Here is a 115,004-nt window from a genome sequence, read left to right on the forward strand (position 1 = left end):
CCTCCTGTTGAGAAGTTTTCCACTATTGAGCATGATAGCAAAGCAGTGGTGTATTGGCCAAAAAGGATCCAATCATAGGAAACAACTCTTGGTTACTCAACTCTCTGTTTCTGTCATTGGAACCATTCAACAAATGTGTTTCAGCAGTTGCATCCCTATGATCGACTTTCTCATAAACTCTAGCCCAAGAATCACACTTGAAATCCAAAAACTCATCAAGCAAATCAATTTGAGTCCAAGTAGCTCTCATCCACCATAAAGATATTTGAACAGAAGAACTTTGCGAGCAGAAATTTTTCCAAATTGATTTCTGAGGTTTAATCCATGTTTTGATGGATCCACCAAAACATGAATCTGCCTATATCCATGTTTTGAACCCAATTGGAAGATCTGGTAAATTCAAATTTTCAGTAAATGAAATACATTTGCTAAGAAGGGGAAATGAATTTTTGATACTTGGACTAGGGCGACTGAATATTATTCATATCCTTACTATTCATAAAGCTTTTGCCCTGAGTTAATTTTAAATAGTTTTTTCGCAATTATTTGATTAATTACCTGCCTTAAAAGTCAATTGAATATTGCAGATTGAACTGTGAAAAGTAATCAACTAAAAACATTATTATTTCGGCCTGGATTTTTAGTAAAAACATTATTATTTCGGCCTGGATTTTTAATAAAGTAAGTTTGTTTCCTTTGCATGGTTCAGGGGAAGGGGCACCAATTCACAAATTGACTAGGCCAAAAAAGAAATATCAAAAACAAAATAAAGAAAAATTACACAAACATTTTTTCTTGTGTGAATCAGGGTATTGAGGATTCCATTTCCACGGGGTGGGGGGATATTAGAAATGGTGAGGGGGAGAGGGACATTTTGGACACTGCTTTTATTTCTAAGATTTGCCAGCCTTTGTGCTTGCCAAGTATGCCTAATGGAGAGGAAAAATTGACCCCTAGAGTTTGAAAACACCTTCCCCTTTGTTTGTTTAAAACAAATAAACAGAGAACAATTGGTGAAAAAAGGTTTTTACTTGTGTGAATCAGAGTATGGGAGATATGCATTTCGAGATTTCCTTCAGGGGAGGAGGAATAGGTCGAACATAGGTTTTATATGTGTAATTTGCTTCACCAATCAAAGCTTAGTTCCCTGGTACTGCTTTCCCTAGATAATTTATATTTGAACTTTGATGATTATAACCTTGTGACTGCATTTTAATCAATTGAAGGCATTTTAATCAATACCAAAAGCAGAGTAAGAAGGGTTTAATGCCAAATTTAATATCAGGAGAAATAACACTTCAACACTCATCACATTCAACAGTGGATAAGTGGTTTTTAGAGTTTAAAATAGGACTATGAGCACAGGTGACGAACCTTGTTCCAGTTGTCTTGTGGAAATGATAATTCCTAAAACGTTTGGGAAAATCGGTCAAATCATGATGAAAGATTGATGATTTTTGAGATAGCAGAGGTTACCCAAATGCGCCCACAAGGTATTTCCTTCTCACTGGGAAACACAATTTCAGGCAATTTTAAAGTAATGGGGGCTGCATTTTTTTTACACATGATTACTGAGGATGTTGAAACAAAAAATCTATTGAAATAAAGATTTGGTGCTCTTCAAAAAAAAAGAAAAATAGTTTTAACTATGAATGAGACTTGGATTATACTAAACCATTCATGCAAAATGGAAATCTACTTTTATAAGTACTAAATGGCTATTTGGATGCTTGATTTTTTTTCTTTCTCAGGCCTGGGACTTTTCAGCCAATTCTTGTATTGAACCAAAACAATGTATATTGTTTATATTGATTCTGAAAAGTCTAATTGCAGTCCAACTGTCTGATATTCCGCTTCCAGGATTTCGAAAATTTTGCTTATCTGCTGAAGAGTTTAGCTATGATTTAGGATGTTGCTCACATAACCAACCAAAGACAGGTTAACAGAAGATAGAATCAGCAAAGACAGGCATAGATCTGGAGCATCAAGTACACACTTATTGAAAATTACAGAGGTGACTGCTTCTTGACAGAATGCTTTCTTAAATGGACTACATCGAGTGCACTGATGGGAAACAAATCTTTGTCAAGAGATAGCTTCAATTGGATCCACAGTCTGGAATATAGATTCCAGAGAGTGAATGGTTGGACATACAACTCAACCACCTTAATTCAACCACCACAGAACTCAGATGTGAGACAACTCGGATCTGAATTGATGGCCTTTGAAGTCCAAGATTTGTATCAAGCCTGTATCTTGTCCTTTATGATTCCAGGCCAAATACTCTTAAAAGAATTTTGGCTTTGGGCCATAGAGATTTGGTTGCAGTTTCTTGAGAGATCAGAACTATAGGTGACAGAACATTCAAGTTTGTGCCCCAGCCTTTTTCCAGCTATATACAGTATATGCCAAGGTTAGTGCTTGATAAATATCCACCATAGATTTATGTTCTTTGGCCTGAAAAGGCAGAAAACACACACCAAGGCATGCTACAAGCACTTAAAAGACTTAGGATTTGAAAATTGTTAGAAAATCAAACAATATTCACTGTTTCTGCCACCAAAGCCTCATTTTTCAACCAATAGACTTGGTTTTCATTCACAGGGTAGAACAAACATTTGGCATCCTAGCTTCAATTTATGAATATTTTGGGAATCAAGATAAAATGTGTGTATTGCTAAGATCAATGGGCTGTTATGTGTCTGAAATAGCCCCAACCATGGGGCCAAGACAGATAATGCAGGGGCGATTTCCAAATAAGCAAAATACTTCAGCTGTTTATTCAAACAGCAACATTTAAGGGACAGAACTGTCATATTTTTGACAACATAAAATACATATAAACACCTCATTCACTTAACATTGTAAACAGTAATGTCACATCCAAATAACAGGCCTCTTGCTGATCTTTCCATTCTATGTGTGAAGTGAGGGACTGAGAGCCTGAGCTGAATATCTGTCATATGTACCTCAGCTTAATCAACTTTCTCTGGAAAAATAAATTGTTTGCCATTTCTGCATAGAAAACTCACTGGACCACATTCATTTTTAGCTTGTTCAATTTCTCCTTCACAAAAAATAGCAGAATTTCCCTTTTTTCCAACAGAGAACTCTGCCAAAACAAATCTTAGTAACTGTTCTGATTGGTTCATTTTGTGGCTAACTACCATATAAAACAACTCATTGCAGTCAAAACAACCCAATTCCCTAAGAAACTCCTCTTTGCCCTTGCTACTAATCCTATCTTCTTGTTTATGAGGTGTCTTTGCTTTCTCATTATGTGCTGGGAGCTTTGGCTTCTTTGAAATTTCCTTTGAGTTTCTCCTTCAAACTTATTTTCTTTGTGGAGTATTGTTAAGGATTCCAGCCCTGCTATGTTTTCTAGCCCTTCCCCCCAGCTGACATACAAAAGTAGATTTTGGGTATGGTCTCACCATTTCAGACAATTGAATTATAACTGCTTTCTCTTGGGCTGTTGGCCTTATAGTCTGTAGTTCCTCTTGTGGCTCAGCTCTCTGATCTACAGATGTTAGGAGGAAATTAGACTCAGAAAACACATCTGGAATAAATGGCCATATGTATGTCTTAACAGACCCCATGGAAATGTTCTGGGGACTCATCTTTTGAAAGTTGTGAGACTTCATACACAGATATCCTTTGGACAGGACTACATTGAAGCCAAGAATTGTAAGACTCTTTGATAGCTTGTTTCAAAGGACTATAAATTTACATGTTCTAGTGAGAAGTTGGATCCATTTCTGCTTACAAAAATTGACGGTTTGCATTGAAACATGGCTTTCAGGATTGTCAAGTAACAAAAGGACAGGTTTTTCTAAAGTTGTACTGACTTGCTTCTGAAAATGTTTAATAGGCAAGTAAAATTACCTGCTGTCATCCAACCACCTCAATGGGCAATACCAATACATTCAGGGGGGAGGGTTGAAGCATTTTTCAGGGGCAATTGTCACAATTCCAAATTCTAGTTGTTCCAAGCTCTAAAAAAAACAGTTTGACAACTGCAGAATTAATAATAATATAATGCAAAACAAACAGGCCACAGGGCCTCTACAAAAATCTTTTAAATCCAAAGAGTCCAGCCAGCCTTGCTTGGCTGATGTTTCTGGCTTCTGTGTTGAAAGCTCAGAGTTTTCCTGCATAAAGTTTTTGAACTAGTCTAAGCCAGCCATCTCATCTTTATCCCAGTTTTCAGAGACTACAATGGATAGCAACAATACCCAGTCATAAGCCAACTTCTTAACAGTGTTTGGCATCAGACCATGGTTCATTAGACTACATTTCTGAAGGTAGATGCTGAGCTCTCTCTTATTTGTTAGTAAATACTGTTGAGAAGAGAATTCCCAGTCATCTTTGAGAATACTAATTCTTGTGCTTGGGCTGTTTCAACCCCTTCACTTTTGATTCCACAAAGACATTTCTTCACAGGCTGTACAGCATCAAACATTATTGTCTTTCTACAGTCAAGCTCTTTAGCAGTCTTGTCAAAGGTTAGTCTCTAAGTCTTAAAGTACCAAGAATATCAAAATAAATGCATTTTTGCCTCCCATAATCTTATGTCTATTCATACCAAGAAACTGCAATTTTCTTAGATTTTTCTTTTGCTTGTTTTAAAATTATGAAATTTTTGTGGATACAAAACATATAAAAGTTCAATAGGCATAAATCCTTTTATTAGGCACTAAAACAGTTACAAAATTTTTGGATATTTTGGTCTCATATACAGTGACTGTCTTCAACAGGCAAACTAAAATAATAAAAATAAAACACTGACATTTATACAAAACGAAATAATTACTTCCAGGTCACAAATAGTTTCTGGTTCAATGGCTAGATTTGTCAGAGTTGAAACTATGCCATCTGGAGATTTTGTGATCACCAAGTCTAGTATGTGGGGAGTAGAATCACTTCTGGGTCTTTGGATCAACAACATGCTGCTACAGAAAACTATCCTGTAATGTTTGAACAAGTTTAAATGCATAACTCTGGTCCATCCCTGATGTAGCTTGGGATGACCAGTTGATACTGGGCACATTTAAGTCACCAAGAACTAGAATTTTTGAGGAAACAAACAAAAGGTATAACAGATAACTCAGCAGGCAGTTGTCATTTAACATACTAAATTCATTTCTAGATGGGCTTCAATATATGCCCACAACACTCACATTTTTGGCAACTCTGGCAACTTAACTTCCACACTAATTACTTTACATCATTCACTAGTAAACAAAATATCAACTTCTGCATTATTCAATTCTGACAACAACAAAACAAAAATACAAACTCCAATTAATAAAAGTTCAAATAGGGATAAAATCATTTTAATAGACAGTGATAAAATTTCACAAAAAAATACTAAATATTTTGGTCACATATGCAGCAACCATCATCAGAAGTTAAACTTTACTTTACTACTGAGACAGTCACTGCATATGTGACCAAAATATTTAGTATTTTTTGCAAAATTTCATCACTGTCTATTAAAAGGATTTTATCCCTATTTGAAATTTTATTTGTCATCATTGAAAGGCAATGTGGTCTCTGAAATTGTCTAATACAAACTCCTTTTTTTGAATGCTTGTTATGTACAATTTTATAACCACTCAGTCAACAGAAATGTGCTTTGGTATTGAGGTGGTACTTTGGAAGAACCTCAGTCATTATATCTATATCAGGTTTCTGTAAGTTTACCAAAAATCTGTAAGTTCATAAAGTTATTTTGAAAGTACAGCAGCAATCATATACAAAATGGAATTATTATTTTTCCATTTCATGCCTGGAGGGGGCTGCTTGTCCCTGATTTCCTGGGAGGTAACAAAAAGTGCCAATGCAAACTAACTCAGGACCAAATTTATATCTGATTTTGAAGCCAACCTCTCTAGCACTAACTTTTGCATTTAGTTCTTCTTTCAGCATGTCATATTTTTCTTTTCAGCCATCTCAATTTTTGAAGTCATGGAAATCTTGCCTTTGTTGCAGGGAGATTTGTGGTTAAAAACAGACAAGCCATGTCTCTTTCAATAGTTGTCTTAAACATAAGTTTCACATGCCAGCATTTTCCCGCTTGATGTTTACCTAAACAGACTGTAAAGCTAAACTTTGACATGTAAACTTTGAGAAAATCTTCATTAATCTGCTTCAAGTCTGATTCATTCTGCTGCTTCCTGCTTTTTGAGATTGGCTCCTCTGACAAACTAAAAGCAATAAGAGCAACCAGGTCCAACAGAAATTCACCACACTTTGGAACCAATCCACACTGGTTTCCCAAACCAGCAGCTCTGTCACAATTTTTCACAATATTGTTCTAGCCTTGCCTTATTTTAAAAGACATACAAGTTCTTGAAGATGTCCAGAGGTGCCACTGAAGTGATATCTGGGATGTGGGAGCTTTCCTACCCTGCTAGACTGTCAAAGCTAAATCTCCCTACACTTATTTATAGGAGAAATAGAGAGAATACCATTCTAGCCAATAAGTTAATGAGGACTAGTACTCTCCTAGCATTATTCCCTACTGTTGGCTCCAATTCAGAACTAGAGGTCATCCCCTGAAACTTGTCAAGCAGTCTACAAAATCCAGAGTCTGCAATTGATTTTTCCCTCATGAATTGTCAACAGTTGGAACATTGGAGGTAGAGATAATAGCTTGATTACATCTTCTCAGAATGTATTAAGGTCCTGAATTCATTTATAAAATTTTCATTCACCTACCTCAGTTAGCCTACTTTCAAAGATAGCAAGAAATCCTAAACTACAACTCAACCTAACATTTTGCTTTTGTTTTTGATAAAATTCTAGACAAGCTACTCTTTGCTATCTTGGAAAGTGGTAAGGATAGAAAAATGAAACTTTCAGGGATAAATCTACAGACTAAAGTTTGATGACCTTTAAAAACCTCGCTTTATAAAAGTGAAACCTACCAGTATAGATCTCCTGCTTAAATGAAGTACAAGAAATGTATTTTTAGCTTTGCAACTCTTCTATTAAAAATTCTAGTTTAGCTACTAATTGTTATCTTGGAAAGCGGTTAGGTTAGGAAAATGAAACTTTCAGTAATGAGTCCAGGGCCAAGAACATACCCTGAGAAGGTATTGCCTAGCTTCTATGTTAATCCTCTTCTGATTTCTAAGTCTTAGAAACCTGCCTAATTGACAGGTCTATACCTAAGCTATTGACATTTTGACAAAATAACATTTTACCTTAATTTTAAACAATTCTTACTTCATAATATGCAAGATAACCATATTTAACACACTTTGCATAGACAGAACCTTTATCTTCACTTCTTTCATTGTTTTTTGCACTTTTCCTACCACATTTCTAAATTTTTCATCTATTTTTTAAGCCTTGAAAAACATGCTCATACCAATGCCTGGCCACCATCTAACCTAACTTTCTCACTGTTGTTTTTTTTATTTACATATGATATGAGAAATAATTAGATGGCACTGATGATGTTTAATTTGCATTTGAAAACAAAGAAAATACTTATCAAATCCATGCTTATTTTTCTTGCTGAAATCAGAAGCAGGACAAATACTGCTCCATGAATGCTGTCTGTATCACTGCTCTTTTGGAGTGCTTTTTGAAGTGTCCCTACAGACTTTCTATATTTTGTGTATGAATGGAAAAGTCCTGTGGATCAACAAAATTGATTGAGTGATTGATTTGGTAATGAGTATATCCATGGCTGGACAATGTATTATAAGCTCCCCTTTGATCACTGTAAATAACACTTCTAGGCTGAATATATTTTTTAATAATGGGGATTAAAGTTTCCTTGCAGTCCTTCTTGGCCATCAGTCAGGGGTACGATAATTTTTCTTTTGCTCTCTCTCTCTCTATTCCACCAAAAACCCAAACTTGCTGTAAAATACTTCCCCTCTGGTACTTACTTCTTGCCATCAAAGTTTCATTGATTTCAACTTCAACACATTGCCCTCCTATTGGTTCTTGTTTTGCTTGTCAAGCCCTCAGAACTTCTGAGCAGAAAGATCTCCAGCCAATGCTTGGTTTTCTTACTTATTTGGAGTTCCCCAATAACTGTTTGATGGTCCTAACTATACAACAGAAAATGATATAGAAATATCAGGATTTGATGAGGCTTAATCCTGGCCTGATATAAGAAACTCCCTTTTTTATCAGATACCAAATAGTTATAGACTCTTCTCTTTTTGATCTTTGGGATGACAAAGCTCTTGCTACATTTCAACATATTTTCAGATCTGTAGTAGTTGCATAGTTGCAGCCTTGGCACATTACTGTTGAAGGTACCTATATTAGATTAGGTAATGTATTTAACATATGTTGTGCTTTTACCCCCCCCCCTAATGAGCCAATATATAGCCCAAATTTTGGTAAATTTTTTTTGGTCAATATATACCAAATCATAATATTGAGTTAGCACTAAAATTATTACACTATTCTTTGTCTATTTATTTGGCTATTACGAGTAAAATAGGCTAAGCATCTCTATCGTAAAGGTGGGTCAGCCCCCCCTTCTATATATGTCCAGTCCAGGTTAGGTTAGGTATAGCATATATAGGGGGGGGGGGGGCTTACGAAAAAAACTAATTTACTAGCTTTTTATATTCTTAAAACGCATAAAAAAAGACATCGAAAGGTTTATTATATTTAGTACAAAATAAAAAATATGATTTTGTAGATATTGACCCATATTTGGATTCAGGATGAAATTCTGATACTAGTGGTAAGTTTTTTTTTTATCTATCTGGGTAAAATTCTACTTTAGTTACTTTTGGCTATCTTGGAAAGGGGTTGGGTTAGGAAAATGAAACTTTCAGGGATGGATGTACATGCTAAGGTTTGTCCCGGGAAGGTACTTTGAAGTACCTACCTCCACTCACCCCCCTCTATATAATGGTAAATTACTGCACATTACTAGTTGTTTTAACTCATATTTCATCCTATATTACTATCATAAATATAAATCACTGCTTACCTTACACAACTTCTGCTTTTAACCTTGTTCATTAAAATATATTCCAAAATCCTATTTAAATCCTAAGCCATTTAATTTTCAACCCATGCCGACTTTCTCTATGGTATATGAAACCAGGTTTGTTTTGATGTCACACTTGCCTTATCAGAAACCCTTACCCTTAAGGGTAGCAGGCACATGCCAAACAACTCTGTTAATAAGACCATTTAAACTGTATTAATTAGGGAAAGGATTTGACAAGAGAGACCAGTTAAAATAACATAATCCTTTTTAGAGGACAAATTATGTCATGGGAAGATGTTTTTGAAATTCCCCTTCCACCCAAACTCAAAATTTTCCAAAATTCTAATTTAGAAGCTTTTAAAATATTTCTAAAGTACTAAAAGATAGAGTGCTAAAAACATCAGAGTCGACTTCAGAGGACACGTTATATCACGGGACGAGGTTTTTGAAATCCCCCTTCTCCCCAAACTCAAAATTTGCCAAAATTTTAATTTAGAAGCTTTTAAAATATTTTAAATATTTCTAAAGCACTACGACATAGAGCGCTACAGACATCAGAATCAACTTTAGAGGACAATCTATGTCATGTGAAGATGTTTTTGAAATCCCCCTTCCCCCCAAACTCAAAATTTTCCAAAATTCTACTTTAGAAGCTTTTTAAATATTTCTAAAGCACTAATAGATAGAGTGTTAAAAACATCAGAATTGACTTCAGAGGACAATTTATATCAGAGGAAGGGTTTTTTTAAATCACCCTTCCCCCCAAACTCAAAATTTTCTAAAATTCTACTTTAGAAGCTTTTAAAATATTTCTAAAGTACTAAAAGATACAGTGCTAAAAACATCAGAATCGACTTCAGAGGACAAATTATGTTACGCGAAGATGTTTTTGAAATCCCCCTTCCCCCCAAACTCAAAATTTTCTAAAATTCTACTTTAGGAGCTTTATAAATATTTCTAAAGCACTAAGACATAGAGCACTAAAAACATCAGAATCGACTTCAGAGGACATGTTATATCATGGGAAGAGGTTTTTAAAATCCCCCTTCCCCCCAAACTCAAAATTTTCCAAATTTTTACTTTAGAAGCTTTTTTAAATATTTCTAAAGCACTAAGACATAGAGCGCTAAAAACATCAGAATCAGCTTTAGAGGACAAATTATGTTATGGGAAGATGTTTTTGAAATCCCCCTTCCCCCAAACTCAAAATTTTACTTTCGAAGCTTTTAAAATATTTCTAAAGCACTAATACATAGAGTGCTAAAAACATCAGAATCGACTTCAGAGGACAAATATTGTTACGGGAAGATGTTTTTGAAATCCCCCTTCCCCCCAAACTCCAAATTTTAAAAAATTCTACTTTCGAAGCTTTTTAAATATTTCAAAATAACTAATAGATAGAGTGCTAAAAACATCAGAATCGACTTCAGAGGACACGTTATATCACAGGAAGAGGTTTTTGAAATCACCCTTCCCCCCAAACTCAAAATTTTCTAAAATTCTAATTTAGAAGCTTTTAAAATATTTTAAATATTTCTAAAGTGATACGACATAGAGCGCTACAGACATCAGAATCAACTTTAGAGGACAATTTATGTGATGGGAAGATGTTTTTGAAATCCCCCTTCCCCCCAAACTCAAAATTTTCCAAATTTCTACTTTAGAAGCTTTTAAAATATTTCTAAAGCACTAATAGATAGAGCGCTAAAAACATCAGAATCGACTTAAGAGGATAAGTTGTATCATGGGAAGAGGTTTTTAAAATCCCCCTCCCCCTCAAACTCAAAATTTTCCAAATTTCTATTTTAGAAGCTTTATAAATATTTGTAAAGCGCTAAGACATAGAGCGCTACAAACATCAGAATCATCTTTAGAGGACAAACTATGTTATGGGAAGATGTTTTTGAAATTCCCCTTCCCCCCAAACTCAAAATTTTCCAAAATTCTACTTTAGAAGCTTTTAAAGCACTAATAGATAGAGTGCTAAAAACATCAGAATCTACTTCAGAGGAGTAGGTATATCATGGGAAGAGGTTTTTAAAATCCTCCTTCCCCTCAAACTCAAAATTTTCCAAATTTCTACTTTAGAAGCTTTTTAAATATTGCTAAAGCACTAATAGATAGAGTGCTAAAAACATCAGAATCGACTTCAGAGGACACGTTATATCACAGGAAGAGGTTTTGAAAATCACCCTTCCCCCCAAACTCAAAATTTTCCTTCAGAAGCTTTTTTAAATATTTCTAAAGCGCTAAGACATAGAGCGCTACAAACATCAGAATCGACTTTAGAGGACAATTTATGTCATGGGAAGATGTTTTTGAAATCCCCCTTCCCCCAAACTCAAAATTTTACAAAATTCTAATCTAGAAGCTTTTTAAATATCTCCAAAGCACTAATAGATAGAGCGCTACAAATACCGGAATCGACTTCAGAGGACAAATTATGTTATGGGAAGATGTTTTTGAAATCCCCCTTCCCCCCAAACTCAAAATTTTCCAAAATTTTACTTTCAAAGCTGTTTTAAATATTTCTAAAGCGCTAAGACATAGAGCGCTACAAACATCAGAATCAACTTTAGTGGATAAATTATGTTATGGGAAGATGTTTTTGAAATCCCCCTTCCCCCCAAACTCAAAATTTTCCAAAATTCTACTTTAGAAGCTTTTAAAATATTTCTAAAGCACTAATAGATAGAGCGATACAAACATCAGAATCAACTTAAGAGGACAAGTTATGTCATGGGAAGATGTGTTTTAAATCCTCTTTTGCCCCAAACTCAAAATTTTACTTTAGAAGCTTTTTTAAATATTTCTAAAGTGCTAAGACATAGAGTGCTACAAACATCAGAATCAGCTTTAGAGGACAAATTATGTTATGGGAAGATGTTTTTGAAATCCCCAAACTCAAAATTTTCTAAAATACTAAGACATAGAGCGCTAAAAACATCAGAATCGACTTCAGAGGACATGTTATATCACAGGAAAATGTTTTGAAAATCCCCCTTCCCCCCAAACTCAAAATTTTAGCGCTCTATGTCTTAGTGCTTTAGAAATATTTAAAAATATACTCACTTATAATTTCATTAAATTTTGAGAGTTGGGGGCAGGGGGATTTTAGACAAATCTTCCCGTGACATAATTTGTCCTCTGCAGGTGATTCTGATGTTTGTGGCGCTCTATGTATTAGCGCTTTAGAAATATTTAAAAAAACTTTGAAAGTAAAATTTTGAGTTTGGGGGGAAGGGGGATTTTCAAAACCTCTTCCCGTGATATAACATGTCCTCTGAAGTTGATTCTGATGTTTTTAGCACTCTATCTATTAGTGCTTTAGAAATATTTTAAAAGCTTCTAAAGTAGAATTTTAGAAAATTTTGAGTTTGGGGGGAAGGGGGATTTCAAACACATCTTCCCATGACATAACTTGTCCTCTTAAGTTGATTCTGATGTTTGTAGCAGTCTGTGTCTTACCTAGATCCCAGCACCATGCCGGTGCATCAACCAAACGCCGCCAACAAGAGGCTTGGTTGACCGCCACTGAAGTGTCACAACATTGCTGGCGCGCCGCCGGAAGAGGCAGTGGTGTTTGGTTGACTTTGAATTAATTTTTCTTTTCTCGTGTGGTTTAAGCATTTCGATTTTCCTGATTAGAAATCAAGCAGGGCTTGCACTAGTCCCAAATTTTCGGGGATTTTCTCAGATATTTATTTGCCACCTCCAAACAAAATTGGGTACCTAAATCCCTGAAAGTCATCCAATCATGTTGCCACTCCTTGTGAATTAACACTATCAACTATCCCTCATAAATATTACTTTGTATACCATAATTCTTCACTACTCTCTTGCATGTTAATTTTCGCCTCTTGTGTTACTTTGCATATAAACCAGACAGATATAGTTGCAATATACACGGTTCTTCATATGCTGACAAAAGTATCATCTTTATGAGATTAAGTAATAAAAACAAGTTTCTTTTTTAACTGAAAGTAAGGAGCGACATTAAAACTTAAAACAAACAGCAATTATACCGTATATGAAAGGGACTGTCCCCTCCTTCCCGCCTCGCTCTTTACTTTACTTTAGCGTAAAGAGCTAGGGGTTGAGGAGAGGACAGCCCCTTTCATATACAGAATAATTATTGTTCATTTTAAGTTTTAACGTCGCTCCTTACTTTCAGTTAATAAAACTTGTTTTTTTATTTAATTTCTGAACATTTGTCAACTAATGCTGGTTCCATTTTGACTCACAGTGCATTAAAAATTAAAACACAATTGGCATATTAGTTTTGGAAGATTTATTCCAGATATGAAGCGTCGCCCCTCTTCAATACCTTGCTCTTTACGCTAAAGCTGTTAGCACTTTTAAAAAAGCTTCCTATTCTAATTAAAAAGCCCCTTTTTTCAATTTTAGTAAACAGTCAAGCTTTAGCCTAAAGAATACGGTATTGAGGAGGGGCAATCCTTCATATATGGCATAATTTCTGTTTGTTTTTCTAATAATGCTGCTAAATCTGGCTCACCCTCTATGAAATATACCGCTCCCCTTCACGGAAACCTCCGTGGAAATTTCATCCAACATAAAGTGCACCTCCCACGTCAAATTCCCTCCAGACAATTCTTTCCTTGCTGAGAATCTCCCCTCTCTGTAAAATTGCTTGTGGACAACTCACCCTGTAAATTCTCCTTAGCATTTTTTCGTTGGAACAAGACTTTAATCTATATATTGGTTTCTTGACAACTCCAGAAATGCCCCCTTCCATGGAAATTATTTCCCAGAAAACAAAACGCACAGGAAAAAGCCCCTGGAACATCTCCAAATAAAAAATTTGGCAAAGAGAATGTAAAACAATTAAAAAGAATTTCATATAGTATTCCGTCAATACCCCCCAGTGTAACATTTCCCCCAGAATATTCACTCATTTGAAATTTCCCTCCTAAAGGAAAATTCTCCCTTAGAAATCCACCCCAAGCACAACTTCCCCCCTGACTAAGGTGCATCTTTGCACTTTTAAACATTTTATGGAGAGTCCGTAACTACACAAAGTCCATGCTAGTGTTTCAATAAACTCAACAGAAACTTTATGAGCGCATGGACCAATAAAAATATAAACATCTTCTCATAACATAATTTGCCCTCTAAAAACAATTTGTCTTTTTTTCTGGTCTTATCTCTTGTCAAATCCTTTCTCTAACTAATATTTTAAATGGCTTGCTTATCAACGTACTCTTCTATCCCATTGCATTTGCATTATACCCTTAAAGCAGTTATGATAACAAAGTTCTGACATCACAAACAGGTTTCATAAGCAGGTCAGCTATATAGTAAATAAGTTTAAAGAGATGAATGTTAAAGGAAAATAGGATTTAGGAATATATTTTAATGAACAATGTTAAAAGCAGAAGTTGTGTAATATAAGCAGGGATTTATAATTATGAAAGTAATGTAGGATGAAATGTGAGCTAAAACAACAAGTAATGTGCAGTAATTTACCATTACATAAAGGGGGGAGGAGTGGAGGTAGGTACTTCAAAGTACCTTCCCAAGACATACCTTAGCATGTAGATCCATCCCTGAAAGTTTCATTTTCCTAGCCCAACCCCTTTCCAAGATAGCCAAAAGTAACTAAAGTAGAATTTTACCTCTATCTGATTAGGCTACTCTGTTAATATAAATGTTATCCTACACTTTAGCCTGAAAACCCATTCCTGAAAGTTTCATTTTCCTAACCTAACCCATTTCCAAGATAGCCAAAAGTAGCTAAAGTAGAATTTTAACTTTTCTACTTTTAAATAGTTTAATTACAAAGAAGCCTAGGTCACTAACTGAATGATAGGTTTGGATTAGCCTAGGCTACCCTAACCTACCTTCCTGTTACCACTACGGTTCATTTTTACTTAGCCTACCTAAGGAAATTTACAAAAAAAACAGAGTTGGACTGACCCAATCCTTAGAAAGTCACAGTCTAAACAATCAAAAATCTCAAAGGTATCCAAAACTTTATGCCTGTAAATTTGAATTTTCCTTTTCACGCCCTTTGAATTCAGAAGGAAAGATGAAAATGATGTATTTGTTTCAGAAACGAATGTATACAGAAATGTGGCCAAAGCTGTCCACAAAATCCAGCGAAATATCCTACGTCGTTGTCCAAAAGCTAATACGCGGAATATGCTGCAACTTTTGCAAACAATTGTAAACATGGCAACTAGCATATTTGTCATCATTGTTAATAGGCATACCAAGTGGACTAGAGAAGTGATAATTTTCTACTGGAATTTATAAGACCAACGAAGTAAACAACTATAAACTCAGCTTTCCTTTGCAATTAGAAGACACGGAAGGCTTTGCCACCTTCATTGGAAATTTGTTTTACATTTGGGCAAGGTAAAAGGAGGAAATTTATATCAACACTTTGAATGAACTTCGTCATTGAACTTTCTGAAAAAATCTAGTGAATAATCCAGAATTTCATTATTTTAATATTTCATTAAGTTCAAGGAAGTTCATTAATTTATTTTAATATTTCTACTGATGACGGTCGAAAATACGTCGTATATATGGGGAAAAGAGATCAACCAATAAACAACCATAAACTCAAAATTTCACTTGCAATTAGAAAACACCGAAGGTTTTGCCACCTTCATTGGAAATTCGTTTTACATTTGGACAAGATTAAAGAAGAAAATTTACATCAAGACTTTGAATGAATTTTTGTCATTGAACTCTCTCTGAAAAAATCTAATGAATAATGCGGAATTTCATTATTTTGTGAATTTCTACTCATGGTGGTCGCTGTATATGTGACCAAAATATCTGTACTTTTGTACCTGTTTTTTCCCTGTCTAGATAAATGGATTTATCCCCATTTGAACGTATATATTTGTTCGTCATAGAAAGGAAGTGTGGTCTAAGAAAAGGATATTTAATTGTAGGTATTATGTTGAAAATACCTGGACATATAAATAAGTTTGCTGATTTTTTTTTCAATTCATACTATCTGGTATTATTAGCCAAGCCCTATTGAAAAACAATTACAAACTGCTTGAAACCAACAAAATCATACAAATTTTGGTTAGGGCTACAAAAGAGTATTAGATGTGGAAAGGGGGGATTGGGACACAGATAGACTAAAGCTACTCTGATAATAAAATGAACACAAGTTTTCTCTATTTTATGAAATAATATTTAAGGTTTAGTTCAGAAGAGGGCATTGACAAGACTGGTAATGAGTGCGGTATACAAAATGGTAATTTCCTTTGCCAAATTGTTCTAGTCTTGTTTATATACTTACAAGTATGGTTTTTTTCACTCTTTTAAGTTTTTTAGATTTTTCAATTACGCGTCAATTACGAGTTGGGGAACGATGCCATTGAGGGTTCTCAGATATGTTCCTGTAATATGTTAATAGATAAATAAACTATAAGACACAAGTTTCTCAAATAATTTTTTTTTTCTTCAGAAATCCAGCACAAAATTCTTGATCGCGTCTGAAAGATGCTGTTAGCAAAAATCCAACACAAAATACAGCAAAATATCTTACGCTGTTATTCGAAAGCTAATGTGTAGAATATGCTACTTCTTTAGTAAATAATCGTAAATACAGCGATTAACATGTTTGGAATCAGCATTAAAAAACATAATAAGTAGTGTGTTCTTTTGACCGTGTCCCTGCTTTTCTTTAATAACTGGAAATATACATAAGTTTGCTGATTTTTTCTCCAATTATTTGGCATTATTAGTCACCTGTTATTGGGAAATTATTAAGAATTCCTTGAAACCAGCAAAATCGCACAACTTTTTCTTATAACCTAGGAGTTTATACAAGCATTAAAGGTGGGGGAAGGGGCTGGAACATAAATAGACTGAAAGCTACTCTCAAAATAAAATTAACACAACATTAAAACTTAAGTCAAGCAGGAATAAAGTACTATAACAACTGAAAATTCAAAAGACCAGAAGTTATTGTTAGAAAATATTTGAAACGCAAAGCGAACAGAAAATATAGTAAATAATTACATCAAACATGAGGATGACAGCTACTGATATAGAAAAATATTTAAATCCTTAAAAGAGGGTCAAATTTAAAACGAACTAAAATAACTACAAACAGAAATTTAGTTACAGCATTCATCCCCTCCCATAAGCTTTTTAAAGTCTATTGAATCTTTTCTATTTTTCTGAAAACAAAATATATTATTAGCATAATTTTCATAATTACAGTATTGAAAAAAAGTTGATGGCTTGAATTAAATATTCAGTTATTTTTCATTAGACTTTTCCAGCCATCGTGATTATTGTAGTGTTTTGAAAAATTAAACTATACTGTTGATTGAAAACACATATACTTTTTAAGAAAACTCAAAAGAAACAGTAGATTTTAGGAGATTTACGGTTAGGGGTGTGAAGGGGAGCATAGCCAAAGTCCTGTTTGTTGTATTCTGTGTTTGTTTTCAGTTTTGTTTTAATTTTGCAGCAACTGCCTAAGCTAATGCAGGGTAGACCTTTGAACATTTTTCTCGGCTTCTAGAGCTTGATTTAGATACATTCTCACCCATTTGCTGCTTAAAATCTCACAATATTTTTTTTTTAGCTTCAACGGCTGCAGTGAAACGTTTCTATGTTAACATTTTTGCGATTTTCCTGCATCCGCTTTCCGAGAGCCTTTTTGTAAAAAAAAAAAAATAAAAATAAAATCGCATCAATGGGAACCAAGGGATATCATGCATATCCTCTATTCATACTGCTGTGCGTTTTTAAATAAAAACGGTTGCTATTATGTTACCCGTCAACAATCAGAGATTTTCCTGCATTTATTACCCATAAACTGCTTTACGTTGAAAAATTGCAGCTGAGTAAACCTAGGGTATTATCCGATACCCTTTTTTCCAACATTGTAAGGTAGGCCTACTCGAGATCTTCGTTTTACGCCTTTTAATTATGGCTTTAGCACCAGAGTTTAATGCAAATTTTTAAAAGTAATTGTATTCCACCTGCGAGTCAATAAAAAAGTACTGATTGAGCTTACGCAAAATGACCATATACAAATTGACCCTTTGCTGAATGGTAAGCGCACTAGACTTGTAATCCTGAGAACAAAGGTTTGCGTCATAGTGTCTGGTTTCGAACAGTGGTCAATGGTGTGACTCTGTTGACCCAGCTCTAAATAGGTACCCGGAGAAATCTGGGGGAAAACACGGGAAGCGTAAAATGATTTGTTCCCAACCATGCATTGTACTCCCGGCCAAAGGCAGTGAATCAGAAGATTGGTGCCTGCGTAACGCCAACTATTGGTTAGTATACGAAAAAGTCCTAAGTTTTTTTTTTAAAGAATGATATTTTCGTATAATATATGTTATCAAAATCCTAAAACACAAATATAAAGCTATTCATTGTTGACATGAGCTTGCCAAACTTTTTTTCGTCAGTATGTACTCTTGGAATTCAGAATTGATCAAACAGTTCGTGGTGACGCGGCTCAATAGTAGATGAAACTCTAAGAAACAGACTTTTGATGCCAATAGATATATCAAACGAATTGGCTTATTGTGCTAATTAAAAAAAAAAAATTTTGTGAGGGAAGTGAAGAGCGAAGCTGAAACTTGAAACGAACGAAATTATCGCTTCATAGTCTATCTTGCATATATCGATAAAACTAGTGCAAAACAGTATAGGAGTTTCTGCACAGTAAAAGCAAACTGATTAAGGGCACTCTTTACAGTTTAAAAGTAAAGCATTTTAGGATTAATGCTCAATTTTTTCTTTCGTTTAATTTGGTTATCACTTCTGCACAATAAGCTCGGTTTAATGATTGGATCTCGTTTTGGTTCTGAAAAGGACATTTCTTGATTAGTTTGCAGAAAGTCCGAAGTGAAGCAATCTTGATATCACTAAGACTAAAGACTAGTCTTAGAATGTAGGACTAGGACTATAGACTAGCCTTAGAATGTGTATCATAACTTAAATTTCTCCGTTGTATAGAGAAAAACAACCGGAGTTCCAGAGACAATATTACGGTTTATTTGATTTTTAGTTCGAGTAATACTAGAGCGTATTTTTTACTATTTAAAATTATACATTGCTCACAATTGGTATTATAGCTGGTGAGACCAAAATGTTACCTGATAGATCAATCCATTATATTTGTGTGCTATTCAATGACTTTGCGGTAATTAAAATAATATTTATTTTTATACTTATGTTTTTAAGATAATTTCAATTGTATACTGAAAATAAATGATATAATATCTGGTGTAAGACTATGGAAAGTGTCATAGATTAATTTGTTGTTGTCAGGCTATGTACTCACTTTTGAGTACTAAATCAACGTGCTTGATTTTTATACTTGGCTTTTGTGTTTTCAGTAAAGCGTTAGTTTTCTATAATCATACAAATATAGGGAAATATCATCAGTTGGTTTATTCGCACTAGTTTTATCGATATATATAAGATAGACAATGAAGAAATAATTTTTGTTCGTTCTAAGTTTCAATTTCGCTCTTTAATTCCCACAGAAAAACTTTTTTTTAAATTAGTCAGCATAATAAACCGATTCACTGATATATCTATTGGTATCATAAATGCGTTTTTTAGAGTTGCGGCTACTATTGAGTAGGGTCCGACCAATAAGTTTTTGGTGTCCGATACCGATATATAGGTATTGTACCGATACGATACCGATATAATTTGCCGATAAATTTCCCTCCGAAAAAAAAACCTTTCCTAAAGTTTAAACCCCCCATTCTCTGCCCGTATTCATACTCACATGTTTCTCACTGGTCTATTAAACACCGAAGACCAGCATTCCAAAAGTTAGGACATTTACAAGAATTGTTTGATTTTCTTTACCTCTTCTGATCAGCAGCTTCTGAGCACACAAATGAAATGTCAGATATTTGCGGTAGCGAAAAATAATAAAAAAAATAATCAAAAAAAGCCAGTTTAGTTACATAATCACAAATACACGAAAAGCGTTTATAGTTTTCATACTATGTAAGCCTTTGTACTGGAAAAAATAGATCAAAGTACGTTTAACTGTCATTTTTGTGAAAACTATCGTGTAAGAGGGATCCCTGTAAAACAAGAATAGGGGAGGTTCTTAGCAGTATTAAAATGTTTGGGCTTTAAATGTTTTAAGTCCTTATATGTAGTGATCAAAGTAAGCGAATGTGGTTTGTTTCCACTTAAACTCTTAATTTCACAAACTCCACATTGCTTTAAATTCTGTGTTTTTATTTGGAGTTTCAAAACATTTTTCGTCGTCAATTTGTAACCAAACTTAAATCAGTCTTATTTTTTTCTGAAAACACTTGTACTGGCATTTAGTAATAAAAATAAAAAGTTGGCTTCGAAGATTCAAATTTCTAGTCAAATTTCTTGGTAAAGTCAAATCATAGTTTGAAAAGTTCCCACTATATTCTGGCTAGTTGCTGGAAATTTGACAAGGATAGAAAAAGAAAAAAAATGAACCTTTAGAAGGATGATCTAATGATCCTCTAGTACTATGATCTAAGTCTATCCATCGGATCTCTTCGACCATAATCACAACTGTAGAAAAAACCGTAGCTTTTACAATGCTAATTCTCTTTCTATTAAGTTTAAAGACAGAGGCCTTTATATTAGTGTTAAAATAAGTCCATATTTCGCCATCAATGTTAATAGCCGAGCTGAACTAATTTGCGATAGGAGTACTTCAATTCCGTTTTGATACCGTTGTTTATCTGGGATTACCTTATTGTGCTTCAGTAATATGAAAAAACAATTTTTCTATCGTGGTATCTAACTACCACAGCATGAATATTATAGCACAAAGTCCTATACTCCCCATTAAAGATTTTTGGCACACACTAGGCTCTTCATGACTCCGCCTTCGCGCAGGCGCAAGGTCAAATGTTCAGCGCATTAGCAACTGAAATTATTGTTGTGACGCAAAGGGATTTCCCCTTTCCGCAAGCTTTGATCTGTCCCATTTCTGAAGAAATTTTTCGCTACTGTTTGCATATTTATGCTGTGCTAACTACTAACAACGCGGTATCTATTGTTGTGGTGAATTACGTTCTCTTTTTGCACGTAATTACCCACCAACCCGTTGTCCGTCCTTGTTTCCTTTTTCAAAATTTTAAAATGTGCGTTTTTTGTTCAATTTACGTTTGCTATTTTCAATATCGTAAATTTTTACTTGCTTTTTTTTTATTAATTTTAGATTTAAAATCAAACAACCGTTGGAATTAGCTAAGATCAAAACAGACAACTTCAAGGCGGTAAATAACGCTATAAGCTCGGTCTTACAGGATTTAAATTGTATTTAAATTATAATTTTCCTCATTTGATTTATCATTATTCTCTTCCCCCCGGTGGCACCGAAAGGATAGCGTCTTTATAATTTACAAAATTGCTTTGTAGAACAACTATATCTATATATAATAAATAAATATAGCTATAATAAATATAACTATAGCTATATAAATATGAAAATGACGGAAGACACGGATCTTATAAAAAATAATCTTTAGTAGAAATAAATTATCCTCACTGAAACTTAGGGTATCTCGAAACACGCCTTTCACATATCCAAGTGACAAAAATTAATTAAACCTCCAGTAACATAACTATCACTTGAAAACATGAAAATATTTTATTTCATCAACAGATCTGATTACAGGTTGCCTTTTTTTTTTTAAACTAAGCGATACTAAATACTGCGCAAAAAGCAATTTGGCACTTTAAGCTCATAAAATAAATCACATAAACACATTAAACTTCAATTTTGACAAAATTTGGTCCCTAGTGTTGCAGAAATGCCGTTTACAGGAAGGGGAGAAGGATTTTGTCTCAAAAGGCTCACAATTCATATACTATGACGATAAATCAGATTTTAGTCTGAATGAGAAATGAACACTGAAAAATGAGCACTGAGTTGTTAGTTTTTTCGGATATAATATTGTCTTCACATCGCCTGTCCCTCTTAAAAAAGTTTATTTAAAAAATAACAACAGAAAACACGAATGTAATCTTTTCAAGATTAATACATGAAACTACCATGACAGATAAAACACCTTCAATTTCAATTAGGAAGCTATCCTTGGAGTGCAGACAATTTTTCATGAAACTCCCATTAAGCCGTTCTACCCCTACCCCGCTTCTTTTTAAACACAAGTCCATAGATTAAAGTACTGAGGGCATGAAAATAGAAAAATTGGTTTCCCCCTGAGCCCATCTTGGGTCTATTCATGTCTGAAAATTGCAGTTTTTGAATATTTCTTTTTGGTGTTCAAAAATTATGGATTCTTTAGGGCAGTACCTACCTAACCAGTTAAACTTGAAAGCACTTTTGTTTGCAAAAAAATTATGAAGATTCTGTTCATTCCTAAAAGGAACTACACCTTCAAAGGAAAGGTAGGCCTATTCAAGGTATTGGATACCACATATATTTAGCTTATTTTTGGCTGTTTCACCCACTTTTCTCTTAATTTGGTACTCGCTACTACCGAAACTGCAAAATTGCATATGAAATTCTTTTTCATTAGGAATCGTACTCATTAGAAATTCCATAGAAATTGTACCACATGACCGATAAAAAAAAAAAAATCAGACTTCATTTTTATTTTCCTTGAGATTTCAAAATAAAATACGATCAATCGACATAGCCACTTCAGCTTGCAATTAAACTAAATTAAAGTTTAATTTGATTAAATTCAGTTAGAGTTAAAAGTAGATGAAAGCAAATAATAAAAAAAAACTAAAAACGTATGGAACAAAAGCTAAGAAACGCTAAGCAATAAACCGGGCAGCACTTCACGTTGCACCAGCAAGTTTAGCTTAAATTCTGACTAATTCGCCCTTTCAAAGTTCTGCTGTAATTTAGATTTTACAGCAAAAAAACTCATTCACAGTCTAGAGAGGATTCACAAAGTCTGGGAAAAAGATCAAATGAATGAAAAAAACAAATGCTTATTGAAAGACAACAAATATCTGTATCCGAAACAGACGAATCACAAGATTTTCTTATATATATGAATCGTTCAAACACATAACTTCACTTGTATTAGATTTTCATTACAATATCTCGATTTTTTTAACTTACAGAAATGAAACAGATCTGCTTAATTTACCCTCCCAATGTTCTGCTCTTATTGTGTTTTACAGAAAATATATTGTAGAACCTTTATGAAATTTATGTAATGAACCTTTATAAATATACTAGAACCAATGAAATTTATAGTCGGTCAATCAGGTTCAATGAACAAAAAAGCAGGACCTCTTAAACACAAAAAATACATGCATAAAAAAAATAACTCAATAAAAAAAAGACAAAAAAAAACAACAAACAAACAAACATATGATATAAATAGCGGTAGCAAGATGTAGACACACTGATATTTATGCAGTTTGCTGAAGTTGAATTTGTGTTAAAGATGCACAGGGAGGATTTTACTTCAGGATATTGCTAGCCAGGGGGTGGTAAGCCAAAAAAGGTTTCAGGTTGGGTCAGTTCATTGGCCCTTTCACACAAAAATTTATTTTGTATTCATTTCCATCAATTCATTACTAGATGACACTTAGCTGTTTTTATCCCGATTCGGTCTTCGTGGGACTTCACCCGGCTCGTAGAAACGGACACACTTCTTGTTTTTTTTATGAGTAATAGGTGAGCTTGTCTCAACAGGATTTCCCCTTGAAAAATCAACATAGCTACCAGCCGAAAAATTCTCCGACTTTTTACATGGGACTTGGGCAAGGCTGTGAATAGCTCCGACCCTCGGCAGAGTTGGTGCCATGATAGGATGCGACTCCTCATAAGATCTTCTTGAACAATTATCAAAATCAGTTTGCAGATAACGCTTCACTTGATCACTTGATTTTTTACGGAAACTTTCACGCAGCGTTCCTATTTCGCCCAAGTCCTCGGTTTGAGTAGAGGCATTGTTGAAATTGGTTCTGGAAATAGTACGACCCCACTTAGTTATTTCAAATTCCTTTCTAAATTGGACTACAGCAGACTTGATATCAGAGGGAATGTTTGTGTATCGATTATTGTTATTAGTACGAGTTTTACGCTCACCTTGGATTGCTGGTGGAACGAAAACCGCGGGGGAGCTGAAGTGGCTTGCTGGTTTTCGGGGCTCTAGCTTAATCTTGGGCATCGGAGGGGGAGGTGAGACAGATATAGATGGGGTTCTTTTTAAAAATTTCATCATACCAGTTTTGTTTGAAGTCAACATATTTCCCCGGGATGAGCCGGGCGAATCCTTAACAAATTTGCATTTTGGCTGGGATGGCAAAACAGACAGTTTATCTGCGGAATCAAATGAGTTTGTTTTGTCATGTTTTGGTCTTGCCCAGACCGAAAATCGCCTCAAACAGCTACTGCTAGGTGCTGGATCGTTTGGCATACTCTGATAAGAACACATTAGAACACTTTCATCAGCTGAACTTGTTCGCTTAAATGACTCTATTTTTGCACTGGATTTCCTTTCTAGAGTTTCGGCCTTTTGCTGTATAAACGGTCGAGAAGGCGAAGAACTAACTAGCCCAAAACAATCAGAAGATAATCCCGGAGTGGAAAAAAAACCAGAGTCTCCAGCAGTCACCGATCTGTCTTGACTCGAATACGAAACTTCTGACTCAGTATTGTCATCAATTTGATTAGCTTTGAGATAAGATAGTTTCCTCGAAGAAGATACTTGGCCCAGACTTGGTCTGATACCTTTTTTGGCTTTAGAAATCACTTCAGTTTGCTGCTCAAGCATTGATTCAATTTTCGACAAGTCACAACGCATACTGGGCTTCACATCTAGTCCAGCCCTCAGCAGCCTTTGAATCAGTTTGGGAAACAGCGCGACGTCAATTACAATATGTCTTTCATTTGATGCTTCCGATCTTTCCAGTGTTCGATCAATAATTTTAAATACACTTTTGAAATCCCCATCATCCCAAGGTAGTTTTTCTTCAAAAACTTCAGCTACTACCATACAAAAAGAAAAAATGTCAGACTTTTCTGTAGGCGCCATCTTTCTCATCACTTCTGGGGACATCCATCGCCAATACACATTTTTTAATACGTCCCAAGGGCGTTGGACATACGCATGTTTTTCTAGCTCCCCTTGAGCGTTGATGGCAAACTCAAAATTCCCCAATTTTGCCTGAGTTGGACTTACAATGTGAATTGAATGCGATGATACTGCTAAATGTACAAAGCCCATATTATGCACAAATTTAAGGGCATTAGCAATCTGGCTAAGAAAGATCAACTTAATTTCACGGCCAAAGACTTGTACAGGTGGTTCGTGCATACACCTATACAACGAGCCAAATTGGACTTTTTCAAACACTAATGATATTTGATTGTAGTCCTGAGTTGGCATAGCACCAAGTAAGTGCAAAATTCCTGGTGCACTCAACATTCGTAGGTTGTCTAGTTCAGCTATCAATAGATTTTGAGATGCACTGCTTGGGGAACCAGGTTTGAAATCAGCGTCGATGACTTTCTTTACAGTAACAATAACCCCTTTCCAAATTCGGGGATAATACTCAATAATTGTTCCAGATCTAGAAAATAAGAAAAAGGCATAATTAGATTCTGCCAAGTTTTCTTAACTTAGCTAAAACTGAGTCTCCTGACAATATTGGCTGGCATTACACGAAATTCATCATTTCAAAATTTTTTTTGTTTCAACATTTTTTGTTTCGTCTTCACCAAAAAATTCGATGATTTCAGTAGCCTAGCTAAACTGCTCATCTTTACAGTGTTATTAAAAGTTTGTCCAGATTTTTTTTCTTCTCTCGTTAACTACATTATCTCTCTTTGTTCTAGCATCTTTCTTTCTGGAGAGCCACTATTCTACACCTTTACCCATTGCACTGGAGACTATCATGCACTTTGCCTTACCTATTAAACTGTCATGCACCTTAAGCACCTTAGTTTTTTGGATCAAGGACCAGAATGCAATGAGAGAAAGAATGGATTGGAATTAATCCAAGACGGAACAATGTACGCAAGCGCTTACATTCTATTATTGACATTTGCAAATCAGCTCCAAGTAATAAACGAAATGGCGATTGATGGGGCAGCTGCTATGGTTATATTCGCAGCTCATGTTTATAAGAAAATCCGAAAAGGTTAAGCAGGATCAGATCAGCATCAATATAAAAGAAAACAGATGGTGCTGCATACAACCGTGCCCGATATGGATATGCATGTAGTTTACATTTTCAAGGGACATTGTGCTGAAGAGTGAGGCTTATTGAATTGGTGCTTAATGTGTTCTGATTTAGGACTGTCATTATGATTTTTGATGATTAGCATTTCGTTGTTCATGACCCTTTGCCGAACGCCCATTTACACTGATCAAGGTACAAAATGCCTGTATGTAGGAAGAGGGGTTTGGACACAAGGCCCAAGTTTGGCTCAGTAGTATCAGTCTGGTTTTAACAGCGTGAAAAACTAGAATCATACTAAATTAATACTGAAATTAATTTTCAAAAAATTAAAGATAAAGAAAATTAAAGAGCTACATCAAACCGAAGGCAAGCTGAAATAAAGTCAAATAACAGTTCGAGTGTACAAGGAACATAAATTACTATCAATAAACAATTAAAATCCAATACGAAGAGACATTAAAATAAATAATCAAGTTAAACATGAAAAGAAAAAAAAATTCACAAACACAAGTAGGGCTAATATATCTATGTTTTTTTTAAAACCAGAACGCTAATTGCGTTTGACTGAAAAAAAAAACTTATTTTGAAATGTGCATTTTATTTGTTATAACATAAAAAAATCGTATTAAGCACGATTAATGAAAAAATATAATGAAATGCAGGTTGACACTAAATATACACAAATAGTTTTTCCTGAAAGTCTCAGCAATATTGTATTTCTTAACGTTATGAAAGAGGAAACGTTTAAAATGTATTTTTTTTTGTTTTGTTCGGACATTGTATTATGGCCAAACATTATGTTTGAGGATCAAATGTTTATTTATCAGTCAAAACGAATAACAAATTACAAAAACAGAAATAGTACTTTTAGAAGAATCCTCTGGCCCCATCCCTAACGGAGGAGGAGGGTCAGGGAGTATAATTTGAAAATTCCCCAGTGTCAGTTTTGAATTTAGATTCAGTTTTATTTTGAAAGAGATCAGGTATTTGTGCCATTGTAAATAAAGTTACAAAAATTCTAACCTATAAGAAACAGCTTTTTCTGCCGCAATTTTATAAATATCTCTATTAGATTCCAGGTCATTTTTGCTAATAATATCAACACATTCGTTTTCATGAATTCTTCGAACTTGAATGAATCCCATGGTTACAGATGAGCCAAGATAGATGTCACCGAATCCTGTGGCTTGTAACTGACCCAAAGGACCAGGGATGTCGCGATGTGGATATGGCAATTGAAATATCTGGGGAGAAGAAGCACAAATTATTGATGACAAAGAGAAAGACAAGATTACGACAGTACCACAAAACAATCTGCACATGCATGGGCGCCCATATGGGGGGCAGGGGGGGCTCCCGCCCCCCCCCCTGGCTGAATGATGCTGCCTTATTTTTATATTTTTGTTCTGAGATGTCTATTATATAGCATTAAAAGTGCCAATTAGACGCCGTTTGCCCCCCCTGGAATTCAGCTTATGGGCGCCCATGTGCACATGGAACAACTTTAAATAAATCTAAATTTAGGAAGAGTGGAAATAGCAGACATTGAAAGTTGAATATGATTGTTTGAATTGGTTAAGTGAAAACTTACAAAATCATGTATGTCTTAAAAAATTAAAAACAATGGCCAATTCAATTTAAATTGAAATGAAAAATAGCGCCATGTACAGTTTTTAGTAGTAGCGGACGCAATACTAAAATATGGAGATGTGGCTGAGAAATCAGCGAAAAGTAAAATAAAACATAAAACAACAAACACCTTAAGAAGCAGGGGCGTCTTCAATATATCTTGTCAAAATTAAGGAAAGCCTGCATAATTCAAGTATCCAGAGAAACAAGCCAGGTTTCTTTAATACATCTGCCTTTATGGTAATATATGTACCATTTTTCAGTTTTCATTATCATTTTCTTCTGATTTGGGAAAATTCGCTGCAACTTTGGTCCCTCCCCCAGAATTTTGACGAAATTACGCCACTTTTAAGAAGGTTTAGCTTCCATCTGAAGGTATAGTTAACTTCGGGAATCAACAGGGAATTAATGTTTAAATTATTGCAGAAGGAAACTGCTGTCAACAAACTAATTAGTTTCACTGGTTTATTTTCACGGTTCAGCCTGGCAACACTGTCCAAACTATCTAGTTCATTTTCATAGCCTTTCTCCTCTACGACTAGCTGTTCAATACGATGACACTTGGAGAAAAAATATTTTTGGGATTATTGTTCTTTACTAAGTCAATACTATCGTAGTTGTCTCTGAAATATTATCACAGTATTGCAGCAATAGCTGGAACCTGGTAACAAATGAAGCAGCCATCAAGGCAACACACAAAAATGTATTCTAAAAAAAACAAAACTGTCAGTCAAGGAAGAATGGTTATTTGAAGCTTGTAACTATTATTTTGAATAATCTTAGTGCTTAAAGTTTGTTGCAAAAACAAATTTGTAAGAATTTTGAAAAAACAGTCTGAAACCGCACTGAATAGTTTAGGATCAAGATGAAAAGTGCACCACCAGAATCACTATAGCACCACCGGAATTACTATAGCCGAGAACCCCATTTAGAAGAACCACAGTCTTTCATCTTGAACAACTAAGTATCATTTTTTCCCATAGGAGGCAACGATGTGTCTCCTTTTTTTCTGTCGCCACGAACATGGTTCTGGAACATCAACATATTATACATTAACCATTAATATTATCTAACAAAAGGTAATATTAAAATAAAGTGCGGTTTTGGACAAAAACTACATCTTCATATAGAAGATGATTTAATACACGTAGCTTTTAATACAAGGTGTATAGTGTAAGATTGATGATTCCGTTACCTGATTTCCTGCTATGTTGTCCTGCTCATTTTTAAAGACGCTATATTAAGACTTAAATCATGACATCAGAACAATTTGACGTCATTTGCCAGCATAAAAGGACACATTAACTCAAGTTATCTCAACAGTAATAGTTGGCAAGTAGTGAAATACACAGAAATGTGTGAAAGAGCGAGCTAATAAAAAAAAGAAGAATAAAGAAAGGCATCAAAGCAGAACAACTGTAATATCTCTTAAAAAAACAACAACAATATAACAAAAGAAAAAAACAAGATAGAATCCTAGGAAATGTATAAAAAATTACAAATTCAGTTGTACAATAGCGCCACCTAAGTAAAGGGCTATTTGACTTACATAAAATATTTATCTATTTTTCCCACAGGCCCTCAGAAATGTTCCTCAGAGGGTGTTTATTCGATTGGAAATTGAAAGTTCTAGCGCTCTATTTAAGAGTGAAAAAATATTGGAGGGAAAACAGCCTTAGTTTCATGCCCTTATTAGTTGCCCTACACCCTCGACCCTAGTAAAAAAGTTTGGATACGATTTTTTTTCATACTACGTTGAGTATGATAAGAACTTGCTACAGTATCAGTTTCTTGTAATTCTTCAACTTGGTTGAACAGGGAAGGGATCGTTTTTTAATAAAAACTAAAAAAAGTACAATTTTTATAAGGATATAAATGGAAAGATTCTATTTATTTCAACACGAGGGATAGGGGTGAAGCGATGAAGCCCGTCGGCAAAGCAGATTTTTTCGACCCTTATCCGAAATTGAAACGCAGTGTGTATTCGCCCACGTGAAGACAGTTTTTTCTTCGGACGGACGTGAAATGTGGCTGCCGAAGCGAAACTTGCCTCATGTCAGCTCGAAACATGTCCTTTCATTTCGGGAATGTCGATATATTTACCAAATATATTTGTCTGTATATTAACCGACATATTTACCGCTTATCGAAAAGGAACGATGTGTATCGTGATAAGATACTGCTGACCCCGTTGAGAGCCAAATATATTAGGTTCTTCTATTTTACGTGTAAACAGCTTAAACTACGAATGGCAAACGAAAATAGACGATAGTGTGCTTAGGAGCCTATCTAATTCTTTTTCAGTTTTTCCAGTTTTTATCTTTTTAGTTTGCTCCGACACTTTGCTGTTCAATTACTTTGACTAACGAATGATTTTTCATTCTGATATTGCTGTGTACGCATTGTTTGCTAGTTTTTTTAGTTTTCTTGTTTCCATATTTTTTTTTTTGCTTGTATTGGTTTTTATGACTCCGAAATTGGAATTCAGCCCATTGGGACTTGTGATAGAATTTTTTAGAAGTAAATATATCAGTTATTTCTTACTATCTACCCAGTGAAGCTATGACTGTTTTCTTTTAGGATATTTCATTGGAAAGGGGGGTTGGCAGCTTTGAATCCCCCCCCCTTGTAAGTTTTTGTCTAACTCGTAAAAACAAAACAAAAATGCAAATACACGAACTTTTCAAATATCTTTTGAAGTTATTTTTTTTTGTATAAAACACCTCTCGAAAATTTTGCTATGTTTTTGTATAGATGCAGTAGTAGCTTAGCTAGATTTAAGCAGTTGGCAATTGCCTATCACCCTTGCTCCTATAGCAATTTACTTGATGTCCAGCAGTAAAGCGTATGGGTAACTTACAATTGTGGGAACTGGCGCTAGAGTCGACAAAAAAAAACTATCGACGCCATCTAGTGTGTGGTGACACTTGACATATTTTCAGTGCAATAATAAGAATAATTAATTTAATTTGTGTAGTTGGTTATATTAGTGTAGTAATAATTTTCTGTTTTCTGTTTCTGAAAGGAAAACGATTACAAGAGCCAAGTGTCACCGAGAGTTAGATATTGTGGAGGATTTTTTGCTGACACTAATGCCAGCTTCCACGGTTATAAGTTACCCATTCGCTTTGGCCAGCAGTATATTGGTGAAACAAGAGACGCTGCGCCACATTCTGATTAGTGACAGAAATGTTTACTGAAATTTCTGTCAGATATTTTGAGGGAGGAACTATCAGTGAGGGTGAGTTTTTGAACACCTCCCTACAACGGAGGTGGTACTCACTGGTGGTTACTTTAATTATTTTCATATAAACTGGTACCTATTTGGTCCCTATTTCTTACCCCAATAGTGACCGGAGTCCCTACTTTAAGTTTGTTTTGTCTGTAAGACCCCTGGTCTATGGTAATATATATATCATGATTGTTATATTACCGTGATTTATGAATATTTTACTCGTATACTTATTTACTATGTTTTAAATTGAGGAAGATGCTTTATCTATAACAACTGATTTGTAAAGCCTCTCACCTTAGTTTCTCGAGATTATAGTTAACATCAAATAATAATAGGTAAAACAAGAGAAAAATTAAAATGCAACTAAAAAAAATTATATATAACTCTTTATATAATAAATTTTTAAGTTTAAAATTCTAAGAAAAATTTCTAAATTTTAAATTTTATATAAATTTATATTATAAATTGAATATATATATATATATATATATAAATTTAAATTTTAAACATAAAATTTATATAAATTATGTATAATAATTTAATGTATATAATGCATATATTATAATAATAATATATATTATACAATAATATAACGTGTATAATTTTAGATGTGCGTGGCATTGTGAATCGGCGACTTGTCTCGGATGCACATGATCAAATTCGTCAAGCGTTGATTGACTTTTGTGTTAGTTGTCACTCAAAAACAGTAGTAAGTTGTCCTTACAATCACGTTGTCGACTGTTTTCTGCTTTGATATTTGTTTCTTTCTAATGTTAGGATTTTTGTTAGCATTTTTGATGCATTTTCATCACTGATACCTAGCATTTTTGCATTTTTGATGTCTTTTCATCTACTAATAACCATATATAACGTGAACTGAAGTAACTTGAAGTAGGGACTTGAAGTAAAAAATGAAAAAAAATATTTTATTTTAGTTTTCAGTTCAGAATCGCTAAAGCTATAAACTACAAAAATACTTATGGCATCTGAGCAATAGTTTTAATCTTTTAATTCAAACTAGAAACATTTAAAATTAGTTTTATTTTTTCACATTAAGGATCGATACTGTAAATGGGAATTTTGTAAGTATGATCATTACTTTAAAACACATCTAAGATCATAATGATGTTTGTACTTAATAATATGATTTACCGTGTTTCAACAAGGATACGTTACTACAACAACAAGGTAAAGAAAATGTTTGAAAATTTTCAGAGAAAGGCAGCGGTAGGAATGACAAATATTATTGACCGCGTTAGAGCTATGATTTCTCGAGATAAAAGTGATGTTCGTTAGCAACATCAAAAGCAAGACCAAGAAAAAAACGAAACTATCAGTGAAATTGTTAACCTGAAGCAATCAGACACTAATCTGGCGATGCCCGCAAATCCCGTTGCTGATTTAACTGTGCCTAAGGAAAACCAATATAAACCGCAGTAAAACCAGCCACTTCAAAAGGAAGACCAAGAAAAAACGAAACTATCAGTGAAATTGATAATCTTAAGAAATCAGATACTAATCTTGTGATGCCCGCAAATCCCGATGCTTATTTAACTGTGCCTAAGGAAAACAAATATAAACCGCAGGAAAACCAACCACGTAAAACGTAATACCAAGAAAAAAACGAAACTATAAGTGAAATTGCTAATCTGAAGCAATCAGACACTAATCTGGTGATGCCCGCCAATCCCGTTGCTGATTTAACTGTGCCTAAGGAAAACCAATCTAAACCGCAGGAAAACCAACCACGTAAAAAGTAAGACCAATAAAAAACGTAACTATCAGGGAAATTGATAATCTGAAGCAATCAGACACTATTCTGGTGTTGCCCGCCAATCCGGTTGCTTATTTAACTGTGCCTACGGAAAACCAAAATAGCCCGCCGCAAAACCAACCACGTAAAAAGGAAGACAAATAAAAAAACGAAACTATCAGTGAAATTGCTAATCTGAAGCAATCAGATACTAATGTGGTTATGCCCGCAAATCCTGTTGATTATTTGACTGTGCCTACGGAAAACCAATCTAAACCGCAGTAAAACCAACCACGTAAAACGTAAGACCAAGAAAAAAACGAAACTATCAGTGAAATTGCTAATCTGAAGCAATCAGACACTAATCTGGTGATGCCCGCCAATCCCGTTGCTTATTTGACTGTGCCTAAGTAAAACCAATGTAAACAGCAGGAAAACCAGCCACGTCAAAAGGAAGACCAAGAAAAAAAAAAAATTAAACTATCAGTGAAATTGATAATCTGAAGAAATAATACACTAATCTGGCTAGGCCCCCAAATCCCGTTGATTATTTAACTGTGCCTAAGGAAAACAAAAATAGACCGCAGGAAAACAACCCACGAAAAACGGAAGACAAAGAAAAAAACGAATCTATCAGTGAAATTGCTAATCTTAAGAAATCATATAATAATCTGGTGATGCCCGCAAATCTTTTTGATGTTTTAACTGTGCATAAGGAAAACCAATCTAAACCGCAGGAAAACAAACCACTTCAAAAGGAATACAAATAAAAAAACGAAACTATCAGTGAAGTTGCTAATCTGAAACAATGCGACATTACTCTGGTTTTGCCCTCAAATCCCGTTGCTTATTTGACTGTGCCTACGTAAAACCAATCTAACACTCAGTACAACCACCCACTTAAAACGGAATACAAACAAAAACACGACACTATCAGTGAAATTGATAATCTGAAGCAATAAGACACTAATCTGGAGATGCCCGCCAATCCTCTTGCTGATTTAACTGTGCCTAAGTAAAACAAAACTAACAAGCTGTAAAACCCACCACGTAAAAAGTAAGACAAAGAAAAAAACGAAACTATCAGTGAAATTGCTAATCTGAAGCAATCATACACTAATCTGGTGATGCCCGCCAATCCCGTTGCTGATTTAACTGTGCCTAAGGAAAACCAATTTAAACTGCAGGAAAACCACCCACTACAAAAGGAAGACCAAGAAAAAAAAAAAATGAAACTATCAGTGAAATTGCTAATCTGAAGCAATCAGACACTAATCTGGCGATGCCCGCCAATCCCCTTGCTGATTTAACTGTGCCTAAGTAAAACAAATATAGACCGCCGGAAAACAACCCACGTAAAAAGGAAGACAAAGAAAAAAAAGAAACTATCAGTGAAATTGCTAATCTGAAGCAATCATATAATAATCTGGATATGCCCACAAATCTTTTTTCTTATTTAAGTGTCCATAAGTAAAACAAATATAACCCGATGGAACACAACCCCCTTAAAACGGAATACCAAGAAAAAAACGAAACTATCAGTGAAGTTGCTAATCTGAAACAATTCGACATTAATCTGGTTGTCCCCGCCAATCCCGTTGCTGATTTAACTGTGCCTAAGGAAAACCAATTTAAAACTCAGTACAACCAACCACGACAAAAGTAATACCAAGAAAAAAACGAAACTATCAGTGAAATTGATAATCTGAAGCAATCAGATACTAATCTGGTGATGCCCGCCAATCCCGTTGATGTTTTAACTGTGCCTACGGAAAACAAAATTACACCGCAGGAAACCCACCCCCTAAAAAAGGAAGACAAAGAAAAACAAGAAACTCTCAGTGAAGTTGATTATCGAAAGCAATCATATATTAATCTGGTGATGCCAAAAAATCCTCTTGCTTATTTGACTGTGCCTCAGTACAACCAATTTAATCTGCAGGAAAACAAGCCACTTCAAAAGGAAGACCAAGAAAAAAAAAAAATTAAACTATCTGTGAATTTGCTAATCGGAAGAAATAATACACTATTCTGGATATGCCCGCAAATCCCCTTGATTATTTAACTGTGCCTAAGGAAAACAAATCTAGACCGCAGGAAAACCAACCACGTCAAAAGGAATACCAATAAAAAAACGAAACTATCAGTGAATTTGCTAATCTGAAACAATTCGACATTAATCTGGTTGTGCCCACCAATCCCGTTGATTATTTGACTGTGCCTAAGGAAAACAAATATAAAACGCAGGAAAACCAACACCTAAAAAAGGAAGACCAAGAAAAAAACGAAACTCTTAGTGAAATTGCTAATATGTAGAAATCATATATTATTATGGCTTGGCCCACAAAGCCTCTTGCTTATTTGAGTGGGCATAAGGAAAACAAATCTAGCAAGCAGTAAAACAACCCCCTAAACACGGACGACCAAGAAAAAAACGAAAATCTTAGTGAAGAAGAAAAGCTGAAGCAATCAGACATTAATCTGGTGATGCCCACCAATCCTGTTGCTGATTTAACTGTGCCTAAGGAAAACCAATCTAAACCACAGGAAAGCCAACCACGTCAAAAGGAAGACCAAAGGAAAAAGGAAATTGAGCTTCCCCCCCTAAGGCTCCCCTACAAAGATTGCCTTCACGAAGTCCGAAGAAAGATACCAGAGTGTTTTTTTTTAGTTTAGTGTATTAGTTTAGAGTTTTAGTTTAGAGTTTCAGCTTAGAGTATTAGTTTACAGTTTTAGTTTAGCGATATAGTTTAGATTTTTAATTTAGATTTTTAGTGTAGTTTTAGTTTAGAGTTTTAGTTCAAAATTTTAGTTAGTTTTAGTTCATAGTTTTAGCTTAGCTTATTAGTTTAGAGTTTTAGTATAGAATTTTACTATGGATTTTTACTATATATTTTTAGTTTTGAGTTTTAGTTTAACGTTTTAGTTTGGAACTTTAGTTTAGAATTTTAGTTTAGAGTTTTATTTCATAATTTTAGTTTAAATTTTTAGTTTAGAGTTTTAGTTTAGAGTTTTAGTTCAGAAATTAAATTTAGCTTATTAATTTAGAGTTTCAGTTTAGCTTATTAGTTTATAGTTGTAGTCTAGTTTTAGAGTTTTAGTCTAGAGTTTTAATTTAGTTTAGAGTAAAGTAAAAACATTGAAGCCTTATAGCCCTTCCAAGAAAACTTTTCGTAAGTACCTCGTTCTCAGTCGCAGGTATCTTCAATCACAATACAAATCAGTTGCTCTCCCTAGTAGTCGCAGTCACAAGTAGTTGCGGATGCAAGAAGTCACAATTACAGTCACTAGAAGCAACAGAAAGTTGCATTCGCAGTCGCAAGTAGTTGCAGTAATCGACAAAAGGACTTGCAAATACTCACAGTCACAAGTAGTCACATTCGAAATAGTAAGAATCACAGTCGCAAGTAGTCACAATTGTCACCGAAAGTAGTCGTAATGATTGCAATAAGTAGTCGAAGTTGCTAATAGTTGCAGTCGCAAGCAGTTGTTTTCACAGTTGCAAGTGGTTGCAGTCGCAGTTGTAGTATCAGTAGTAGTGGTCCAGAAAGTTTCAAATTATACCCTTAGCCGTTCCTAAGATACGTAGATATGAGCTTTTAATAACCTGGATGCACCTAGTGTCTTGATTTTGTTCAACTTCCATTTAAACATTCTTTCATCTTCTCATCTCAATACATAAGCCATTTTGGACACACCCACAATCAAGCGCTCCACCTGTCCCAATGATACACTCTCTATGTAAATAAAGGGCAAACTGCATAATTTATAGCCCTTAGTGTCCGTGGATCTTACTGCTTCCCGGTTTTAAGGTTAGAAGGTCCGTATTTCTGTCTTAGTTTTTCTGGATTTAATGTTTATCTCTGACCCTGTGGATCTCCTTGATAGGCTGTTTAGAAATCTAACAAGAAAGTTCAAAAATTAAGAAGACTCATTCAGGAATGCAAATGGTGTTAGAACTTCATCCCGATGAATTTCCAAATTCAAGAGTCATTTTTGAAGATATTTCCAATCCAAGGATGCATTAGATAATTATGGTGATTAATTTTTAAAAGCTAAGAGTAAAAAAAAAACTCTTCATTCTCTCGAATTTGTGCTTTTAACTATAATCTACGGGTGTTATTGTTAGCATAATTGTACATATTCTACATTCTACAAGGTCTATTGGCCAATATTCAAATCTTGTAAAGGAATTTTGGTAAATAGCTTGCTTTTAAACATTAATGATTATTCAATGTCCCAAAAACTGATAATTACAGGGAAGAGCACATTAACAAGTAGAGGTAAATCAAGAGTCCGTAGTGGACGAGTAAATTAAAGAAAATCTTGAAGGGAGTCCAGAATTTTGTTTGTACCATGAAATAGTGGAAATAACCTATTATTTCAACAAATTATCTCGAAAACATATTTGTTGCAACAAATTCCCGGTTAACTGCTGCCGCCAGCAGTGATGGCGGCACGCTGGCACGTCGAAGTGTTTGCGGCGGCGAATTGCTGAAATATTATCAGAGGTGCACTTCTGGTTTTGCCGTGGCTTTTGGAACTGCTCATGTAACTAGTTTACTTGGAATATTTTGACATCAGTTTGAGTTGTAACAGTTTTTTTTTTTTATAGAATAGGTTTCAATTATGCATTCTTGCATGCTGAAGCAGTAACGATGGACTGTTAAACTCAAAAGCATTAAAACAACTTACATTCATGTGTTTGTAAAGAAAAAATAACATTTCCCTTTTTGTATGAATTAAACAAAAAAACTTTCCGAACAATAATTTTTTCAAAGAAAAGTAAAGGCCATTTTAAACTTAAGCTCAGCAGATACAAATACCTGTTAAAATTCAAACTCAAAACTACCAGAAATCATAGGCAGCGCAATCGCACTGCCTAAGGAAAGAACGATGTTGGCAAGTTGTCGTACAAACTTCGAAAAGGGCTCATTCGATTGGAAATTGGAATGACTACTGCCCTTTTTAATAGCCGACAGTGATTGGAAGGCAACTAACACCCCTTCCACGCCCACCATTTTCCCAAAAAAATTCAATCAAAATTGAGGCAGCCATTTTGTTCAGCGTAGTTGATTTCCGAATAGAAATTATGTTTTTGAGGAGAACACTCACCCACAGCCTTCAGGACAAGGGTTGTCAGTTATGCCCTGGGGGCATATAATATTTTTATAGAAAGCGTTGTCGTAGAAACTTCAAAAAAGGCTCATTCGATTGGAAATTCAAAGGGCTAGAGATAAGATAATATTTATTTTCCAAAGGGTATCACAAGCTCTAATAGAGCCGAATTCGCTTCATATGTCAAAAGAAAATAGACAAAGCAAAATAAATAAACAAACAATACAGCAAAAAAATAAACACCAATCAAGCATCAAAATGGATGATAAGAATTTAAAAATTGGCTAGAATGGAAACCGAAAAATAGAAAAAGAAGGGGGAGGGGATAAAATGAAATAACAGTCAAGAACAAAAACATTGCCGAAATCGTGTTCAAGGTCAAATACATAAAAAAAACGCTTAAAATCAAGCCAAATTAGTTGTCAAAACAAATATTTACAATTAAAGAAAGGAATACAATTAAAGGGAAAAAAAATTTAAAATTAAAGGTCAGAAAAGAAATTTAACATAAATAAGTATCAACAAAAGGGAAAATAAAAGGGACAAAGATAAAGAGAAAAAAAAATGACGCATGATTATTGTGAACATACACAACAACTAAAATAAGGGACGGAGGAGTTAATTTTGGTACAGAGCATAGTTCAGGGATTATTTAGGTGCGCCAAAATAAAGGGGATGAAACTTTTCCAGAACCTCTCAGTAACGGCATGGATAGGTGAATATGTTGGAATTGCCAAGGTAGCTAAGCGGAGGAGACGGGGTCTAATGGGGTCATGTAAATCAGAAAAGATGTCCTCAGAACGAGGATTAGATATTGTGGATTTAGCAAAAGGCAAAAAAATTTGTACTCTTCTTTCTTTTAACCTGGCAATACCTGCGGATTTAAGGAGGAAGGAGTATGGAATTTTGCTCTCTTTGTAGATGATCCTGAGCGAACGCTTTTGGACCGACTGAATTTTGTCACTAAGCTCGCTTGAAAGATGTGAATGACAGACCGGACATGCATATTCTAAAAGCGGCCTGATAAATTATAAATAAACACGGAGGGAATACATCTTAGGGTAATTAAATGTGTTTGAGAGTTTTAACATAGATTATGAAACGTTTGCTTGTTTAACAATATTAGAAACATGCATGTCTCACTTAAGATTATTTGGAATTGTGACACCAAGGAGTTTAACATGTTTCACAAGCATTTCGGGTAGGATAGGGTCAAGGAAAGCGGGAGGGGATTTCGAAAAATTTATCGTCATTATATTTAAATTGGTGGAATTTACTTTCATATTTATGTTCTTAGCATCATCTGAAATATGGGTTAGGACTCCAAAGGAGTTACCTCTAGCAGTCTTTTTGCACACCTCAAAGATTAGAAAGGAATCCATGCATATTCATTTTTGGGGAAAATCCGAAACACTATCGTGAATCGTTACAAGAAATAAAAGTGGTTCCAATAAGACTTTTTGGGGAGATCCACAATATATAGGGAGGGGGTTGGAGAAAATATTTTTGTATTTAACAACTTGAGATCTATTCGAAAGAAACGATATAACAATATTTACTAACTGAGGATCAAGTTCAAAGTTAACCAGTAGTGAACGAATTAGGATGGTGTGGTCAACCAGGTCAAAAGCTTTTTTTGGAAATCAACTAAGACAAGGTTCAGCCAAACCTTTGGTTTATCAAGGTTACTTACGGTGGTATGCATTAAGTGCACAAGGTAATGGGTGGTGGAAGTTTTCCTTAAGTTACCAAACTGCCGGGTGTCAATACTCGGACAAATTATATCCCTAAGCCAGTCACAGAGGAAACTTTCATAAAGTTTGGAAAAAACTGAAGTAATTGGGCGAATGTTGGCGAAAGTCAGACTGGTGCATTTTTTTGGGACAGGTGTTATAAAAACTTGTTTCCAGCAACTTGGGAATTTACCAAATTTTGTGATGTGGTTGAAAATATTTGATAAAGGGTCAGCAATTTTGTCTGAAAAGGCTTTAATTAAGTCAACTGGGATGTCCAGGGGACAAATACTTGATTTTCTATGCTTTACAATTTTATTTATAACATCAGAGGGAGAAATAAAGGGAATGGAAGTAATGGGGGAAATAGTTGGACCTGAGCCCGTGAAAGGGGGGAGACTTTGCACGATGGAAGCAAGGTACAAGTTTAAATCGTTGGCAGTCTTATTAGGGGTTCAGGGAGATGAAAATCAACTTCGGAAGGACTTTTCCCGCATATTTCTTTAATTTTTCTGTACCATTGCTTGGGCTTGTTAGAACATAGATCTTTGACTTTACTATTATAATAATTAGAAGCTACTTTTGTTAATTTTTTCTTTAGGAACTTCCTTAGACTATTAGCCTCATTAATGAGATCTGCCTTGAAAAAATTGATTTTTTTTTCTTCTAGGTTTTTTAAAAGACTCAGTAACATAAGGTTTATCTGTAGAACAGGTTTTAATTTTTTTTGTGAGGAAAGTGGAATTCATAATTACTCCTCAATAAATTTTGGAGGGACAAAGCCATGCAGTCTACGTCATTTGTTTGATACACAGTGGACCAATTTCCAGCAGTAATCCAGGAGCCAAAATTGAAAAGTCCTGAGTCAGTGTGAGGTCTATAAGCGGTTTCAGTTATAGAAAACGACTGTTTAGCTTTAACCAGCGGAGATAGGAAAAGGCTAAAGTGATAACTACCCCCTAGAGGGGGCAGAGAGGAGACGGGTTTGTAAAACTTTGAAAGATTAATGGAAATTAAATCAAGCGCAGTAATGCCTTATGTAGATTGGACTTTAACAAAATGTATTAAATTAAAAGTATTACATATAGAATCAAATCTTTAATTATTTGCATCACTCATTAGAAAAATTCCAGCGGTTGGGTATTTTGATAGTACAAAGTCACCACTTGCATGTAATTTTTCAATGAAATTTATTTTGTCAGCGGATCTCTGATTAGGGGAGTAATAAAAACAACCCAGGACAACTAAATTGAAAGGACGCGGTAAGACTTTAGGTCGAACACGCACCCACATAATCTTATCAAAGGGAGCAAGACACGGAATTGAGATTTCACTTGGGTACAAGTCATTACAGACAAAGAACAGAATTCCGCTCAGAAATAGCGATTACATCTAATCTATATATTTTAGAAAGGGTGTCTAATTCATTAAGTTTTTCAAAGTTAAGGCTTTCAGCGTTGCTCAACAAAAGTGTGGGGAATCGAAAGCGACTTGTGAAGGTACCGTTTTTACACTTTACTTTTTTTATATCACAGATGAGGCCAGAGGTTCTAGTGGAATTCTTGACGGGGGCTAAACTTGGATAGTGAGAACAGGGGAAAGGGGGATCAAATCCACCGTTTTCAAATACAATTGCATTTAATTGAGCAGGTACTAGCGGAGACTCTAAACAGCGGTAACTAAGTAGCGGTTGAGTTTGGGGTGAGCTGGAGGAATCAAGAGAGAGGAGTTTTTTTGGGCAGGCTAATGGCAGTACCAGGTCCCTTTGAGTGGTGCCGAAAATCGAGAGATAAGGTCATAGGGAAGGTTAGGAAAATTGGGTACAGACGACAGAGGGTGGGGAGGTGTTATCTTCGGAAAAGAAGGAAGGGGTAAGAACGGGGATATGACGACTGGGTTATGATCTGCATAGGTATTGGATTAGTCAGAAATTGATGGCTCTCGGGCTTTCTTGTGTGTTAGCGATGGTCTAAAAATAAATAAGTAGGACTAGCAGAATCTAGGTGGCTTCTGGGTAACCCAGTTTTGTGGAACCTACTACGACTCTTAATGGGCAATTGGATATGATGTTTTGCACAGCCAAAGCATCTGCCACTTGAAAATTGTTTACAGATATCAACATGGGGGTCTTTGCATAGATTATTTATACAACTGCTAAAAACATGAAACTTACAATTGTGTAGATATTTACAATTACTAGGCATACATCTACTGTCTAAAAATCTATAGCACACATTAGGTTGATTACACTTAAGATCACACATTAGGTTGATTAAAAAGGGCTAGTGCCCTTTTTAATAGTCGAAAGTGATTGGAGTGCAACTAACCCCCCATCTCACGCCCACCATTTCCCCAAAGAAATTCAATAAAAATTTTGAGATAGCTATTTTGTTCAACGTAGTAGAAAGTTCTGAAAATTAGGTCTTTGAGGATGACAACCCTCTCCCCCCACAGCTTTCAGGGCAAGGGTTGTAAGTTATGCCCTGGAGCATATAAGGTTTTCATAGAAAGCGTTGTCGTAGAAACTTCAAAAGGCACTCATTTGATTGAAAATTGAAACGGCTAGTGCCGTTTTTAATAGTCGAAAGTGATTGGAAGGCAACTAACACCCTTTCCACGCCCACCATTTATCCAAACACGTCCAATAAAAATTTTGAGATAGCCATTTCGTTCAACGCAGTTGAAAGTTTTGGAAATTAGGTCTCTGAGGATGATAACCCCATAAGAGCCCTCAGGGCAAGGGTTATAAGTTATACCCTGGGAGCATATAAGGTTTTACTGAAAGCTTTGTTGTAGAAGCTTGAAAAAGGGCGCATTCGATTGAAAATTCAAAGAGCTAGTGCCCTTTTTATCAGTCAAAAGTGATTGGAGAGCAACTAACCCCCCTCTCACGCCCATCTTTTCCCCGAACACATACAATCAAAATTTTTACATAGCCGTTTTGTTCAACGTAGTTGAAAGTCTTGGAAATTAGGTCTTTAAGGATCACAACCCCCCCCCCACAGCCCTCAGAGCAAGAGTTGTAAGATATGTCTTGGGGGCATGTAAGGTTTTTATAGAAAGTGTTGTCGCAGAAACTTCAAAAAGGGCTCATTCCATTGGAAATTGAGATGGCTAGTGGCTTTTTTAATAGTCAAAAGTTTATGAAGTGTAATTAACCCCCCTCTCACGTCCACCATTTTTCCAAACACATACAATAAAAATTTTGAGATATCCATTTTTTTTAACGTAGTTGAAAGTTCCGGAAATTATGTTTTTGAGGATGACAACCCCCCACAGCCCTCAGGACAAGGGTTGTAAGTTATGCCCCAGGGGTATATGAAGTATTTATAGAAGGCGTTGTCGTAAAATTTCAAAAAGGGCTCATTCGTTTGAAAATTGAAAGGGCTAGTCTTTTTTAATAGTCGAAAGTGAATGGAGAGCAACAAACCTCCCTCTCAAGCCCACCATTTCCCCAAACACATTCAATTAAAACTTTTAGATAGCCATTTTGTTCAACGTAGTTGAAAGTTCTGGAAATTATGATTTTGAGGATGACATCCTCCCCAAACCCCTCAGGGCAAGGGTTGTAAGTTATGCCCTGGGGGCATATAAGGTTTTTATAGAAACCGTTTTCGTAGAGACTTCAAAAAGGGCTCATTCGATTCGGAGATGAAAGGGATAATATGCTTTTTAGTAGTTGAAAGTGATTGGAGAGCAACTAACCCCCCTCTCACGCCCACCATTTCCCCAAACACATCCAATCAAAATTTTGAGGTTCTATTTTGTTCAACGTAGTTGAAAATTCTGAAAATTAGGATTTTGAGGATGATAAACCTCCCACGGCCCTCAGGGTAAGGGTTGTAAGTTATGCCCTGGGGCAATATGAGGTTTTTATAGATAGCGTTGTCGTAGAAACTTCAAAAAGGGCTAACTCAATTGGAAATTGAAAGGGCTAGTGCCATTTTTAATAGTCGAAAGTAATCCGAGGAAGAATCCACCCCCCCCCCCCAGCGTCCATCATTTTTATTTGCACTTTACGGAAAAAAATTCTTTTAAATGTTTTGACTCATAAATTTAATAAAATAAAAAATAATTTAGATTTTCAGGAATAAATATCAGCATATGTATATTAAACTGACAATGCATATTTTTTTCAGTAAATTCATTTGATTTTCTTCAGTAAAGTACAAATTAAATTCTGGCTTTTAGAAATCATAGGGTTTAGAACCCTACTCACATTAATTTCTGCTCGTTTTTAGTTTGACTTGTTTTAATTTCTGTTTGTTTTGGGTTTTATTTATTTATTGATACTGTTGTGGTAGCTGTATGCTTGGTAGATTATTTGATTCTATTTTTGTTCATTTTTTGTTTAATGGAGTCCTTTACTTTTTTTTGAAAAACTTATTTTGTGTAAACAGGTATTTTTGATTAATTACTATTAAAGAATAAATGAAACCCAAAACGAAAAGAAATTAAACAAACAATCACAGCAAAAAACAAACAACAAGGAATAATATAAATGATGAATAGATCTTAAAGCAAGTAATCCTTAGAATGATTATGAAAACCAATTTTATGACAAATATTTTCTTTTGTACTTAATATTGAAAATAAACATTAAAACTATAGTAAAATTTTTAAATGATGAGCTTTCAGCAATTAATATCATTATATATCAAAAATTCAGTTTAATTAATTATTTCTTTCTAAAGTTGTCCGAGACGAATATAGTTTCACTACAAACAAAAGTTTGGATACTGCCCCTTTAATTAACTGTAAATAAAAACCAAAAGCCTACTGCGTCATTGGCGCTTAACTAAAAACGAATTATATTACAAATATTTTCTTTCCCAGTTCTTAAAGAACTGAAAAAAAATACAGTGAAATAAATTCTTGAACGATGGATCTTTCAACAATTAACATCAATATGCATCAAATATTCAATTTTTTATACAAGACTGTTCAATACGTATATAGTTTTCAGTAAAGTGCCAATGACGCAGTAGGTTTTAGACTTTTACAGAGAGAGAAGGAGGCGATACCCAAACTTTTTTTTGTAGTGATTTTTGTTGGTTTCAAGCTTGATTTGCATATTCAATTTAAGTTTCACTCGTTTAAGATTTATTTATTAATCTACATTTGTTTATTTAATTTTTGTTCGTTTTAAGTTTCATTTATATTTCAATAGCAAATTTTTTCTTTTCGTTTAAGCTTGATTTTCATATTCAATCTAAGGATTACCCGCTTTAAGATCTATTTATTCATTTATATTATTACTTGTTGCATGTTTTTTGCTATGATTGTTTATTTAATTTCTGTTCGTTTTGAGTTTCATTTATTCTTTAATAGTAATTTCTGGTCGTTTTGTGTTTGAATTTTAACAGGTATTTTTTTCTGCTGAATTAATTTTAAAATGGCCTTTACTTTTCTTTGAAAAACTTATTTTCGGAAATCTTTTTTTTTATTAATTTTTGTTCGTTTTTGATTGCAAAAAGTTTCAAGTTTTTAAAAATCAATTATTTCAAAATCAAACTTGAAAAAAAATCAAATGTTCATCGAAGTGTTAAAACTGGTATCAAAGTAAGAATATCGAAGTGAAAAATGGGTTTGTGTCAACCTCGGAGTTTTTATTATCTGATGTTTGAACTATTTCTTTAACAAAATGGCTATCTCAAAATTTTTATCGGATGGGTTTGGGGAAAAGAGCGGGGGAGGAGGGCTAATTGTCCTTCGGTTTCTTTTGACTCTTTAAAAGTGAACTAGAACTTTCTATTTTCAATCAAATGAGCCCTCTCTGAAGTTTATACGAGCATTCCTTATAAGAATCATATATATCCCCAGAGTATAACTTACAACGCATGTCCCTGGGCCCTTGTGTTGACCCCGGAGTTTTAATATCTGATGTTTGAATTATTTTTGACCAAATGGTCACCTTAAATTTTTATCGGATGGATAAACCCATCCGATAATCCCAAAGGCGTGGAGGGTGGCAGCATTGATCGAATTCAACTAAAATATCCTTACGCCGGAATCTTTTTATTAGGAGATAAAAATGATTTATCTTTAGACTCAGCTTGCCGTAAATTTAATCTCAAACAAATGGTAGATTTCCCAACGACGAAGGGAGGCACCCAACTAGATCTTATTTACACTAATATAAAACAATACTATAAAAAACAAACTCTGCTTCCTGCGCTCGGTGGTAGCTACCATTATTCAATTAAAATTATCCCAGCTTTTGAGGTCAAACACAATTATAAGGTTACCGAAATTTTTTCGAGACCAGTACCAGATAAAGGCTTATTGGAATTCGGAAATTGGATAACAAGCGAAACTTGGAGCGAAATGATAAATGCAGAAGATGTTAATGAAAAAGTCTTACGGCTCCATGGACTCCTAACCAAACACTACATTGGATCATTCCCGAAAAAAAGACCAAAAAATGTTCCAATGACAAACCGTTTTTCGATCATAACCTTAAAAAATAATTCTGGAAAAAATTAAATGCCTTAAAGAAGGTAAATTCTAGAGGCCAATAAATTAAGGAAAAATTTAACGAAGCAACTTCGTAGGGCTGCATCAAATTTCTACAAAGACAAAATAAATCACTTATGCAGTGCCAATCCAAATAAATGGTATGAAGAAGTAAAATTTATTTGTGGCAAAGAACCTTAACAACTAAACGTTAACCTACATGAGCCTCCTATAAAAACCACGAACGACTTAAACCACCACCTTAGTTTGATTTCCCAACGTTACCTACCCCTGAATCCAGAAAGAATTTCCTCCCAAACCTCTGAAGATAATTTACCAATAATCACAAACATCTGAGATTAGAAATAAAATCCAAAAATTAAAAAGAACCAGTATCTGCCCCGTAGATATTCCGATCGCACTCGTAAAAGCTTTCTCCGATAAAATCTCAGAGCCACTGGTATATATTGTCAACAAGATCACGAAAAAGGGCGAATTCCCGGTTCTTTGGAAACAAGGTTATGTAACTCCAGTTCCTAAAAAGGGTGCCATGGTTGATTTTGACAAAGTTAGACCAATAACATTAACACCACTTTTTTAAAAGCTGAAATCCGACAACTTGAAAACGTCCCAAAATGTCAACGTCCCACCATCTAGTACATATATGTGACACAATACTGAAAAACCTAGAGACACCAAATACCTAGGCTAATCTCATCTCAGTTGACCTAGAAAAGGCTTTCGATCATGTTGACCATAATATTTTAGTTGATAAACTTTCCATTGAATTCCAAATCGACCCCTCTCTGGTAAAAATTATCTCATCATTTTTAAGCCAACGATCTTAAGTGGTCAAATACATGAATACTTATTCTGAACCTATACCAGTCTGTAACGGAATACCCCAAGGTAGTTTAATTTAATTTATTTGTTCACCCATCATAATTATAGAAATTGATGGAAAAAACAGTAGAAAAAAAAACATACACTTAATGGTACAGACAAAGAAAACACACATACACATCAATGAAAGTGACGAGAGTAGAGGTAGCCAAAGATGGCTGCTACCCTCCAAATTAGCACAATACTTGTCAAGCAACTGATTAATTGCAGAAAATGGATCAGTTACTGCGTATTGCCGGATCAGGTACGAATCACTCGTTCTCAGTGGAACTTGCAGCAGAAACTTCAAATATCTGAAGAAAATTTTACGGATTTTAAATTTATCTTCTTTACGCAGAAGTTTCCCAAATGATGTTATATATAATATATGTGGTATCACGGCACCATTATAAATTCTACCCAGTGAAAACCTATTAAGATTTCTCTTCGAAGAAATTGTGGCCCCAAACGCAGTTCTAATTTTACGCTCTATATGTGTGATGATTAGCAAACGGGTAGATGAGTATAGTCCTAGGTACTATTTTGCCAAGGCCCCCGTACCAAACAGGTTTTTCTGGTAGGTAAACAGGTCATTACACTCTTTGTCAAGAGGATTTACGCAATTTCAAAGTTCAGTGTCTTTTTTTAGTGGTAAACCAAAACCGATGTCTCTTTTTATTTGCCAATTATTTTTTGTATATATTCAGGTTTCATATTAGATTTTCAATCAGTTTTTAATATTTTTATTCGAGATAGCACTACAAGTATTTTTTGTAAAAAACATTTACATAGAAAAAATGGATAGTTCTAAGCAATTTCTGGTAATTAAAAATATTCTCATTATTATATTAAAAAGAATCGATCGGTAACTTGGGGTTAGATTAAAATGTTGATTTTTTTTAATGTATTAATTGTTACAAAAGCTTCCTTTTTTTGAGTTTCAGTTTTTTCATTACTTATATCTCGTTATCATGTACTGCTGGAAAATGTATTTCAGTGATATTTTAGATCATAGTAGGCTAATGATGCTTTTAGTCTTTAGAAGAAGAATCAAAAACAATTTAGAATATATGCTGCTTACGGGGATTGACTGAGCCATGTTAATTAACTTTTCCACTTCTTAAATTTCTATTTATGTCTACATTTGATTGAAATCTGATAGTTTAAAGAGAAAAAAGGCTGTTATACCAAAGAGTTTTAATAATTTCTGACTAAATTGACGTAGTTTTTGTATCTTTTAAAAGAGCTTTACAGTGATTGAGAGACTCAGTTGCCTGATTCCGTGTAGTTTTTCTTTACTTGATGGTCATGAAAAACGAAATTTTTGTGTTACATAAGTAGTTTTTGTATTTTTTAAAAGAGCTTTACAGGGTTTGAGAGACTCAGTTGCCTAATTCTGTATGGTTTTCCTTTAATTGGTGGTCATTACAAACTAAATTTTTGTGTTAAATAAGTAGTCTTTGTATCTTTTCAAAGAGCTTTACGGGGATTGAGAGACTCAGTTGCCGGATTCCGTGTGGTTTTTATTTACTTGATGGTCATTAAAAACGAAATTTTTATGTTAAATAAGTAGTTTTTGTATGTTTTAAATAAGTAGTTTTTGTATCTTTTAAAAGAGCTTTACAGGGTTTGATAGACTCAGTTGCCTAATTCAGTGTGGTTTTTCTTTACTTGGTGGTCATTAAAAACTAAATATTATAGTAAAAAAAGTATAATTTGTATCATTTAAAATAGCTTTAAGGGGATTGAGAGACTCAGTTGCCGTATTCAGTGTGGTTTTAATGTAATAGATTTTAATAAATAAATAATAATGTGTGGTATATATTTATTTTTTTTATCTTTTAAAATAGCTGGACGGGGATTGAGAGACTCAGTTTCCGGATTCCGTGTGGTTTTACTTTACTTGTTTGTCATTAAAAACGAAATATTTGTGTTAAATAAGTAGTTTTTGTATCTTTTAAAAGAGCTTTACGGGGATTGAGAGACTCAGTTGCCGGATTCAGTGTGATATTTATTTACTTGATTGTAATTAAAAACGTAAATTTAGAGATAAATAAGGAGTTTTTGTATCTTTTAAAATATCTTTAAGGGGTTTGAGAGACTCAGTTGACTGATTACGTGTGGTTTTTATTTACTTGGTGGTCATTAAAAACGAAATTTTTTGTGTTAAATAAGTAGTTTTTGTATCTTTTAAAAGAGCTTTACGGGGATTGAGAGACTCAGTTTTACCTTGTCACAGTTAAATTTTCTTGATATTTCAAAGTTCATTTCTAATTTCTTTCGTTGAAATGCAAGAGTTGGAATATTTCAGTAGTGTTTGTTTGTGGTTTACCTTGTCTCAGTTAAATTTTCTTGATTTTTCAAAGTTCATTTTGAATTTCTTTCGCTGAAATGCAAGAGTTGGAATATTTCAGTAGTGTTTGGTTGTTGTTTACCTTGTCACAAATACATTTTCTTGATTTTTCAAATTTCATTTTGAATTTATTTCTATGAATTTAAATAGTTGTAATATTTAAGTAGTCTTTGGTTGTTGTTTACATTGTAACAGATACATTTTCTTGATTTTTCAAAGTTCATATTGAATTTCTTTCGATGAAATGCAAGAGTTGGAATAGTTCAGTAGTGTTTGGTTGTTGTTTACATTTTCACAGTTACATTTTATTGATTTTTCAAAGTTCATTTTGAATTTCTTTCGTTGAAATGCAAGAGTTGGAATATTTCAGTAGTGTTTGGTTGTGGTTTACCTTGTCACAGTTACATTTTCTTGATTTTTCAAAGTTCATTTTGAATTTCTTTCGTTGAAATGCAAGAGTTGGAATATTTCAGTAGTGTTTGGTTGTGGTTTACCTTGTCACAGTTACATTTTCTTGATTTTTCAAAGTTCATTTTGAATTTCTTTCGCTGAAATGCAAGAGTTGGAATATTTCAGTAGTGTTTGGTTGTGGTTTACCTTGTCACAGTTACATTTTCTTGATTTTTCAAAGTTCATTTTGAATTTCTTTCGTTGAAATGCAAGAGTTGGAATATTTCAGTAGTGTTTGGTTGTGGTTTACCTTGTCACAGTTACATTTTCTTGATTTTTCAAAGTTCATTTTGAATTTCTTTCATTGAAATGCAAGAGTTGGAATATTTCAGTAGTGTTTGGTTGTGGTTTACCTTGTCACAGTTACATTTTCTTGATTTTTCAAAGTTCATTTTGAATTTCTTTCGTTGAAATGCAAGAGTTGGAATATTTCGGTAGTGTTTGGTTGTTGTTTACCTTATCACAGTTACATTTTCTTGATTTTTCAAAGTTCATTTTGAATTTCTTTCGTTGAAATGCAAGAGTTGGAATATTTCGGTAGTGTTTGGTTGTGGTTTACCTTGTCAAAGTTACATGTTCTTGATTTTTCAAAGTTCATTTTGAATTTCTTTAGTTGAAATGCAAGAGTTGGAATATTTCAGTAGTGTTTGGTTGTGTTTTACCTTGTCACAGTTACATTTTCTTGATTTTTCAAAGTTCATTTTGAATTTCTTTCGTTTAAATGCAAGAGTTGGAATATTTCAGTAATGTTTGGTTGTGGTTTACCTTGTCACAATTACATTTTCTTTATTTTTCAAAGTTCATTTTGAATTTTCTTTCGTTGAAATGCAAGAGTTGGAATATTTCAGTAGTGTTTGGTTGTGGTTTACCTTGTCACAGTTACATTTTCTCGATTTTTCTAAGTTCATTTTGAATTTCTTTCGTTGAAATGGAAGAGTGGGAATATTTCAGTAGTGTTTGGTTGTGGTTTACCTTGTCACAGTTACATTTTCTTGATTTTTTCAAAGTTTATTTTGAATTTATTTCGCTGAAATGAAAGAGTTGGAATAGTTCAGAAGTGCTTGTTTGTGGTTTTACTTGTCACACTTACATTTTCCTGATTTTTAAAGTTCATTTTGAATTTCTTGCGCTGGAATGCAAGAGTTGGAATATTTCAATAGTGTTAGTTTATTGTTTACCATATCACAGGTATATTCTACTGATTTTTAATAGTTCACTATTAATTTCTTTCTCTGGAATGAAAGAGTAGGAATACTTAAGTAATGTTTGGTATTGGTTTATCTTGTCAAAGTTACATTCTCTTGATTTTTCAAAGTTCATTTTGAATTTCAGTAGTGTTTGGTTGTGGTTTACAATGTCAAACTTACATTTTCTTGATTTTTCAAAGTTCATTTTGGATTTCTTTAGATGAAATGAAAGAGTTTTAATAATACAGTATAGTTTGGTCTTTTTTTACATTGTAACAGTTACATTATCTTGATTTTTCAAAGTTCATTTTGAATTTCTTTCGCTGAAATGCAAGAGTTGGAATATTTCAGTAGTGTTTGGTCTTGGTTTACCGTGACACAGTTACATTTTCATTATTGTTAAATTTTAATTAATAATTTCTTTATTTTTTTTTATTTATTTTTAATATGTAATTATATTTTTTATGTTGGATTAATTTTATCTTATACATATTCTTTATTTTTAAAATTTCATATTGAATTTCTTTCGATGAAATGCAAGAGTTGGAATACTTCAGTGTCACAGTTACATTTTCTTGATATTTCAAAAGTTCATTTTGAATTTCTTTCGTTGAAATGCAAGAGTTGGAATATTTCAGTAGTGTTTGGTTGTGGTTTACCTTGTCACAGTTACATTTTCTTGATTTTTTAAAGTTCATTTTGAATTTCCTTCGTTGAAATGCAAGAGTTGGAATATTTCAGTAGTGTTTGGTTGTGGTTTACCTTGTCACAGTTTCATTTTCTTGATTTTTAAAAGTTCATTTTGAATTTCTTTCGTTGAAATGCAAGAGTTGGAATATTTCAGTAGTGTTTGGTTATGGTTTACCTTGTCACAGTTACATTTTCTTGATTTTTCAAAGTTCATTTTGATTTTCTTGCCTTGAAATGGAAAAGTTGGAATATTTCAGTAGTGTTTGATTGTTATTTACCTTGTCACAGATACATTTTCCTGATTTTTCAAAGTTCATTTTGAATTTCTTTAATTTAAATTATATAGTTTGTCGATATCAGAAGTGTTTTGTCGTGTTTTAAATTGTAACAGTTAAATTTTCTTTATTTTTAAAAGTTCATTAAGAATTTAATAATTTTTAATGCATTCAGTGGCACGCCACTCTAAGTGAACCTAGGTCAACCCAACTTTTTGGATATCTCTCTCACTATGACTCTGTTTGTGTGTCGTGTCTGTGTGTGTCTCGTTTCTATGTGTGTGTGTCATCTCTGTGGGTGTGTTGTCTAAAAAACCAGTCTGGTTGAAAATGTGGAGTTTTCGTACTGCTAACTTTTTGCAATGTGTAGGAACCAGCGGGGAATCCCCGCTCGTTTGGAAAGGTGTCAAGGAAAGGCATGCAAATAGCATGTAGTTTAAAAACGTGTTTAATCGCGTTTCTTGAATGATTCAAAATGAACTTTCAAAAATCAAGAAAATGTAACTGTGACAGGGTAAACCACAAGCAAACACTACTGAAATATTCCAACTCTAACATTTCAACGAAAGAAATTCAAGGTGAACTTTGAAAATTCAAGAAAATGAAGCTGTGATCAAGTTAAACCACAACCAAACACTACTGAAATATTCCAACTCTTGCATTTCAACGAAAGAAATTCAGAATGAACTTTGAAAAATCAAGAAAATGTAGCTGTTACAAGTTAAACCACAACCAAACACTAATGAAATATTACAACTATTGCATTTAACGTAAAAAAATTCAAGATGAACTTTGAAAAATCAAGAAAATGTAACATTGACAAGGTAAACCACAACCAAACACATATGAAATATTCCAACTCTTGCATTTCAACGAAAGAAATTCAAAATGAACTTTGAAAAATCAAGAACATGTAACTGTGACAAGGTAAACCACAACCAAACACTACTGAAATATTCCAACTCTTGCATTTCAACGAAAGAAATTCAAAATGAACTTTGAAAAATCAAGAAAATGTAACTGTGACAAGGTAAACCACAACCAAACACTACTGAAATAGTCCAACTATTTCATTTCAAAAAAATAAATAAAAATTGATATAATATAAATATAGATTATACAACAGTTAATATTTCCAAACAAAACAAAATAAAAATAAATTTAAAAAAAATTGAAATAATAAGTAATTAAATAAAAATGACAAAATTATAAAAATTAAACGGTAACATTTAACTTTAACAAAGCGAAAAAACACTAAGGAAATATTCCAAATCTTGCATTTCAATGAAAGAAATTCAGAATGAACTTTGAAAAATCAAGAAAATGTAACTGTGACAAGGTAAACCACAACCAAACACTACTGAAATATTCCAACTCTTGCATTTCAACGAAAGAAATTCAAAATGAACTTTGAAAAATCAAGAAAATGTAACTGTGACAAGGTAAACCATAACCAAACACTACTGAAATATTCCAACTCTTGCATTTCAACGAAAGAAATTCAAAATGAACTTTGAAAAATCAAGAAAATGTAACTGTGACAAGGTAAACCACAACCAAACACTACTGAAATATTCCAACTCTTGCATTTCAACGAAAGAAATTCAAAATGAACTTTGAAAAATCAAGAAAATGTAACTGTGACAAGGTAAACCACAACCAAACACTACTGAAATATTCAAACTCTTGCATTTCAACGAAATAAATTCAAAATGAACTTTGAAAAATCAAGAAAATGTAACTGTGACACTGAAATATTCCAACTCTTGCATTTCAGCGAAAGAAATTCAAAATGAACTTTTAAAAATAAATAAAATGTTACTGTTAAAATTTAAAAAACTACAACTAAATACTTTACTTGTAAAAAAAGTTAAATTCATCTAAAGAAATTAAAATTGAAATTTTAAAAGACATGAATATGTAACTGTGACAAGTTAAACCACAACCAAACAATACTTAAATATTCCAACTCTTGCATTTCAGCGAAAGAAATTCAAAATGAACTTTGAAAAATCATGAAAATGTAACTGTTACAAGGTATACCACAACCAACCACTACTGAAATATTCCAACTCTTGCATTTCAACGACTTAAATTCAAAACGAACTTTGATAAAGCAAGAAAATGTAACTGTGACAAGGTAAACCACAACCAAACACTACTGAAATTCAAAATGAACTTTGAAAAATCAAGAAAATGTAACTGTGACATGGTAAACCACAACCAAACACTACTGAAATATTCCAACTCTTGCATTTCATCGAAAGAAATGCAAAAAGAACTTTGAACAATCAAGAAAATGTAACTGTGACAAGGTAAACCACAACCAAACACTACTGAAATATTCCAACTCTTGCATTTCAACGAAAGAAATTCAAAATGAACTTTGAAAAATCAAGAAAATGTAACTTTGACATGTTAAATCACAACCAAACACTACTGAAATATTCCAACTCTTGCATTTCAGCGAAAGAAATTCAAAATGAACTTTGAAAAAATCAAGAAAATGTAACTGTGACAAGGTAAACCACAACCAAACACTACTGAAATATTCAAACTATTCCATTTCAACGAAATAAATTCAAAATGAACTTTGAAATATCGAGAAAATGAAACTGTGACAAGGGATACCACAACCAAACACTACTTAAATATTCCAACTCTTGCAATTCAACGAAAGAAAATACAAAATGAACTTTGAAAAATCAAGAAAATGTAAATGTGACAAGGTAAACCACAACCAAACATTACTGAAATATTCCAACTCTTGAATTTCAACGAAAGAAACTCAAAATGAACTTTGAAAAATCAAGAAAATGTAACTGTGACAAGGTAAAACACAACCAAACACTACTTAAATATTCCAACTCTTGCATTTCAACGAAAGAAATTCAAAATTAAATTTGAAAAATCAGTAAAATGTATATGTGCCAATTAACTACAAAAAAAAAATATACATTATGAGAAAAACGAGTTATATAAAACTAATTAAAAAATAAAAGATAAATTACAACAATTGAATAAGAAAAGTAGTAACGTGACACCGCAACCAAACACTACTGAAAGAGTTAAAATCTTAAAATTCAACGAAAGAAATTAAAAATTAACCTTGAAAAATCAAGAAAATGTAACTTTGACAAGGTAAACCACAACCAAACACCACTGAAATATTCCAAATCTTGCATTTCAATGAAAGAAATTCAAAATGAACTTTGAAAAATCAAGAAAATGTAACTGTGACAAGGTAAACCACAACCAAACACTACTGAAATATTCCAACTCTTGCATTTCAACGAAAGAAATTCAAAATGAACTTTGAAAAATCAAGAAAATGTAACTGTGACAAGGTAAACCACAACCAAACACTACTGAAATATTCCAACTCTTGCATTTCAACGAAAGAAATTCAAAATGAACTTTGAAAAATCAAGAAAATGTAACTGTGACAAGGTAAACCACAACCAAACACTACTGAAATATTCCAACTCTTGCATTTCAACGAAAGAAATTCAAAATGAACTTTGAAAAATCAAGAAAATGTAACTGTGACAAGGTAAACCCCATCCAAACACTACTGAAATATTCCAACTCTTGCATTTCAACGAAAGAAATTCAAAATGAACTTTGAAAAATCAAGAAAATGTAACTGTGACAAGGTAAACCACAACCAAACACTACTGAAATATACAAAATCTATCATTTCAAAGAAATAAATTAAAAATGAACTTTGAAAAATCAAGAAAATGTAACTGTGACAAGGTAAACCACAACCAAACACTACTGAAATATTCCAACTCTTACATTTCAGCGAAAGAAATTCAAAATGAACTTTGAAAAATCAAGAAAATTTAACTGTGACAAGGTAAACCACAAACAAAAACTACTGAAATATTACAACTCTTGCATTTCAACTAAAGAAATTCAAAATGAACTTTGAAAAATCAAGAAAATGTAACTGTGACAAGGTAAAACTGAGTCTCTCAATCCCCGTAAAGCTCTTTTAAAAGATACAAAAACTACTTATTTAACATAAAAAATTTCGTATTTAATGACCACCACGTAAAGAAAAATCACACGGAATCAGGCAACTGAGTCTCTCAATCCCCGTAAAGGTCTTTTAAAAGATACAAAAACTACTGATTTAACACAAAAATTTCGTTTTTAATGACCATCAAGTAAAGAAAAACCACACGGAATCCGGCAACTGAGTCTCTCAATCCCCTTAACGGTATTTTAAAATATAAAAAAACTACTTATTTAACACAAATATTTCGTATTTAATGACTACCAATTAAAGTAAAACCACACGGAATCCAGCAACTTAGTCTCTCAATCCCCGTAAAGGTCTTTTAAAAGATACAAAAACTACTTATTTAACACAAAAATTTCTTTCTTAATGACCAGCAAGTAAAGAAAAACCACACGGAATCCGGCAACTGAGTCTCTCAATCCCCGTAAAGCTCTTTTAAAAGATACAAAAACTACTTATTTAACACAAAAATTTCGTTTTTAATGACCACCAAGTAAAGTAAAACCACACGTAATTAGGCAACTGAGTCTCTCAAACCCTGTATAGCTCTTTTAAAAGATACAAAAACTACTTCATTAACACAAATATTTCGTTTTTAATGACAATCAAGTAAAGAAAAACCACACGGAATCAGGCAACTGAGTCTCTCAATCCCTGTAAAGCTCTTTTAAAAGATACAAAAACTACGTCAATTTAGTCAGAAATTATTAAAACTCTTTGGTATAACAGCCTTTTTTCTCTTTAAACTATCAGATTTCAATCAAATGTAGACATAAATAGAAATTTAAGAAGTTGAAAAGTTAATTAACATGGCTCAGTCAATCCCCGTAAGCAGCATAGATTCTAAATTGTTTTTGATTCTTCTTCTAAAGACAAAAAGCATCATTAGCCTACTATGATCTAAAATATCACTGAAATACATTTCCCAGCAGTACATGATAACGAGCTATAAGTAAGGAAAAAACCGAAACTCAAAAAAAAGGAAGCTTTTGTAACAATTAATACATTAAAAAAAAAATCAACATTTTATTCTAATCCCGAATTACCGATCGAGTCCTTTTAATATAATAATTAGAATATTTTTACTCACCAGAAATTGCTTAGAACTATCCATTTTTTCTATGTAAATGTTTCTTACAAAAAATACTTGTAGTGCTATCTCGAATAAAACTATTCAAAACTGATGGAAAATCTAATATGAAACCTGAATATATACAAAAAATAATTGGCAACTAAAAAGAGACATCGGTTTTTTGGTTTACCACTAAAAAAAGACACTGAACTTTGAAATTGCGTAAATCCTCTTGACAAAGAGTGTAATGACCTGTTTACCTACCAGAAAAACCTGTTTGGTACGGGGGCCTTGGCAAAATAGTACCTAGGACTATACTTAGATGACAGTGTGTCACCGATGGGCAGTTCCAAGTATACTAGTGACTCCACAGGCTCGACAGACTGGGATCCTAGATGAATGTGAGGTAGAGCCGACTTATTCCAGTTAAACAACATTACTTCCGATTTTGACACATTAAAACTAAGGCCAATATCACCATACCCTGTTTAAAACCTTTTTTTACAGGGATTTTCCTAGTGGGTTCTGCATTAGGAATGCGTAAACACACATTTAGTTGGCGATACGGAAATAGTTATCGGTCTATAAGAAGAAGGTTCTGTTGCGGGTTTTCCTTTTTTCAGTATAGGCGTTATGGATCCTAAGCAAAATAAACCTGGTACAGTACCATGCGTCATAAGAATCTGTTAAGCAATTGCAAGATGTTTAAATAAAAGAGGACTACCATTCAATAGATGATGTGCACATATTTTATCAGCACCACTTGACGACTTTTTGTTTAATTTTTTGCCCATTTCCCGGATTTGACAACTGTTGACAAAAAAATAATTTAACTCTTTAGTAAGGAGAGGATTTAGTTGCTCAAAAAACGTCTGGTTTTTTTACTCGTCTGGGGCAGCAAATTCCGTACTAAAAAATTCAACATATTTTGTCTCACACATCGTAATGGAAGTCGGATTATTGTACTCAGCAGGCTTCGCACGCAAATTCCAAATCAGATTAGGATTATCCATGACTTTCGACACAGTTTCAAGTTTTAAAGCACTACGATGTCTACGCAGTTCTTTTGCAAATTTCCGCTTAGTAAAAATACGAATTTGATTGACTGCAACACTTTTAGGCATGTCACATTCATGCCAAATCTACAGCCAAAACTTGGCCGCAGCCTTTGCATTAACCAAATCGGAGTTTTGGACCCATCCTTTTACTCGAGATGTACGGCGCAATTCAACACTCAGAACAGCTGGGTTTTCAGCCATTTTTAAAGCGTGGCATATTTCAGCTAAGTATAGGTTTAACTGCAGTCTTATTTTACAGTCGGGTGAGTCAGAATTCCACTGGAACAAAAGAAACAGGACCTTCATTTTTCCGAGGACGTCGTCGTACTTTCGTCAGAATAAAGAGTAAGTGACCTTTTTACAGTCCCTTACGAGCTTCACTTCACGTTCCAATGGGTAAGAATTCACAATACATGGAATAGTGGCAGAAAGGGGCAGATGATCTGAGTACATTCCGTCAAGTCCTACCTGCACGGTAAGTAGCGCAACATTAAATTTAATAGCGTGATCGATGTTAGACACAACCTGAGAGACACTTATAAAAAAATATTGGTTGTTTTTCGTGACTAAATTGAATCCATTAGGAAGTAAACTGAGAAGTACTTGGGCACGAGAATTGCTTCTGTCTTCAATGTTACAGCTAAATTCCCCCAAAATCCCTAATGGGAAACCATAACTTCGTATTTCCTTTATTGAGTTTCAAAGTCTCTTGCAAGCGATATCAAACTTTTGCTTTGAAACAATATTATTATAATTAGTAGGCAGTAAACATTAGATAATATAATATCCCCACGCTGAATAAGCTGGAAGTGTTCAATTTGCAGGAGACAGGCAGGGGGGACGCGACCAGAATTAGAGATTATAGCAAGCCTTCCTAAAGGAGGTCCATGGGTGCTGTATTTACGTGCTGGCTGTATAATATAAGGATGATCTGAAGAAAATTTTAGCAAGTTGGCCCTGGCCTCAATGAGAAAATGTTCTTGGAGGCAAATAAGGTCGTATTTTGTGGATAGATCACTCAGAAATGGCAATTTGTCCAGCACTTATCCATTCATTGTCCAACAGTACACCTTGTAACCCATCATGATACAGGAGGCATAGACGGCTGTTCTTGATTAAATGGGCATGAGGCGTGGTAGCAGTTGTGCTTTTTGAACTACAATTTAAACACATTCGGGGCGTTTTACACGGGTTAACTCTTGAAGACATATGATCAATACTACAACAGTTTGAGCAATTTTTTTGTTGATTAAAGTTGGCAGCAAAATAAAAAATAGTGTCACATTTAAAGCAACACTGGGGCAAGACACGGAACCCCTCAACCCTGAATGGCTCAGGGTAGATCTAAAACGGATTGGTAATAGCATTGTACAAATCAGCACGAATAGGGTAGCATAATTCGAAGGCTCATGAGTCTCCGAACTGAACAGATTCTTAACACTCAGCTATTTGGCTTAGCTCGTTTTCATCTAGAGAACTAAGAATCCATTTTACAATGCCTGCAAATTGAGGCACTTTCACTTGGATGTCAATTTGCTTACTACTGAAGGCCTGGGCTATTTGTGTTACTGAATCGCGAGACTTGACAAGAATTTTCCAGTTATTTTTGCTACACTTTAGAGTAAGAGTGTCCGAATAAATCCCACTTGGGCACAGCTTGCTTATGAACTCTTGCCTAGCCTGCGGCGAGTTGACATTAGGTGGCATATTTTTAACCACCACTGAGTACAGAGGCTTCTGTTGTGTCACTTGTGGTTCAAGAGAGGGAGGGGCTCGGGAAATAGTGTCGGAGATAGCAACACACCGTTCAGACACTTTACTTAATTGATCAGAGAATTTATCCGTAGCTAACTTGATTTTTCCAGCTATCGAGTCTAATCCAACATCTACGCGGCGACACATTTCATTAACTTTGACCCGAATGCAAGCACTGATTTCGTCTGGACATGTGGGAACTACCTGGGGATCCACAATGACAAATTGTGGTAATGATTCTTGTCTTTGGCACATTGGGACAATTTCTTCGCCATTTCAACAATATTATCATTGTCGTTGGCAGTTTTCCAGAACACATGATAATATCCCAGTTCGCTCCCAATAGAGATCAACATTTCTTTCGCGTTTAGTCTGTCCGTATGATAAAAAAACTCCACTGCTCTTTTAACAATCTGCTCTATTTTGTTACCTGTTTGCGTCGAACGATACATAAAGTTCTGCACCGCATTTCGTAAAAGCGTCGCCATCGCATCTTCACATCGTCAAGCAAATCGCAATCCAATAATCAATGTCCAGGCACTGAAATCAACCAGGAACCCCCTCATCTGTCCCCCGCAATTTTTGGATAATTGAATATCAGCGGGTACAGTACGGCGCTTGTGGGGGTTCCTTCCCCTCTTCTGCTTGTTCCCAGTAGAAAGTCAGCTCCTTACTGATATGGGAAAAATTGCCGGTATAGATGACGCACCAGTCAACTTAAGAAAAAAGAAGGCACTGGTGAGGATGTCCGAAGAGAAAGACCTATTCTAGGAATTGGAGAATATCACTCAATTTAACTTAACTATAAATTTGTCTATTAAAGGGTACAAATCAATATGAAAACAACCTCAAAGTAGTGCAATAGCTTTATCCCATTAACAGCAAACAAGCAAACTCAGGCAAATACACTCTGGAAATAACATAGATGGCGTTCTGCTCATATCGGATGGGTCCATTACAACTGGACCCATTTTATTCAGCGTTATGGTAAACAATTTGGCAGAAGATATCCCCTTACGATGGAAATTTGTGGATGATATGACTCTACTAGAGGTCGCCAGGAAAAACATTAAAAGTAGTCCACTAGAAATCCTTGAAGATGTTGCAACAGATGCCCTCAAAATAAAATGCATGTAGACCCATTGAAATCTACAATTCTAACAATCAATTTTCTAAGCACAGCCTCCTCATTTACGTCTATTATTCCAAGTAAACTTATGCGCAAAAAAAAAAAAAAAAACTTCTAGGAGTAACTATAACTTCCGATCTTAAATGGGAAACCCATATTTCAAATATAACCAAGTTAGCCAACATTTCCCTAGCTTTTCTTAAGAAATTGGAAAAACATTAATGTCCTCTTTCTCATATTTTGAAATTTTATATATCTCGTATTCACCAAGCTCTCAAATATATTTACCCTGTATGGCCCTTCTCACTTAATAAAAATAAAACCAAAAGGTTAGAATCCATTCAGAAAAGGGCCTTAAAAACAATAGCAGGGGAAGGAAAGTTACCTTACTTCTACTTCTCACAAAAGTTTAAAATCAAAACCCTGGAAAACAGACGACATGACCTGTGCCTCCGTTTTGGTGATAATGCGAGAACCAACATCCGAACTGAAAACCTTTTTCCACCTTCCCATAATCCTGAACGGAAGCCTCTCCCAAGAGAAGCAAAAAATCTCATCCCCGTTTTAAAACTTGAAAAGACTAAAACAAAAAGTTATTTAGATAGCCTTATACCAACCTTCACTCAAATCCTTAACACCTCAAATATCTCTTAATGAATTCTTTTTTTACTCTTTGGACACTCCTGTTATTTCTTTTTTTATATTTATGACCTATTTCATTATATGCCGTTTTATGACTAAAAATTTACCTTTAATGTATGACCTGTTTGATATGACATTATTTTAGCTACTTTAATATTCTTCGTAAATGTTTAATTTCTATTTGTCTGTAGTTTGTCGTTTATATTTCTTATTGTTTTGGTGTCCCAAAAGAGAATGTTCAGTTAAATCAAAACTGACCATGTATATCGAGGTTGTCAAAAGAGTAAATGTGTAATATCTAAGGAGCGGGTACGGGTGTGAAGTATAAACTTTCAGAGAATATTGAACTAAATCAAAAGACACTAACGTGCATTCAAGTTGTCAAAAGGATATATCTGCATTATCCCAGGACTTCAATTAGTATTAACTTGAAACTTCCAGGAAATGTTGAGAGGGATGATGAGCTTAATTGAAAGACACAAGAAGCATGGAGGTTCTCAAAAGAGCATACCTGTGATACCTCAATAACGACTAAGGATGTTAGGTTTAAAATTCCAGGGAGTTTTGAGGGAGATGTTGGACTCACAAAAATAATATTAGCATTCACGCTTTCTAATAGGCATATCTTATCTGTAATTCTTGAGAACAACTTAGGGTATTATGCGGAAACTTCCTTGGAACGTTGAAATTAATCAATAGACGCTATGTGTATCCAGGTTCTCAAAAGTACGCATATGCCATATTTCAAGATGGGCTACAGATATTAAATTGAAACTTTTAGGGAATTTTGAGATCGATTTTGAACTAAATCAGAAGACACTATAGACCTGGTTTATTAAGAAAGTCTCATTCCCCTTCATTTTTGTTTTTTATGTTTCATTGAGGAATGATGTTAGTTTTAGTCATAACGTTCGTGGTAACGAACTGTAAGTAAGGGGTGACCCGGCTCAATAGTAAACAAACCGCTAAAAAAACGGAAATCTGATACCAGAAGATACAAGCTCCTATCTGCAAAAATGTGGAATTTTGCATTTTTTGCCAAAAGAAAGATCACGGATGCGTGTTTATTTAATTTTTTTCCAGGGATAATCGTATCAATCCAGTGGTCATAAAATATCCCAAGATGGCTCATTCAAACGGAAATTAAAAGTTCTAGTGCTCTTTTTAAGTAACCAAAAAATTTGAGGGGAACTTGGCCCCCTCCCACGCTAATTTTTTCCCCAAAGTCATCCCATCAAAATCTTGAGATAGCCATTTTCTTCAACATACTTCAAAATCTAATAAATATGTCTTTCAGGAAGACTTAATCCCCCACAGTACCCAGGGGAAGGACTGCAAGTTATGAACTTCGCCCATTGGTTACATTAATTAAAAAAAAACTTTTTCCACAAAATAAGTTTTTCAAAAAAAGTAAAAACCCAAAACAAACAAAAATTAAAATAAATAACAGAGTCAAACTCAAAACGAGCAGAAATTAATATGAGTAGGGTTCTAAACCCTTATGGTTTCTAAAGGCCAGCATATAATTTGTACTTTACTGAAACAAAGTCAAATGAATTTACTGAAAAAATGTGCATTGTCAAATTAATACACATATGCTGATATTTATTCCTTAAAATCTTAGCGAATTTTCGATTTCTTAAAGTTATAAAAACGAAAATATTTAAAAGAATTTTTTTCAGTGAAGTACAAATTATATTCTGACTTTTAGAAAGCATATGGGTTCAGAACCCTACTCATATTACTTTCAGCTCGTTTTGAGTTTGACTCTGTAATTTATCCTAATTTCTGTTTGTTTTAGGTTTCATTTATTTATTGATACTGATTTGTGGTAGTTGTATGCTTGGTAGATTATCAAAAGAGCACTATCCCTTTCAATTTCCAATCGAATGACCATTTTTGAAGTTTCTACGGCAACACTATCTATAAAAACCTTATTTGCCCCCATGGCATAACTTACAACCGTTGCCCTGGGGGATGTGGGGGGGGGTTGTTATCCTCAAAGACATCCAGAACTTTAAACTACGATGAACAAAATGGCTATCTCAAAATTTTGATTGGATATGTTTCCAATTAAATGAACCCTTTTCGAAGTTTCTACGACGACTCTTTCGATACGAAGTGCCCTGGTCTATAAAAAATACAATAAATACATTGTGCCAATATCGTTCTTTACTTAGGCAGCGCTATTGCACTGCCTATGAAACCTTATATGCCCCCGGGCATAACTTACAACCCTTGAAAATATGATCGTGATCGTAGAAATACGAGGCTGTGGGGAAGGGGGCTATCCACCCTTCGATCACTGTCAATCTTAAAAAGGACACTAGAACTTCTGATTACCAATCCAATGAGCCCGCTTCCGATGTATATACGATCAGTTTTTCTATATACACCTTATCTGCCCCCTAGGGCATAACTTACAGCCCTTGCCCTGAGGGCTGCTGGGGGGGGGGTGGTGGGGTATCATCCTCAAAGACATAATTTATGGACCTTTCAATTATGTTGAACAAAATGCCTATCTAAAATTTTTATTGGATGTGTTTGGAGAAAACGTGGGCGTGGGAGGGGGATTAGTTGCCCTCCAAACACTCTCGACTATTAAAAAGGGCACTAGGCCTTTCAATTTCCAATCGAATGAGCTCTTTTAAAATTTTGAACAAAATGGAAGTGATTAAAATCTCAAATTTTAATTGGAAGTGTTTTGGGAAATGATAGGCGTAGGGGGAGGGGGAATTTGCCCTCTGATCACTTTCGACTAATAAAAAAGGCCCTAGTCCTCTCAATTTCCAATCGAACGAGCCCTTTTTGAAGCTTCTACGATAAAACTTTCTGTAAAAACCTTATATGCCTCAAGGGCATAAATTACGACCCTTGTCCTGAGGGCTATCGGGGGGGGGAGGTGTCATCCTCATATTTACAGACCTTTCAAATACGTTCAACAACATGGATATATCCAATTCGTCCTCCGATTGCTTTTGACTATTAATGATAGCACTATTCCTTTTTATTTCCAATCGAATGGGCCCTTTTTGAAGTTTATACGACAACACTTTCTATAAAAACCTTATATGCCCCCATGGCCTAACTTACGATCCTTGCACTGAGGGCCGTGGGAGGAGGTTCATCCTCAAAGACCTAACTTCCAGAACTTTCAACTACGTTGAACGTAATAGCTATCTCAAAATTTTGATTGGACGTGTTTGGGAAAATAGTGGAGGTGAGAGGGGGTTAGTTGCCCTTCAATCACTTTTGACTATTAAAAGGGCCCTTGCCATTTCAATTTCCAATCGAATGAGCCCTTTTTGAAGTTTCTAAGACAAAGCTTTCGGTAAAAACCTTATATACCCCCAGGGCATAACTTACAACCCTTACCCCGAGGGCTGTGGGGGAGTGTCATCCTCAAAGACATAATTTCTAGAATTTTTAACTGCGTTGAACCAAATGGCTATATCAAAATTTTGATGGGATATGTTTGGGCAAATGGTGGGCGTGAAAGGTGGGTTAATTGCCCTCTAATCACTTTCGACTATTAAAAAGGGCACTAGCCCTTTCAAGTTACATTCGAATGAGCCATTTTTTAAGTTTCTACTACAATCATTCTATAAAAACCTTATATGTCCCTAGCGTATAACTTACAACCCGTGCCCTGAGGGATGTGGGGGGAGCGTCATCCTCAAATACATAATTTCCGGACCTTTCAACTCCGTTGAAAGAAATAACTATTTCAAAATTTGATTGGATGTCTTTGGGGATATGCTGGGCGTGAGAGGGGGGTTAGATGCCCTCCAATCACTTTCTACTATTAAAAAGGGCAGTAGACCTTTCAAATTCTAATCGAATGAGTCCTTTTGTAAGTTTCTACGACAACCCTTTCTATAAAAAACATTATATACCCCCAGGTCATACATTTACGTTGAAAAAAATGGTTATGTCAAAATTTTGATTGGATGTGTTTGGGGAAATGGTGGGCGTGAGAGGGGGGTTAGTTGCCCTCCAATCACTTTCTACTATTAAAAAGGGCAGTAGCCCTTTCAACTTCTAATCGAATGAGTCTTTTTGTAAGTTTCTACGACAACCCTTTCTATAAAAAACATTACATACCCCCAGGCCATAACTTGCATACCCTAAGGCCTGTAGGGGGGGTATCATCTTCAAAGACCTAATTTACAGAACTTTTAACTACGTTGAACAAAATGGCTATCTAAAAATTTTGATTGGATGTGTTTGGAGAAATGGTGGGCGTGAGAGGGGGGTTAGTTGCCCTCTAATAACTTTTGACTATAAAAAGGGCACTAGCCCGTTGAATTTCCATTCGAATGAGCCCCTTTTGAAGTTTTTACGACAACACTTTCTATAAAAACCTTATATGCCCCCAGCGCATAACTTACAACTCTTGCCCTGAGGCATTTGAGGGGTTTGTCATCCTCAAAGACATAATTTCCAGAACTTTGAACTACGTTGAGTAAAATGACTATCTCAAAATTTTCATTGGATGTGTTTGTGGAAATGGTGGGCATGAGAGGGGGGTTAGATATCCACCAATCATTTTCTACTATTAAAAAGGATACTAGCCCTTTCATTTTACGATCGAATAAGCCGTTTTTAAATTTTCTATGAAAGTCCTTTCTATAAAAACCTTTTATGCCCACAGGGCATAACTTAAAACCTCTTCCGAGAGGGTTTTGGGGGGATTGTCATCCTCAAAGACCCAATTTCCAGAACTTTAAACTACGTTGAACAAAATGGCAATCTCAAAATTTTTATTGGATGTGTTTGGGGAAATGGTGGGCGTGAGAGGAAGGTTAGCTGCCCTTCAATCACTTTCGAGCATTAACAAGGCACTAGCCCTTTCAACTATTTCACAGGGATGTGGGGGGGTGTCATCTTCAAAGACCTAATTTCCAGAACGTTCAACTACGTTGAACAAAATGGCTATCTCAAAATTTTGATCGGATGTGTTTGGAGAAATGGTTGGCGTGAGAGGGGGGTTAGTTGCCCTCTAATAACTTTTGACTATAAAAAGGGCACTAGCCCGTTGAATTTCCATTCGAATGAGCCCCTTTTGAAGTTTTTACGACAACACTTTCTATAAAAACCTTATATGCCCCCAGCGCATAACTTACAACCCTAGCCCTGAGGGATTTGGGGGGCTTGTCATCCTCAGAGACATAATTTCCAGACCTTTCAACTACGTTGAGTAAAATGACTATCTCAAAATTTTCATTGGATATGTTTGGGGAAATGGTGGGCAAGAGAGGGGGTTAGTTGTCCTCCAATCACTTTCGACTATTAAAAAGGGTACTAGCCCTTTCAATTTTCAATCGAATGAGCCCTTTTTGATGTTTCTACGAAAGCACTTTCTATAAAAACCTTATATGCCCCCAGGGCATAACTTACAACCTCTTCCGAGAGGGTTTTGGGGGGATTGTCATCCTCAAAGACCCAATTTCCAGATTTTTAAACTACGTTGAACAAAATGGCAATCTCAAAATTTTTATTGGATGTGTTTGGGGAAATGGTGGGCGTGAGAGGAAGGTTAGTTGCCCTTCAATCACTTTCGACTATTAACAAGGCACTAGACCTTTCAACTATTTCAGGGCTCTGAGGGGGAGTGTCCTCCTCAAAGACATAATTTCCAGATTTTTCAACTAAGTTGCACAAAATAGCTATCTCGAAATTTTGATTTGATGTGTTTGGGGAAGTGGTGGGCGTGAGAGGGGGTTTAGTTGTCCTCTAAACCATAACTTCCCCCAGGGCATAACTTACAATCCTTGCCCTAAGGGAGGTGGGGGGGGGGGATTGCAATCCTTAATGACCTAATTTCATGAGCTTTCAACTATGTTGAACAAAATGTCTATCTCAAAATTTTGATTGGATGTGTTTGGGGAAATGGTGGGCGTGAGAGGGGGGTTAGTTGCCCGCCAATCACTATTGACTATAAAAAAGCGCACTAGCCCTTTGAATATCCTTTCGAATGAACCCTTTTTGAAGTTTTTACGACAACGCTTTCTATCAAAACTTTATATGCCCCCAGGACATAAATTACAACCCTTGCCTTGAGGGCTGTGGGAGAATTGTCCTCCTAAAAGACATATTTTCCAGATCTTTCAAATACTTGAAGAAAATGTCTATCTCAAAATGTTGATTGGATGTGCTTGGGGACATTATGGGCGTGGAAGGGGTGTTAGTTGCCTTCCAATCACTTTCGGGTATTTAAAGGGCAGAAGCCTTTCTAATGTCTAAGACAACTCTTTTGATACGAAGTGCCCTGGACTAAAAAAAAATACATTGTGCCAACATCGTTCAGCGCTGCCTATGAGATCTAATATGCCCCCAGGGCATAACTTACAACCCTTGAAAATATGATCATGATCGTGAAAATTCGAGACTGTGGGGGGGGGGCTATCCACCCTTCGATCACTCTCAATCTTAAAAAGGACACTAGAACTTCTGATTACCAATCCAATGATCCCCCCTCCGAAATAGATACGATCAATCTTTCTATAGAAACCTTATCTGCCCCCCACGACATAACTTACAGCCCTTGCCCTGAGGTTTGTGGGGGGGGGGGGCATCCTCAAAGACATAATTTATGGACCTTTCAATTACGTTGAACAAAATACCTAACTCAAAATTTCGATTGGATGTGTTTGGGGAAACGGTGGGCGTGGGAGGGGGGTTAGTTATCCTCCGAACACTTTCGACTATTAGAAGGGAAATGGAACGGAGGAGGGGGGGGGGTCTTCGTCCTCCGATCGCTTTTGACTATTATTAAGAGCACTAGCGCTCTTTATTGCCAATCGAATAAGCCCTTTTTGAAGTTTATACAACAATGCTTTCTATAAGAACCTTACATGCCCTCAGGGCATAACTTATAATCCTTGACCTGAGGGCTGTGGGGGGGGGTTCATCCTCAAAGACCTAATTTCCAGAACTTTCAACTACGTTGAACCTAATGAATATCTCAAAATTTTGATTGGATGTGTTTGGGAAAATGGTGGGCGGGAGAGGGGGCTAGTTGCCCTTCAATCCCTTTCGAGTATTAAAAAGGCCCCTAGCCCTGTCTATTTCCAATCGAATGAGCCATTTTTGAAGTTTCTCCGACAAAGCTTTATATAAAAACCTTATATGCCTCCAGGGTATAACTTACAACCCTTGCCTCGAGGGCTGTGGGGGAAGTGTCATCCTCAAAGACATAATTTCCCGGTCTTTTCAACTACGTTGAACAAAATGGACATTTCAAAATTTTGATTGGATGTTTTTGGGGAAAGATGGGCGGGAGAGGGGGGTTAGTTGCTCTCCAGTTACTTTCGGCTATTAAAAAGGACACTACCCCTTTATGAAGTTTCTACGACAGTGGATCTTTCAATTTCCAATTGAATGAGCCCTTTTTGAAGTTTCTACGTCAATATTTTCTATAAAAACCTTATATGCCCCCAGGGCATAACTTACAATCATTGCCTTGAAGGGTGTGAGGGGGTGGGGGAATGTCAACCTCAAAGACCTAATTTAAAAAACTTTCAACTACGTTGAACAAAATGGCTATCTCAAAATTTTGATCGGATATGTTTGGGGGAATTGTGGGTGTGATATGGGGGTTAGTTGCCCTCCAATAACTTTCAACTATTAAAAAGGGCACAAGTCCTTTCAATTTCCAATCTAATGAGCCCTTTTTGAAGTTTTTACGAAAGCGCTTTCTATAAAATCTTATATGCCCCAGGACATAATTTACAACCCTTGCCCTTAGGGGTTTGGGGGGTTTGTCATCTTCAAAGACATAATTTCCAGATCTTTCATCTACGCTCAACAAAGTGCCTATCTCAATATTTTGACTGGATATGTTTGGGGAAATGGTGGGCGTGAGAGGGTTAGTTGCTCTCCAATCACTTTCGACTATTAAAAAGGGCACTAGCCCTTTCAATTTCAAATCAAATGAGTTTTTTTGAAGTTCCTATGACAACACTTTCTTTAAAAATCTTATGTGCCCCCAGGGCATAACTTACGACCCTTTCCCTGAGGGTTCTGAGGGGGTTAGCATCCTCAAAGACCTAATTTCCAGAACTTTTAACTTTGTTGGACAAAACGAATATATCAAATTTTGATTGAATGTTTTTGGGGAAATGGTGGGCGTGAGAGGGGGGTTAGTTGCTTTTGAGAGTTCACCTCCAATTACTTTCAACTATTAAAAAGGGCACTAGCTCTTTCAATTTCCACAGGAATGGCTAGTTTTTCCTTGTTTTATTAAGGATTTTTTCCCTTCCCTGTCCTTCTACGTTGAGTATAAGAACTTGCTACAGTATCAATTTCTTACAATTCTTCAACTTGGTTGAACAGGGAAGGGATCGTTTCTTAATAAAACAAGATAAGTTTGCCTAATTCTCTTTAGTAAAATGTAGTTAACATCATTCTTTAATAAAATGTAAACAGTGAGGAATAAAACGGAATGAGGCTTTCTTCATGACATAGGCCTTATGTGTGTCAAAACTATCAAAAAACGTATGTGCAATTTCTCAGGAACAGCTAAGGAAATCAAGTGGAAACTGTCTAAGAATGTCAAGGGTCATGTTGAACTAAATCAAAAGATTATCAAAAGAGCGTAATATGTCACAATATGTCAATAACGTCCAAGGCTATTATGTTGTAACTTTCAGGGAATGTTGGAGAGGATGTTAAACAAAATACATTATAGAATAGAAAAGAATTTATTGACACAAAAGCCCAAAGGACCGTGGTCACAAAAACAAAGGCACTTTCATACAAGCATAAATTGGCACAAAACTATAATCTAAGCTAGTGAAATATCACCCTCATCCCTAATCTTCAAAAATAATAAACCTTTCTCTATGTTCTATACCCATCGTCAGGAACCTTCCAAATCTCTTTATACCTCCCATATCTTTCCTTGCTAATAAATGTATTATCTCATATCTCTCCCAAGCCTCAACCCCCAACAATTCTTTCCTTAAATATATTAGTTCACCACACTTCTACACGAAAAGAACAAACTCTTCCCCTTTCCGAGACATAAAATAGAAGTGAAAAACAGACACTTGCCTAGTCTCTCCTATGTATCTTTTTCTCTCACCTACTTGCGACTCATCTGACCTAACACAAATAATAAATCTTTATTGCCTCTTTTGAAGCCCCGCCTTAAAATACTGCTCTCCCCACTGCTCCTTAGCCTTTGCATATAACTCCAGTGATCGGGTCTCATTCACTCGCGCATGCCACACCTGGATCTCCTGGTCCCTTAACCTCTCCCTGACCCTATTTGCAACTGCTCCTTCCTTTAATCCAATCCCTAGCCCACCATTCCATAGCTCTGAAAATCCACAATCTTCCAATATTTTCTTTATTTGAGATAAATCCAGGTTGAAAAAAAGATACATGTGCATTATCTCAGGAATGGCTACGAAGCTTTAGAGGAAATTAAATAAAAAAAACAAGTTTTTTAAACTGAAAGCAAGGAGCAACATTAAAACTTAAAACGAACAGAAATTATTCTGTATATGAAAGAAACTGTCCCCTCCTCAACGCCTCGCTCTTTACGCTAAAGTTTTTTATTGTTTTAAAAATAAAGTTGTGAGACAGAGTCAAACTTTAGCGTAAAGAGCGAAGCGTTGAGGAGGTGACAGTCTCTTTCATATACAGAATAATTTCTGTTCGTTTTAAGTTTTAATGTCGCTCCTTACTTTCAGTTTAGAAAACTTGTTTTTTTTAATTTAATTTTTGAACGTTTTTGAACTAATGTAGGTTTTGATCTTGGCTCACCGTACATGAATAATTAAAACAAAATTTTCATATTTACTTTTATTTAGTTAAATGGCTTTCTCGAAATTTGTTTAATTTTATTTACGAACGTTTTTATTAGTAATAAATATAAGTAACTTACGAATTAATTTACGTAACGAACTTCTATATTCATATATTTTTAATACGTATATTAGGGGATTCGCCCCCTTGTCAATACCTTGCTCTTCAAGCTAAAGTTCAAATTTTGTTACAATTCTTTAAAAATGACCACTTAATCACAAAGGCCGTTAATTAGAATAAATAGCTCTTATTAAAGTACTAAAAAATATTTGGCTTAAAGAGCGAGGTATTGACTACGGGGTGAACCCAATTATATGTGTAATATTTTCTTTTCGTTTAAAGTTTCGATTTTGCTGCTGTTGCAGTTGAAATACTTGTTTTTTTTATATTAAATTTATGATCTTTTTTTAGATAATGCTGGAAAGTCCGGCGTCCCCTTCATAACAATGTCCCTTCCCCCATGAAAACTTCCTTCATGGAAAGATCCTCCCACATAATCCCTGACCCACCCGCCCCCCCACTAACATGAAAAATCTCCCCTGAAAACGTCTATATACTTCCAAATAGCCAATACATACGTTAACATTTGGTAAAGTTCATAAATTTCAGCCCTTTCCACGGGAGCTTCGGGGGATCAAGTCATCCTAAAAGACGTACTTAGAATACTTTCAAACAGGTTAAACATAATGGCTATCTCAGAATTTTGATCGGGTGACTTTGGGAAAAATATTAGCGTTGGAGGGGGCCTAGTTGCCCTCCATTTTTTTTGGTTACTTAAAAAGGGCACTAAAACTTTTAATTTTCATTCCAATGAGCCCTCCCACGATATTCTAGGACAATTGGTTCGATATGATCACCCCTGGGGAAAAAAAAAAAAACAAACAAATAAACACGCACCCATGATCCTTCTTCTGGCAAAAAATGCAAAATTCCCTATTTTTTTAGATAGGAGCTTGAAACCTCTACAGTAGGGTTCTGTGATACGCGGAATATGATGGTGTGATTTTCATTAAGGCTCTATAAGTTTTAGGGGGTCTTTCCCCCTTTTTTCGAAAATCAGCCAAATATTTTCAGGCGCCTAACTTTTGATGGGTAGGATTAAAATTGATGAAAGTTATATATTTGAAATCAGCATTAAAATCTAATTCTTTTGATGTATCTATTTGTATCAAAATACCGTTTTCTAGAGTTTCGGTTACCATTGAGCCGGGTCGCTCCTTACTTACAGTTCGTTACCACGAACTGTTTGATTACTTAAAACTTTGTTCAAAAACACACTGTTCATACAGGTTGTAAAACTGCGTATCTGCAATATCTTACGAACGGCTAAGTTTACCAAGTTGGAACTTTTGGGGAATGTTAAAGGGCATGCAGAACTAAATCATTAAACCATAGATGAGCAGAAAAAAAACAAAAAACTAACAATTCGAACGCCACTTAATCACTGTCAATAAATAAACAAGACCAAAAATAAATAAAAACTACCATGGATAATCAAGATAAACTTGACGGTTCTAAAATGACGCTATGATTTTTCGATGGCACAGGGGACGTTAACCCTAATCCCATTTGTGGTGATTTATGTTCGTTTTAAATTGAACTTTTTAAATTTAACGTTTTAAATTTAACGTTTTAAATTTAAGACTAATAATTGCAATTTAAGCTAATTTGGGGTCTCATTTGTTCATCTACAGTGGTTAAGTGGCGGTTCTACTTCTTTCTGTTCGTCTTTGGTTTAATAAAACCAATTAAAAAAAAAACAATTTGTCATAAAACCAATTTTATGACAAATATTTATTTTTGTACTTAATATTGAAAATATACATTAAAATTATGGTAACATTTTGAACTGATGAGCTTTCAGTAATTAATATTATTATACATCAAATATTCAGTTTAATTTATTAGCTCCTTTAAAAGTTGTTCAAGACGAATATAGTTCCACTACAAACAAGTGTTTGGATACTGCCTCCTTTCTTAACTGCAAACAAAAACCAAAAGCCTACTGCGTCATTTGTGCTTAACTTAAAACGAACTATATTATAAATATTTTCTTTTTCGGTTATTACAGAATTGAAAATTAAAATACAATTACAGTAAAATAAATTCTTGAACTGATGGATGTTCCAACAATTAATATCATTTTGCATCAAATATTCAATTTTGATCTTGTTTATAATTTCCGAGACTGTTCAAGACGCATATAGTTTTCAGTGTTTTTGAGATTGAGAAAAAAAAAAAAAATATATATAAAACAAAAAATAAATAATCAGAGACAACGCTATAGCGTTGCCTACTTGCCTATTGTAAAGGCCATACGGCTCCAATGTTTTATTATTTTTCCCAGAGGCACTTCATATGGAAGGGGTCATCGTAGAAACTTCAAAGGGACCTCATTCGATTGGAAATCAAGAGTTCTAGTGCCCTTTCTATGGGTCAAAAGTGATTGGAAGGCAACTAAAACCCCTTCCACGCCCACCAGTTCCCCAAAAACATCCAATCAAAATTTTGAGATAGCCATTTTGTTGATAGCGTAATTGATTTTCAGATAAAAATTATGTTTTTGAGGAGGATACTCCCCAACAGCCCTCAGGGCAAGGGTTGTAAGTTATACCCTGGGGGCATATAAGGTTTTTATAGAAAGCTTTATCTTAGAAACTTCAAAATGACTCTTTTGACCGGAATTTCGAAAGGCTAGTGCCCTTTTTAATAGTCGAAAGTGACTGGAGGGCAACTAATCCCCCTCTCACGCCCACCTTTTCCCCAAACCTATCCAATCAAAATTTTGAGATAGCCATGTTTTTCAACGTAGCAGAAAATTCAGGAAATTATGTCTTTGAGGATAACAACCCCCACCCCACAGCCCTCATGGCAAGGGTTATATGTTATGCCCTAGGGGCATATAAGGTTTTTTTTTTATAAAAAGCGTTGTCGTAGAAACTTCGGAAAGGCCTCATTCGATTGGAAATTTAAAAGGCTAGTTCCCTTTTTAATAGTCGAAAGTGATTGGAAGTCAGCTAACACCCCTTTCACACCCACCATTTCCCCAAACACATCCAATCAAAATTTTGACATAGCCATAAGTCTGTGTTTAGTCTCCGGAGTGATAACATCATCTTTAGATCTAGTGAACTTTAAAACCAGCTGTGAAATTGTATTAATTCAGTGCCTTGAGCTATAATATATTCAGTGGCCATGAGGATTATTTCACACGATTATTTCTGCTACGGATTATAATCTAAGGTAAACTTATTGATATGGACTAATTGCTTGTTTGGTTAATACGGTAGCAACAAAGTTCAAATTTTAAGGGAAAGAAAAGGAAGGAAAGAAAGAAAAAGGATTATTTGGCTAATAAAATAGTTTAATAGCCAAATTTCATTATTTTTTTCGCTGATTAGTGACAGCCTGTGCAGAAGAGAGCGGGAACAAACACAAGAGCCGTATCGGTACCGGCCGGATATTGATCCTTAAACTGCTGGGGAAAGGCGATTTGGGTACCCGCACTTCCCACAGGTTTTGTTAGCTGTATCTCGTCAGCATTCATTCTGTGTAGTTCATATATAATGTTATTGCTGTAACGTGAGCAAGATGTTAGTGGAATATGCATATTCGCCTGTTCTGAATTTTCTCCAATCAAATTTTCGGGAAGGAATTGATGACGTGACGATAATTAATCATGCACTGGAATTTTTTGATGATAAAGACAGTAAAGATGCCAAAGCGGAGTTTTGGGGTATAGCAGATCCGAATAAATCTGTTCCAAAGCGGCAGGGTGATCTAGCTTCGCAGAGAAATTTGAAAGATATTTTGGACTTGTTGCGTCAATGTGAATCTGATAATACCCTGCTGCCAATTCTTGTTATTGTCTCACCTACTGAAGTGCCGGTTATCCCCGCAGTAGCTTACTGCAGGTTAGTCAGTAAAATTAGCTCCCTAGACCGAGCCCTTAAGCAGATAAACGAAAAAGTGACATCTTATGATCTGAATTTTCCCTCCTTGCCCAGTGCCTCGTTTAAGCCAAATGTAAACAAATCCACTACTACTGTAGTAATCTCTGGAATTTCTCCCGAGCTTAACAATCCTGTGAAACGTCGCGATGCCATTGACCAAATCAAGGGACACCAAGCCATTCCTTCTATCAAGCCGTCGGGCAATAAACTTTTAGTGCAGATTGACCCAGTTGCTGCAAAGGACTTTTGTGATGCGGTACCTAATGTTCTGAAGTGCGATGCAAAACTTCAAGAGCGAAAACTCGTTGGAATAGTTAAAGGCATACCGCTAGCTTATGACGTCAGTTTGTTCGCGGGACGTGAAGGAGTCGTAGACGCTAAGCGCATCGGGCAGTCCTTGACTGTTAAGATATTCTTCTACAAGGCTGTTGGACTTACAAATTCACTTCGTGCCGGACTTAAGGTAGAATATGAAATTTTCCGAGTATTTGAGTGCCTCAGTCTTCCCCGTTGCTGTTATAAGTGTCAATCACCTTATCAAATGAAGGCCAATTGCACCAGCCCTCCCCGCTGTTCCCGCTGCAGCGGTATGCATTTATCGACAAAAGATGCACCATGTTTGGCCGAACCGAAGTGTGCGCTATGTGGTGAAGGCCAAGTTGCATTCAGTCTAAAGTGCCGCGTAATCCGCAGTGCCACAGCTAAGCGTGCATCGAATAAGAAATGACTGGAAAGTAACGTTTTCTGTGTGTTCTTTTAACATAAATGGCACCAAAGACAAAGATTATTCAATAAATCAGAAAATGATCGATTTTGACATCGTGTTGCTACAGGAACATCTTTTGCCGGCTGTAAGTGTCAGCTCAATTCAATAATAATTTATTCAATAAATCAGAAAATGATCGATTTTGACATCGTGTTGCTACAGGAACATCTTTTGCCGGCTGTAAGTGTCAGCTCACTAAACAGAAGTGATGAACATGTAGTTTATACAACCAGTGCCAGACGGACGAGGGCAGACCTTCCGGAGGGCTTGCATGTATTGTGAGTAATAGACTTTCGTGCTTCTCTCCCCAGTGCATACACTCTTGCGATAATTTTATTGCCCTTCGAAGTGCAGATCTAGTGATTATCAATACTTACCTAACTCATGATAAAAGAACAGTTTTGTCACTTTATAAATTCACACAAATTGTTTCTTCTATGAAGAATTTCCTTCAGAATATTGAAAGTCATAGCTTTAAGTGGATCATAGTGGGATACCTAAATTGTAACATAAATAGAGAGTCAACTCGGTCTGATCTTGTGCATCAGTCTTTGCCAGATGGATATCAGATAGAATCCAAGAGTGCAGATTTTTCCTATATTCGTAATAGTGGATGTGTGTCTGATATAGACCACTTTGTTTGCTCGGCTGGTGTGATATGCTCGAGTGTCGAGGTTCATGATGAAGAAAGAGATTATGATCACCTCCCCCTCTCTTTTACCGTCTCTGTTTTGCATTCTTCTGGCCTGAATCAGTGTGAATCTTCTGTTCGGGGCACGAAATGGTATGATAAGCGTGAATGGAATAAAGCTAACTGGACATTATATATCTGTACTTTGGCAACCCTGCTCTCATCTGTGACAGTTCCTTACCATTTACTTTGTACCAGTGTCCTCTCGCCTAATGCTCGATCACAACTTAATTCTTAATATTCTCAGATTGTTGCCTGCCTTAAACAAGCCGATGCCATAGCTGTCCCTGTTTCACGTATTCGTTCGAAAACTAGAAGTTCTTTATGGAAAGAGGACCCTCAGTTAAAAATTGTTAAAAATCGGGAAAAATGTGGCTCCGGTTATGGAATGCGAGTGACCGCCCCACCTTGGGTAATGTATTTAATATTAAAAAAAAAAAACAAATCCGAATTCAAATCTTACTTTCGGAGCGTCCGATATAAGGGTAAGGAATTTCCGAAAAATCCTCGGCAATGGAGTGAAGTGTTGAATTCTAGTTAGCTAAACCCGACTGTTTCGTCCAGTTTAATTCCTGGTGATTCATGGGTTTGTCATTACTCGACAATTTTCAGTACAGTAAATTATGCAGTCCATTCCAGGTTTTGTAGATTGCTTGATTCAGTTATTCCGCGTAGACTACGCCAGAAAGATATTATTTCTATTAGTGCTGAGTCTGTTGTGAAAAGCATTAAAAAACTAAAATCTAAGTCTGTTGATTTGGATGGAATTTGTGTTGAACATTTAAGAATCGATTCTCCCGAGTTGATTAGCCATCTGCAACTACTTGTTCAGATGTGTGTTATTAGCTCACTAGTGCCTGATTCTTTCCTGTGTGGTACTGTTACTTCTGTTCTGAAGCGAGGGAAGGATCCGGTTAATTGTGGATCCTACCGCCCTATCACTGTACCGTGTAATTTAATGAAACTATTTGAATATGTACTGCTCCCATTTATTCAAGATAAGGTGGATTATGACGCAAATCAGTTCGGTTTTAAGTCGCGTATAGGATGCCAGCATGCCCACCGTATACTTGCAAAGGTGTTACAAGAAGCACATCGTTTAAAAACAGAAGTTAACTTTTGTGCGTTAGACCTATCTAAAGCTTTCGATACTGTTTGTCACTCTCAGGCATTGTTTTCTCTAGCACGTTTGGGTGTGAATAGTTCAATTATTTGTGTACTTCGGTTTTGGTACCAGAATTCATTTATTCAGTTGAGGCAGGGTTCCCGGGCCTTTGGCAAAATCCCAGTTAGATCTGGGGTCCGTCAGGGTAGTGTGCTTTCACCTCATTTTTTTAAAGCTTGTTTATTGAGTGTTCTTAATATGATGCCGCTTTCTTACTCTTCAGGGTTGTCAAACGTCTCCTATATTGCATATGCGGATGATCTTCTGCTTGTTAGCAGGTCAAAGTTTACACTAATGAAGAATGTGCTACTTGTATCGCGGCTGTATGGGGAAATCGGATTAAGCCTCAACACTGATAAATGCGAATATTTAGTGTTTAATTCAAAATCTTCAGCAACGCCGCTTGATTACGGCGTATTTTCTGTAAAAAGTGTTGAATCTTTCCGATGGCTTGGGATCAATATTTGCAAATCTCTTACCTTATTTCGTGTCCGAACATTGAGTGATATTAGAGATAAACTGAAGCTTGGGTATGTCAAAATTGTTCCCAACAGGGGAATGTTTAACAAAAAAGCATCGCCTAACTTGTCCTAGAGTTTTTGTGACCACGCAGTTTTGGTACCAGCTGGCCTTTACATCCTTTTTCGGCTAGAGGATATTAGCAATATTAGAATTATTTATTTTAGATATTGCAAGTTTTAATTGTATCTACCTCGCAGATACAGTAATAGAAAGATGATGCAGATTTTTGACGCTCCGGATATTGTAAATTGTTTTGTCAGACAAAGTAGCCATCTTCAAGAGAACATTTATGCTACTTTGGGTGTTAACCACCCACTTATCTGGGTAGCCACAGCGCATTGAGTGTAATATTTATTTATTGTGTTGCTGTTAAATGTATCTTTGTGTTTTTTTTTTTTTTTTTTTTGTTTTTTTATTTATTATTTTTTTTTTCTCTTTTCTTGTGTTACTCCACTTCATTTTCTGTATAGTGGGTCAAAAATAAATTATTATTATTATTTTGTTCAACGAAGTTTAAAGTTCTAAAAATTATATGTTTGAGCAGGACAATCCCTCCCCCCAAAGTCGTCAGGGAAAGGGTTATAAGTTATGCCCTAGGGGCATATATGGTTCTTATGGAAGGAATGCTCGTATAAACTTCAGAGAGAACTCATTTCATTGGAAATTGAAAGTTCTAGTTCACTTTTTAAGAGTCAAAAGATATCAGAGGGCAACCAACTACCCCCCCCCTCCCACCCATTTTTCCCAAATGCATCTGATTAAAACTTTGAGATAGCTATTTTGTTAAAAATAGGTCAAAAATCAAATAAAAAAATCTGGTGTCGACACAATCCCCTAAGGCTCGGGGGCAGGCGTTTTAAGTTATGCCCTGGGGGCATATATGTGTCTTATGGAAGGGATGCTCGTATTAACTTCAAAGAGGGCTCATTTGATTGGAGATTGAAAGTTCTAGTTCACTTTTCAAGAGTCAAAAGAGATTGGAGGGCACCTAGTCTCCCCCTCCCTCCACGCCCTTTTTCCTCAAACCCATCCGATAAGAACTTTGAGATAGCCTTTTTTTAAATATATTTTTTCTTAATGTATAATAATATTAATTGCTGAAAGCCATCCGATAAGAACTTTGAGATAGCCTTTTTTAAATAGTTTTTTTTTAAGTATAATAATATTAATTGCTGAAAGCTCATCAGTTCAAGATCTTTACTGTAATTTTAATGTTTATTTTCAATATCAAGTACAAAAGAAATATTTGTTATAAATATGTTTTTCAGTAAAGCACCAATGACGCAGTAGGTTTTAGACTTCTACAGTGAGAGAAGTAGGTCATACCCAATCTCTTGTTTGTAGTGATTTTTGTTCGTTTCAAGCTTGATTTGCATATTCAATTAAGTTTCACTCATTTTAAGATTTATTTATTAATCTACATTAACATCTATTGTATGTTTGTTTGCATTGTTTATTTAATTTCTGTTCGTTTCAAGTTTCATTTATATTTCAATACTAAAATATTTTTTTTTCGTTTTAAGCTTGATTTTCATATTCAATTTAAGCATTACTAGCTTTATGATCTATTTATTCATTTATATTATTACTTGTTGTATGTTTTTTGCAATGATTGTTTATTTAATTTCTATTCGTTTTCAGTTTCATTTATTCTTTAATAGTAATTTCTGGTCGTTTTGAGTTTGAATTTTAAATAGTATTTGTATTTGCTGAGCTTAAGTTTATAATTGCCTTTACTTTTCTTTGAAAAACCTATTTTTCGGAAAGTTTCTTTTTAATTAATCATTGAGAAACATCCTTTTCGGAAAACGTTTCTTTACAACTAGTTTAAAAAAGAAGCGATTTCAAGGGCTCTCCTGCCTCCTTGCAAAGTTGGGAGACGGCAACTTTCGTAAATTTAATGGAGCCCTTATCCCTAGGTTTCTAATGAGAACAGCAAAGATTTCAGTATCCACTAGGCCTATTCGAATAATAACGTTCTAAAAATATTGTAAATTAAAAACAGATTACTTGATATAAATGATTGAATCTAGGCTTTTTGAAAGCCCCAACTGCTTTCGAACTTCCAGAGGCAGCTAATTCTCGATAATATTCTATGGTGGCAAAAATGCCACGTTGAGATACGCTGTTGAGGCCAGCTGTCCAATCCCGAGGAGTTCTTCCTAACTCGTCTCTCAGTCTGAGGTCACCACCCGCCTCTATAAGATACGATAAGATACGAGGAGAACCACTAAAACATGCCCCATGCACTGGGGTGTACCTCCCAAAGTCTCCACAGCTTTTATTAGGATCGGCCCCAAGCTCCAGTAATCTTACTAATGAATTTTCACTGCCCAAATAAGCAGCCACAAATAGGGCAGTCTGTTTATATCTGTTTCTGAAGTCCACTGGTAGGGCCTTCTTCAGTAAAAAGTCTTCAACTTTATCCGCCTTGTCATCGATGATGTATACATGAAGAATTTCAGAGTCACTAGCCATCACCAAGTTGGACAGCCTTGGGGGTATTAAGCATGGAGGTGAGGAGGAACTCTGCATCGTTCTGCCTCTAAAACAGAGAAATAATTGATATCAGCAGTAGTTTTTTTTCCGAAATTCGAAGTTAATATGTAATCTTGTAAATGAACTAAGTTAGTTTTTTTTTTTACTTGTAACAACAAATAATTACTCATGGGGAATTTCTGTCACATAGAATATCTATAGATGTTTTGTGGAAATTTATTTAACAGGCAGATCTCTTCCACGACGGCCCTGTAGTAGCTGAGATCAAACCCCAGGTCAGTGAAGGTGTTTTGTGAAAAAATGTGGCAATTACCAGCCATCCCTCACATCTTCACCCCCCATACCCTCTAGATTATGAAAAATGATTTTTGAGAATCTTTTTCTTCAAATAATAAGTCCCCCCCATATTTTTGAAAATCGCTGCTTGTGCTGCTTGACTCATTTACTTATCCTAGATCTATGTCCCTTATCCCTAATAAAGCCTAATGACTTGACCTTTTAAAGCCTAAGTTAAACACTATTTAGGGTATAATTCTAGATGATGAGCTTTTTACTAGGCTACCCGACCTTAGAAGGCAGCCTAGTTGTTGAGTAGGCTTAGGTAAGCAAAGCTTTAAGGAATGGATCCAAAGGTGTTGATTCACATAATATAGGGAGAGGGCGTGAATTTTCCAAAATATAGAGCGGGGGCAATGTCAATGAAAACACAAAACAAGGTATTGTCTAAAATACAGGGAGGTAAAAAAATACCCCTCCCCAATTGAACGAAAATACCAAAAATGGGCCGTTTAATTAACAAAATCTAGGGAATGAGTTTATTTTCAAATATAGGGGGAGGGGAGGTCATTTTTCCTATTTTTCAATGAAAATTAAAAACATTTTTTAATGAAAATACAAAACAAGGTATTTTTTTTAAGTTAGGTCAAAAAATAGAAAAAAAAAATCTTATTCTAAATCAAATTGAAATGCCAAACAGGGGGATTTTCAAAATCTCGGGGGAGGGAGGATATTGCCTCATTTTTTGCCAAAGTTAAGAGTAGCATAAGTCTGTCTTCTATAAAATCTTCTAAGTCTCGGAAGACTAGCATTAGACTCGTAATTTTTTTGTTGCATTTTTTTTTCCGTTCTGTGAATTTTGCTGTTATTATATAAATGCTGCTGCTCTTGACTGATAACACCAAAATATTTGATTTTATCTTGATAGAGTATAAATTTTACTTCAATCTCATTTCCACTCTCATAAGCTCCATAATTGGAAAAAGAATCGGTAAATATATGGCAGTTCATATTATTGGCCTACAAATAAAGTTAACATAACACTAGATGCCATTGTTCATGCTCTTTCTGAATATAATAATCGCTTTTCGCGCAAATTCAGTTTTAAGACTTTTTTAGACCCTTGATAATGATATTTTCATTCTGTGTTTTTTTTTTTGGTATAAAAAGGGTTAAGACATTGGTTTACGATACGATACGAATTTATTATGTCATAATACAAGAATTAAATGAGACACAATATAATTTAAAAAAAAATCACTATTCCTTGTCACTTACTTATTAAAATGACACACAAAATACTGTCGAAAAGACAACCGGTATCGGTTGGTAGCCACTATCTTACAAGGCTCGGGTTTATTTTGGTGCCTTGTATTACACCCTGTTCATGCCGGTTCAGGGAGCAAATCTCGATGCCTGCTTGACTCCAAAGGCTTCTGGCCAAAGGCCATTGTAAGCTGGTGTCGCCTGGCATCAAGTCCATCTAGGCCTAGGATTTTAAGGTTATCATCATAATTCGTGAATTCTCAAGGTCATTACTTTGCTCTTTACTTAGCCCCGAATGCCACACACGACAAGCATACTCTAAAATACTCCGAATATACTACCACGGGTAGTATACTACCACGAAATAATATCACACGGGTAGCTCGTTCCTGCACATTCTCAAGGTCATTTCTTTGCTCTTTACTTAGCCCCTGATGCCACACAGGACAAGCATACTCTAAAATACTCCGAATGTAAAGTTTATAAAAATTCAACAGTGAAAAAAGACTATTCGACTAATTTGACTAAAAGCCGAATTGTGACTAGATTACGCAACGCTATATTCGCCTTCTTAGTACTATTATTTACATGATCCATCCATAACATTTTTGAGTTAAAAGTCACACCTAAAATTGTCATATTATTTACAATTGGTACATTTATATCACTTTGACAAGGAACTTTTTTTTTCAAAAACGAGACTTTCATAAGTGCTGACTTTTTCCTATTAATTGAAAGCCGTTTTTCTTCACAGTCAGCCTCCAAACGGCGAATTATGCCATCCGTACTAATCATGGATCCTAGCTTATGAAGTATCAGCAATGACAAATCATCTGCAAACTTCGCTCTGTTTTCATGCCAAGTCACAATTTTGTCACACAGCATTAAAAATAAAACAGGTTCCGTTTTGGTACCTTGGGGTATTCCACAGAAAACTTCAAGAAAATCTGATTGTACCCCACCAGCACTAACACACTGTTGCCGTCCGTGTAAAAAACTATAAACTATTCAAATTAAAAAGGCCTAAAATCTGTCATTGACTCAAAAATATTCGGATGGTTTGATTTGTCGAAAGCCTTTTCTAAGTCTGCTTGCAAAATTTCTACAAATGCATCTTTATTTTCTAGATGCTCCAGGGCTTCTTCCACAATTTTGATGAGATAATTTACTGTGCTAGATTCTTTTATAAATCCAGAACAACAGGGATCTATTTTATCAAAGAAACCTCCTAGTAACCATTTCTTTAGAAAATGTTCTAAAACTTAAGATACTATAGGGGTCAAAGATATAGGTCGTAGGTCACTCACCACTTTTGGATTCAAAACTTTAGGTATTGGCGTTACAACTGCTTTTTTTAAATACCCCGGAAAGGTACCACTCAAAATACACTGGTTTAAAAAGGCAGTCAGAGGTTCAGCTATAAAGGCTTCGTTTTCTTTGTACAGGGTTGGTGGAATGTCTCCAGGGTAAGTTCCCTTATTTGGGTCAAGTCTCTCATGAACCTTTGCAACTTCGTGAGGGAAAATCACAGGTATTTCAGATGGAACAGCCAAGGGGGGAACACAGAAAATTGGTGGATTTCTTCTGCAAATACTAACAAAATACTTATTAATAGCGTTTGCGTCGAGCTTATTTCCAGATTCGTCGTATACGCTTACACTTTGTCGTACAGAGGAGCCAGTGAGAAGCCGTATTCCTTTATAGTAACCGGCTGGGTTTGTCCTAAGCTCGTTCATTTTTGAACCGTAGGATTTCCCAGCCAATCTACATTCATAGACCACTTGATTTCTCAGCTTGGAAGCTGCAAATATCTTCCCCTTTTTATGGAGCCTGTTGCGTTTGCTTATCAGCCTTTTCAGGCGCGGGTTAACCCAGGGCTTGTCAGCTGAGTTTACTGTGACTGTCTTCTCTGGAAAATATAAATCATAAGCTATCTGTATTTCAGTAGAAAATATTCTATATATGTTGTTGACATTTCAGTTTTCGTACAAACTTTTCCAGTTTTTCGAAATAGCTCATTTAGCGAATAGCTTTCCCAGACTCAGTCAGAGGCCGGCTTGAAAAAAAATTCGTTCGGTTCCTATTCTTTTGTCCTCCCTGGGACATTAGTACACACAAAACGGTTAATTTTACTAAGACCTAGAAACGTCACTGAATCACTATAAAAATCGAAAATATCTTTGCGGATAAAATCAATAACAGACTTTTGAGTTGTCTTTTCACGAACAACATGCTTCAAGCTTAGTGATCGTTCAATCCAGCTGGATACCAGGTCGTTGAAGTCACTCATAAGAACCACAGAACTGTTTGGGTGTCTCAATTTAATCTCATCTAAACATGCTTGTAGATGGGCCATGAGCTCCCGCCTGTAACTCGACCGCGGCGGAAATTAGAGTACTCCAACTACGATCGAGAAAAACTTACGGGGAAGAACTTTTAGTCTCAGTATTACCCATAACAGTTCGTAGTCGGTAGTCTGAGAGCCTTTCTATATCTGGTGCGGTATATCGTTTCGAATGTACATACCTACTCCTCCTCCATGTGTGACGACAGCACCTTCCTTGTTTCGGCTACTCTTGACGAGAAAATTGTAGTTACCTATCTGGGAGTTAAATTCATTGGGAGACCACGTCTCTGTTATGCAGCAAATCTCAATTCTATTGTCATTTAGTCTTGTCGAAAGTTCTGTCAATTTATTGCTTAGAGACTGGGCATTAACAAGGAGAAAAGAGGGGAGGTCGTAGGAACTAGCTATTTCTTTCTTTTTATCTATCTGGGGTAGTTTCCCAAATTGTTAGAACTTGTTGGGACAACGGGCGTGGGGGCAACAGGGATCCCAAGAGATGGCCAGTGGCTTACTATTCTTACTTACTTACTATTTAATTATAAAATCTATTTGGTTAAAGTTATATAATCCGCAAATATTGATTTGTCACAATTAATTTGGATACAAAATTCAACACAGTTTCTCCGTTGTTCTCTCCGCCATGTTTCTTCTGTCGGCTTTGATATTTTTCGACATTTAGGTGAAATGGCAGTTTTTAAGCGGCCTAACAGAATAAAAAGAAAACATGGCGGATTTGTTTTGATTTTTTTATCAACTTAATCTCGGCAATTCAGTGTTTATGAATTATACAACTTTTTAGTTGTATAGCCCCCCAACTTTTGTAGTTGAATTTAGTTGTAGAACCCCTCCACCCAAGATTTCCATGGCGCCCTCTTTCCCTTTTTTTCTTCTTTTTTCTTAGAATATATTAGTCAATTTGGTCAATTATTGGCATCTTTGTCGGATTGACCGTCCCCCATGATTTTGCCCATTGGCGCCCTTGTCACATTGGACCTTCCCCCAAGATTTTTTCCTATATCCGTCCCTGGTTGCCTTCTTCACAAACAAAAAAAACTTTGAAGGTACTCATAAAATTCACTCCTTTAGAGGTGTAGACGCGCACTGTGCTAATTGTAATCGCCCTTTCTGAATTCCCTAGCCTAATTTTCTATAGATGGCAGAAGCCTTTTAGATAGTACGACTATTACCAGCCATCATTCAGACCTTTATACTCCACTCTAACCTTTACCACCTAGCAGTGTCTTTGGATTCCCCATATTAAACCCGTGGATGTCTTTTTAGAATCTTTACTTTAAAAAATCCTTACATTTTCATGGTTTTGCACCCCTGCTGATTCACTCAATTATTTACATTAGATCTGTTATCAATGCTCATACAATCTTGGCCTTGCAAAGCCTAATATAAATCCTATTCAAGATAAAATTATAGAACATGGGCTTTTTACCTAAATTAATTAAAAAAAACCTTCCGAAAAATAAGTTTTTCAAAGAAAAGTAAAGGCCAACTTAAATTTAAGCTCAAAATATACAGAAACCTGTTAAAATAAAAACTCAAAACGACCAGAAATTCCTATTAAAGAATAATTGAAATCCAAAACGAAGAGAAATTAAATAAACAATCATAGCAAATGACATACAACAAGTAATAATATAAATGAATAAATATATCTTAAAACGAGTAATGCTTAGACTGAATATGAAAATCAAGCTTAAAATGAAAAAAAAATATCTTGCTATTGAAGCATAAATGAAATTCAAAACGAACATAAATTAAACATACAATCAATGATAACAGACATACAATAGATATTAATGTAAATGAATAAATAAATCTTAAAACGAGTGAAACTTAATTGAATATGCAAATCAAGCTTGAAACGAACAAAAATTACTACAAACAAGAGTTTGGCTATTGCCTCCTTCTCTCATTGTAAAAGTCTAAGACCTACTGCGTCATCGGCGCTTTACTGAAAACCAATTTCATCACAAATATTTTTTTTGTACTTAATATTGAAAATTAACATTAAAATTATAGTAAAATTTTGAACTGATGAGATTTCAGCAATTAATATCATTATACATAAAATATTCAGTTTAATTTATTAGTTCTTTCTAAAGTTTTTCAAGACGAATATAGTTTCACTACAAACAAGAGTTTGGATACTGCCCCCTTCCTTAACTGTAAATAAAAACCAAAAGTCTAGTGCGTCATTGGCGCTTCACTGAAAACGAATTATATTACAAATATTTTCTTTTCTACAGCAATAGTTCTTGCAGCATTGAAAATAAAAATAAAATTACACTGAGACAAATTCTTGAACTGATGGATCTTTCAACAATTAATATTATACACCATTATACACCAAATATTCAATTTGATGTTGTTTATACTTTCCAAGACTATTCAAGACGCATAAAGTTTTCAGTAAAGCGCCAATGACGCAGTAAGTTTTAGACTTTTACAGTAAGAGAAGGAGGCGATACCCAAACTCTTGTTTGCAGTGAGTTTTTTCGTTTCAAGCTTGATTTGCATATTCAATTTAAGTTTTACTCGATTTATTTATTCATTTACATTAATATCTATTGTATGTTTGTTTGCATTGATTATTTATTTAATTTCTGTTCGTTTTAAGTTTCAGTTATACTTCAATAGCAAAATATTTTTTTTGTTTTAAGCTTGATTTGCGTAGTCAATTTAAGCATTACCCGCTTTAAAATTTATTTATTCATTTATATTATTACTTGTTATATGTTTTTTGCTATGATTGTTTATTTAATTTCTGTTCGTTTTGGGTTTCATTTATTCTTTAATAGTAATTTCTGGTCGCTTTGAGTTTGAATCGAGGAGGCACACTTGTGCCTCTATAAAGAGGCGACCCACCACAATGTTAAGCGATTTCAGGTCCTAGAGGTCGCAGAGAGACGGCGGTAATCGCATTTTGTAGCCCAAGCTCAAACTAAGAAACTTGCAAAATTTCATCCTCCTCCGACTTTATCTTCATGGGGTAAACTGGGCCGGAAGTTTCGACCCTCCCACCACAGCCCCCTTTAAAGTTGTCCGATTGGGCTGAAATTTAGAGGTTAAGTTTTCCTAGGGCCTGGGAGCTTATCCTCAAAATTTCAGCTTAATCCGATCCCTCCTTCCCTGTTTTCAAAAAACCAAATATAGCCACTTAAAATTCATCATTTTTTTTTTCTTAGCCACGCCTACAGGCCACAGTTGGCAACTGATCCGGGTTAATGAGGCCTCGTTCGGAGCAGAATTCGACCTGTTAGGGCATTTTGATATTTTCAGACCGAAAAAATTATCCCCCGAATTTTCATTTACGAAAAACCTCGTTTTCCTATATGAACCCGCTATAAGCGGGCTAGCCCGCGAAAACGTGGACTCGCTTTCCTATAAGAGCCCGCAAGCGATTTCCGGTCCTAGTGGTCCCAGAGAGACAGCGGTAATCGCATTTTGTAGCCCAAGCTCAAACTAAGAAACGTGCAAAATTTCACCCCCCTCCGACTTTATCAAGGAGGCACACTTGTGCCTCTATAAAGAGGCGACCCCCCACAATGTTAAGCGATTTCAGGTCCTAGAGGTCGCACAGAGACGGAGGTGATCGCACTTTGTAGCCCAAGCTCAAACTAAGAAACGTGCAAAATTTCACCCTCCTCCGACTTTGTCTTCATGGGGCAAACTGGGCCGGAAGTTTCGACCCTCCCACCACAGCCCCCCTTTAACGTTGTGCGATTGGGTTGAAATTAAGAGGTTAAGCTTTCCTAGGGCTCGGAAGCTTATCCTCGAAATTTCAGCTTAATCCGATCACTCCTTCCCTGTTTTCAAAAAACCAAATATAGCCACTTAAAATTCATCATTTTTTTTTCTTAGCCACGCCTACAGGCCACAGTTGACAACTGATCCGGGTGAATGAGGACTCATTCGAAGCAGAATTTGACCTGTTAGGGCCTTTGATATTTTCAGACCGAAAGAATTATCCCCCGAATTTTAATTTACGAAAAACCTCGTTTTCCTATAAGAACCCGCTATAATCGGGCTAGCCCGGGAAAACGTGGACTCGTTTTCCTATAAGAGCCCGCAAGCGATTTCCGGTCCTAGCGGTCGCAGAGAGACAGCGGTAATCGCATTTTGTAGCCCAAGCTCAAACTAAGAAACGTGCCAAATTTCACCCCCTCCGACTTTATCAAGGAGGCACACTTGTGCCTCTATAAAGAGGCGACCCACCACAATGTTAAGCGATTTCAGGTCCTAGAGGCCGCAGAGAGACGGAGGTGATCGCATTTTGTAGCCCAAGCTCAAACTAAGAAACGTGCAAAATTTCATCCTCCTCCAACTTTGTCTTCATGGGGTAAACTGGGCCGGAACTTTTGACCCTTCCACCAAAGCCCTCCGTTAACGTTGTCCGACTGGGCTGAAACTAGGAGGTTGAGCTCTCCCCGGGTACAGAAACCTGTTGTCGAAATTTCAGTTCAATCCGATCCCACCGTTCCTGTTTTCAAAAAAACAAATATAGCCACCTAAAATGCATTTCTTTTGTTTTCTTAGCCACGTCTACAGGCCACAGTTGGCACCGGATCCGGTTGAATGAGGACTCATTCGAAGCAGAATTTGACCTGTTAGGGCTTTTTGATATTTTCAGACCGAAAAAATTATCCCCCGAATTTACATTTACGAAAAACCTCGTTTTCCTATAATAGCCCATGTTAATTTTTCCCACCACAACCCCCCTTTAACGTTGTCTGATCGGGCTGAAATTTAGAGGATAAGCTTTCCTGGGGCCTGGGAGCTTATTCTCGAAATTCTGATTCAGCTCAATTTGATAACTACTTCCCTGTTTTCCAAAAACCAAATATCAAGTTTTGCTTGCGTCAAAAAGATTCTGGATACTAAAAAAACAATTACAATTATGTCTCTTTAGTGCAACAGTTGAGACTCCTGGCTGTCGTGCAGTACACCCGGGTTCGATTCACCGTTAGATAAAATTTTTTATATACTTAATTTAAATTTTAAAAAAGAAACTCAGTTTTTTTTTTAAATTTTTTGAAAAAAATTACGTTTTCTAAAGAGTTAAAGAGGCTGAGTTACAAGGTCAATCCTTGAAACACCCTGTCAAGAAAGAAAAGAATAATACACAATCATCTAACAGTTAGTCAAGCAATAATAGGTAATAAACTATACAAAAACGTGCAGAAATTATTTGAAAAAAACTACGTTTTCTAAAGAGTTAAAGAGGCTGAGTTACAAGGTCGAACCTTAAAACGTACAGGGATTAGGAGGCACAGTTGAGGGGCTGCCGCCCCCAAATCCCCGCTTTCGCAGCCTGTAAATAAAAAAAGTTTTTTAAAGTGAAAGTAAGGAGCGACATTAAATCTTAAAACGATCAGAAATTATTCCGTATATGAAAGGGGCTGTGCCCTCCTCAACGCCTCGCTCTTTACGCTAAAGTTTTTATTGTTTAAAAAAAGAGTTGTGAGAAAGTCAAACTTTAGCGTAAAGAGCGAGGCGTTGATGAGGGCACAGCCCCTTTCATATACGGAATAATTTCTGATCGTTTTAAGATTTAATGTCGCTCCTTACTTTCACTTTAAAAAACTTTTTTTTTTGATTTACAGGCTGCGAAAGCGGGGGGTTTCGGGGGGGGGGCGGCAGCCCCCCAACAACGCCTCCAAATCCCTCTACATTTTAAGGTTCGACCTTGTAACTCAGCCTCTTTAACTCTTTAGAAAACGTAGTTTTTTTTCAAATAATCTTAACAGGTATTTGTATCTGCTGAGCTTAAGTTTAAAATGGCCTTTACTTTCCTTTGAAAAACTCATTTTTCGGAAATTTTTTTTTTTTAAATTAATTTTTGTTCGTTTTGATTGCAAAATGGCTATCTCAAAATTTTTATTGGAGGGGTTTGGCAAATTAGGGCGTGGGGGGGAGGCTAATTGTCCTTCGGTATCTTTTGACTCGTTAAAAGTGAACTAGAATTTTCTATTTTCAACCAAATGAGCCCTCTTTGAAGTTTATACGAGCTTCCCTTTCATAAGAACAATACATGCCTTTAGAGCATAAATTAGAACGCCTTCCCCGGGCCCTGGGGTGTTGTATTGACACCGTAGTTTTTCTTATCCGACCTTTGAACTATTTTTAACAAAATGTCTATCTCAAAATTTTCATCAGATGGGTTTGGAAAAAGAAGGCGTGTGGGGGGGGGGGCTAGTCGCCCTCGGATCTCTTTTGACTCTTAAAACGTGAACTCAAACTTTCAATTTCCAATCAAATGAGCCCTCTCTGAATTTTATGCGAGCATCCCTTTCATAAGAACCATAAATGCCCCAGGTCATAACTTACAACACCTGCCCCCTGGCCCTGGGGGGCTGTGTCGACACCAGAGTTTTTGTCATCTGACTTTTGAACAATTTGTATCTTAATGGCTATCTCAAAATTTTTATCGGATGCATTTGGGTAAAAAAGGGGCGTCAGGGGGGGGGGGCTAGTTACGCTCCAATCTCTTTTGACTCTCAAAAACTGAACTAGAACTTTCAATGTCCAATCAAATGAGCCCTCTCTGAAGTTTTATGAACATCCCTCCAAGAGATTGGAGGGACTAGGTGCCCTCCAATCTCTTTTGACTCTTAACAAACGAACTAGAAATTTCAATTTCCAATCAAATGAGCCCATCTTTGAAGTTTATACAAGCATCCCTTTCATAAGAACCAAATATGCCCCCAGAAGTTCATACAAGCATTCCTTTCATAAGAACCATATATGCCCCCAGGGCATACATATAACCCTTGCCCTGAAGACTGTGGGTGGAAGTGTCCTAATCAAAGATATAATTTCCAGAACTTTCAACTACGTTGAACAAAATGGCTATCTCAATTTTTGATTGGATATGTTTTGGGAAATGGTGGGCGTGGACGGGGTGTTAGCTGCATTCCAATCACTTTTGACGATTAAAAAGGGCACTAGCCATTTAAATTTACAATCTAATGAGCCCTATTTGAAGTTTTGTATGACAATACTTTCTATAAAAACCTTATATGCCCCCAGGGCATAACTTACAAACTTTGCCCTGAGGGCTGTGGGGGGGGGTGTCATCCTCAAAGACCTAATTTCAAGAATTTTCAACTAAGTTGAACAAAATGGTTATCTCAAAATTTTGATTGGATTTGGATGTGTTTGGGGAAAAGGTGGGCGTGAGAGGGGGGCTAGTTGCCCTCCAATCACTTTCGACTATTAAAAAGGGCACTAGCCCTTTGAGTTTCCAATCGAAGGAGTCCTTTTTGAATCCAATCAAAATTTTGATTGGATGTGCTTGGAGAAATGGTGGGCATACAACGTGTGTTAGTTGCCTCCCAATCACTTCTGACCCTTAAAATTGGCACTAGAACTCTCAATTTCCAATCGAATGAGCCCCCTTTGAAGTTTATATAACGACCCCTTCCATATGAAGTGCCTCTGGGGAAAAAAAATAATAAAACATTGGAGCCATGTGGCCTTTACTATAGGCAACGCTATAGCGTTGCCTCTGAAAATAGCCTATCTTGGAAAGTTGCCTAGTTAAGCTTGAGCCAGTCTAGGCAAACAAAACTTTCAGGAATGGATCTAGTGGCGTTAATTCATAAAATCTTACGAGTTTTTTTCAAAAATCTAGGGGGGGGGGTGTATTTTCAATTTGCTGAATAAACATATAAGTAAAAGGTTAGTAAATTTCTAGTGGGTCATATAATTTAGCTAAGATGGAGGTGAAAACTTCATTTGATGCCTTTTGTTTATGTTCTTTCATAATTCAAGAATCGTTTCTGGAGCTAATTGCATCTTGAGCCCTTAAAGGGGCCCCAAAGGTATTTCATTTTTGTAACCAGGCAAAGAAGTTATCAATACTAGTTAAGTTATTGAAAAGCAGTTAAAAACATATAACTAGTTTATAAATAAGTTGTTCAAGAGCAATATATTCCAAAAATACTGATTTATAACAATTCTAACCTCCTTTATTAGGCAACTCAAATATAGACAGTTTTCCTACCGTTTCAAATTTGTTGAATGCCGTTGACAAAAATAGCGCTGAATTTCTCAATTTGAAACTTTGCTGTCGACAATCAGGGTAGGCTATATATTTGCACATTAGGGGGGTGGAGGTTAAAGTTGACGCTAAATTTGCAGTGGACCATATAATGGTACTTGTCAATTAGCTGGAACCCACGCAAGAAGTCAAGTTTGGTTAATGCTAATGAAATAAAACAAAATAAGATGAAAATATAATAGTTTAGAAACAAATTTGGGCTATATATTTACACATTCGGGGGTGGGGTAAAGCATAACATATATTAAATACGTAACCTAACCTAACCTAGGTACCTCTCCCCCTAAACCCCAAAAAATAAAAGTTTAAATATTATAAACGCAATGACAAACCACGGTTTCCAATCCAATTCTCTATTGAAAGAAACCTGTTTGACTAGTTTCTAAAACATCTTCCATATACAATATATCGCGTGGGTTCCAGCTAATTGACAAGTACCCATATAATTTGGTAAAGTTCTACCAAATCATATTATTGACTTACGCATAAAGTGAATATACCACTCGGTACCTTTTTTAATGCTCATAACGAGTATAGTAATCATTTCTATCGGAAATGAATTTCAGCCCCCCCTATACATGCCAATTCAGGGTATATATTTCCAGAACCTAACCTAACCCTGAATAGGCATATATAGGGGGGGGGGGTCTAAAAATCATTTCCGCTAGAAATGATTATTATATTTGTAATCAGCATAAAAAAAGGCATCGAATGGTGTATTCACTTTATTTCTAACTCAATAATATGATTTGGTAGAACTTTACCTATAATTTAGCTGGGCTGAAAGTGAAAACATCATTTGATGCCTCTTTATGCTCTTTCATAATTCATATCATGGGCGCCCATAAGCTGAAGTCCAGGGGGGGGCAAACCTTGTCGAAGTGGCACTTTTAATGCTATATAAGAGAAATCTCAGAACAAAAATATAAAAATAAGGCAGCATCATTCAGCCAGGGGGCGGGAGCCCCCCACCCCTGCCCCCCCCCCCATATGGGCGCCCATGATTCATATAGAATACCTTTGGGGCCCCTTTAAGGGCTCAAGATGCAATTGGCCCCATAAGCGATTACTGAATTGTGAAAGAGCATAAAAATAGGCATCAAATGACCTTTTCACTTTCAATTTAGCAAAAATATATGACCCACTAGAAATTAACCAAAAAGTCTTCCTCAAAGAAAAAACAAAAGAGGACAATTTTAAAAAATATAAGGCAAATAATCGGATAAAAATATAGGCAAGAAATTTTCTCTCCCATTTCAAATGAAAATCGGCTACAAAACAGGGTATTTTCCAAAATCTAGGGTAAGCAAAGAATAGCATAAACCTGTCTATTATAAAATCTTCTAAGGCTGGACTAGAGACAAGAGATAGGAGCTTGAGAAACATCCTCCTGTAGTATGATGAGGCTCTGGAGTCAATCCTGAAAAATTCCTAGGCTATTCTGCTAGTACTTGACTAGACTTACCTACTTTCTAAAATGAAAAAAAAAACACAACAGGAATTCCACACGGTTTTAAGTTCCTCCAGTAGGAAAATTACCACATGCATACCTTTGACCTTGTTTGGGATTTGCCAATACTAATTGCATATTACATCAGCACTTTGTAATTTAAAATGGCGGATATTACTCATTGCCATGTGAATCTTACAACGCCATCTTAATAAATTGTAAATTGATTGGGTGCGGCAATAATTAAAAATTTGAAAAGAAGATGAGAAATCTCGATTTAAAGCTATTTGATTTAAATCGATTAAAAAATGTGTCACGATTTTATGCAAAGCCAATATCGTTTTGAAGTAAGTAATTTAGAAAAATTAAAAACCTATTAAACCTAGAAAGCTTCTATCTCTCTTATGTTTTATGTTAGATAAAAAAAGGTTTCTTTTCAACTGAAAGTAAGGAAAGTAAGCAGAATCCAAACTTAAAACGAACAGAAATTATTAACTATATGCGGGGAGCTGCCTATTCTCAATGCCTCGCTCTTTACCTCAAAGCGTTTTTGAACTTAAAAAAAAGGTTCTTATTCTAACTAAACGGCCCTTGTGTGTCGAGAGTCGCTCTTAAAGTCTCGGGACAAAAAGTCAAACCTTAGCCTAAAGACTGAGGTATTGAGAAGGGGAGCCTCTTCGTATAATTAATAATTTCTGTTCGTTTTAAGATTTGATGTTGCTCCTTACTTTCAGTAGAAAAAAACTTTTTTTTATCTAATTTCTGATCTTTTTAAATGATACCGGGAATCTGGCTCCCCCTTCATTGAAAATTTCTTCTCTCCAGGGACACTCCCTCCAAGGAAAGCTATTCCCATGTAAAATCCCCGCCCTAGCCAGGAAAATTTCTCAAAGACCATTCCATTCTAGCTGAGAATTCCCTTCGAAAAAATTTCTTGCGGACGTAAAAAAAGGTATAGAATACGGCATTGGACTGTGCAGTCCCTACCGGCGGTGCTGATCTCCGTTTCTTTGCCCTTTAGCCAGGAAGTGCAATTGGGGGGTTGGAACAAATACTATATGTAAACAATGTTCCTCAGGAACTGTGGAGGGTCATGTTATCTCCAAAAGCATTCTCATTGAGCCTTTCATCTATGCTGAACAAAGTGGGTATCTTAAAATTTCGATTGAACGACTTTAAGGAACAAAGGGAGGGGGAAGTGGTAGGGGGTTTAGTTATCCTTTAATTTTTTTAGTCACTTAAAAAGGGCGCTAGAACTTTTAGTTTCAGTTCGAATGAGCCCTTTCCCAATATTCTAGGACTATTGGTTCGATACGATCACCCCTGGGGAAAAACAAAACAAAACCAAATAAAAAACAAACAAATAAACACGCATCCGTAATCTTTCTTCTGGCAAAAAATAAAAAATTCCACATTTTTGCAGATGGGAGCTTGAAACTTCTACATTAGGATTCTAGGGTACGCTGAATCTGACAATGTGATTTTCATCAAGACCCCTTGACTCTTAGGGATGTTTCCCCTTTTTTGATAATCAGGAAAATTATCTCAGGCGCATAGCTTTTGATGGGTAATACTAAACTTAATGAATTTTATATATTTGGAATCAGCATAACAAGTCAAATCTTTTGATACATCTATAGATACAAAAATTCCTTTTTTTAGAGTTTCGGTTACTATTGATCTGTGTTGCTCCTTACTTACAGTTCATTAGCACGAACTGTTTGATTTTGCTTAATTTCTCTGAAAATGATAATTGGTTTGCTCAAAGACAAGTCATTTGAAAGGCCAACTCATTTAAAAAGACTCAGAAGAATCAGATAATACCAAAATTCCAAAATATAATAATAAATTAATACCAAAATACCAAAATTCTGTTTTTTAGAGTTTGGGTTACTATTGACCTGTGTCGCTCCTTACTTACAGTTCATTAGCACGAACTGTTTGATTTTGCTTAATTGCTCTTAAAATGATTAATAAAAAAAAACAAGTTTTTTTAACTGAAAGTAAGGAACGACGTTAAAACTTAAAACGAACAGAAATCATTCCGTATATGAAAGGGGCTGTCCCCTCCTCAACGCCTCGCTCTTTACTCTAGAATTTTTTTATTGTTTAAAAAACATTGAGTTGTGAGAAAGTCGAACTTTAGCGTAAAGAGCGAGGCGTTGAAGAGGGGAGAGCCCCTTTCATATACGAAATAATTTCTGTTCGTTTTAAGTTTTAACGTCGTTCATTACTTTCAGTTAAAAAGACTTGTTTTTTTATTTAATTTTTGAACGTTTTTGAATTAATGCAAGTTTCGATTTTGGCTCACCGTACATGAATAATTAAAAAAAAAATTGCACACTCATTTTACTTTTATTTGGTTAAATGGCTTTCTGGAAACTTGTTAAATTTTATTTACGAACGTTTTGATTAGTAATAAATATACGTAACAAACGAATTAACTTACGTAACGAACTTCTATAATCATAGATTTTTAATACGTAAATTAGGGGATTCGCCTCCTAGTCAATACCTTACTCTTTAAGCTAAAGTTCGAATTTTGTTCCAATTCTTTAAGAATGACCCCTGAATCACAAAGGCCGTTAATTAGAATAAATAGCTCTTATGAAAGTACTAAAAAATCTTTGGTTTAAAGACCGAGGTATTGACTAAGGGGTGAACCCAATCATATACGTAATATTTTCTGTTCGTTTTAAGTTTTGACGTTGCTCCTTACTTTCAGTTGAAAAACTTGTTGTTTTTATTTAATTTCTGATCTTTTTCTTTAATAATGATGAGAAATCCGGTGCCCCCTTCATAGCAATGTCCCTTCCCCCATAAAAACTTCCTTCATGGAAAGATACTCCCATATAACCCCCGACCCATCCCCCCCCTACCAGAAAAAATCCCGCCTGAAATGTCTGTATACTTCCCAATAACCAATACTATATGTTAACATTGGGTAAAGTTCATAACTTTCAGCCCTCCCCCGGGGACTTCGGGGGATTAAATCATCCTAAAAGACATATTTATCATATATGCGACCATGGTGAACCAAATGGCTATCTCAAAATTTTGATCAGGTGACTTTGGGAAAAAAATGAGCGTGGGAGAGGGCCTAGTTGAACCTCCATTTTTTTTGGTCACTTAAAAAGGGCACTAAAACTTAATTTGCGTTCCAATGCGCCCTCCCATGATACTCTAGGACCACTGGGTCTAAACGATCACTCCTGGGGAAAAAAACAAACAAAAAACAAAAAAACAAATGAACACGCATCTATGATCAAAAAATGCAAAATTCCACATTTTGTAGATAGTTGCTTGAAACCTCCACAGTAGGGTTTTCTTATACGTTGAACATGATGGTGTGATTTTCATTAAGGTTTTATAACTTTTAGGGGGTCTTTCTATCTTTTTTCTAAAATCAGCCAAATTTTCTCAACTTTTGATGAGTAAAACTAAACTTGATGAAACTTATATATTTGAAATCAGCATTAAAATCTGATTCTTTTGATGTATCTATTGGTATCAAATTCCGTTTTTTAGAGTTTCGGTTATCAGTGAACCGGTTTGCTCCTTACTTACAGTTCGTTACCACGAACTGTTTGATAATTGGTTCGCTCAAAGACAAGTCATTTGAAAGGCTAACTCATTTAAAAAGACTCAGAAGAATAAGATAAAATTAACTGAATTATAGTGATATTTTCCAATAAAATAAAGTATATTTTAACTTTATAGAAAAGGTAAATAGATAAATTAGAAGATTTTTGAAATTCTACGAATACGGGAAAATATCACGAGTCCTTTTATTTCTGCTATTTCAATATATTTGTGCTTCATAGGATGCAAATAGGCTCATTTAATTAATTTAGGCTTTGGGCTAAATTTGAATATTCAGTCGAAATTTCTAATCAAAAAAAAATTTATAGAATCTAATTTTTTATTAACATTTATATCCTAGAATTTGGGGGGGATGGAGAAGGGGATTTTCGCCCTTATTAATTGAAAGTCATCGTGATTCTAGTCTTTTAAGGGGCTGAACCCATCTTTAACTCTATCCTTTAAAATACGTGGATCTTAACGCACGATTTTATTGAAAGAATCATTTAATGCTGCATTTTGTTATGACAGCTTTTCAATAAATAAATGGTGATCAAAGCTAACTTATAAAAATGATTTTCGTTTTGAAAAAATCAGACATCCGTGGCAAGTGTAAAAGAGTAACCGAATGGGATTAATGGCAGTATACTATAGCAGTGATTTTTCATGGCATATTTAAAATCCTGTGGTGACTAACAAAATATTTGGTTTTTTTTGTCCCTCAACGTAAAGGTTAGGAACAAAATTTTCTTCTTGTTATGATAACCGGAACTTTGTGGTGGTATGAAACTATTCTCGTCTTTCTTATAATTAGTTTCAAAATTAGTATTTATATTTTTTCTGGTAGTAATATTAGTGTCATGATTTGGACAGTTTTGCACATAAGCCAAAATGTTTCCTTGATTGACAGCGGGGACAATATGCCAGCCTCCCTCCTTGACTTTTCAGAAAATCTTGCCGCTAAAACTTGATCTTTGTTTCTACAGATATTTGTAATTTTGTATAACTGTTACCCAAATTAGTATAAGACTACCTCTCTCCCAGTGGCGGATCCAGGGCCTAGCGTAGTTTAAAGTAGTGTAATTTATTAATTAACTCACGTTTGCGTAAATTAAACTTGCTCCTATCGCAAGTTTATCGGATCAACCTATTTTGCCCCCCCCCTAAACATTTTTTTAGATCAGCCTATTTTGCGCCCCTCCCTAAAAATCCTGGATCCGCCCCTGCTCTCTGCCCCCTTCCTTAAGAGAAAAAGATACAGATTTAAAAAGAAAAAGGACATAGGTTTATCTTTAATTCAAGACCACTTTAAATAGTCTTTATAGTTTTATAGTTTTTTATTACGTATATGAGGGAGTTTGCCCCCTAGTCAATACCTCGATATTTATGCTAAAGGATTTTTCTATCTATTCTAATTAAACTAAAATGTGAACTTTAGCGTAAAGAGCGAGGTATTGACTAGGGGGCAAACCCCCTCTTATACGTAATAATTTCTGTTCGTCTTAAGTTTTAATGTTGCTCCTTACTTTCAGTTGAAAAAACTTTTTTTTTTTTATTTAATCATTATAAAAAACTACTAAGTCTTGTTTTCTTTTTCGATGATTTCTTTTTCGTTCAGGAAATTATATTCACTGTATATCTACCTTTTAATTCTTTAATGGTTTTATATCTCTCCCATTTGAAAATGTGGAGGGTGCATTTATTTCTACGTTAGAAAGTTTTAAAACAAGAAAATATAATCTTGAACTGATAGATTTTAGGAAGTAAAATCATCTTAAATATCATAGGCAGCGGGCTAGCGCTGCCTAAGTAAAGGATGGTGTGGGCACAATGTGTTTTTTTCTCCACCCGGGCACTTCGTATCGAAGGAGTTGTCGTAGAAACTTCGAAAATGGCTCATTCGATTGGAAATTGGAGTGGCTAGTGCCCTTTTTAATAGTCGAAAGTGACTGAAGGGCAACTAGCCCCCCACGCCCATCATTCTCCCAAACAAATCCAATCAAAATTTTGAGATAGCCATTTTGTTCAGCGTAGTTGATTTCCAGATAGAAAATATGTTTTTGAGGAGGACACTCCCCCACAACTCTCCGGGCAAGGGTTTTAAGTTGTGCCCTGAGGGCATATAAGAACGATGTTTGCACAATGTACTATTTATCATTTTTTTTTTCCTTTAGAGCAGGGCACTTCATATGGAAGGGTTCGTCGTAGAAACTTTAAAAAGGGCTCATTCCATTGGAAATTGAGTTGTAGTGCCCGTTTTCATAATCAAGAATGACTTAAGGGTGCCCAGCCCCCCCTCCCCACGCCCATAATTCTCCTAATTTCAAATGACACCAATTTGTAATTGGCCAAATTTTTCAGCAGATTTTTTTTACAGTTAGAAATTATTTTTTTGAGGAGGACGCTCCCCCTTTACCATTAGGGTTTGGGTTTTAAGATATGCCCCGGGGGCATATAAGGCTTTTATAGAAGGTGATGGCGTAGAAACTTCAAAACAGGCTCATTCGATTGGAAATTCAAAGGGCCAGTGTCCTTTTTAATAGTCGAAAGTGATTAGAGGGCAACTAGCCCTCCCCCAAGCCCAACATTTCCCCAAACACATCCAATCGAACTTTTGAGATAGCCATTTTGTTCAGCGTAGATGATTTCCAGATATACAATATGTTTTTGAGGAGGAAACTCCCCCACAACCCTCAGGGGAAGTGTTTTACGTTATGCCCTTGGGTCATATAAGGTTTTTAAAGAAGGCGTTGCCGTAGAAACTTCAAAAAAAGCTCATTCGATTGGAAATTCAAAGGGCTAGTGCCCTTTTAACTGTCGAAAGTGATTAGAGGGCAACTAGCCCCCCTACGCCCATATTCCCCCAAACCCATCCAATAAAATATTTGAGATAGCCATTTTGTTCAGCGTAGTTGATTTCCAGATAGAAAATATATTTTTGAGGAGGACACTTCCCCACAACCCTCAGGGCAAGGATTATAAGTTATTCCCTGGGCGTATATAAGGTTTTTATTGAAATCTTTGTCGTAGAAACTTGAAAAAGGGCTTATTCGATTTGAAATTCATAGGGATGGTACCCTTTTTAATAGTCGAAAGTGATTTGAGGGCAGCTAACACCCCTCTCACGCCCACCTTTTCCCCAAACACATCCAATCAAAATTTTTAGATAGCCATTTTATTCAACGTAGTTGGAAGTTTTGGAAATAAATAGGTCTTTATGGATGACAACCCCTTCCCCCACAGCCCTCAGGGCAAGGGTTGTAAGTTATGCACTGGGGCATATAAAGTTTTTATTGAAAGCGTTGTCATAGAAACTTCAAAAGGGCTCATTGAATTGGAAATTGAAAGGGCTAGTGCCTTTTTTAATAGTTGAAAGTGATAGGATAGTGACTAACGCCTCTCTCACGCCCACCGTTTTCGAAAACACAACCAAACAAAATTTTTAGATATCTATTTTGTTCAACGTAGTTGAACGTTCTGGAAATTAGGTCTTTTAGGATGATAAACCCCTCAGAGCCCTCAGTGCAAGGGTTGTAAGTTATACCCGCGGGGCATATAAGGTTTATATAGAAAGTTGTTGCATAAATCATAGGCAGCACGATCGTGCTGCTTAAGTAAAGAACGGGGACACTCGAGAAGGAGACAAGAAACGGGGACTAAGTAAAGAGGAGGACACTCCCCCAAAACCCTCCGGGCATGGGTTTTAAGTTATGCCCTGGGGGCATATAAGAACGATGTTGGCACAATGTATTATTTATTAATTGTTTCCTTTAGAACAGAACACTTCGTATTGAAGAAGTTGTCGTAGAAACTTCGAAAAGCGCTCATTCAATTGGTAATTGGAGTGGCTTGTGCCCTTTTTAATAGTTGAAAGCGATCGGAGGGCGACTAACACCCCTCTCACGCCCACCATACCCCCAAACACGTACCACCAAAGTTTTGAGATAGCCATTTTTTTTAACGTAGTTGAAAGTTCTGGAAATTAGGTCTTAGAGGATGACAACCACCCTAACAGCCCTTAGGGTAAAGGTTGTAATTTATACCCTGGGGGCATATAAGGTGTTTATAGAAAGCGTTGTTGTTTCCAAAAAGGGCTCATTCGATTTGAAATCGAAAGGCCTAGTGCCCTTTTTAATAGTCGAAAGTGTTTGAAAGGCTTGACATTTTTATAGTAAAGACCGAATTGGGTATAATGTATTATTTTTTGTTTTTGTTGTTGTTTAGACCAGGGCACTTCGTATCGAAGGAGTTGTCGTGGGAACTGCGAAAAGGTCTCATTCGATTGAAATACAAAGGGCTGATGTCGAAAGTGATTTGAGGGCAACTAATCCCCCTTCCACTCCCACCTTCCCACGCCCACCCTCCCACGCCAACCCTCCCATTTCTGCTCTTAAAATTTAACCAAATCAAGATAGCGTAAGGGTATCCAAACTATCAAAGAAAGTAAACAGATTTTTTGCGAATGGTATCAAGTTTTCCATTTCAGGTCAACTAGAGGAGGTATGAAACTAAATTAAACAGTACTATTTTTGTCCAGATTTTTAAAAGGGTGTATGCTGTTAAAAATTAATAGAAGATTTTATCCAGCATACAAATAGCTGGCCAAACTGTAAAGTCTTTAAAAACGAAAAGATTTAAAGTATTATTTCCTTTTTCCCTGAAAAGACTATGTCAATATAAAACGAACAGAAATTAATTTAAAATCTTTTTCCACAAAATAAGTTTTTCAAAGAAAAGTAAAGAACTCCATTTAACAAGAAATGAGCAAAAATAAAATCAAATAATCTACCAAGTGTGAAACTACCACAAATCAGCATCGATAAATAAATGAAACCCAAAACGAAAGTAGTATGTTACCTTATACTTTGCCAAGGCCCCTGTACCAAACAGGTTTTTCTGGTAGTCCTATTCTACAGGTCATTACATCTTTGCCAAGAGATTTACGCAATTTCTAGTTCAAGGTATATACATGTCTTTTTTTTAGTGATAAACCTGTATTTTAAAACCAGCATGTCTTGTTTCGCTGTTATGCGATTATTTTTTGTTACCTTATACTTTGCCAAGTCCTTCTGTACCAAACAGGTTTTACTGGTAGTCCATATTCTACTAGGTCATATACTTTTGCAAGAGGAATGAGTATAGCTTGATAGGTGATTTGAATAAAAGGAATTCAAATATTTTGTCTATGAAATAGAAGCTAACTCAATTTGCGAAAAGATATTCCATTTGAACAACTCTGATCTGATTGAATTGTTGCCGACAATGAGATTTAATCACTGCTAAGCCTATTGTTATTGCAAAAGGGTTACCTAATTTACTTCTTAGTGTTAAATGACAGATTTCCAAATACGATCATATTGAAAAGCAGACAAAAAAATTGGACACTATAATCAGAATTATTTGATTAACATTTAAAAAGGGTAATGAGATATGTGATCTGTATAATACACGGTAACCCTTCTCAGAATTGATAGGAGGCAAGATCAAAAAAGGGGTAATTAATGATTGGAAAATGTTTTAATGCTTCTACATTCGGAGATGTTTGTTTAACATTTGCAAAAAAGGGGTAATGGAATTTGCGAATTGGAGGAGATGTCGTGAGTATGTACGGTATAATACACAGGTGATGTTTTGGAGGGTTACCAAATTGGTGATTAAGACGGGTTTTGTCTAATTCTAGCAGGAAACTCAGAATTGATATGAGGCAAGATAAAAAAAAGGGGTAATTAGTGATTGGGCAACTTTTTAACGTGAAATCTCTGAATAAAATATTTTTGGAGAAATTATTTAAAAGGTATAGTTTTTTTTTTTTAATGTATTTTATAGCTATTAGCAAAACGTCTACCATAAAGAGCAAGGTATTTCGGAGAGGACAGCTCACTTCATATACGGGGTAATTTGCATTCATCTTAGTTTTTAATGATGTTCCTTTTTTGTTATTGCGAAAGGGTTACCAAATTGATGATTAAGACGGGCTTTGTCTAATTCTAGCCGGAAGCTCAGAATTGATAGGAGGCAAGATCAAAAAAGGGGTAATTAGTGATTAGATAACTTTTTAACGTGAAATCTCTGAATAAAATATTTTTGGAGAAATTATTTAAAAGGTATAGTTTATTTTTTAAATGTATTTTATAGCTATTAGCAAAACGTCTACCATAAAGAGCAAGGTATTTCGGAGAGGGCAGCTTGCTTCATATACGGGATAATTTGCTTTCATCTTAGTTTTTAATGATGTTCCTTTTTTGTTATTGCGAAAGGGTTACCAAATTAGTGATTAAGACGGGCTTTGTCTAATTCTAGCCGGAAACTCATAATTGATAGGAGGCAAGATAAAAAAGGGGTAATTAGTGATTGGATAACGTTTTAACGTGAAATCTCAGAATAAAATATTTTTGGAGAAATTATTTAAAAGGTATAGTTTATTTTTTTAATGTATTTTATAGCTATTAGCAAAACGTCTAGCATAAAGAGCAAGGTATTTCGGAGAGGGCAGCTCACTTAATATACGGGGTAATTTGCATTCATCTTAGTTTTTAATGATGTCCCTTTTTTGTTATTGCAAAAGGGTTACCAAATTTGTGATTAAGACAGACTTTGTCTAATTCTAGCCGGAAACTCAGAATTGATAGGAGGCAAGATAAAAAAAGGGGTAATTAGTGATTAGATACCTTTTTAACTTGAAATCTCTGAATCAAATATTTTTGGAGAAATTATTTAAAAGGTATAGTTTTATTTTTTTTAATGTATTTTATAACTATTAGCAAAACATCTAGCATAAAGAGCAAGGTATTTCGGAGAGGGCAGCTCTCTTCATATACGGGTTAATTTGCTTTCATCTTAGTTTTTAATGATGTTCCTTTTTTGTTATTGCGAAAGGATTACCAAATTGATGATTAAGACGGGCTTTGTCTAATTCTAGCCGGAAACTCAGAATTGATAGGAGGCAAGATAAAAAAAGGGGTAATTAGTGATTTGATAACTTTTTAACGTGAAATCTCTGAATAAAATATTTTTGGAGAAATTATTTAAAAGGTATAGTTTATTTATTCTAAAGATAATGACGTATACCTTTCCAGAGCATGTACTTGACGATGGAGAAATAGGGTGAAAGTGATTAGCAGATACGAGCGAGGATTCCCCTCTGGTCACTGAATTGCCTTATGTTCCTAGGTACCTTTCCAGGGCATGTACTTGACGATAGAGAAAAAGACAAGAAAAGAATTTTAATAATGGATAGCTCTACCTCTCCGACGTGTTCTGTATAAAACGCAAGTGGTGCTTGAACAGTGTTGTCAATTTAAGGCTGTTTGTGTTTCTTTGGGCTGTGTGTGTCTCTTTGGGCTGTGTGTCTCTTTGGCGTGTTTGAGTCTTTTTGATCTGTTTATGTTTCTTTGGGCTGTTTGAGTCTTTTTGGTCTGTGTTTGTCTCTTTGGGTAGTTTGCATCTTTATGGTCTGTGTGTGTGTCTCTTTTGGCTGTTTGTGTCGTTTTGGGCTTCGTCCCTCTGTTGGATGTGTAAGTCTCTTTTGGCCGTGTAGGGCCTACTTCTCTTTCAGCTGTATGTGTCTCTTTGGGTCATGTACGTCTTTTTGAGGTGTATGTGTCTCTTTGAGCTGTTTATGTCTCCTTGGAACTGTTTGTGTTTCTTTGGGCTGTGTGTGTCTCTTTGGGCTCTGTGTCTTTTTGGAGTGTATGAGTCTTTTTGTTCGGTAGATGTATCTTTGAGCTGTTTGAGTATTTTAGTTCTGCGTTTGTCTCTTTGAGTTGTGTTTCTCTTTGGGCTGTCTGTGTCTCTTCGAGCTGTTTGTGTCTCTTGAGGCTGTGTGTGTCTCTTTGGGCTGTCTGTGTGTCTTTGGACTGTTTGAGTGTTTTTGTTCTGTTTGTGTGTCTCTTTGGGGTATTTGAGTCTTTTTGGTCTGTGTGTTTCTCTTTGGGCTGTATGTATTTCTTTGGGCTGTGTGTTTCTGTGGTCTTTGTGCGTCTCTTTGGGCTGTGTGTCTCTTTAGTCTGTTTGAGTCTTTTTGATGTGTTTGTGTCTCTTTGAGCTTTGTGAGTCTTTTTTGATCAGTGTGTGTCTCTTTGGGTTGGTTGTGTTTCATTGAGCTCTGTGTGTCTCTTTGGGCTGTTGGCGTCATTTAGGTATTTATATCTTTCTTTTTGATGTCTGTGTCTCTTAGGGGCCGTGTGTGTCTCTTTGGGCTATGTGTGTCTCTTTGGGGCATTTGAATCTTTTGGTCTGTATGTGTCTGTATGGGCGTTTTTTTTGTGTATTTTGGCTGTGTGGTCTGTGTGTACCTCTTTTGGATGTTTTTGTCGTTTTGGGCTTTCTGTCTATCTGTTTGATTCGTGCGTCTCTTGTCTCTTTGGGCTGTGTGTCCCTTTGCGCTTTTTGAGTCTTTTTTTGTCTGTTTGTGTGTCTCTTTGAGCTGTTTGAGTCTTTTTGATCTGTGTTTTTCTATCTGGGCTGTTTGTGTCTCTTTGGGCTGTGTTTGTTTCTTTGGGCTTGGTGCGTCTCTTTGGGCTGTGTGTCTTGTTGGACTGTTTGAGTGTTTTTGATCTGTTTGTGTCTCTTTGGGCTGTTTGAGTCTTTTTTGAGCTATGCTTGTCTCTTTGGACTTTTGTCTCTTTGGGCTGTTTGTGTTTCTTTGGGCTATGTGTGTCTCTTTGGGCTGTTTGAGTCATTTTTTTCTATATCTCTTTCCTTTGGCTGTTTTGTGTCTCTTAGGGGTCGTGTGTGTGTCTTTGGGCTATGTGTGTCTCTTTGGGGCGTTTGAATCTTTTGGTCTGTATGTGTCTGTATGGGCGTTTTTTTGTTTGTCTCTTTGGGCTGCTTGTGTCTCTTTGGGCTGTGTATGTTTCTTTGGGCTTTGTGTGTGTCTCTTTGGGATATGTGTCAATACGTTTAATCAATAAATATCTTTAATCTTAACCAGTCTTTATTCTTTAGAATAGTTCTATTGTAAGCAAGTAACAAACTCTTTCCTGAAGTCACCTCTTGGATACACAATGCAGAAGCTTCCTTTAAGAAGCTATGAAAAAATTGTAGGTAAGTAACAAATTCTTTCTTGAAGTCACCTCTTGGATACACAATACAGAAATTTCATTAAGGAAACTATGAAAAAATCGTAAGTAAGTAGAAAATTGTTTCTTGAATTCACCAGCTGGATAAACAATAAGACATTTCGCTCAAGAAATTATGACAAAATTCTAAGTAAGTAACAGACTCTTTCTTGAAGTTACCTCATGTATACACAATGCAGAAATTTCATTTAAGAAATTATGAAAAAATTGTAAGCAAGTAACAAACTCTTTCATGAAGTCACCTCGTGGATATGAAAAAATTGTAAGTAAGTAGCAAATTCTTTCTTGAATCCACCTGCTGGATAAACAAAAAAGATATTTCGTTCAAGAAACTATGACAAAATTCCAAGTAAGTAACAAACTCTTTATTGTTTTCATGACTTAGATACACGATGTAGAAATTTAATTCAAGAAATTATGAATAAATTCTCAGCAAGTAACAATTTCTTTCTTGAAGTCAACTCTTGTTTAGAAATTTAATTCTAGAAATTATGAAAAAATTCTCAGTCAGTGACAATTTCTTTTTTGAAGTCAACTCTTGGATACACAATACGGAAATTTTATTGTAATTAAGTAGCAAACTCTTTCTTGATTTCACCTTTTGGATAAAAAAAAAGGCATTTCGTTCAATAAATTATGAGAAAATTCTAAGTAAGTAAAAATCTCTTTTTTGTTTTCACGTGTTAGATATATGATGTAGAAATTAAATTCAAGAAATTATGAAAAAATTCTCAGTAAGTAACAATTTCTTTCTTCTTGAAGACAACTCTTGGATACACAATATGGAAATTTCTTTCAAGAAATAATGAAAATATTTGTAAGTATGTAACAAACTGTTTATTGATTTCACCCCTTGGATATACAGTACAGATACTTCATTCAAGAAATTATGAAAAAATCGCAAGTAAGTAACTTTTTTTTCTCTTTATCACAAACAATTTTCACTTAGCTACACGATGTAGAAATGTAATTCAAGAAATTATTAAAAAATCCTCAGTAAGTAACAATTTCTTTATTTTCAATTAGCTGCACGATGTAGAAATTTAATTCAAGAAATTATGAAAAAATTCTCAGTAAGTAACAATTTCTTTCTTGAAGTCAACTCTTGGATACACAATACGGGAATTTCATTCAAGAAATTATGAAAAAATTGTAACTAAGTAGCAAATTCTTTCTTGAATTCAATTGTTGAATAAACAAAAAGACATTCCATTCAAGAAATTATGACAAAATTCTAAGTAAGTAACAAACTCTTTATTGTTTTCACGAGTTAGATATACGATGTAGAAATTAAATTCAAGAAATTATGAAAAAATTCTCAGTCTAAGTAGCAAATTCTATCTTGAATTCACCTGTTGGATAAACAAAAAGACATTTCGTTCAAGAAATTATGACAAAATTCTAAGTAAGTAACAAACTCTTTATTGTTTTCACGAGTTAGATATACGATGTAGAAATTAATTTCAAGAAATTATGAAAAAATTCTCAGTAAGTAACCATTTCTTTCTTGAAGTCAACTCTTGGATACACAGTACGGAAATTTAATTCAAGAAATTATGAAAATATTTGTCAGTAAGAAACAATCTCTTTATCGATTCCACCTCTTGGATATACAGTACAGATACTTCTCTCAAGAAATTATGAAAAAAATCGCAAGTAAGTAATAATTTTTCTATTTATCAAAATCAATTTTAACCTGGCTTACACGATGTAGAAATTTAATTCAAGGAATTATAAAAAAATTCTCAGTAAGTAACAATCTCCTTCTTCAAGTCAACTCTTAGATACACAATACAGAAATTTCACTCAAGAAATTATGTAAGTATTTGTAATTAAGTAAAAAGCTCTTTATTGATTTCACCTCTTGAATATACAGTACAGATACTTCATTCAAGAAACGTGATTAAACACGTTTTGAAACTGCATGCTATTTGCTCGCCTTTCCTTGGCACCTTTCCAAATGAGCGGGGATTCCCCACTGCTTCCCACACATTGCAAAAAGTGAGCAGTACGAAAACTCCACGTTTTCAACCAGACTGGTTTTTTTTTAGACAACACGAGAGACATGCAAAGTCGACATAGCTTTATTTCTTTTTTATGTTTAATTTAGACGAGGTTACGTGCGCGCACGTAACCTCTCTAACTCGTGAAATATCTAACTCGTGAAAACAATAAAGAGTTTGTTACTTACTTAGAATTTTGTCATAATTTCTTGAATGGAATGTCTTTTTGTTTATTCAACAAGTGAATTCAAGAAAGAATTTGCTACTGTAGTTTACAATTTGTTTCATCAATTTCTTGAATGAAATTTCCGTATTGTGTATCCAAGAGTTGACTTCAAGAAAGAAATTGTTACTTACTGAGAATATTTTCATAATTTCTTGAATTAAATTTCTACATCGTGCAGCTAATTGAAAAGAAAGAAAGTGTTACTTACTGAGATTTTTTTATAATTTCTTGAATTAAATTTCTGTATCATTTAGCTAAGGGAAAATTGTTTTTGATAAAGAGAAAAAAAAGTTACTTACTTGCAATTTTTTTCATGATTTCTTGAATGAAACTCCCTTATTGTGTATCCAATAGGTGAAATCAAAAAAAGAGTTTGCTACTTACTAAAAAATATTTTCATAATTTCTTGAAAAAAATTTCCATATTGTGTATCCAAGAGTTGTCTTCAAGAAGAAAGAAATTGTTAATTACTGAGAATTTTTTCATAATTTCTTGAATTTAATTTCTACATCATATATCTAACACGTGAAAACAAAAAGAGATTTTTACTTACTTAGAATTTTCTCAAAATTTATTGAACGAAATGCCTTTTTGTTTATCCAAAAGGTGAAATCAAGAAAGAGTTTGCTACTTAATTACAGTAAAATTTCCGTATTGTGTATCCAAGAATTGACTTCAAGAAAGAAATTGTCACTGACTGAGAATTTTTTCATAATTTCTAGAATTAAATTTCTACAAAAGAGTTGACTTCAAGAAAGAAATTGTTACTTGCTGAGAATTTTTCCATAATTTCTTGAATTAAATTTCTACATCGTGTATCTAAGTCATGAAAACAATAAAGAGTTTGTTACTTACTTGGAAAATTGTCATAGTTTCTTGAACGAAATGTCTTTTTTGTTTATCCAGCAGGTGAATTCAAGAAAGAATTTGCTACTTACTTACAATTTTTTCATATCCACGAGGTGACTTCATGAAAGAGTTTGTTACTTGCTTACAATTTTTTCATAATTTCTTAAATGAATTTTCTGCATTGTGTATCCATGAGGTAACTTCAAGAAAGAGTTTGTTACTTACTTAGAATTTTGTCATAATTTCTTGAACGAAATGTCTTTTTGTTTATCCAGCTGGTGAATTCAAGAAAGAATTTGCTACTTACTTACAATTTTTTCATAATTTCTTTAATGAAATTTATGTATTGTGTATCCAAGAGGTGACTTCAAGAAATAATTTGTTACTTACCTACAATTTTTTCATAGTTACTTAAATGAAGCTTCTGCATTGTGTATCCAAGAGGTGACTTCAGGAAAGAGTTTGTTACTTGCTTACAATAGAACTATTCTAAAGAATAAAGACGGGTTAAGCTTAAAGATATTTATTGCTTAAACGTATTGACACATAGCCCAAAAAGACACACACAAAGCCCAAAGAAACATAAACAGCCCAACGAGACACAAACAGCCCAAAGAGAAAAACAAAAAAAACGCCCATACAGACACATACAGACCAACAGATTCAAACGCCCCAAAGAGACACACATAGCCCAAAGAGACACACACGACCCCTAAGAGACACAAACAGCCAAAAAAAAAGACACATAGACCAAAATGACTCAAACAGCCCAAAGAGACACACATAGCCCAAAGAAACACAAACAGCCCAAAGAGACAGAAGCCCAAAGAGACAAGCATAGCCCAAAAAAGACTCAAACAGCCCAAAGAGACACAAACAGATCAAAAAGACTCAAACAGTCGAATGAGACACACAGCCCAAAGAGAAGCAAAACGCCAAAAGACACAAAACAATCACAAAGAGACACACTAATCCCAAAGAGGAAAAAACATATTAAAAAGAATCAAAAATCTCAAAGAGAAGCATAAACACACCAAAAAAGACACAAACAGCTCAAAGAGACCCACAGACCCAAGAGATCCGAGACACACACCGCCCACAGAGAGACACAACCCCAAAACCGACACAAACAGCAAAAAGAGGCAAACACAGACCACACAGCCCAAAGAGACAAAAAAAACATGTCCATGCAGACAAATACAGACCAAAAGATTCAAATGTCTCAAAGAGACATAATGAGCCCAAAGAGACACACACGGCCCCTAAGAGACACAGACATCCAAAAGAAAGATACACAGACAAAAATGACTCAAACACCCCAAACAGACACACATAGCCAAAAGAAACACAAACAACCCAAAGAGACACACACTGCTCAAAAAGACTCAAACAGCCCAAAGAGACACAAACAGATCAAAAAGACACAAACAGTCCAACGAGACACATAGCCCAAAGAGACTCAAAAAGACCACAAACACACACACAGCCCAAAGAAATACACACAGCCCAAAGAGACACACACAGACCAAAAAGACTCAAACAACCCAAAGAGACACACAAACAGACCAAAAACACTCAAACAGCCCAAAGAGACACAGACAGCCCAAAGAGACACACACAGCCTCAAGAGACACAAACAGCTCGAAGAGACACAGACAGCCCAAAGAGAAACACAACTCAAAGAGACAAACGCAGACCTAAAAGACTCAAACAGCTCAAAGAGACATCTACAGACCAAAAAGACTCAGACAGTCCAAAAAGACACACAGTCCAAAGAGACAGACACAGTCCAAATAAACACAAACAGTTCCAAGGAGACATAAACAGCTCAAAGAGACACATACAGCTCAAAAAGACGTACACGACCCAAAGAGACACATATAGCTCAAAGAGAAGTACACGGCCAAAAGAGACGTACACATCCAACAGAAGGACGAAGCCCAAAACAACACAAACAACCAAAAGAGACCCACACACAGACCATAAAGATTCAAATTACCCAAAGAGACAAACACAGACCAAAAAGACTCAAACAGCCCAAAGAAACATAAACAGAACAAAAAGACTCAAACACCCCAAAGAGACACACAACCAAAAGAGACACAAACAGCCCAAAGAAACACACACAGACTTAAATTGACAACACTGTTCAAGCACCACTTGCGTTTTATACAGAACACGTCGGAGAGGTAGAGCTATCCATTATTAAAATTCTTTTCTTGCCTTTTTCTCTATCGTCAAGTACATGCTCTGGAAAGGTACCTAGGAACATAAGGCAATTCAGTGACCAGAGGGGGATCCTCGCTCGTAACTGCTAATCACTTTAACCCTATTTCTCCCTCGTCAAGTACATGCTCTGGAAAGGTATACGTCATTATCTTTAGAATAAATAAACTATACCTTTTAAATAATTTCTCCAAAAATATTTTATTCAGAGATTTCACGTTAAAAAGTTATCAAATCACTAATTACCCCTTTTTTTTATCTTGCCTCCTATCAATTCTGAGTTTCCGGCTAGAATTAGACAAAGCCCGTCTTAATCATCAATTTGGTAATCCTTTCGCAATAACAAAAAAGGAACATCATTAAAAACTAAGATGAAAGCAAATTATCCCGTATATGAAGCGAGCTGCCCTCTCCGAAATACCTTGCTCTTTATGATAGACGTTTTGCTAATAGCTATAAAATACATTAAAAAAAAAAAACTATACCTTTTAAATAATTTCTCCAAAAATATTTTATTCAGAGATTTCACGTTAAAAAGTTATCTAATCACTAATTACCCCTTTTTTTATCTTGCCTCCTATCAATTCTGAGTTTCCGGCTAGAATTAGACAAAGTCCGTCTTAACCACCAATTTGGTAACCCTTTTGCAATAACAAAAAAGGAACATCATTAAAAACTAAGATGAATGCAAATTACCCCGTTTATGAAGTGAGCTGCCCTCTCCGAAATACCTTGCTCTTTATGCTAGACGTTTTGCTAATAGCTATAAAAAACCTTAAAAAAAATAAAACTATACCTTTTAAATAATTTCTCCAAAAATATTTTATTCAGAGATTTCACGTTAAAAAGTTATCCAATCACTAATTACCCCTTTTTTATCTTGCCTCCTATCAATTCTGAGTTTCCGGCTAGAATTAGACAAAGCCCGTCTTAATCACCAATTTGGTAACCCTTTCGCAATAACAAAAAAGTAACATCATTAAAAACTAAGATGAATGCAAATTATCCCGTATATGAAGCGAGCTGCCCCCTCTGAAATACCTTGCTCTTTATGCTAGACGTTTAGCTAATAGCTATAAAATACATTAAAAAAATAAACTATACCTTTTAAATAATTTCTCCAAAAATATTTTATTCAGAGATTTCACGTTAAAAAGTTATCTAATCACTAATTACACCTTTTTTGATCTTGCCCCCTATCAATTCTGAGTTTCCGACTAGAATTAGACAAAGCCCGTCTTAATCACCAATTTGGTAACCCTTTCGCAATAACAAAAAAGGAACATCATTAAAATCTAAGATGAATGCAAATTACCCCGTATATGAAGTGAGCTGCCCTCTCCGAAATACCTTACTCTTTATGCTAGACGTTTTGCTAATAGCTATAAAATACATTAAAAAAAATAAGCAATACCTTTTAAATAATTTATCCAAAAATATTTTATTCAGAGATTTCACGTTAAAAAGTTATCTAATCCCTAATTACCCCTTTTTTTTATCTTGCCTACTATCAATTCTGAGTTTCCGGCTAGAATTAGACAAAGCCCGTCTTAATCACCAATTTGGTAACCCTCCAAAACATCACCTGTGTATTATACTGTACATAATCACGACATCTCCTCCAATTCGTAAATTCCATTACCCCTTTTCGCAAATGTTAAACAAACATCTCCGATTGTAAAAGCATTACAAAAAATTTCAAATCACTAATTACCCGTTTTTTTATCTTGCCTCCTATCAATTCTGAGAAGGGTTACCGTGTATTATACAGATCACATATCTCATTACCCTTTTTAAATGTTAATCAAATAATTCTGATTATAGTGTCCAATTTTTTTTGTCTGCTTTTCAATATGATCGTATTTGGAAATCTGTCATTTAACACTAAGAAGTAAATTAGGTAACCCTTTTGCAATAACAATAGGCTTAGCAGTGATTAAATCTCATTGTCGGCAACAATTCAATCAGATCAGAGTTGTTCAAATGGAATATCTTTTTACAAATTGAGTTAGCTTCTATTTCATAGACAAAATATTTGAATTCCTTTTATTCAAATCACCTATCAAGTTATACTCGTTCCTCTTGGCAAAGATATAATGACCTGTAGAATATGACTACCAGAAAAACCTGCTTGGTACAAGGGCCTTGGAAAATTATAAGGTAACAAAAAAAATTATTGCAAAACAGCGAAACAATACATGCTGGTTTTGTTTTATCACTAAAAAAAAGACATGTACATACCTTGAACTAGAAATTGCGTAAATATCTTGGCAAAGATGTAATTACCTGTAGAATAGGACTACCAGAAAAACCTGCTTGGTACTGGGGCCTTGGCAAAGTATAAGGTAACATACTACTAACGAACAGAAATTACAATAACTAACCGAGTCAAACTTAAAACGAGCAGAAGTTAACATAAGTTGGGCGCAAAACCCCTATGCCTTCCCAAGACCAGAACAAAATTTGCAATTTACCGAAAAAATTCAAATGAATGTGCATTGTCAGTTTAATATACATATACTGATATTGAGTAATCAAAATGTTAATATTATTTGATTTATTAAAGTTATAAAAGTAAAAAAATTTATATTTTTTCAGTAAAGTGCAAATTATGTTCTGGCCTTGGGAAGGCATA

General features: G+C 35.2%; 2 protein-coding genes across 2 annotated transcripts in view; both read right to left on the minus strand.

Moving 5' to 3' along the window:
* LOC148954795 (moesin/ezrin/radixin homolog 1-like) overlaps window positions 1-15,031 on the minus strand; it is a 91,940-nt gene extending 76,909 nt beyond the window's left edge. Inside the window, exon 1 of the mRNA XM_089105158.1 lies at window positions 14,915-15,031. The gene's annotated coding sequence lies outside the window, so the exon portion shown is untranslated. The remainder of the gene's footprint in view (window positions 1-14,914) is intronic.
* Window positions 15,032-21,648: 6,617 nt separating this feature from the next.
* On the minus strand, window positions 21,649-94,557 carry LOC148954796 (inactive serine/threonine-protein kinase TEX14-like). The gene is made up of 4 exons (XM_089107943.1): window positions 94,504-94,557; window positions 80,499-81,033; window positions 27,152-27,372; window positions 21,649-25,516 (listed from the first exon to the last, which is right to left on the minus strand). The coding sequence occupies exons 1-4, from the start codon at window positions 94,539-94,541 to the stop codon at window positions 23,527-23,529; spliced, it is 2,784 nt and encodes a 927-aa protein (XP_088964069.1). The 5' UTR covers window positions 94,542-94,557; the 3' UTR covers window positions 21,649-23,526.
* Between the last annotated feature and the right edge of the window lie 20,447 nt (window positions 94,558-115,004).

The sequence above is a fragment of the Artemia sp. Qi Xiang Cuo genome, chromosome 2 (genome assembly GCF_049724085.1).
Source record: "Artemia sp. Qi Xiang Cuo chromosome 2, ASM4972408v1, whole genome shotgun sequence".
In the NCBI taxonomy this organism is placed as follows: Eukaryota; Metazoa; Arthropoda; class Branchiopoda; order Anostraca; family Artemiidae; genus Artemia; species Artemia sp. Qi Xiang Cuo.

What these genes read in the sequence shown, in the direction of transcription:
- LOC148954796 (XM_089107943.1), bottom strand. Translation starts at nt 94,541, where the DNA reads ATGCAATTAGTATTGGCAAATCCCAAACAAGGTCAAAG. An exon ending in GATTCAATCATTTATATCAA is followed by an intron (nt 27,373 to 80,498) that starts GTAATCTGTTTT and finishes TCTTCTCCCCAG; the next exon opens with ATATTTCAATTGCCATATCC. An exon ending in GAAAAAGCTGTTTCTTATAG is followed by an intron (nt 25,517 to 27,151) that starts GTTAGAATTTTT and finishes CTTATTTTCTAG; the next exon opens with ATCTGGAACAATTATTGAGT.